At 34.5% G+C, this 144,179-nt stretch overlaps 5 protein-coding genes, 2 long non-coding RNA genes and 1 pseudogene across 11 annotated transcripts in view; 3 read left to right on the forward strand and 5 right to left on the reverse strand.

Moving 5' to 3' along the window:
* Positions 1 to 376: 376 nt before the first annotated feature.
* On the forward strand, positions 377 to 31,449 carry LOC138330742 (uncharacterized). The gene is made up of 31 exons (XM_069278265.1): positions 377 to 633; positions 2,410 to 2,456; positions 4,294 to 4,329; positions 4,775 to 4,804; positions 5,305 to 5,337; positions 7,053 to 7,070; positions 8,169 to 8,192; positions 9,330 to 9,359; positions 9,850 to 9,864; positions 10,054 to 10,080; positions 10,422 to 10,451; positions 10,812 to 10,835; positions 11,262 to 11,303; positions 11,676 to 11,717; positions 11,844 to 11,858; positions 12,971 to 13,000; positions 13,243 to 13,272; positions 13,850 to 13,882; positions 14,766 to 14,786; positions 23,110 to 23,130; positions 23,332 to 23,352; positions 23,697 to 23,726; positions 24,548 to 24,562; positions 24,776 to 24,811; positions 25,974 to 26,003; positions 26,429 to 26,452; positions 26,766 to 26,798; positions 27,421 to 27,459; positions 28,049 to 28,403; positions 30,386 to 30,580; positions 31,396 to 31,449. Exons 2-31 carry the CDS (start codon positions 2,440 to 2,442, stop codon positions 31,447 to 31,449), a joined length of 1,350 nt encoding a protein of 449 aa, XP_069134366.1. The 5' UTR covers positions 377 to 633; positions 2,410 to 2,439.
* Positions 14,878 to 17,756, forward strand: LOC138332195 (uncharacterized; annotated as a pseudogene).
* A 3,136-nt stretch (positions 31,450 to 34,585) lies between the features above and the next one.
* On the forward strand, positions 34,586 to 45,608 carry LOC138332196 (uncharacterized). The gene is made up of 3 exons (XR_011209791.1): positions 34,586 to 34,926; positions 38,141 to 38,729; positions 45,317 to 45,608. It is a non-coding gene; the product is annotated as an uncharacterized lncRNA (long non-coding RNA).
* Positions 45,609 to 54,444: 8,836 nt separating this feature from the next.
* LOC138332197 (uncharacterized) lies at positions 54,445 to 65,141 on the reverse strand. Of its 3 annotated transcripts, none has more exons than XM_069280201.1 (9): positions 64,923 to 65,141; positions 63,820 to 63,895; positions 62,394 to 62,450; positions 61,738 to 61,785; positions 60,918 to 61,281; positions 60,605 to 60,799; positions 60,084 to 60,373; positions 55,075 to 55,850; positions 54,445 to 54,840 (listed from the first exon to the last, which is right to left on the reverse strand). In XM_069280201.1, the coding sequence occupies exons 3-9, from the start codon at positions 62,411 to 62,413 to the stop codon at positions 54,530 to 54,532; spliced, it is 2,004 nt and encodes a 667-aa protein (XP_069136302.1). In that variant the 5' UTR covers positions 62,414 to 62,450; positions 63,820 to 63,895; positions 64,923 to 65,141; the 3' UTR covers positions 54,445 to 54,529. The 3 variants fall into 3 exon arrangements, with proteins under 3 accessions (XP_069136302.1, XP_069136301.1, XP_069136300.1); XM_069280200.1 differs by having other exon boundaries at positions 63,820 to 63,983; XM_069280199.1 differs by lacking the exon at positions 63,820 to 63,895.
* Positions 65,142 to 76,459: 11,318 nt separating this feature from the next.
* LOC138332198 (uncharacterized) lies at positions 76,460 to 92,000 on the reverse strand. Of its 2 annotated transcripts, XR_011209793.1 has the most exons (7): positions 91,783 to 92,000; positions 91,253 to 91,543; positions 83,650 to 84,425; positions 83,095 to 83,419; positions 82,364 to 82,475; positions 81,692 to 82,054; positions 81,265 to 81,402 (listed from the first exon to the last, which is right to left on the reverse strand). XR_011209793.1 is itself a non-coding variant. In XM_069280202.1 (5 exons), the coding sequence occupies exons 1-5, from the start codon at positions 81,809 to 81,811 to the stop codon at positions 76,690 to 76,692; spliced, it is 1,530 nt and encodes a 509-aa protein (XP_069136303.1). In that variant the 5' UTR covers positions 81,812 to 82,050; the 3' UTR covers positions 76,460 to 76,689. The 2 variants fall into 2 exon arrangements, 1 of the variants encoding a protein (XP_069136303.1); XM_069280202.1 differs by lacking the exons at positions 82,364 to 82,475; positions 83,095 to 83,419; positions 83,650 to 84,425; positions 91,253 to 91,543; positions 91,783 to 92,000 and adding exons at positions 76,460 to 77,024; positions 78,402 to 78,991; positions 80,454 to 80,743 and having other exon boundaries at positions 81,208 to 81,402; positions 81,692 to 82,050.
* A 52-nt stretch (positions 92,001 to 92,052) lies between these two features.
* LOC138332199 (uncharacterized) lies at positions 92,053 to 96,324 on the reverse strand. 2 transcript variants are annotated; one of them, XR_011209794.1, is made up of 5 exons: positions 96,088 to 96,324; positions 94,986 to 95,149; positions 93,562 to 93,618; positions 92,909 to 92,956; positions 92,053 to 92,452 (listed from the first exon to the last, which is right to left on the reverse strand). It is a non-coding gene; the product is annotated as an uncharacterized lncRNA (long non-coding RNA). The 2 variants fall into 2 exon arrangements; XR_011209795.1 differs by having other exon boundaries at positions 92,909 to 92,979.
* A 10,371-nt stretch (positions 96,325 to 106,695) lies between these two features.
* On the reverse strand, positions 106,696 to 127,368 carry LOC138332200 (uncharacterized). The gene is made up of 16 exons (XM_069280203.1): positions 127,298 to 127,368; positions 126,179 to 126,342; positions 124,970 to 125,026; positions 124,314 to 124,361; positions 122,891 to 123,254; positions 122,253 to 122,447; positions 121,733 to 122,022; positions 117,151 to 117,932; positions 116,596 to 116,920; positions 115,722 to 115,792; positions 113,483 to 113,594; positions 112,759 to 113,119; positions 112,275 to 112,469; positions 111,521 to 111,810; positions 109,470 to 110,059; positions 106,696 to 108,091 (listed from the first exon to the last, which is right to left on the reverse strand). Exons 3-15 carry the CDS (start codon positions 124,987 to 124,989, stop codon positions 109,858 to 109,860), a joined length of 3,255 nt encoding a protein of 1,084 aa, XP_069136304.1. The 5' UTR covers positions 124,990 to 125,026; positions 126,179 to 126,342; positions 127,298 to 127,368; the 3' UTR covers positions 106,696 to 108,091; positions 109,470 to 109,857.
* Positions 127,369 to 131,684: 4,316 nt separating this feature from the next.
* LOC138332201 (uncharacterized) overlaps positions 131,685 to 144,179 on the reverse strand; it is a 13,678-nt gene continuing 1,183 nt past the window's right edge. Inside the window, exons 2-3 of the mRNA XM_069280204.1 lie at positions 138,250 to 140,187; positions 131,685 to 137,173 (exon numbers count right to left, since the gene is read on the reverse strand). Of these exons, the coding sequence (XP_069136305.1) occupies positions 136,623 to 137,173; positions 138,250 to 140,173 (2,475 nt within the window). The 5' untranslated portion in view covers positions 140,174 to 140,187 and the 3' untranslated portion in view covers positions 131,685 to 136,622. The remainder of the gene's footprint in view (positions 137,174 to 138,249; positions 140,188 to 144,179) is intronic.

The raw sequence follows: 144,179 nt of genomic DNA on the forward strand, positions 1-144,179 counted from the left end.
ATGCATTGCAATTAAATACAATAACATTTTATGTAACATTGATTCACAATACCCATGGCACCGCAATGTATTAGGTAATCACTGTTAGCTTTACAGACGAAAATGTGTCATCACTTAATATGTTTCTTAAATGCTATTGATATAAATATAAATATCTACTTTCAACTAGAAAACAAAAACTTACAGACCTTAAGGTACAGTGTATTCGCTTATCATCGAAAACAATACATATTGTATGGACAGACTAGCTTTCAAATAGTGTACTATGTAAGTTGGCAATACTGTCAGGTAATTCTATATTACTAAGGTATACAGTATGGGATCCCCGGACACACTCAATAACAATAATTACACTCATAATAAAGGAGGTAATACATTGATACATAGTGTAGATATGTAGGTGTCAGACCTTTAGGACCAGCACCATATAATTTATCATATTGTAATCACCAGGAACAGACTTCTACCGTTCCAGGTGTGGAATGATTTGAATGAATTATTAGAGAAGTTGACTTACTTTGCTGTTTTTCCTTACGCCTTGTTAGTTTTAAAAACAAAGACCATTGTCTCTGTGTTAAAATTTTTGTGGATACTATGATTATGTATTTGAAAAAGGAATAAACTACACGAAAGGTAAGTGGCGGTGTACCTTATTTAAACTGTATTTTATTCAAATGCTATGTTTTATTTGTGTTCAATGTAATGTGTGAACTTAAACGTGGTCTCATCTGAATGGAAAATCTATCTGTTACATTTATCAGTGGTATAAGTAAAGCATATGGTAACCCTAAAACAAACTCGATACTACACGGTTTACTATCACGGTTGTACTATCAACCCTTTGTCTATGTCATAACTTAATTGAAGGTCATGTGTGTGACAACAGACAAGACAGGTAGATGTATATCAAATAACATTATTCTGTGGTTGACAGTATGACTTATTTTTAAAAAGTCTCTGTAGGCCTGTGATTGGTCAGTTTTTTTCTGCTAAAATGCTTTCAGTTTTACTTCGGCATAGTCCACTGGTGATTATTACGACAGTAATAGTAAATGGAATATCGAGGGGTGGGGTTTTATTAGTTTAACGTCCTATTAACAGCCAGGTTCATGTAAGGAAATGTCTCTGTAGGCCTGTGATTGGTCAGTTTTTTTCTGCTAAAATGCTTTCAGTTTTACTTCGGCATAGTCCACTGGTGATTATTACGACAGTAATAGTAAATGGAATATCGAGGGGTGGGGTTTTATTAGTTTAACGTCCTATTAACAGCCAGGTTCATGTAAGGAAATGACAGTCTTTTTTATGGGACAATCGGAGTACCCGGAGGAAAACGACCTGACAACTACCCTACATGGGATTCGAACACGCGACCCAGATGTTGAGGGTTTGTGGTATAATAGCGAGACATCGGTTACCGCGGCCCCCTGAATATCGAAGATGTTACTAGTTAATCGAATTTTATTTTTCTCTTTTTGCTTTGATGGAATCGCCTAGAAATACCTATCACCCACCTCAGTCCCTGATCCACTTTGAGGTTAATACAATTTCCAGTTCCACAGTAACATACATACGGAAGAGGATTAGGGCCACGTGATTAAAGTACTAAATTCGATCTTCCATGTTACATGTAGTAACTCGAAATTTCGGCTTACATACTCGAAGGTTCGACTTTCTAACTCAAAATTTCGAGATCCTAATTCGAAATTACGATATCTTTATTCGAAATTTCGACTTATTGACTCGAAATTCCAGCTTACAAACAGAAAATTTCGGATTACTTACTCGAAATTTCGACTAACTTACTCAAAATGTTTAGACACTTACTCGAAATTTCGACTTACGAACGCAAAATTTCGACTTACTAGCTCAAAATTTCGAGTTACTTACACAAATTTTCGACTTCTCAACTCGAAATTTCGACTTAATCATTCGAAATTTCGACTTTCTAACTCGCAATGGCGACGCACTGACTGAATACATTTACTTCAGTGTGCACTAATACAATCATATTTTAACTAAGGACTAAGTAACAAGGAGATCTTGCTTTGCCTAGCTAATCAGCATGGAATTATAAGTATATTTGTATCTCGAAGTTAGTATCTCGAAATTTTGAGTTAGTAAGTCGACATTTCTAGTTAGGAAGTTAGTATGCCGAAATTTCCAGTTAGGGAGTTAGTAAGCCAAAATTTCGAGTTAAAATCTCGAAATTTCGAGTTAGGAAGTCGAAATTGCAAGTTAGTAAGTCGAAATTTCGAGTTACTAACATGAAAAAACGAATTATTTTTTATACACGTGACCCTAATCCTCTTCTGTACTTTCATGTAATTCCTTGTTGTATGCAAAATATAATTGAAGAAAGCTAGAATTTACACTATAATGTATATATTTGATTTTTGTTTTTAATTTAAGGTGCAGCTGCAGAAAAAAAGGATTCCAACAATGGCCGACGCAGCAAGGTAAAATACATACAATTATTTCATTTATCACTCAACAACACACATATCGTTTACTTGCAAATTGAATGAATATTTATGATCAGAAAGCAAGGTTCAAATTCGCTTTAAATCCATTTCAAACACTGTTTTATATAAAAAAGGTCATATGCTAATTTAACTACCACAACGTGTGTATGTAATTAAAATTTGTAAAATGACTCGAATTCCTCGATGATATAGAGATGTAGGGTTTTGTTAGGCAATCTCTATATAGTGATACAACATCTTATTGAAATAACGGGACAAAGTATTTTCGTAAGGAAAATAAATGCTATATTGATACCGGGAACGTAATACAATGGGAAGTAAATATTCACTCGAGCCCCTCGGCGTTATAGTATGCAAAACAAACTTTCAAGTTAGAAAGGGCATCGCAGACCGGACCTCTGATACATAAAGGATTTGAATACATCCATTGTTCAAAATATGTACATTAATGTTAATTGTATACTAGTGTGACGTCAATCTTTCCTAAATAATGAATTGAAAGACAATTATTATTGTTTTATTGCTAAATTCAACACGTTCCGTTATTATTCGGATTACAAGTAGTCTTTGGTTGAACAAAAACTATGGACTATTTCTCTCAATCGCCAGCCTCGGGAAGCTGTTCCTCCTCTTGATCTGAACATCTCGGGGAGATAATTCTGAAGTTTGGCTGAAAAGCAAGAAACAACTAAATCTTATTAAAATCAGACTTGTAATTTTTCTCCCTTTACGCTGCAATATAAGATTTAACAGCTCCCTGTTCGGGGCCACCTGTACAAATGTACATATACAATACTGTTTTATCTGCTGATATCTTTACATTTAACGTTTGATGTGTAATGTCTCTGGAACACCTAGCAATCTTTCTATCGGTTTATAGAGCTTTACCAATCAATGATTACGAACCAAACATATTACCTCATTTATAGTCTGATTTATTCATAGGCCCACTACATATCCGAAATTGATTATTTTGGACAGTCCGACAAGTTAAATAGAATCACAATGACACATAGGTTCGGTGTTTTACGCGTTACGTACCTACGATTTATTACTGGTGATAAATTTTTCGTTAATGTTACACTTATCATCAGCTACTGAAAAATTTAATAAAACTAAATTAAATGTTAATTTTCAAAACGCGGGTCGTCCTATGTTTACACCGTCGTTCTCAATACCGCTCATTCGTTGACTATCCCTGCGCCAGACGGCAGCAGATCGAAATTAATCCTCACTCTCAACATAGATTACGCCAGAAATCTGGCAAATGTTTGCTGCTCTAACCTTATCTTAGGCCATAGGATACACGAGTATATTTCCTTGTGTTAGTATTGCTTTCAAGAAACTTTTGTGTGTTTTGTTTCGGAAAGGTAGCGGGCTTTTAAGAATTAAACTCTCACTTTGGTGGTTCTATCGCAAAAGTTGAGTAAGGAACCAATATTTTGGAAACTTGCCCTATATAGTTCGACAACGAGAAGATATAGATCCACAAAGCCGTGCAGTTAGTGGGGAGATATCGTTATTCACAATTGAAATTTTCTTAACCTTAATGTAATTAAGAATTTTGAATATTTATGAGTATCGTTGGTAATGAATGCATCAATAACTGTATTCGCATATGTCGGTAAATGTTTACCTTAACCAAGTCTGATAGTATAATGTATTTCTTTATTTGTGGTAGAAACATGTCACAACTCCAGTAATTGGTGGATATAGAATTAATTTCATACGAGTGTGTTATTTCTATTAATTACAAAAGACAACATTTTTCACATCTAATTGATTTGATTGTTTATTTTTTTTATTCCAGGGTCGACAGAGAAAGCAAAGCTGATGCAGCGAGAATGTAAATAGTTTCCTCTTCCTTTTAACATGATTCGTATAATATAGATAGAGAGAATACATAGATAGTATATTACAAATCAATGTTTCTTTTGCTCGAGGCTTTGCGTGTCAAGCACCTAAATGAAACTTATTTTTTTTATGACAACTTATTTTTTTTATGACAACACGACATTTATGGTCCTTCAAAAATTGATACATATATATATATCCGAGTGTTTTTCTCTCGAAAGTATACCTGACAAGGGTCATAATTCTGGATATTTCCTTCCATGAGCCATACATAACTTTTCAATTTTCTAATGTGTGTAGAAATTGAATACGAGAGGGCATATAAGAAATATATTGTATCTATTACACTGCAAGATAACATTTAAAGTGATTATTTTGTCGGTCAATGAGTAAACACTGACTGGAGTACACAATAATACCAATCATTTATATTTCAGAATTAATCAGCTGAAAGACTGGAGTTCCAGGTAAGCCTTTATAACATTATGGACATCTCACACAAAGCCCATTGTTTTCTATTGTAGTAGATACAATGTACTACTAGCATAAAACCCTTTGTTTTGTGTAATTATAGTTATACCGCGGGTATGCTCAATGTCTAATGTGAATAATATGAAAATAGATATAGTCGAGAGAAATTTATATTGAGCTAAAATGATGCATTAATTTTGATGTGAAAGACCATTATTATTTTTGAAGAGCAAATATATCCAATATTTTGTACAGCAGTATGATTATATAATATGATACAGGAATGATGTGTGTTGGCCTTCTCTACATGCCTGCTCTATTTTACTACTTCACTGAAGCGTATAATGCTTTACTAACGAATGCACCCATCCGAACACCTAATCGAGTAACATTCCATCGATAAACCAGTAATCGTATTGGTTATGTTACCGATTCTGTAGTAGGTGATGACGATTTTTAATGCCTACCTGTCACTAAACATGTGTTTTTATTTCAGAATTTCGAAGATTTCATCTAACAGTAAAATAAGGTATGAACTGCTTTAAACTCAAGCTGCATTCAAACCCATAGTTATTGAAGAACATTACCAAATTTAACTTTTAAAGTTGACAGTGTAAGTAAAATGTTTCGTGTTGAAATGATAAATTATCTTTAAAAGGTTTAAGATTTCTCTGTGAGTTCGGTCCGCCTTTTGTGTTAAAACCACCTTGTTACAAGGGTTAGAATCAGTGGGTATAAAACCACGCGCCACCTGTCAAATAATTGACAGCCAGGGGCCATTTAAGAAGTGTCGGGTTTGTTGGTGTTGGAAACCGCGGTACCCGGAGAAAAAACACTGACCAGCAATCGGTACCTGATGACTTCTTCATATAGGATTCGATCTTGCAACCCAGAGGTGGAGGCCTGGTGGTAATATGTCTAAACCACTTAACCAGTCGGCAACCTGTCAAATGCTGACTTCGTACGCCTGTACATCAACATGCGCAACACACAATAACACGCACCTGATCGAGTGTCTTCGATGTGTAGATTGGCATTATTTATATAAGTATGTCTAAGAGGAAACCGGAGTGCCCGTAGAAAACTCATATGATCAGGCATGTGACCCCTAACATTTTCACGTCCGTGCTGGGGATCGAAACCCTGGCCGGTTAGGAGAAACGCGAGTGGCTTAACCACCCGACCACCCCGACTATCTCTTTTGGGAAACGGTGGCTGATTACACAAGGGTAATCGGCATATCATTTAAAAATTATTCAATAAAAGGTATTCCAGCTTTGCATATTACATAGTTACCTTCCTTGGTATCCATTGTGACGTCATTATTTTGTGAGCGCAACTCACGTAGTCTCTTTCTTAAAAGTAAGACGTTACCACATGACGTCACAATCAATATCTACCTGCAACGATAGATAACTCTATAATATGCAAATACGGAATATTAATTTGCATATTCAGCTTTTATATATATTAGATTAAACAAATCTCGAGGGCAAACAGAAAAAAATGTCATTATTATATAATTATTTGAAATGATAGTGTGAAATATCAACACTATATCATTAAATATTAATTTGTGTGTGTTAAACATAACTGGTTGTAGCGCTGATCGTTATCATTGTTATATGTATATTCTACCCCCATTTTTATAGCTCTGGGTATATTTTTTAGATACATCTGATTGTATAATTTAAATACAAATTTTTATTGTAATTTCATGAATATTATAGTTTTTTTGTAATGCTTTATCGTCATTTGTTAAGTTAATAAATGGCAGATTTCAATTTCATTCGTAGCTGGTGTTTGTGTCGCACGCAACGCAATGGCGACACTTAGGTATTACTGTCGGCGTCAGCATCGGTGTCGTCGGCGTCGTCAGCGTCGTCGGCGTCGTCGGCGTCGACGTCCGGGAAAAGGTTTCCGTGCGTTAACTTAAACCAAATTTTATATATTGTTTTATATCAATGAGATTTCGGATGAGTTCGGTAATGGTAAAAATCCGTCAATATTTGTAAGAGTTACGGAACTTTGAATTCGTCAAAACAGATAAATACGTGGTTTCCGCTCGATAACTTTAATATTTTTAGTCCAAATTCAACCAAATTTGGTGTATTGCTTTGTTTTATATCTAGAAATGGGTTTACTAGGGAATTATTGGAATAAGAACAAATTAACAATTTACAATTTACAAATGTCTCCAGTACTTTTATATGGATGTAATGTGACGTTATTCTTTTTATCTAGGGATGAGTTTCCTGAAGAGTAAGTAATTATTTGTAGTTGGCGTGTGTTTGCATTTCAATGTGTGGTATTGTTATAAAACTGCGATTTAAACTAGCTGACAGAAAATGTATAAGAATGAAAGATATATGAGGATGATCTTGAACTAATTGTTATGTTATGAAGATATGAAAAAAATTCTCTGGGTGTACTCTAAATCGACCGAAGGACAATCTATTCAAATTGATCCTGTAATTCCACTTTATTTGCTGAATTTAATCCGATGCCGTAACAACCAATCAAATGCAACGTTATTAATGGCAACACTGTGTACGTCATTGGCAGATAACATAATTTTGAAGACAATGGAAATGTTTGGTACGAGGTGTTCTATAAATTATGTTACACTTTCAAAGTTCAATACTTTGTTTGATAGTTAAAGCACCCGGATTTCATTTGCAAAACGTCTGCAATCATAACTTTCAAATCTTTATTAAAATAGTTAGGTAATTTTAGCGATGAATTTACTAAAGACATGTTTTTGTAAAAATATTCTCAAAAACTTTATCTTTGATGTTTGAACAATTTTCGAACACTAGCACCACACATTTACTCTTATTTTCTCATTGATGAATTGGACAACGTTTACTTAATGTAGCTGATTATTTTCTGTACTTTTAGTAATAATCATATGGAAAGGATTTAATTTCTTGAGGTCTGGGGCATTTCAAACTGTCTGTAAATATCCTTCTTACATGTTAAAATGATGACGTACACAACGCATTCAACAGAATCAAATCATTCATTATAAATCATTTGTACAACAAAGCTTTTGTTTGCATGCCCTCATATTCCAAAATATCTTTTGTTGACTCTATAACATTTTAAGGTATTACATCCCTGGGACACTCTGTACAAGCAAGATTAGGTTATTTCCAGATACGCTCGTTATTAATTGACTCGCCTTTGTATAAAGATTGCGGGCAAATACTGCCTCAATTGATTTACGTGCTCGATGTCCAAAACTAATTATTAATTTTGTTTCATATGAGGAATCTATTGCGAATGAACTTGTATAGCTCTTGAATTATAGTTTAAACGTTATTTGTTAATTAATGTGTATTTTCACTTCTAAAACAGAATTGAAAAGACCTTGCCGCAAACGTAGGTTTGATTTTTGATTTCGTCGTAATTGGTTGCTTAAATCAAACCACGGTGCTCAGTGAATTGTTCTTAGTTTTTTTCAATTTAATCAGTTGCTTATTTATGGATATCAAACATTGGTAGTTATTGCATAACGCCTTTGATGTTTTTTATATATTTACTTTAACACTTGTACTAATATAATTACACAAGTAGTTTTTGATAAATTTACTAAAACACTTGTACTAATATAATTACACAAGTAGTTTTTGATATATTTACTTAAACACTTGTACTAACATAAGTACAGAAGTAGTATTTGATATATTTAATAAAACATTTGTACTAATATAAGTACACAGATAGTTTTTGCTCAGTGCTTTACTTATTGCGTCATATTGACGTCAATTTTATCTATCATTATCAAAACGTCCCTAGGTTTTCATTTAACAAAACCTCAAAGATTGAATGCTTTTAAATTATGATATAATGTTATCTCGTTACGTATCCATTAATATATATATTGTGTGGTTTAAATTTAAATTTTGTTCCTTGTACCAAATAGCCTTATAAGTATAACACAATAGGGCACCATTTGCTTTCTAATCAGTATGAACGATAAACAGCTGCATTGTTTTGTTTTTCTTTGTTTTTTGTGTTATTTCTCTGTTGATTAACTTATACTTTTAATATATGTTTCGTGTACAAGGGTGTTGAGTTTTTCATTGTCTATTTAATTAAGATAATATTTTGTTTTATAATGAAAATGACTATAATACCCTAAAATATCAGTTACTGTGGCTTATATTCTGTTTCTATAACCTGTCTTTCAAATGCAAGCAAAACATAGTACAGATTTAAAAACTAGTGCTTACAATCACTTAAATTTAGCACTTATTCAGTACTTTTTGACACAAGCAAAAAAGCCAAACATGACCGTTTTGAAAAGTTCAAATACTATAAAAATAATAATGTTGGCTATCAAGGAAGAATAGCAATCCGCATTGTTATGACATGAGTACTGCTCTGAATACCAAGACATGTTCTCGTACATAAAACTATCACTGGTTTATAAAGAAACTTTAGGTAGGAAAATAATGCAATGTATGGTGACAATTACAATAATTGAAAAAAACCGTCATCCATCATTTTTTTCAGATTGAAGGACCAGCAAGCATGTCTTCAGAAGTATGTATTGCATTTGTATATCAGAATTCTTACAGTCTTTGGATCAGTGTATTTATTATTGGAATTGTCATTAATTTTATCTGTACCTAATACGTATAGACATATCCATGACAATGGCGTATTATAGTAAGTTTACTGTAAATGTTCATTGCCATGTCTACCTCATTCCGAACTTTACTTGAAGTAAAAGTGTTTTGTAAACTATTTTTAAAAGTTTGTTGATTCCACAATAAAAAACTATAAGCTATATGTTTCCATAGCTCTTAGATAGATATGAAAACAATGGCGTATTATAGTAACAGTTTACTATAAAGATTCTTTGTTTAAATGGGTGTTTTCTCTATAACCTCATACAAATGGTCAGTCGTAACGTAATTTTATATTCTTTTCCAAATTACTCAGCGTATTTATACATATATGTGTGATAAAATCGTTTAACTTGATTTTATGAAACGTATTTTTAATTGGTGTCACGATTTTTTTTTAACAGAATGCTGGATGATGGGTATGTTTTTTTTATCCATTTATGAATTTTTTAAACTTATACTCCATTTACGTGTGTACGAAATTAACCTCATTTATTTTTATTGGGCTAATATCGATCAATGTACATGCTCTTTAATTAACGCGAATGACATTTTTCACGTTTTGAAAATTTAAACAATCTACCTGATATGATAATATTTCCTTACAGGTCATTCTCCGAGGACGTCGACCATTCGTCAGTATACTATATTATCTTTGTCCAGATTAATGTTAAAAGATTTGTATGGAACCAAATTAAATTTAAGAGTGAATTTGTGCTATATGACTATGTGACATATTGCTTCCTTAGTTATTTTTGAAGATTTGTTTTTTTACATAACAATAAAAATTAAAATGGTTCAATGAAAAATATGCTATAGATGATTCCTAAGGTAGAATGTGTGTTAAATCTTAATGTTAAGGTCAAGACTTCTTGGTGTTTCTATAATCAAACCTACTTTTTGGTTTAATCTGTTTGCTAATAATGAAGACTAAGACAAAATGTGTCATGATAAGTTATGATAATTCGACTTTCAGTTACCAGCTCGCTTGCAATTTGATCAATGAGTGAGTATTTCAATGTTTTTATCTTTCACGACTGTTTGCTTAATTGATATGTGATGTAATCATTTAACAAATTTATTTCGTTTATTTGTCAATGGATTATTCGTTAAACCTTATATTTTATTACCTGTATCACATAAAAATAGAGTTTGGTTAAGTCTATTTAAGGCCGTGAATATACAGTCAAACCTACCTAAGCGACCAATTATGTAAAATGGACACTTTTATATATGGGTCATAAGATCAGATGGTCAATTACAAAAAAATGCGTTCTTTCTAAAATATATATATATAAATTTTATTACCAAATATACCGTTCAAGCACGAGAATGCCCTTTAATTTCTTTCATTTTCATTTCACAGAATTGAGAACAATTTACGTGATCAGTAAGTATACAGACAACGTATGAACATCATTATGTAGATATACAAATCCTTATTGTTGATGGCTGGCTAGAGAAACCAACGTCTCACTTTAAGTAATAAGATATAAGACATGTTCCCTTTATAATGTGTTAAGAAATACTGTTTAATATCAACGCTTTTCTTAGTATCAAAGCTACCATTGTACATACAAATAAAAATGTAACAATTTAATCACATAACAATTTAAGTGATAATAATAGATTAAAATCTTAGAATACAGTTTTCTTTGAAAATGTAACAATTTAATCACATAACAATTTAAGTGATAATAATAGATTAAAATCCTTAGAAAACAGTTTTCTTTGATCAATAGTTTTTATAAACAGCCAATGCATGTAAAATATCTTAAGAATGAAAAAGATACAACACAGTTTCTTTTTATTTTAGAAATGTTATTGCGATTCCGAAAATTAAGGAAGGACTTAAAAGGTAAGAATAATCATGTAGTGCTACTTTTAGCATGTTGATATACTACATACAAAAACTAGTCATACTTAAATGCATGGGTAGTCATTTAATATGAATATTATGTAGACAGAGATATATAAACCTAGTAGGCACGCATTTACCAGAATAAATTAGTAGTTATAAACTATTTTAACATATTAAGTTATAAGGTTCGTATATAATATATTATAAAAGGATACTTGCTATCATCATACTAGATAAATAGAAACGAATTATAACACATCGAATTGGTAAATACTAATACAGTTAGTAGACACGAACTATAACATATTTATAATCAAATCAATCAATTATTTGATACTAATAATAGCCATAAGTCATCTTTTTTTACAGAATTAAGGACCATTTACTTGCGTTCAACGTCAAAAAGTCAAGGTCAGTGTCTAGTTTTTTATCACGAAGTGCTTGCGCTATTATTGCCAGAAGATATTGTTCATGTTATGAAAACAGATCCATATCAGTAAATGAATCGAAGTTAAAACTTTAATTTTTGTCTTTCAGGCAAGCTTTACGCATGTGAGTATGAATATCGGGAAAGGGAACAGTGGCCAACAACTAACAAATATATCAGCAATTTGATTTTGATAATGATATTTTGTGTGTATAACTAACTTATTACGAGGAAAGTGTATCACCATGACTCTCTTACCTTAAAGGGTTTTCGGTAGGTATGTAACTTGTGACGAATCGAATCCGATGTGATCTGGTTGGCAGTTACTGACCGCTGGTCGGTAATTCTTCCCTAGGTACTCCGGTATTCCTCCACCATCAAACCTGTCACGTCCATACATTACTCTGACTGTCAATACTAAACAAACCAAATTATAACTGGTTACGTATTGACACCCTAATAAATATCTTTAGAAACTAAAAAAAACAAATAACGCTTTTGACAGGATATTACAACTCTTCGCTCTGTACGTTTATGCATCAAGAGAGGTTTATTTTCTGCTTGTGGTGGTGTTATCTATTTTTAGAAGCAATAAAAGTGTGTGTTATCAACGCCTATGTGTGAGAAGATCTAGATTTTGAAAACCTTATACTTGTGGTTTTGTGAAATATAAAGATATCCTGGAGTATTTCAATACGTTTACTTTTTATTAAACTTATATTTATTCATATTTTCCGAAGTCCGGGCACCGAATATCAAAACTAGTTTCATTTGTTTTAGAAATGCTCGGCCGCCAATAAAACATAAACGATACTCAGCATTTGAACTATGATTGGATTTCACTTATGTATCTTTTTAACCGAAGAAAAATACTAACTCGTCTGCTTCTGTTTTGAAAAATACCATAGGTCAGCGGTGGAGCATCTTTAATGACATAAAAATAACATGTTTGTTATTAGCGAAGATGTTTGGAGGGATTTTGACAAATACTTGCAATAATTTACATCTCACTAAAATAAAGTTGGAGTTGTCGCCCTTTAGCTATTAAGTATTGTATAGTATATACAAATTCGAAATTGAACAGACCAGGTTTTCTGAAAGACATACTTCTGTATGTCGAGAGTTTTCCCTTTAAAAATAATATGATTGGAAAACATTTTTCTACGTATGTTGTAACAATGAAGGATATAATCATTTCTACCTATTATATTAAAGTATGAACCATTATTCTTTTCAGCATTAAATGCCCAAAAGATTGGTGTTCGTGGTAAGTATTCATTTTCTTTTTAACACAAAAACAAGCTTGCTTGTATAAATTAACATCATATAACGCTGAAATACACAGTATTATTTCCTGCCACGATCCCATATTTGATTATTATAATCAAAGTACGAGACCCTGGAAGGAAATAATACATTCATTGGAAATTTAAAATCAAAAGTTATAAAATGTATTTTCAACGCGAATGGTTTTTATTCGATTTTATTGGTTTTTTTTTCTGTTTTTAGCTTCAATACCTGGAAATCAAGCCAGAACAAGTAAGTAGAATGAATTAGTGAATTCTTGTTTGTTATTGGCACATTCAACTAAAGTCTAATTACAAGTACAAATTAACCTCTTTTGAACATTATGCGTTTAATACAATGTCTTCAATATCTGTAAATGAAATAAAACCCCTGGCATGTGTAAGTCTATTAACTAGGTCGTTTTTACGAGAAATTAAGCAATTCGAAAATGACATGTATTAAATTCCAAATGTATGAGTCTGGTATAAACAGTACCTGAGTATAGCAATCTGATGTCTTCAAAGTCATTTTATTTCAGGACAGAAATTAAAACATGAATATTCAGATCGGTTGTGGATATGCGCAATAGGGGACTAAATGCATGAATTAGGATGATTTGTAAACTTCATGTCTGCAATATTGGACGTTTTATCATAGTAATTTTGTAAACTAAATCACGTGCTATCTTATGATATATGATATATATTATTATTATAAGTCAGTTTTTTTCATTAAATTAAAAAGAAAAATGATAGATTTTCTTTAAACATTTTTTCACTTTTTCATGATCAATCCATTCACTTTTTATTACTACTGATTTTTGTAACAGGTCTGAAAAAGAACTAGATAATATATTACAAAGGTAAGTAAAATTATCTAGTAATTCATAATCACAAACTTAGATCTGTAACAGAACTAGAGAATATATTACAGATGTAAGTTAAATTATCTAATAAATCATAATCACAAACTTAGATCTGAAACAGAACTAGAGAATATATTACAAAGGTAAGTGAAATTATCTAGTAATTCATAATCACAAACTTAGATCTGAAACAGAACTAGAGAATATATTACAAAGGTAAGTGAAAATTATCTAGTAAATCATAATCACAAACTTAGATCTGAAACAGAACTAGAGAATATATTACAGATGTAAGTAAAATTATCTAATAAATCATAATCACAAACTTAGATCTGAAACAGAACTAGAGAATATATTACAAAGGTAAGTGAAATTATCTAGTAAATCATAATCACAAACTTAGATCTGAAACAGAACTAGAGAATATATTACAGAGGTAAGTGAAATTATCTAGTAATTCATAATCACAAACTTAGATCTGAAACAGAACTAGAGAATATATTACAGAGGTAAGTAGAATTATCTAATTAATCATAATCACGAACTTAATCATGATCATGATTAGTATAGTGTTATTAATCACATGTTGATTTTTTATATGGCCACACTAGTGTTATTGAATTGTCAATAGGTCAATATTTAAGTTAGGTGTACTAATCCCAATAATTTGAAGTGTAATAACTTTATTAACTCGTCTTATAAAAACACTGAATGACTGATTTATGGTTTTGTACATGTAATTAACCTTATTTATAGTAAACAGGGATACTCCATAATGAACGTCCATTTATTTTCACCCTCCAGGAATAAGCTGAGTAGTACAAAGTAATGTTTTCTATTGTATGAACTTATATCTATACGATTTTTATTTCTATTTCAGTTTAGAGAATCCATCAGCCAGGTAAGCATTCAGTGGTAAAGTTCTTTTGCCAAGGTGGGTAAAACAGTGTTTATATAAAAGTTGAGCAGTACACGATAATTTTGACTTAATTGAAAATACTACTTATAATATAATTTCATAAGAATAACCTTTTAAAGGGACATGAACCTTAAATAAGTTGTTCTGTATGCTGAGATATGATTTTCAGATGTTTATTGAATACTTTATTACAATGATTGGTTATTTAAAATGACAGGAAAAGGTGGGGAATACCTACCCCAAAAATGATAGAAATAGACCGTCATATTCTATTTTTGGAACACAAAACTAAAGCTGACCGAAAGCGAGGTTGTAATGAACAACAAACTTGCTGATGACATGACAATGAATATTAGTTTTTCCACGTTTTTTGATTATTTTCTAATTTGTGATGGTTGACAAATGAAGTTTAAGCAATATTTGTTAATATTTGTTATAAAACAATTTGTATTTAGAGTAAGAATGATAAGTCAAAAGTCAAACGCGACTTTTCATTCTACGGGGCACCGCGAAGGGAGGTTAATAACTTCTTGCACACATATACATCACGCAAGTATAAAGTGGGAAGTTGCTCCCGTCTCTTGCATTTCAGCGATCCATCTATATTTACCTACTTTCCCAATCTCGCATGTTACTGACACTTGACGTACTCTGTTTTCTATCACAATTTTTGTTAGTGTAATTCGCTTCACCCACGATTTTGACCCAGTATTTTGGTTACATTCATTTGATTTGTGCAGTGCATTGTGGGAGTTCATTAAAGTGCAACACTTTAGTACAATTACTGATATATATTACTTAGTAAGGTATCTGACACGTCTTAAATATGTATTTTACTCAAATTTACATGGTTTATTTAGGTTCATGTCCCTTTCAGAACTATAGTTTTCCACTCATTCTTCACTATTTCGGAAAGTTTTTTTATGATGTAGTCCAAAATATTTGTCCCTGACATTGTTTTTCATGATATAAATGGATATGATATTGAAAATATGTATAACGAGTCTTTGTAACAAGCGACTAAAAGAAACATAGATAATACTGATTACCGACGTGTACGGTAATCAAAGTTATTGAAGCCATTATGGAAGTTTAGTATGTGTCATACGTAAGGTCACAGGAGTTACCCCCCTTTGACAGTAGTTTAATAATTTAGAGTTATCTCGCTTTGCATAGGAAAGCATTGTATAGAACGTAATCCCAGCATGCTAAGTTAACATCCGGTCATCGACAGATTAGCAAATAAGAGGCACATGCTTGCAGAGAATTTAAATTGTACTGATCGGATTTATTAAGTATGCCAAGAGGTCTTGGAATTAGGAAGCGGCGAGATCCCGGGGTGGCTTTGTCTCCGCCCCCAGAGAAAAGAAAAGGGGGAAGGCGAGCAGTTCCCCTCCCAAAAAGGACGGAGACCGCCGCTGGCGAGACCCGGAGGGAGACTCCACGTGGTCAGCTGCCAGAGGTACCAGTAGTAGAGCTAGAGGAGGTACAAGTGGAGGATGGGATTACAGGTATGGGCATAGAGCCCGAACCGCAGATGTTATTAAATGTACATGATAATGGTTACAATAATAGCACTACCCCCGAGATCGAAATTATCCCCCTGGAGTCCCGACTCCATCGGTGACCATGTGCCCCGGGCTATAAAACAAAAAATCTGGGGTCACGAGTATATAAATTTGGCCCTTCTTTTAAAGGGCTACTCAGAATTGAATGACTTTTGCACTAGTGCGCCGATGGTTGTCGGATCCAGTGGGATGATAGAGACCCGCCCCCTACTTGTAAAGAAAAAATACCAAATGTGGAGAAATGGACAGATGCTTTCCACATTTATATGTCCATTTATTTGGAAAGATTCCCCGCTAAGGTACAGGAACTTTTGCAGTATGTAAAAACAATACGTGGGGCAGCTTGTCAGGGTGTGCCGGGGGGTTGGCGAGTGTATGATGAGCAATTTAGGGCTCGTCTTAGTCAATCTCCTGGTTTAGCATGGAACCAAATTAATTCAAACCTTTGGCTCCGGGTAATGACCCCTCAAGCCGGTGGAATGGGGAAGAACAATGTGGTCAAGGGAGGTAACAAGGAGTGGGGTGGGAAACATTCCAAGCCATCACCTTGCTTTGGCTTCAATAGGGGTAAATGTACGTATAGTAACTGCAGGTACACTCATGTTTGCAGTATTTGTGCTGCTGACCATAGTGCATTGCAGTGCACTAAGTCTTTTCAGCCCTCAGCTGCAAGTTCCAGTCAAGGAAAAAAAAACCCATGGCAGTGTCCAGTCTGGGAAAAACCCCAATAAATAGTGAAAAATTAAAACAGGAATTGCTTGATTACCCAAACCATCAAATCACACAGGAGCTTGTTGATGGTTTTTCAGAGGGATTTCCTTTGCATTATCAGGGTATTAGGGAGGATACTGATTGTTTAAATTTAGGTTCAGTCAGACAGAATGTCAATATGGCCCTTAAAAAAGTTCAAAAAGAGGTGGATCTTGGAAGGGTTGCCGGTCCATTTAAGGAAAGACCTTTACCTAATTTTGAGACTTTCTCCTTTGGGTCTGATTCCAAAGAGTACACCGGGGGAGTTTCGTTTAATCCACCACTTGTCACATCCTAAAGATAATTCAGTTAATTCTGGTATCGATTCGGATTTGTGTTCTGTTCAGTATACCAAATTTGATGAGGCGATTGAATTGGTCCAAAATTTAGGTCAAGGGGCTTTATTAGCAAAATCCGATATCAAATCAGCTTTTAAGTTACTGCCAATATCTCTACAAGACTTTGATTTATTGGGATTTAAGCTTCAGGGTTATTATTATTTTGATAAATGCTTACCGATGGGATGTTCATTATCATGCAGCTTATTTGAGAAATTTTCAAGTGCTTTAGAATGGATAGTTCAAAATAAATCAGGAAAACGATCTGTATTACATTATGTTGATGATTTCCTTTTTGGAGGTAAAGCTGGTTCCACCCAATGTAAGGATTTATTGGAATGTTTCTTAGCTTCTTGTGAAAAACCTGGGAGTCCCTATTGCTGAGGAAAAGACGTTAGGCACCCTTGCACTGTGTTATGTTTCCTAGGTTTAGAAATTGATACTGTAAATCTTACAATTAAAATCCCTGCAGCTAAAGTAGTTGAGATTTGTGAGAAGCTAGAAAATGTGTTCTCAAAGCAGAAAGTAACTTTAAGGGAAATGCAGTCGTTGATTGGGGCATTACATTTTGCTTGTAGGGCTGTAAGACCTGGGCGGACTTTTTGTCGACGTCTAATTAATTCAATTAAGGGTTTAACTCAGCCCCATCATCGCATTCGGGTTACTGGGGAAGTCAAGCAAGATATTGAGGCATGGTTATATTTCTTTAAGGGTTTTAATGGAGTTTCAGTGTTTCAAAAACAAGGAATGGGAGAGTTCTCAGGATTTGTGTTTGTACACTGACAGCGCCGGGGGCCCAGGAATGGGGTTTGGGGCCTTTTTTTATGGTAAGTGGTGTTTTGGAGTATGGCCAGTCAAATGGCATGATCAGGGCTTAACCAGAAGTATTACACTGCTTGAATTTTTCCCAATTTTAGTGGCCATAGTTGTTTGGGGGGAATTACTAACTAATAAAAAGATATTGTTTAGGTCAGACAATACAGGAGTTGTAAGCATCATTAATTCTCTAACATCTAAGTCAGATCTGGTTATGAAACTAGTCCGGTCATTTGTTTTTGAGATGTTTAAAATTTAACATATTGTGTAAATGTTCACATATCCCTGGTGCTGATAACACTGTTGCTGATTCAATTTCACGTTTGCAGTGGGACAGATTCTTCCAGTTAGCTCCAGGCGCAGAACGGGAGCCACATGTGGTGCCAAACCATCTATGGGAAATCTTCAATTAGAGATTGAGACTTTAATTCAGGGTAGTATTGTCCAATAATACAAAGCAGGCATACAGTACAGGCCTGTCATCTTTTAAAAAATTCCGAGAGTTATACAGGCTATCTGAGATGTGGCCTGTGCCTATCAATCATTTGCTACAATATGTGGCTTATTTATCTATCAGTGGAGCATCCCCTAGCACTACACAAACTTACTTGTCAGGTATAAGTTACCCACCCCCCCCCCCTGACCAAACCCAACAAAATTAAGGGGTGGGGGGATCCTGCAAAACAATTTTTAGTACAGAAAGTTATGGAAGGTTATAGGCGTACAAAGGCATCTCCTGATGTGCGAGCTCCAATTACCTTAGATATCTTAAGGAAGATTGTAGGTGCATTACCGTTTGTTTGCACTTCAACATATGAAACAAGTTTATTTCGTGTGGCCTTCCTGTTAGCCTTTTTTGGTTTTATGAGGGTTGGTGAACTTACTAGTACTGCTAATTCAGATCATGCAGTGGGACTATCAGATGTGTCTTTAAATGATCAGGAGGTGACATTAAAACTAACCCACTCAAAAACAGATCAGACAGGTAAGGGTCATATTTTGGTTATCAGTGCTTGTCCAGATTTATCATTGTGCCCGGTTAAGGCAACATCAGCATTCCTTAGGATACGTCCTAAATCTCTAACTCGTGAATTTCTTTGCCATGCTAGTGGAAGGTCATTGTCGCGTTACCAATTTTCAGCAGTTTTGAAGAAAACATTGCAGTTCGCTAATGTCCCAGCTGCCAATTTTAAAACTCACAGTTTTCGCATAGGGGCGGCGTCTGCGGCTTCGTTGCAGGGAACTCCGGATGAACAGATAAAAGTGCTGGGCCGCTGGAAGTCGGCATGTTTTCAGAGATACATACGTATTAGTGCTCCAACATTGTTATGCCGTTAGCTGTTTATTACTGCTTGTTTAAGGACATACTTTAATTTACCAGTAGCGTTGTTCGTTTTTGTGTATATGCTGTAATTAATTAGAGTAGGACAGATGCTAATATTGTAAGTTCGTTACAGATGTGTGGATCATTGGGTCTTCATTAGTTTATTGGGCAGAGAAGAGGGCAATACAGAGACTGAACAACAACCTTCGTCTTGAGAATATTAAAGTAGACATTACATGGACAGGTATTCGGGGTATGCATTGGCGGGATTTAATCCCTAAGGTCCGTCAGATGTTGTCAGTGAGTCAGGCAGGTCCCCCTTCTATGATGATATTACATTTGGGCTCCAATGATTTAGTTGACCGCCCATGTGCTGAGTTACAAGAGGCAATTGCAAATGATATCCAATTGCTCCACCAGCTATGCCCGAAGACTGTCCTGGTCTGGGTCAGATGTTTTGTGTAGGTTGTTTTGGTTTGGGGCTGGGAATTTGAGAGCAGTTGAGAGAAAGCGGGCACGGATAAATAGGAAAGGTAGAAAAGTAGTGAGAGCCTTTGGGGGAAAAATCATACACCATACAGAAATATCTTTTGATTGTCCAGGCCTGTTTCGTAAGGATGGTACTCATTTGTCTGATATTGGTAATGATATATTTATAACTGATTTTCAATCAGCACTTGAGACATTCGTGAAAACAAATGCTATAGCTTTTTAGCTGCTAAAATTAAAGGGCGTAGGGCATTGGTTGTTGCCAGATTGGGGCAGTAAGCTTTGCTTTCTGTTTGGCGGAATTCTGGCAAGTTGGCGGCAGCATGTGTCAATAAGCAAATTCCCCTTTCATTTTTAAGTGGTACGGGTATCCAGGGTAGGTCTCTGCTTGGTTTCCCAAGGGACATAACTCAGGAGGAAAAGTGATAAGGGGAGGTAACTCTGCAGGAGATGGATGATAGATCCAAGTTTGGGTGTTGGCTATGGGAGCCATCACAGTGTTTCATAGGCAACTGCTTGGAGCACACCAGCATGGTGTGCTTACACAAGAGTTGTGTTCGCCTGGTTTCCCAGGGAACAGCCCTATAGTGTTGCTGTTTGTTGCTCATTATGCTGGTGGGCATTCAGCTTGGTGCTGTTTGTCGGGTAACCATGCAGGTGAGCATTCAGCAGTTTGCTGTTTGCTGGACACTATGCTAGTGGGCATTCGGCTGGAGATATCAGTCTCTTGTAGAGTTTCAGGTATATATAAATATATATGCTTGTTGGCACATGCTGCTGCTGTCTGGTTCAAAAAATCTGTGGCCGTATCCCAGCAATAAGTTTGTGTTGTTTGTATGGAATAAGGGTCTTGAAATAATACTGATTACCGACGTGTACGGTAATCAAAGTTATTGAAGCCATTATGGAAGTTTAGTATGTGTCATACGTAAGGTCACAGGAGTTACCCCCCTTTGACAGTAGTTAATAATTTAGAGTTATCTCGCTTTGCATAGGAAAGCATTGTATAGAACGTAATCCCAGCATGCTAAGTTAACATCCGGTCATCGACAGATTAGCAAATAAGAGGCACATGCTTGCAGAGAATTTTAATTCCCACCCTCCCAATCCCTATTTTTCTAGTTGACATTCATTGTTTTATTACAGTATTGGTAAAATAACTTGTATGCTGTGCTTAAGCAATATTCTGCTGTTAGTTCTTTTTGTTCCAGTTTTCTCCAAGTCATTATCTGGATATTTGGAAACATATACCTGACAAGGACGTTGTACAGTGTGATTCATAGCGTGCCTTATTTCAGAAATCATTCTGGAGTTGTGTTCGGTTTTGTTGGCTAGTGGACTGTAAGTATTATTGTCTCGTATTAATGGACGATTCATGTGTGAGCTTTTCCTGGTGAGGACATGTTATGCCAGTGTGCTCAACAACAAAAAATTGGTGAAGAGTTAAAATTAAACTGCGCTTACTTTAAAGATTAAAAAGTGTGCAATTCATCAATTAACAACATTGATAGCAAAGTTCATTTGGATTAACAGGACTTTAACAGAAGTGAGTGATACTACATCATCTACATAGGGAAAGAATATCAAGTGGACTATGATAATTCCATGTTTTGTTTGTTTCTTTGTCACAGGTTTGCTGTTTTGAATAAATTAGCGGAATTCTGGCAAGTTGGCGGCAGCATGTGTCAATAAGCAAATCCCCCTTTTCATTTTTAAGTGGTACGGGTATCCAGGGTAGGTCTGCTTGGTTTCCCAAGGGACATAACTCAGGAGGAAAAGTGATAAGGGGAGGTAACTCTGCAGGAGATGGATGATAGATCCAAGTTTGGGTGTTGGCTATGGGAGCCATCACAGTGTTTCATAGGCAACTGCTTGGAGCACACCAGCATGGTGTGCTTACACAAGAGTTGTGTTCGCCTGGTTTCCCAGGGAACAGCCCTATAGTGTTGCTGTTTGTTGCTCATTATGCTGGTGGGCATTCAGCTTGGTGCTGTTTGTCGGGTAACCATGCAGGTGAGCATTCAGCAGTTTGCTGTTTGCTGGACACTATGCTAGTGGGCATTCGGCTGGAGATATCAGTCTCTTGTAGAGTTTCAGGTATATTATAAATATATATGCTTGTTGGCACATGCTGCTGCTGTCTGGTTCAAAAAATCTGTGGCCGTATCCAAGCAATGAGTTTGTGTTGTTTGTATGGAATAAGGGTCTTGAAATAAAAGCATTTCTAAGATGAAGTAACAATTCATACATAAAATACTGCCTTTTAGGTTCTGCTCAAGGTAGACTTTCTGGCCGTTAAAATGAACCATATTATTTTCTGACTGTACCTATGTTTCTAAATTTGACAGCAGTAGAATAATGATGGAATTTTTATGGGGCTTCCAAGTGGACAGCGACATGCCAAACCGAGTGTTGAGATGTCCCTTTCCACTTAACAGACTCATGTTTGATTATTCTTCTTTAAAATTTCAAATGGAATGAACATAAATTTAAGATACTTGTTACATGTACCACATAATTACAACAAACTACCTTTCCGAAAAGGCTTTTATTTTTAAAATGAAAATGTAAAACAAAATTGATAATTTTTTGGAATTGCAAAAGTTATAAACTTACCATTAATGCTACACGTATCATCACCTTCTGAACAAATGGATAAAATGTTAATTTTCATAACGCGGGTCGTTTTATGTTTCCCGTCGTCTTACCAGTACCGCATTGTAGTTGACTATCACTACGGCAGACGGCAAAACAGCGAAATGACTATCCACTGTTATCATATATTACGGAGGAAATCTTGCATATGTTTGGTGGTGTAACCTCATCTTTGGCCATCGGTAACACTTTCTGATGTTGCAAATATTTTTTATAGAAGGAATCTTTATGTTTTGTTCCAGAAAGGTAACAAAATAGCGTACTACTATTCTATATATAGCTCCGAGTGTATAAAGGGTATTTCTCTAGTTATTGCATTCATTCATCCCGTTTTCATATTACTTATCGCTCACTTATTTTTTCAGTAAAATGAGGGTTTCGGAAAGGTATGTATATTACATTTTACAAAATATTTCAATATTTACACTATCAAAACGGCAATAGGTAACAATGTAAACTAAATGATACTGTGCTGTTTACATCACGAAATATGTCACGATCATATTGATAAGAATCATTATGAAAACGATGTGTTGCTCTCTTAATAATCTCTCAATGATATAATTTTGTATGTTTTTGTATTTCAGTACGTACAAGATCACAGACATGTAAGTTAGTTTTCTTTAATCATAATACCATAGAAAATTTGTTTAAAATTTATCATTGATTATAGGTCACTAGTTTCATATTTTATAGGAAATAAAAATCGATGACTTTGTTTCTTTTTACATAAAGTTAAAACGATAAAATCAAAATCACTAGCTTTATTTTAGATCTTTGCGTATATCTGGAAAATAATAAACCTGCAGTATGCTTCTTGTCAATAGTAGATATGTATGATTTCCGCAAAAAGTGGTAAATAACGGTTAAAGTGACCCCACACAATACTGATAGTGAAAATATATGCCCCTAGGGCAAAATTTCCAATTGATGTGATAATGGGTTTTTTCAGGTCGGAGGAAATAAAAGACCTTCTTAATTGGTAAGTGTAACTCAACTCGTGATTTGTTTTTGTCCATATCTGCATACGTACTAGAAGGTAAATTAGAGTAAGATCAGTGTGTCGAGGGGTAACATTGGCATATTTTTTACAATATATTTATATATATGCCAAATTATTTTGAAAGTGTCGTAAGTGATTTGTCATGTTACTGTAGGCTAGACATCGCAATACACTCACTGCCCGAATGGAAATTTAACAATATCATATCAAAACGTTTAACCCATATTCAATTTGGTAAGATGTTCTTTTACTAATACATGACAAAACTGACAAAAACAGTCTAAATTGAACCGTGTTTTCCCCGTACCGTTAATCATTATCGAATTTCGACCAAGTAGTAAATTCTTAATTATAATGTGACTCATTCAAGCCAACTCCTTCGTACTAAAATATGTTTAGTAATTTGTAATTCAAAGTCAGGTCTCATTCTGCTTGATCCGAGACAAATGGTTTATTTAATATGCTATATTTTATTGTAAATCTTGTAAGCGTTGTTGTTATGAAAAAGGACGAATTATAAGAAATAACTCCAAAGATATATTGGTCACCCAGATGGATTTCCCATAAACACAATGGAAGCTCAGGTCAGAATGGAGTAATGGTGAAACTGAACACCACTAATCGGCATGCCTCATATCTGATATTTGCCGTGTAAAAGTGGGCATCTATAGTAGCATTACAACCATTAAAATTCGATGTAATTTACCCTACTGGTAATATCTAATTTAATAGTATGTGTGGACAGTATTTAGTGCAATTTTTACATTTGTTTACTTCTGATTCATGGTATTCAATTGCAGGCCTGAACAAAAGAGGTATGTAAGACATGTTGCATTTTTTCGTAAAACCAGAATTATTTTCGAATAAACACCATATACAAAAACTGTAATAAGATAATTACTTTTCAGTAAATTATTTATGTTCAAAAGTCTAAGAAATTCCATATTATACACTTTTGTTATAAAACTTTATTATCTACTACCTATAAATATGTTTATATAACAAGTGCCTCTTTGCATTGTTGATAGACGGCCAGAAACAATGTCAAGGTCAAGCGGATGCATGTAAGTATCATTAAGCATTAACCTTTTAAGGAGTATGTGGTCCCTCATCCTCGATACTCCAGGGGATCCGATCACTTACGACCACTACACCCCTGGACTATATTATTGTAAAACTGAAATCACAGACCTGCAAAACTTTCCTTTGAAGACTACAGAGAGAGCGACGCCCAACATTAAAGGCACACAGTCAGTCATAGTGTGCCGTTATACGGCTCCTTTTATGTGCACCAAAGAACTAAATTACCAGAGGTGTAGAGATCGCAAGTGATCGGAACCCCTGGAGTATCGAGGATGATCGTCTCTATACATGCCAGTATTTTTGCATATAATTTACGTTGATGTCTTGGTCTGGTTTGGTAAAGTGTACTTGTTTCTGTACTTGTTTCCATTTCTTATTCTTGATTGTTGACTATTTTTGGCTTGATTTTAATTGGATATATGGTTTTCCAAACTAAAGAAACAATACTACTTTTTCGAATAAAATTAACGTCGAAAGGACATTCCTCGTTACATGTGACTATAAGATATAACCTAGACTTAATGATAAATCTTTATCTATTATGATATAACATTTACTCAACACAGCTCATTCCTAAATGAATCGCCAATATATAGATATGAAGATGAACATTGCATTCTGTATTACTTACTAATCCGTTCTATAGTATGTTAGCACAATTGTACCCAACTAATGACACATCCGCAACGAAGTTATGGAATTATACTGTACTCAGGTTGTCTGTCTATCCGTCTGTAGAAACAATGATCGACCGACTACTCCTCCTTAATTGCCGGAAGTATTTCAAACAAACATGTTTACGATAGTCCTTATACTATGTAGATGTGCATAATTTGTATCGAATCACGGTATATATACACATTTATCTTTTTTACAGTTATGCCCCTTTTGACATTACGGTCAACCAACTACTCCTTCTAAATTACTGGAGGGATTTCAACGACATTTGGTGGTTATTTAAGGATGACCTTTGATAGACATGATTGCATAACCCATATACCGCATGGATTTGTATAATTTTTATCTGAACAATTAACCTCCACTTTTTATAGCGTTATGCCCTTTATTACAAGGGTGCTGGGGCGATGTTATGAGTTGTCCTCCTGGACGACAGTAGTAATTAGTTTTTACTTTCTATTTCAGTGAGAACGAAGTCAAGGAGTTGAAGAACAGGTACGCGGAATGACAGAATGAATAGAGAACCAATATTGTTCTGGATTATTACCCTTTAAACCAAAGGCATTTTTTTCAAATTATATATGTGTGCTTAGAAGAAATCATTTATGGGATACTCATTCTTTAAGTAATATTGAGCTTTGCGGAATAGATTCAATGTAATCCTCGATATTAATTATTAAGGAATGTTTAGCTTTGTCCTCCCTGGGTTAAACAATTCATTTAAAATGCCATGATAGTGTAGTCTTCATTATAAAATATTGTAAACGAATAATGATGCAATAAAATAACTAGCTTGCACTATACGACGTTAAATACACTTCTGTTTTTAAAGGATGAATGCATGCTTGTTATTTTTTGTTTTTCATTTTTGGTATAAATCACCTCTTTTTGTACATATTTTGTGTATGTGTCTGTAACAGATTTGAAGACGCCCTTGCTATCATGTGAGTATATTTGTTTTGGAAATGACGGAATCGATTAAAAAATTATATTAATTTTCTAACATTGTTGTAATACATATACAGTCGTCATCAACTAAATTACTTAATTACAGCCATTTAAATCTTCATTATATATTGGAAATGTAATGTCTTTCATTCATTTGAAATTATATTAAGATGGATCCCAACTCCAAATCATTTAGCCTGGTTGCTTATTGCTTAAAGACAATAAGCTATTGAAGAGTGTTAAAAGTTCCTTAATTAAAATGTTTTGGTGTCTTTACTCGTGACATTTTGTTTTCTTTATCTATTACAGAAAATCTACTCCAATTGTTGATCGTCTGGAAGGGTAAGATTGTCGCTCTGACATATTATTCTGAGTATAGCATTATAGCTATTGCTCATAATTATCGGCTGAGTTATAAAGATTCAGTTTGCTATCCTATCTTTTATTTATTCTGATGTAATGTCGAAAATAAGATGTGATCAGTGTTTTTAGGTAATGAGAATCGGGTTGGAATGCAATAGTGCAAGCATATATATTTTAGATTAATGAAGATCTGGGTTGAGTAACAATAAACTACTTTAAACTAAAGAACGTAGCTGAGTATTCGACTGAGTTATAAAAACTCTGATTATTTAGAAAACAACGTTTATGTCAATATGACGTTATGATGTTATATCGAAATAACATTTGATTAAATTTGATTCAATTCAAAATCTTATTGTTCTCAAAAGTCATTTTTAAAAATTAATATTGGTTGTAAGAAATCAATTTTGGGTACTTAGAAGCGGCTTAGATTGCAGTGTATAAAGTTATGGATTAGATTAACGAAGTTCTGGTTTTAGTGACAAAAAGTTGCTTTCAACTAAAGAGAAATGCTGTCATGTAGCCTTAAATAAATGGCAATTTGAATATCATACGATTATTCACTAAAAATGACTTTATAAGTGATTTGCTTGTTTAAAAGGATGAGGGAAGCTATGGACGGAATCCTGAAATACATCAGGTAAGTATTTCTAAATTAGTTAAAGCAGTCAATGCTACCCAGATTCATGTTGAAATGGTTTTTGTTTTTCTCTCAAAGGGATTGCTGATGACCTCTGTATATCGATCCCCGATAAATCAACTCAAAATAAACATTATACAGTGTTATTGACGTGAAAATTGTCTTAGAACTAATCCGCTATACCCTAAATGTGTCTGGGATGATTAATAAAAAACAAAAACACGAGAGCGCAAGAGGTTGAACATCATGTAAGGCTATGTAAGGCTCTCGATTTGAAAGGTTAGTTTTGTAATCCACTTTAATTTCTAGTTTGGTATGAAATATTTAAATGCACTATACTATTTCTTATTTAATGGAACTGAACTATGAACCTCATATACAAAATCCAACAAACATACACAATTTCCATTCACAGGTTCAATAAACATAATCTTTATCAGATATGACGAGCAAACGGTTTTGTGTTTGAAAAGTGGACAAACCTAGAAGTTCTCTTTCACAATACGAAATAAGTTGTGCTGATGCTTATTGTCAAAATGTAATCATATTTGAAAAACATTTATTCATTTTTTGTTTTGTGTTATATCAGAGGTCTCCGTTTCAACACCAACATTTTTGTGAAAACTAAACCATGGAACTCCGAAAAAAGAGGCATAGAGTTTCCTTCAGAAGAGATTCAAAGTGACAAAATGACCGTTGAATCAAGTGTGTTTGATATCGTCATTACTCGTCCATCATCTTCCGATGACAACTGTGATAGAGGTGTTCAGCCCTCTATATCCCTGGAAAGTCAGATGGAGGAAGGTTATTACATACTGACAAACTCCACTGGTAAAATAGAGATATCCTGTAAACCTACTGTTCCACAGCGACTTGCAACCTATAGATTCCACGTCAGACATAAAGGGAGAGAAGGCTGGGCTCGGTATACCTGTAGGATTAATGTTATATTTACACTTGCTAGGCTTGGTCACTATACTCTAATACTAGCCGATTTTGTTTACCAAACTGCATGGTAACATTGAACTTCAAATTGATGCAACGTAAAAGGACTACTTTTTTTTAAACAAACACATGGCTTTGTTTACTTTTTAATTTTGATGCAACATTACGTGTATATATGTTTTTTTTTTCATAGAATTTTGGGAAAAATGTAAACAATAAATACATGTTTTATATTTATATATGATTCAAACAATTTTTAAATTAACAATTGTATAAAGAAACGGAAAAATATCCCGACCGGGGCGACGTGCTTTCATTTTTGTTAAAAATGATGGGTGTCCAATGTAAACATTACCTCTGTGTCTGTGTTCGTCATACAATCGAGTCTTTTGGGTGGACGGGGCGTGAGACCTTCTGATAGAGGTCAGTTATAAACATATCCTCTTGTCTTTGTTCTTTGAGAATTTAATCATGTGTATTATAAAACATGCACCGCTAGTAATCCACGTGTTGACAGTTACCCGTTACCACAAATACATTGTATCCATCGAACACAAGTGAAGTTGTTCCATCTATAGCCTAGATGACGATGGATATAAGCGTAGATTATATAATCACATGGCTCCGAAAGATGTAATATCGTCAAGTCAGACGACAATCTCAAACAAATTTAGCTACTTGAACACTGGTGTTTTGACAACTTCGGAAAAATCCACTGTGTAAGCGTGCGTCAGCCTCGCCTCGCTGCACAATAACAGTCACCGAGTTCACACATGTGGCCGAGAACAAAATACTTTATGTTATTACGCTATATATGAACTTTTTTGCAAAATTTAATACCTACTTAAAGTTCTGATCTGATTAAATAAAATTATCTCTGAAATTTACTTTGTTTGTCATGTTTATTTTACACTAAAATATTGAACTTTTTTGTCGTCGCGGATGAATAATTCTACCTTACGTGCAGCGTCATCATTCGATGTTCAATTGAGTAAGCTCCTCCCACTTTTGACCGACTTTTTATTGAATAATTACGTCACTTTCAAATGACGATTTTATTGCATAAAATATAAATAAAAAGTCGTGTGAGTGTAAATATAGGGATTGGATTTCGTTTTTATGTTAACCATGCTTTTATGGAGCAATTCCTCTAAGAATATATTCAATATGGGGCGCTAACGCGCCCCATAGAATATATTCTTAGAGGAATTGCTCCATACAAGTATGGTTAACATAAAAACGAAATCCAATCCCTATATAGTTCTAAGGGTTGGGGAATATTGTCCTGATCACAAATATTATAAGATACTAACTTCATTATAAGGTGACACTTGACTGTCACCCTCATTTCTGGGTAGTATTTATTTTATTAAACCAAAAGTCTAGAAACAATTTTCAATTATTTGCAATCAATTTAAACATTTTACTCATTTTAGCAAAAGTCGAAAACTCGCTGTCAGCATTAAAATAGTATATCCGCTTCTCTACTGTGGTACTTACTATGTTCTGATTGATATTAATGAAAACAAAATTTGAATGAATGATTTTATGAAAATGGGAGGGAAAAAGACAAAGGAGACGAATGGTTTGTATTGTGTATTTGCATATAACGGAGTTATCAGCCCCTGCGAGATACAAATTGTAACGTCATATTTTTATGAGCATCATGTCATATTTTGTGCGGAAAACGAAGTCACCGTTGTTCACAAATGAATGATGTCATAATCTATACCTAATACAAGGGAAAGAAGTCTGTAACATTCCAAGGTGGAATACAACGTTTACGTCTGTGTACAGATTAACTTTAGATAATTTGTCAAAAATAAGTGTATCATTCAAGTTAACCTCTTTCTAGTAATATGATTGCACGTCTACTTGATGATATTAATGGCAGTGCAATTTTTGGGATCAAATACATGATGTTAACGTGTCAATTTTTACCGAAGATTTTTAATAATAATATCCTCATATATTATCATAGGATGGAGAGAAGGCCGTGAGCATTGACACAGACCCGTTCGATATCGATGCTGTCTTTGTAACGTCTCAACTGGATACCCATACCATTGACGTTACGACGGAAAAATGTACGATACATCTGGATCCAGAAAACAAGGACATGAAAATCGTATTCCAACCTAACTGTGTACGGAGTACAATGAAAGTCACTATACAGGTTGGTTCATTAAGAGGTTCTTCAGTGATAAATAAGTCATCGACATTAATTTTATAACCAGCACGGCAAGTTTAATTCCTACACACGTAGTTTAAAACCGGCACATTGAGGTCGTCAAACTTACACACCAGTTTGTGTCTAGAACAGTGCGCTGATGACCTACACTATAATTTTGAAAGCTAAATAGTAATCCCAGAGGTTAAACACTAAGCGGAATACTTGAACATAACTGATAGATGTGATCATAACTAATAATACTAAACCTTGGTTTCTAATTACCTTAGTGCATAGTCCGTCCTGTAGTGATCACTGTCCAATAGACTACGGAGCTCAAGTTTCAAAATCTCTGAAGGAAGCATGCTTTTTAAAAAAACTCTTTTATACTTTAATAAACACAGACTATATGGGTCTTACAACTTTTCTTAAGTCTATCGATTTGGAATGATGTTTGGAACAAGTTTAGAACCATTCGAAACCAAGTAATTTCCTTCTATCCATGAGACGGCAATAGAAAAGCTATAATTAACCAATACCCCTGCCTTTGGAACAAGTAAACCTCCAGTAATTTTCTTCTATCCGAGAGGCAAAAGAAAAGAACCTTAGTAAACTCCAATCATCCTTTTATAAGTCAATTCCCCTCCCTGGTAGAATGGATGGCGTAATCGCGCGAAATCAGTTATGAATGTTTGATAATCATAAAAATGAAACTGATGCCCCATTGGCAAAAATTGGTGGAGTAAAAATTACAATTCCTATTGATAAATCTAGAATTCTTTTTAACGATTATTTTTACTTCTATATCTGTCCTCAATAAGAATGCAGAAGTATTTACGCCCCAACTGTCCCCAACCTCAACATCACTTCTCTAATATTAATTATCACGACTGAACAAGATATTAAAAGACCAGTTACATGCTCCTGCAACGTGTTAATAAACCAGGCTTCACTACAGCCCATTACTATTCCCGACCAAATTTTATTAAAACTGTATCTAAATCGCTAATTAAACCACAACAACAACATATTTAGAACAAGTCTAATTTTCTACCGGTACTCTTCCAAATGAATGGAAACATTCCAAAGTCAGCTCCAAATTATAAATAGGCAAAGGTCTACGATATTATCCATCAAATTTTACGACCATTCTCTTGTAACCCTCTATTTTTTAGTAAAATACTAGAAAAGATAGTTTTCAAATACATGTTAAATTTTCGTTTCAGATAATAATAATCAATTCCAAAAAATCAATCTGGTTTTATAAACCTAGAAATACAACATACTTATCAAATATATTTGAATATGATATGATAACATTTGTTAAACCTATGGATAAGGGGTAAAGAAATTAAGGAAATGGTGTTTTTGCTGTTATATTATAGTAAAGCATTCTGACCGCGTTTTGGCATGAATGGTTCTTAATATATAAATTAAAAAAAAAATGGTAATAGCGGAAAACATGGATTAAGATAGGTTTTCATCTGTACTTATTGTAATAGGAGCAGATGAGGTGGATCGTTGATAGGATTCAGATGTCTTCTTGGAAAACCAATCAGGCAGTGTGTACCTACAAGTTTCTATGTTTGGATCCCTATCTCTTTCTTTTATACATAAATTGATATTAGATATGAAAATTTAAATTCTAACGTAAAGAAAACTATTTGCTGAATGACCACATCAATCAATAATACATCTTATATTAGGGAGACGACATTAATCTGAGCAAATATCTGTAAATTCTGATCGTAGAAAAATCACTTTTGTGTGCAAACGCTTGGGGAATTGCTTTAAAATCCTCATGATAAAACAGTAGCTCTACTATTATTCAGAAGGCGGACTGACTCGCCTGGGCTTTACATCCTGACCTAGTCTTTAAAAAACCGTACAAAAGTTGAAATGTAACTAACCACAAACATCTTGGTCTTCTTCCTAGTTAATTTCTATGGCTAATGTGGTCGAATCATGTCAATGTTCATTATTTGAAAAAGCCATATAAAAATATATAAATAATACTCAGAACGATAAAATTACAAAATAGATAAAGAAGTCCTTTAACGAACTATATAAACTACTTTATTAACCGACCTATTCTTGGAAGTAGTGCGAGTAGCGTGTGGTTCCCAAATTGTACACAGTGCAGAATGTGAGCCTCTTTGGAGAGTCAATCCAGCATGAAGCAAAACGTATAATTACCGTTTTTAAAGGCAAGGGGACTAGTCTAAATACATTATATATAATGAAAAATGGTATTGGTACCTCCTCAGTAAGAGCAGACAACTGCATCAAAATAATCACTTTTTATAATATCTTCAACAAAAACAGTCCCAACCATATAAAGGGAAGACCGACTACAACCATTCATTAACACCAGTACTGCCTATACTTTTCGCCATACTAGATTGTTTAATATTCCAACCTCCAGAACACTCAATATACCAATAATATCTTTTTTCCGTCTTTAATGTCAGAATGGAACTCTCCGTCCTGTCCGTTTCCCTCTATGTCATCCATACGTTGCAATAAAAAAGGAATTTTTTACAATCTGGTATTACCGATAATTGTTCCAATATTGTTCGGAAACATTTAAATATTCTGGCGAGAGGGCAAACAAATATTACATTGTGCCAATTAAGAAATTCCCGCTAGTAATCTAAACTCTGGATTTATTTAACTCCCATTTAACCGACAGTCTGCCTGCCTGTGTGGTTTTTTCCAATTGAAGATTCTTATCATTATTTCCTTTATTGCCCTCTCTATAATAATTCAGAAGAACTCGCTTGTGTAATTCTATTCTTGCACTAGATATCAACATTCCTCATTCTATCGACACTTACCTCTATGTATATAATCGCCATTATTTTAATTCAAATGATAAACTATTGAAAATTGTACATGAATACATTAGAGATACCAGACGTTTTGTATGAGATGTCATTGACACTGAGAACATTTAATTCTATTCATTAAGATATTGTGAACATTTATTAAATATGCTTTTGCACCAACGAATGCTATTTTCTCTCTCTATCAAATACATGAGCAAAAACGAATTGATGTTTTTCTACAGAAAGTCTTAACTTCATTTCTACTTCTAAATAAAAATATAAAATAATTTATTACATCCCGAGAAAATGTCCATGCCACTGTGCCCTATATGGAAAACACATTCACCAAATGTATTGTAACATAATATTAACATGATTAAATGCTAATTATTGCTCAAATAAATGAAAATTCATTGAACGTGATATGAAAACAGCTCACTGGGAGAACTTATTTGACTACTGAAATGAAATGAAAACATAACTGAACGTGATATGAAAACAGCTCACTTTGAACACTTTGGGTCTACCAGTGATAAAGACTAAATATAGCATAGATACGACAAATGTACAGCAATGTCTTTAGTTAACCAACTTTTACATGTTAAGCAATCTAATTCAACAGATATAATTAATGCCGTTAATTAATTCGTACAGATATCAAAATTTGTAAAACATAAACGATAAGACAAACACGGTACAAGATCAAATATAAAGTTAAATAAATAGTGTGTTTACAATACACACTTTGTTTACAATACACACTTTGTTTACAATACACACTTTGTTTACAATACACACTTTGTTTACAATACACACTTTACGTTCATTCTGGGAACATTTTTTTCCTCCAGTGCAGTGAATTTTTATACAAGAAGTCAGTGAATTTGAACAAATTAATATGAAACTGAGAAACACAATTATTTTTAACCCACATCATTTGGGTTTTTACGCGGCGGAAAAATACGGGCAATGGACCCTCTTGCTTCATATCCCCCTTAAAATGTCTTCTGGGGTTGGCATTAATAAAAAAAACTAATATGTGATATCTTGATAAAAAAATTAAAAATGAAATAAAATGGAGGAACTCTTTACAACCACACCACAACTCTCTTTAATAATAAAAGCTTGAAAATATCATTTTTTAGATTGACCTCTGTGTATAATGAACTTACAAGATAAATTTGAAACACACAAAATACCTATCAGTCTTTTATGCAGATTTCTTTGTTTGCAGGTAACTAAGAGCGATGACTCAATAAAGAAAGATCAAATACAACAAATACTTGGGAATGATCACGGAATACTAGGAGTCTCTGACTTGGTGAACGTCTCACATGGACATCCATTTCTGGTCCCTGTCCACCTGACCCTGCCTATTCCACTTCTACATCCTATACCTGAAATCGGAAAACCGTCTTTCTATGTCCTGCATGTAGAGGGCGATGAGGTACGGGAGTTAAAATCAGCAAATGTACAGAGAATAGATGATGACGTCTTTGAGATTATTACAGATTGTTTCAGCTCGTAAGTATTGAAGTGTGTTCATGACATTCCATCAGGTTATTCAACTCAATTCTTTTATTACCTTGAGCCTTTCGGCTCATGGCGTAGATATGTTATTTACCCGACAGTACTTTTGGGAAGTATGGGATATGTGTACTCTTGTAACGCAGATATATTAGAACATTTTCAATAAGAAATTGACAGAAGAGGATTTGAACCCTTTGCAAATCGTCGCTGCAAGCGAAAATTACGTTTTTTATATATATATTGCCTCCATTAGAGTATGAAAAATTATAACCTATGTTACTCAAATAACCTTTCTTTGTCTAATTTCCGATTACAGTTTCCAACTTATCATTTTTAACTCACCTGACCCGAAGGGCCAGTGAGCTTATATCATGCCGCGTCGTCCGTCAACTTTTCATAAAAATCCCTTCTACCCATGAATGGCTGAATGGATTTTTACCAAATTTGGTCGGCAGATTTAAAAGGGACATAAACCTAAATAAACCTTGAAAGTTTGAATAAAATACATTTTTATGACATGCCAAATACCTTACTAAATATTGTAGTAAAATCATTGTACAATTATTTCAAGTATTTTTTTTAATATTCCATACTTCTATATTTTGGAGTGACCCGGTCGAGAAAATATGCTGAGTGAGCATTGAAGTTTAGCGACCTCCCACAGTTCACTGCACAAATGTTATAACGAAAATAAAAAAATATGGCTTACACTTCAAATGTCAACGAACGTAAATTTGAAAAGTGTATGGAAAACGAAAGTTCCTTGTCGAGCCATTGTTCATTATAGCTTCATTTTCATTTTGTGTTTTTTGTAAAAAAATAGAATATGACGGTCAATTTTTTATTATTTGGGGTTGATATTCCCACGTTTTTCTGACGTTTTAGATAACCAATCATTGTAATAAAACCGCCAATAAACATAGGAAAAGCATATCTAAACATTCGGAGCAATTTATATTTGGTTCATGTCCCTTAAAACCATTTCGTACCTTTCGATTTGCATCATTTAATGCATGGAAATAATATTTTCCGATGCCCACTATAAAAAAGAAACGTATATTGTGAAAGCCTTGAGTGATAGGAGAATAAAACATGGCACGGGATGTGATAGACATTTGAAACAGCAGAACACATCGAAAAGTGAACTGTTAAACTGCTGCTGTCAGCATCAGAAAATATGTAATTCTAGCTGACCAAATCTTTAACATAAGAATGATAATGAACACCCCCTGCACTTGCTTTTTCTGCATTCCTTATAATGCCTGTTTTCCTGTTTTCTACCTCATCTTTCCCTTTCCATGTATCTCTCCTTCTCCAAATTGTACATATGTATGTATTTATTAAATTGTTTGACAACGTGTTCCCGGCCTCAAGCATGATTCCTACCCATATTTGAAAACTAAAATTATTAGGAATATCAATTCCAAATAATTAAACTTGTATGAAAACATTTTCTTTAGAGATTAAAGTCTCTTTCTGGTGGTTCTATCGAAGGATAAAGTTGAGTAGAGTATCGATATTTGGTTCGGACCGCGAAGCGGTCCATGAAACTGATATCGATAACCTACTCAACTTTATCCTTCAATAGAACCACCAGAAAGAGACTTTTTAATCCTTATATTTACAGTCTTAACCATTATTTACATAGCTCAAAATTAACCATATTAAGTATTTATTGCATTTAAAACACTAAAATTTACTTACATCGTTTGGCTCCGACAGGCATTTGGAACAGCCACCCGAAGTTGTGGAAATTCCCGCCAATTTATCAATGAACATACAATTAAAATGAGTTCCATCTGATGAAGCATATATCTTTGGGTTTTCCGATATGAAACTATAAATCATTTTATTTATTAGATGTTAAAAACTCCATAGTATAAAACTGCTTTTAAAAATATATTGCGTCGTATGATTACATACTCTTAAGCAATTTACATGTGGCAGGATATTTAACGTAGTTCATCGCGGCGTCTGATTCAAATCGCCTGTGTCAAGGTCGGTGTGATGAACAGAGAGTTTCTTCGATTTTGTGATCACTTGAGTTCTACTTTGATCAGTTCACGTTTGAAATTACTTGAATATTCGCATGTTTAAATGGTTACATGTCATTATTTCCGGATTTTGGAGGTTTTCAAATGAATCAGCATTGTTTCGAGGAACATGTACAAAGTTACAAACACAGGTAGACCCACTTCTGTAAACATTTACTGTACCGCTCTCAGAATGTTAATATCGTAAAGCTATAACTGTAGGATTCTGTTTTAATATATCGAAACACCGAAAATGTTAAGGCCTACTATCGCCGATTAACAGTAGATAGCGGACAGGACTTGTTAGTCACCTGAGGTGAATACAATGGATTGTCGTGCTACAAGTAACATGTCGTTTTGTTTAAACTTATCCAACTCAAAGACTGTTATTGTTCTGGCATCTTCTATCCATTTGCATGCAACGAAAATGTTAAAATTAGAAATAGTATAATAGTCTATATGTTGTAGCGAACAACGCAGCGTCGCCGACACAACATGTAAACATTGCGACGTCATTGGAATGTGCAAAACTGTACATTGTACAACACTGTATTTTTATCTTACGTACGGAAGCATTGCTCAAAGAGATACGGTAGTAACATAAACAATGTAACTTTTCTACATTTGTATTTACACACGTACATATGTATATGTGTTCAAACCTATTTTGATACATGTTCCTCGAATGTACGATCGGTAGGATACTGAAAACACTAACACTGATGCGGACCATCATAAATCCATCCGTGCGGCTCCAAAATGCGCGGGACATACTCAATCTATCGAGAAATAAAGTTGAATAGCCTTTGGTTAAAATCAACGTTCTTTATACTAACAATTCACCACTGACTAAATACAATAAGATACAATTGAGTTATCCCCCTTAAATCAGTAAATACATTTTTACTGTGTTTTACTTAATTCAATTTATATGTATATATATATTAATGCAGAATGAATTTATATATGTATTGTCAAATATCAATTGTAGAGGACATAGATAGGCGTATCCTGATGTCTGATCTTTTGGATGTATACAATGTCAATAAAATATTGTGGAAATTGAAATTATTCCCGATCCCATTGTATATATGGAATACGTTTAAGTCCAACCTGGCTATACTCAGTCAGCGTTACTCTCACCTTGACTGAGTATGAATTCCAATTTATTTCAGATATAACTGTGTAAGAAGTCTATCGGATGTTCCTCCATCATCAGTCATTTCCTTAGTTGAAAGCATTCACTGTTCTGATGACGACCTAAGATGTAATATCTTGGTATTTTTAAAAAGAGAACCAGATGGGAAATTTCGTCTTCGCTCAGAAATAGTGAGCCAATATAAAATAAGAGAAAAGGAAACAGAACGAGCCAATGCCATGGGAATGGATCCTTTGTCTATATGTCAGTCGCCTACGATCAAATTGAAGAATATGGACAGAGTGAGAGTTTCGTTGGGCAATAAGGCGTTAGTGTTTCACAGCAACCCGTCAACTCGATGCATTATATATGACCGCAAAAACCTGGATAACTCCCTCACATACTTGTTCGAAAAAACACAGAATTCGGCACGTATGGCTATGCCTCACTGGAATATAACTTAGACTCAGGCAAACGAGGGCTGCTCCATAGAACAGACTTCTATGTAGATTTAGTTACAGACATAAAGAACCAAACGAAACCAAATATACCATGCACGCCAAGAGATAGTCCCAACGAGGAAAACCCGTCTAGTCCTTCAAGGGATAATGCAGCAGAATATTCAGGTACATATTTAACCGTTTTATGCATCTATGTAAATTATAAGTGATCTTAGATATTCAATAATTACTTCTATTAACTCTAGCATGCGAGTTAGAATTTTTATGAGAAACATTTACATTTTGATGGTAGTCCTGATAACAAACTTATATATTTACATTTTCACTTCGCTCCGCCTCAATGAAACTAGTAAACTCCGATCACTTCATTTCCCAATGAAGATGCTTGGTCACGTGCTGACCTCTGGCCGGCGTGAGAATACATTTTGACATTGTTTACATTTTGACCTACATTGTAGTTTTACGCCGCTTCAGTTTTGAACGAACTTTCTGCGATGTGGCCTATCGTTGTACATTTAGAAACACAGACAGGAATGCTTGATAAAGTGATATTAGAAATTGTCAGTAATATAATATTATAGTCGCCTAGAGATATTTTACACGTATTTTGATGACCCACTGAATTAGGCTCAAGCCCAGGTAAAAAAATGCTGAGCATAGCCTGAACCGGGGATGCTTCAAAGCTCTCTATTTAGGCCTATAAATATATGCACTGCTGACAAGTAAACAAAGCATGAAATTAAAACTAAAAGCATTTATTTGTTTAATGTTTACAGAAATATCTTAATTCAAGCACACGTAAGAAAATTTTAACAATGTTATCTTCAAAAAGTGTAATTTGGGTTAGCGTCACGTTAGGACCGAACGCAGTGAGGTTCACCACTCATCGCATAGCCTAGTAGGCATAATCGAACGCAAATAGTTTAATGTGTACAATATATGTGAAACGGTGTCATACATGTAAGCTTAGAAACGATAGATTCCATGAAAATACGCTCAAATAGCAAACAGGCTAATTTCAGTGACATTAAGCCTAACGAAACGATTCTGTGAGTGTCAAAATCCACGGCATTGGAGGGTCGTTGGAAACCGCCAACATTTCAAATCGATGTTTTCTCTACTTACTTTATATCGAATTTTAATCCCCAAACTCCAGTAGACAGAGAAGTTATCACATTTCAAGAATAACACAGAAGTCTTCCAGTGATCTGCGACTAAGTCCCGCATTTTAACACGTTTTATTGAGCCCCGGAAGCATGATTATTGGACTGCATCACATACTATAGACACAGGGGTTGGATTTCACAACAGGTTTAGTTAATACATATTTAAATGTCAGCTACAAATAATTATCAGACGGAAATACAACATTAAGTTAATTCCATAACAATTATAATTGAGTTTTAAAGGTTTGATTATGTTTAGATACCAACCATTCAGCATTTTCACCACAATCGTCATTTTCTTTGAAACCAGACCCCTGCTCAATCGAGCGACCGGATTACACATTGACTGCACTGCTAGTACTGCGCAGCAATTTTTGTATTTGAAGCTACATAATAATGTTTTATGATAAAATTTAAGCCATTAGTTCTTGAATATAAAAACAATATTTCAAAATCGCCGTTTTTTATCGTAACAACGCACAAAGAATGAAGTTATTTTCGGAACTACATTTTGTGTTGCCTTGGTGACGAGAAGAACTGACTGGCGGCTGTTCCGTAGCTGTACATACATGTACGATAACTGGTACAATGTTGCAAAATTGTATAATAATCTTATACCGAACACATATAATTTGACTTTTTTCAACAGCGGAATTTTTAAATTGGTTAATGTAAATATAAGGATTGATTATCAATTTTGTTGCTTGCATTGACTGATGAAGAAAGTTAATCTCGTGCAAATGTTACATGAACTGCTTCGCAGTTCACTTCATTTGCACGAGATTAACTTTCTTCATCAGTCAATGCAAGCAACAAAATTGACAATCAATCCTTAAATAAATACACAAATTCGCAGTCTATGGGAGTATAAGTGATACCTAAATCTTAACATTCCTGAATGAATATTTTACTCGCCGGAACTAATCTCAACCACACTAATCAAATATGGTCCCTGATCATTGTTGATCATGCTATCGGTAATAGTAGGAGACTAGAACAGAAATTTCTTAAAACTGAAAACTAAATTAGCACATTAAACTATGATTTCATCTTTCAAAAAGAAATTATTGACTACTTTAACGCACTTTCCATGCATTTCGACACATTCTCACGACTGACATAATTTCCAACTTTTCCAACGTTTCCCGATATTTGTGTCGCCCTGCAACGATACTTAGGTATCACTATGTCGGCGTCGGCGGCGTCGGCGGCGTCGACGACGTCGTCGGCGTCGTCGCATCTGGTAAACGGTTTACGTGCGATAAAACATGTCATAAGTATTAATTTCAACCAAATTTGGTATCTCAAATGAGTTCCATGATGGTCAAATTCCGTCAATATTTGCAGGAGTTACGGGACTTTAAAATCGTCAAAACAGGTAAATCCATTGGTTTCCGCTCGATAACTTAAATATCTATCATCCAATTTCAACCAAATTTTATAAATGGTTTAATATTATTGAGATCTCGGAGGAGTTCAATAATGGTTAAAACCCGTCAATATTTGCAAGAATTATGGGACTTTAAAATTGTCAAAACAGATAAATCCATGGTTCCGCTCGATAACTTTAGTATTTATAGTTCGATTTAAACCTTTGGTATATTGCTTTACATCAATGAGATCTTAGATGGGTTCGATACTGGTCAAAATCCATCTATATTTGCAAGAGTTACGGGACTTGATAACTTCACCTATATATAAACAATATTTTCAGCTGTAAATAACTATTTTGTGTAATGCTGTGCAGGCGACACATCCACTTCCATGGAATTCTTGTTTACCGGATAATCATGACAAATGTTCAAACAAAGTTAACATGTTAAACAATGTTATATAGGAATTGCACAATCGCTTAAAACATCTTCAAAAAAACGTATTTTCTGGTTTTGATCAGATTGAAATATTTTGCTTGATGAAGTTTGCTTGAATCATTGATCAAGTAGCTAACGCACGCAATATGACCGTTATGCAAAGACAGACATGAAAACATTGGACAACAGTAACTGCTGATGATGAAAATTTTAAGCATTTTTATCAATTGCAGTCTAACCAATCTACTCCAATGTTGTCAAAAATGTTAATTTCATCACATTCTAAAAGTAAATGCATGATACTTTCTTTTTCTATTTCATAAATTACATTAGTTGCAATTAGTTAAGGGAAAAATCATGTTACAGCCTATATTGGAATCAATGTATTGTAGAGTCCTGTGTTATTCTGAAGACATTTCTATATATTGACTTACAATTTCCTATTCGAAAGATAAGAATTAAAGGCAACTTCAATTCTGTAGTATTGATCTGTATTGATGATTTAATCATATTTATATATATATCCTCATAATCCTTCTTATTTTACAAAAAATATGTATATGATATGGATACTAAGGTTTAAAAAATAAAAGAACTTGTGAATTGCAATTACGAATTGTTGCAGAAAACCTTATTATCGTAAAAAAAATAAGTTATCGTAATTTCGTGCGTCCGTCCGAGATTCTTTTCCTGGCTATAACTCAAACATCGTTCAACGCATCCTTGAAATTTCTGTATATATCAGACAAGTGCCCTAGTGGTGCCTTTCGTTATTGCGGAACTTCCATTTTTGGAATTTATTCCGTTACCATGTAAACTTATGTATTGTCAAAAATACCAAATTGCTGTTTCTTTTTGTTTCTTGGTTAAAAGTCTAAAACCGTTCGACGCAGCCCCACGGAATGTCTGTATATATCAGACAAGTACCCTAATTGTGCCTTTTGTTGTTGCGGACCTTAATTTTTTTTATTCTGTTACCATGGAAACTCAGTCAAAAATACCAAATATCATTTTCTTTTTGTTACCTGCTGTTATATTTTTTTACAATTTTACAATGCTCGCATACATTAAAATTTATACTTGGGTAATTTATACTTGGGTAAGTGTTTCTTTGATCTTAATGTATTTGGGTTTTATTCCAACTGCGGGGGAATACGCCACTCTTTGCGGCTCTTTGTTTCATTACTTTCTTTTGAATTTGAAATAAAAACCTATTAATAATTTACTACAATATCGTGTGAATAGGATCTTTCTTTTATGTCATTCCGGGTAAACTATTAGTAATATACAGGGCATTTTCCTTATGGTTTGGTACGAGGTGTAAGCATGAAATCGTGGATTTTGTGATACAAATATGAAATTTGTTACAATTACCTAATACAAGCTATTTGAGAACGGAACCCCATCCGGATCTTGCTTCTGACGACCATAAAAAAATAAAGCCTACTATCTTGAACACTGAATAAATGTAGAATTATGATGATTGTTTAATACATTTTTTAGTTTTTTTTTTTAGTTACTGAATACAAATATGAACATTAGTAAATGGTAAAATTATTGTTTTTATAATGGTTGTCTTATGAATTTTTAAATAGAGACTGAACAGTGCTTTGATTTAGTTAAAGGTGGCTTGAACGCCATTCGATACAGAAATGTTCAATGTATCGTATTAGCACTTCATGTTAATTTGTTATGTATGTAATATTTACATAAACAAGTCTTCTTTTGCATGTTCGTCGTCAAGTTTGAATTGACATATAACAGTGACACCTTTCAATTTTTACGTTTGAATTATTTTAGAATTTGTTTTTTTAAGGATTAACTGGAACAGATTTTTCATGTTATGTAGATATAACACAAAAAGAGTGTACTCTTAATAAACCGCGAAGCGTTTTATGATGAGAGTGCACTCATTATTTTGTGTTATATCACCATAACATAAACAAAACTATTCAAATCAATACTTATAATTCATTTACTAAAGACAATCTCGTCAATATATTCAAAATCCAATTTGGGATTATTTTGTTCATGAAATCATTACGCTTTCATCTCAGCCAATATAATACTTTGGAACCTATTTCTAAATTACTGTTTTCCGTTATTCCTTTTTTAATTAGATAATTTCTATCTATCTATTTATCCATCTATCTATTTATCTATCCATCTATCTATCTATCTAATTATCTATCTGTCTTTCTTTCTTCCTTCGTGTATTTAAATATATCTTTCAATTGATAAATATTTCAATTTTATACTTTCTTTCATTTTAAGGTGGTTCGATACAGTTAGGCATAACAATTTCCTCTCGTTTAATTTTCTTTAAATTTTGCTCATTGACAGATTGGTTGATAAACTGTTTATTAAGGCTTTTATTTGAAATTTGACCGTGCGGTTTTGGAAATATTGTACTCTCATAAAACCCTACTTTACCGGGTTTTTTTTCTCAAAATACAATTTTACACACATAATTTCAAAGCTTGCTAATTGACTGAAATATTACAAACAACAAAAGATACATATAGCTTCATGTTATATTAGCCTAGCCAAATTCAAAGATCTGACAATATTATTTTTTCTAGTATGTCGAAACTAGATCCTACACCTACCGTACAAACTTTGGTTTTCACCCGGTATCAAGCTTTCGGCAAACCGAACTAAGTACAATATCGACAAATACTTCGTTTATCGACTATACTATCCTGATTTTAACGTTAAAAGGTAAGATATCGTTAGACGGATAATATATAGATCGCTATTCTTCATAATCTTAGTCACAAAAGAGTTTTCATGTGCAGTTCCGAATGCACGCATTGACCCGAGGAGGTCCGAATGAATGGCGCATTCGATCACTGTTCGGAACGTCCTTAAAGCCGCTAATGGCTGTGCCAAGAGGCTTTGTTAAAATAGTTGCGTAATGGATCCATTTTAGATAGATGCGTGCCCATCTGCTGACTTCTGCTATTAATAATATTATATTCTATGTCCCTACTCAGGTATCATGGTATATTGTTTTTATTTTCTAAATGGCATGGGGGCATTCTTCAGCTCAGGCAGTCGTTCAGAATAAATATGAACTGCAGCTAAGAATCACCTAACGTAAGAAAAATATAGCATGGTTTACAAAAAAAAAGTTAACAACGAACAATGTACATTAGGTACAAATAACTGTAGTACATATTATGTATAATAAACTACTGTAAATGTTACATTGTAACTGTAGGCAGGTAACTTTTACACCCCTACATATCTATTAAAACACGATCGATCTCAAAACCTCTATCTTATCATGAATCAGCTCCAATATTTAAAACAAATCATATTTCATCTCCATTTCACGGAAAAGAATATTTCATTTACCTATAATTGCAACAAGTTTGTACTTACGTGTATACCCCGCCGTACAAGTTTGTGGCTACGTGTACGTGTAACAATCAACTGGAAGTGATGACGTAGTTCACTTAAAAACAGGGGGTTTCATCTACACATAGTCTCATATCGCATAACAGCTTAAATTTTTAGATTCCATCGGTATGCATAAATATAACAATTTGATAAATTGATTTAAAATCCTAATTTAAAGTATCAATAAATTTGTAGTACATTAGAGATATGTATTTTTAAGTAGACACAACTGTAATCTATATCTAAAAACTAGACAGCCAGTATAACCTATTTCATTTTATTATAGCACTTCTTGGTAAAGTTGATTAGAGCAAAACTAGGCATTATGCGAAATGATTATGTTAAAAGTAAGTGTGTATTCGTTTTGCAGTCGTTTACTCGGAGGCAAGCATGATGAGACTTGCAAGGAAAATTCCCGTGGGACAATACACAGAATTCGCTGTTTTCTTAGGTATACCCACAGAGGAGGCTGATAGACTGGCTTCTAATCACGGGGAAAGACTTAAGATGTTCAGACTACTGTTATACTGGCTTCAGAATGAAAACATTGACCCTAAACAAAGACTGGACAAACTAGTGAATGCATTGAAAGAAATAGGCCAAATGGTCTTGGCAGAAAAGATGGAATATACATTCAACAACAGAGCACAATTTGAATCCTAAACAACAACAGAGCACAATTTGAATCCTAAACAAATGTTGGGTTGTGAAAGGCGAGATAAAAGAAAGCGATTATCTTTAACCATGTTGATACGAATGATTCTCGGGATCAGCAGCATATCATATGCTTATCGACCATCATATTAACCTTGTAGAATTCTGGACTTTCAGATTATCTACTCCAAATTTCGTTGAAGTTGCAATGATGATGCGATGACGGATTGACCACTAAGATTTGTTTGGTGTTTAGCGAATGACTGCAGCCTCTCGTAGGCCAAATGATAGTGTTTATGAAATTAAACATTAGTATATATGATCAATGGGTCAAAATCATAATTTTTAATAATTTATCTTCCTTATCCATATATCTGTCATCATCGCAACACACAATTTATCGTATGTTTGCATGGGTGTTGCTTTCAGATTACGTTTGCCGTTTTAGTTTGCTAATGTGTTTGTTATCTAAAAATATAAGTTTAAAATGTTATTCTACCGAGAAGTATCTTGTTAAGAAAACTGCTTATTTTCTTGATGAATAATGAAAAGGTAAAAAATATGTCATCAACTAGGGTGGCCTATTTCTGGTGTAGTGTTATATTAGGTCATGTTACTGTAACTTGAATTGCCGAGATAATTTTGTTGACCAGACCAGTTATAAGATGACTAGTTGAGGTATTTCAATAGACTAGACAAATAGAGTTATAAAATAGTTGTGAACCTAAAAATTTTGGGTAGTAGATTTATATTATTTTGGTTGGCAATCATGACACTTTTCATAATAAGGAAACTAAACTTTCGAGATGTAATTTTCTAAAAAAAAACTCGGCTTGTCCGCATACTTCTATTTCTAAATCCACAATTCTTATTGAAATCCAACTTATCTAATTTAGATATTGTAATTTTAACAATACTATTTTTTTCAATTTTGTAGGAAGTGGGTCATGAATCTTGATTTTATTTTTAATTCAGTGTTTGGTCCTTTATAGTTCCGAAGATTTTGTCTGATTGTGAACATGTGGTTTTGCTGGTTTTTTTCTTAGAAGTTAAGTTAAATTGTCGTTTGATTTAATTATTGATGTTCTTTTCTTTGTACGTTCCTCACCCGGAGAGATTATGACTACGTTTTGGTTTGTTTTTGGATTCATTATATAATGTTTTGTATTTCTGGTTGTTCTACACGTAGTTGGTTCTTTCAATGTTGTTAGGATTATTTCAGTTAGTGATTTCTCCTCAACTGAAAAAGTGATTGGTTTTTGCTTTGTTGCTGGAAGTTGGTGTTTGCTACTCAGCTGGGAGTTGGTGTTTACTACTCAGCTGGGAGTTGGTGTTTTACTACTCAGCTGGGAGTTGGTCTTTGCTACTCAGCTGGGAATTGGTGTTTAGTAAACACCTGGGAGTTGGTGTTTGCTACTCAGCTGGGAGTTGGTGTTTAGTACTCAGCTGGGAGTTGGTGTTTGCTACTCAGCTGGGAGTTGGTGTTTACTACTCAGCTGGGAGTTGGTGTTTACTACTTTGCTCTAGCAGGTTCTTCAGACAACTGCTTTGTGACAGGCAATGTTGGCGTGGTAATTATTAGTGACTTTTTTTCAATTTGTGACATTTCTTCCGAACTACTTCTTGGAATGTCTAGAATTTCTAACCCTATACATAATTCTTATTTTTGTGTAGTATATAATGCATTGATTAGGTTTTTTTTTCAGGTTTAATGCAAATACAAATAGTGATCCAAAAGAGTTAATGATTTAGTTTTCCGAATATGTGATAATTTTGCTTGTATATTGTCTCCAAAATGTAATTTTTACACCTTGTAGAAATTCGAAATTTTACATTATTATTTCAAAAGTTTCACATAAAACATATATGTAACGACATTGTTTGTGATATCAATTGTATTTTTGCTTTAAATTTTCTTAAAGATTCACTGTGATGGAAACATTAAGCATCCAAGTTCGAAATCCTAACCCAGTGTCAATGTTTTAAAGATTATCGTATATTTAGGTATGCGTAAAAACCACAATATTGTAGTGGTGCATATAGTCTATGACCAGGATTTTTAATTTTATGTCTTCTTTAGAAAGAACATTTCCTTTCTTTATTTGATGACTTCTTTAGAAAGAACAACTCCTTTCTTTCAATCACCATTAGAAAATAATAATCAGATTTGTTGTATGATGCGTTGGATCTGTTAAAATAGTAAAAACGTGGAAATATACTGGTTTTGTCATTTCAGTCATTTTCAGACAGTTAACTAATCCGAAAAATACTGCTTCAGCTTTTTTTGTATAGTCAAAACATTGAAATTCCTGCACAATCAAACTATGTGTCAAATGGCTTTCTCCCATACTTGTCAGGGTTATCCCGCGGTTGCTAGGGAAAAGATAACTCTGTCTTCTACCAGGGTAGAGAAAAGACAGCTCTCACGCGCTAGACAGTGTCGTCATCAATACAAGCGGCCACCATTTTTACGCACAGCGACGTTCATATCAACTGAATTTTTACCATTTCTCATAAAGTATGAGAGAAAAAGAATCAAACATGGGCCTGTCAGGTGGACAGGGATATCTCAACCCTCGTGAAAGATTTTGACCATAAACCCTCGGCAAGCCTCGGGTTGACTAGCCAAAATCTTTCACTCGGGTTGGGATATCCCTGTCCAACTGAGAGGCCCATGTAAGATTTTATTTATCTTTGATTCTTTGATTCACAATAGTTCTAATTCACCCATGCCATCGTTTTATTTATATTCCAATGTATACCATGGTAGGAACACCTCTTTCCAAACATGTATATAAGAAAAAAAGTCATAGTTGGTCATAGGAAAAGTTTGTCTTCTCAGCAGGGAGGATCCTTAATACGTCAATGCGTTTTCATATTTACATGTATCAGTGTATGATCATTATTGATGAATAACTATCATTCTGTCTTAATCGTAAAAAATTCTATATCAACATTTAATGTAAAGTCCGTATTTGTAATCAATTATTTCACGAAATAAACAGTTATAAAAAACAACAAATTGACTCGTTTGTTATCGATGAGTCAAGCATTGAGGTGATGGATCCTAACTTACCAGATCTAAGATACATATCAAATACTGTATATGGAGGTTTGAGTTGCCATCATCTTATTTTTGCTATTTTCGCCATATCGTAGCATAGAGAAATTTGAAATGACCAAATTTAATTGAGCGGGAATAAGTTTATATAAGCAGACATCCCATAATGTAACAGGATGCAGGATGTACGATAATTTTTACTAATACCTGCCCCTGCCAGGGATCGAACTCGGGACCTCTGGATTACAAGTCTGACGCTCAACTGATCTAGCTAAAAAGAGAAGGTCTCTCTAGCCGATCAATATATTGCAGCTAGTATTGACCAGGGTTACAGGTATACGTAATCCATCTGCCTCCATTACTTAATTTTCGTTATTGTATGAATTAATCAAATCAGTTTTAAAACCAGTAACTAATCTCATCATCGATCGAATAAAAGAAAAGAAATCCTGGCGGTGACACAGTGGTCGGAGTCAGTTCAATCGCATATCTGCTTCTATACATCAACGTTACAAAACGTGAACATCTATCACCAGAAAGAAAAATGTTGTGTTAGTATTATTTTGGACTGAGAAGGCCCTATAGTGGCTGAATATATATTCCATAGATATGATTTTTATTTTACTTTGAATTTATTTTGGCCTTTTATTTCGGATTATTAATATACTAGCTTTATACCGTTTTTACCTCATTATGAAAGAAAAAATCTGATGATTAATTACTCAAGGATTAGTTGGCAATTGTGTTGCTTGCATTTCAACTTTCCGGATATAGACTGGAAATTACAAAACGCTAAAGGAGAAAACTTGTCATCGCAAGAACATATGTTTTTAGACTGTGTACAGGATTTATTTCTTTATCAACACGTTCCGGAGCCAACAAGATGGAGAGTGGTGATAATCCACACATTTTGGATCTGTTATTAACAAATGAAGAAAATATGGTAACTGATTTGAGGTACAGAAGCCCGCTTGGAAAATGTGACCACTGTGTGTTACGGTTCGAATTTATATGCCATACAAAACCTACACAAGAATCCAAAAAGAGGAAATGCTACGACAAGGCAAATTTTATAAGAGCCAATGAGGAACTGTCACATATTGATTGGACTGCATATCTGTCTAATACAGATGTAAATACAAAATGGTTTTTAATGCGAAATATTTTAAAGGACATTAAAGATAAATATGTACCAACGAAAACTTTTAAACCAGGAAAAATGAAGCAACATATCATTCCGTTGAATACCGAAACTAAAGAGAAAATAAAACTCAAGAACTCTTTGGCGCGGAAAGCGATTAAAACTAAAGATCCCGATACTCAAAGAGATTACAGACGAGCTTCAAATGCCGTAAGAAAACGAACGCGATTTTTACGTAAGAAACTAGAGTGTTAATTAGCCAAGAGGTCGAAGGAAAACCCGAAATTAATCTGGCAATATATAAATAGAAAGTCAAAAACTAAATCTGCTATAGGTGATCTTCACACGGATTACAACAACGAAACATCAGCGAAAACTGACAGAGATTGTATAAAAGCTGAAATTGTTTCACAGTTTTTCTGTAGTGTATTTGTGTCAGAGCCCAATGGTGATATTGCGGAAATTCCACAAAAAAGAATCAGAACAGAGATGGGAAACTTGATATTTACAAATGAAGAAACACAGAAAGCATTATTAAATCTCAATGTTAATAAATCCCCGGGACCAGACGGAGTACACCCACGACTTCTCAAAGAATTGGCAAATACAATTGCATTGCCATTAACAATACTATATAATCAGTCTATAGAAACGGGAAAGGTACCAACAGGATGGAAAGAGGCGCATGTATGTGTAATCTACAAAAAAGGGAACAAATCAATCGCTGGAAATTACAGGCCCGTCAGTCTTAAGTCAGTTGTGTGCAAAATAATGGAAACGCTAGTTCGACAACACTTGGTAAATCATATGAAAGCCAACTCCTTGTTCAGTAAGAAGCAATATGGTTTTATATCGGGAAGATCAACAACTCACATCGTCACATCTGGAGTTCCACAAGGGTCTGTAATAGGTCCGATATTGTTTGTTGTATACATAAATGACCTCCCGGATACTCTGCACTCTGAGACATACCTGTTCGTGGATGACACGAAAATATTCAGAGTTATCACTGAAGAAAATGATAAAACCATTCTACAAGAAGATCTCCATAATATGGTAGCATGGTGTGATACATGGCTCTTGAAACTGCATCCTGGGAAATGTGTACACATGCACTTAGGAAGGACATTGTTAACGATTGCACGTACTACCTTGCTGATACAAACTTAAAGAAATCACAAGTGGAAAAAGACTTAGGAGTAATGATCGATAGCAGCCTCGAATTCGAAAACCATATATTTGAAAAAAATCAAAAGAGCAAATATGATGATGGCAATAATACGAAGAGCATTCATAAATTTGGACAAAGAACCTTTATATTATTATATAAATCGTTAGTGAGAACTCATCTTGATTTCGCATGTGTTATCTGGTTTCCGTACAAAGCGAAATACATCGAAAAAATCGAAGGAGTACAAAGAAGGGCAACAAGGCTGGTCGCTGAAATTAAAAACCTTTCATACATAGACAGACTAAAATATCTACAATTACCAATATTAGCGTTCAGGAGACAGCGAGGAGATATGATAGAAATTTACAAAATAACCAACGGAATGTACGATCGTGAAGCTACGAGATTTTTGAAGATGTGGAAAGATGTTTCGTCGCGGTCCGGAAATAGAGGAAATTCTTTAAAAGTAAACCCTCAACAATGTAACACTGTAAAGAGAAAAAAACAACTGTGGAACAATTTACCGGAGAGTGTTGTTCGTGCTAAGAACTTAAATTGTTTTAAAAATGGACTGGATAGGCATTGGAAAAATATCGATCTATTTTATGATTTCAAGGCTAATTGACAACCTGAGGTGTTATCACAATCAATAACTGTATTCATTAAGTATGCACAAAATTGGAGTCTGGTGTAGAGGATATATTATCCTGTACCAGAAATCTGTCATTAAATGTCATTAAATTGGCTGATGCAAATGAAATAAATGCGAAGCACTTTATGTACCATTTTATGTATGGGCTAACTATCTGCTTGATTGGACAATATGACATTGACACTGTTGTAGACAATGTTTCAATCTATATCTTTGCGGAAAACCACAACACTGCAAATTACAAAGGTACTGAAAATTCGTAAAATTAAGGCCAAATTGACGAAAACGATCAAGGCATCGTCGTCTCGCACCACATTAAACTTTGTATTGTAAGATGTCAACGGTTTATTCTCTATAACCCAGAATAAAACATAGGTAACCTTGGGCATAAACGGATATTGAACAAGGTTCCACTCTACCAACATAATAATTGTGTTAAGTCATCGATACACAATGTTACAATTACAAGGTGACTGTATCTCCAAAACCACACACCTGTGTGCACATACACCAAATCATCACCCCAGCAATCACTCATAATCGTTTACAAGTACTAAACCTACTTGTAAGAGTTATATATTCCCTGTATGTGAAATTAAATTTAATAAGTTCTTCATTTCCAATGTATAAGAATAAATAATCATTTTCGAATGTTGCTATGCGTGTATAATAAATGAACTCTGAAAAAATAGTAGGTGAAAAATATAGAAATACATAAATAATTTCAAAGTTGTCAAAAATAACAAATATTAAGCAAGGCAGATAACTTGTCTTTGGGATCAGAAGTGATTTGTGCATAAAATTATCTCCCTTTGAGGAATTCTTAAGGTAGCTGGCTCGCAATTATAAAATTGATTATATTTTTTTATTCTTTATACTTTAATTTGTAAATGACTTTGCAGAGAAATATAACACAACAGAACATCTACTTGGTTATAATAATACAATAAAAAAAATATTGAAATATCTCATTTTCTTTATTTTTTCTTCCTTCGATGTATTTGTATGGATGTCTTATTACTATAAATAAATATAAAACATAAATCAATGTATTTACTGTTTAACATCGATTTAAAAAGTGTCTCCATTGTAACGTTTCCCACATATTTCAGTACTGATCTATAGCAAATTTTGATGTCCTCTTCAACATAAAAAATATATAAAGTATATTTTTCCCAGAGAAGCTCATTTTACAGAGAACTTTCATATCTTTATAAAAGCGAAAGTGGTATGTTATTCTTCCAAGCAAAACGTTATTGGATTCTAAATCAATGGTAACCGTATCCCTTAGCAACATTTTTCTATTATGCATAAATAGGGTTGCCATGTAAATGTAATAAACTCATATTTTTTCCTGATAAAGGCATGTTTATACAAGTAAATATGATATAAAAATTTCAATGAAACACTATATTTGGTTTACTTTTATCATGTTACAACCGTCGCATCAATGTAGCATCAAAGTAATATCCTATCGTAAAAGGTCTTACCTAGATTCAATGTTGAATTCTATCATTTTATATGTATCATTTTCACAAAGGTGGTGTTAAAAATCTCATAGAAATTGCACACAGCCCAATTTTCTTAAAACTTCGCATATCGAAAATAATGGATTTTTAGGCCTAATGGAACATTCTCTTAGGCTGCGTGTGCTTTCATGCATGTTTTGTATGGGAAATTAATCGAAATCTGTGATAGCATAAGCGTTACTACGATACAATTATACAGAGTAAATCCGCTAAATCAAATTGATCAAATGAAAATATTAGCAAAGATATCAATGCGTCAATGCGTCAAAACTCAATTTGTTTAATTGGACAAGTAATTAGTACCTCATTGATCATTCATCATCTGGGTTTATGAAGTCCTATACAAAAAAGAGGATAACGGACATTCTTATTACAGACGCAAAGCTCGACATGCAATTATTTCAATCTATGGGAAAATGTTTGATTGAACAACTATCTTTGATACAAAGCATGTGATTATTTATCTAGATGTAATAAAAAGAAACACACTTTGGCGACGAATTAATTTCGTTTTTAATGCCTCGTGAATCAGATTGCAAGGCGATTTAACTTCCGCGATATTAACTTGTTTTGTTATACGTGTTTTGGACCATTCCTTTGGCAAAATAAGTGAAATTCAATCCACGAAATAACGTTTGTTGATCGCAATTTTGACTCCAGATGAATGTATGAATTGGTTTATCTTGTTATCAGCGAATAATAAAAGGTGATAAGGTTGAGTTTTTTATAATATATAGTCTATGAAAATGTGACGCCATACATTAATCATGACGTCATAACGGTCATTTAATATCACAATTAAACAAATGACACAATTAAGAACTGTATCTTACTTTGATCGATTTTATGGGGTGATGGATTAATTTAAATTGAAACAAATGTTACGGACTGCCAATAACTGTTCGCTTCGAGAAATAAATATGGTATCAGGGAAATGGTAAAAAGGTGCAAAACATGAGATGATAGACTTATTCAAAATATAATCATACAAACCTATAAATGTCAAAAATTAAGACTATTCATTAAGCATAACCGAACTCACCCTCCTAAATTATGCTAAAACTTCATAATGAGAAATTACAAATGATGTGTGAAGTTCTAAATATTGTAAGTATTATCTCGATTAGATGCAGTGCGACATTTACTCAGCTTTACCATAAAGACCTACGGTTAATCTAGTCAAATGCATGGGCAAATGAAACAAACTGTTTCAGAAGTTTTATTAAATTGATATTTTGCCTTCATATCATCAGAATGACATTAGAATGACGGTATGACAAAGAGACTCATCAGCGCAACTGACCTTTCATTAGGAAGTACACATCAGAATGACATAAGAATGACGGTATGACAAAGAGACTCGCTGTATTTATAGTCATTCTCGCATTTTAAAAGAATCCTTTTTGTTGAATGCTTTTTCGAACCTTTCTGCAAGTGCTGTTTGCTCAATCCCAATCAACGCGTCCTTTAGTACTTTAAGTCTTATAAACGGATTTGTACTTTCATTATCAAGCCAGTATAGAAGCAGTCTGAGCTTTAACTGATTTTTGTCTTGAGGATGAGGAAAATTTTCCGCTAGTTGATCAGCAGTTACTATTGGTACATGTAAACATGTTGCAAAAGTGTGGTATTCACGGTCGGGTATCTGCCTTGCCAGGAGGGCCATGCTTTTCTCTGAGAATACTTCTACAAAACAAAATAATAGTGTATCAATTTTATGTGTTCGTAACAAATGTCTACATTAAATAAAAAAGGCCATGTATTGCAAATCATTGAATTTGTTTTGTTTCACATGATGAGGAGGTTAGTCTTGTTTCAGACACTTCAATGGAACTATAATGACACACAAAATATATATCCTTTACTGAGGACAATTATCATGACCAAATAAACGCTAATGATACCAAGAATCAAAATTACCTGCATATTTTCCTTGTATAGACTGGTCTTTGCATTTTGGAATTCGTTTGTCATGTTCCTCATGGCCATGCTGTGCAGTTTTCTTTATCTCATCTATGTCGACAGAGATGTTGCCATGAGCTCCAATACTTTTAGGAATACCACTTGTATCACTTCCGTAACTCGACGGTGATTGAGGACCGGATACTTCCCGTTTGTAAACGATGGATTGCAGTCCTGATGTTTTATATAACGTTTCTCGCGATGACGACATCGACAAGCCTAGGTTTTTTCGCTTCTTCATTTCTGTCAAGACATGGAACGTTGCTTTGTGAAGTGGTCTGCGATATTTCCCTTTATCCACGTCGTACTCCAGTGTAGCGAACTCACCAACCCCGTACGCTTGATGTCTCTCTACATAAAATGACAGGGAGTTATCCTTATTGTTACTGTCAAACATTATAAACGGACTTACCCGAGGAGAGTGCATAGGGAAGCGGATCGCCGTATTTAAGGCCAGCGAAACCCTTACTCTGTCCATATTTTTCAGTCTTATGGTTGGTGAAGTACATATTTGAATTAAGTTCATTCCCAGTTCTTCCATACGCTCTTTACTCATTTCCTTTCTTTCATCTTGGCTCACTATTTCCGAGCGGAGATATAATAGCTTTCCTTCTGTTATGATTTTAGAAAAGAGTAGGATGTTACATCGTGGATCGTCAAGGTTATAAACTAATTTGACTACCGATTTTATTTGCACAGAACGAACGAGTTGTCGTTGTCTAGTGACAATCACTCTGAAATGTAAAATAAAGTAAAAGATAAACTGAAGAACATTGTAGCAAAAGCTTCACATAGACAAGGACGCAATGGCATACGGATTTGGAACGATAGCTGTTCATCCTATTGAAATCACAAAGAAAGAACTTTTTCTTGTCTGGAATTTTGAATCATCGCGCCCATAGGCGCCACATGGATTCGAACTTGCAACCAGAGGTGAATACCTTGTGATAATACGACGGGTCATTTAAACCACTGCCACCGCAGCCCCTCGTGACCCAGAGATTGAGGACTTGTGGTATTAGATGTATGTTAGGACATCTTCACCACTCGTCACCACGGCCCCTTTTGACTCAGAGATGGTGGGCTTGGTGTAATATGTTGGGACATCTTAATCACTCGGCCATCACGGCCCGCTGTGACTCAGAGATAGAGGACCAGGTGTAATATATTGGGATATCTTAACCACTCGGTCACCACTGCCTCTTGTGACTCGTATATTGGGGGGCTTGTGGTAATATGTCGGGACATTATGAAAATGATTTTAGCATTACTGCCAAAAATAATTATATTTACATCCACAGTGTAGTGAAATGAGTACATACAGCCAGGCCATGAAGCCGAGCTGTGGTCTACAAATACTATTATACTTCTACAGCATTATTAATAATTATAAAGTGATTTCTGCAGGCATGTTTCTATTTAAACATCCGTAAGGCATAAAAAACAAGACATTTACAGTGCATAAAGTCGATGGTGTAACTAATGCTTACAAGGCATCATAAATGTTTGTCTGTCTATTTGAATGATTTTTACAGCATCATTAATCAAATCTAGTGGTTTCATATAGATCATTGAAGAAAAAGTATAATGATCTAATAATTATTACGTGACGTCACATTGCACCCATAGCGAACCACCAGCGTTCCAAAAAAGACTGAATGGATATTTATAATTTCCATTGCGGCTATAAATAGAAGTTCATTGAAGATATTATCAAAATCCATTTATATATTTATATTTCAATATCAATTTGTCATGTTGTATTGTCCTATTGGCAACCTCGACATGCGAAGAATGACAGTACGAAACCATGCCAGGCGTAGAGCAACACGCGCTATCCGAAGAGCGATGGTGTGTCACGCGATGAGCTATAATGTATACAAGTATTAGCTTCCCAAAAAGCTATGAAGGCTACCATACAGCATTAATTATCAGTAAGCAATAATAGGAAAGCTTGACGAATTGTTCTGTTCACAGATAGCTGCCATTGTTCTTATGACAATTCATTTGTGAAGAATGATAATTTAAAAGCTTTCACATACAATGTAAAAGATAATAAACTTCATGGTTTTCATGAAAGGGTCACTAGGCTACCTTTTCGAAACAAACAAAAATAAAAAAGTCTCTTTAAAACAATTATAACATAATAAAATTGATAATGATGGCCAATGATGAGGTTACAACACTAACGAAGTTGAAGTTTTGCTGTCTGGCGCAGAAATAGGTAGTCAACTAACACGACGTCGGGAAACATAATACGACCTGAGCTATGAAAATTAACGTTTTGTTTATTTTAATAAAGTTTTTCAGAAGGTGTAGTGGGCTTTTTCCTAATGCTAACAAGTTTTCCGTCTAATATACACTGTACTGATATACATGTACATGTACTTGGACAAGTTGGTGAAATACATGATATACGCATAGAAACAAGCATAACATTTCGTTTAAAAATGTACTTTACTTTAGCGCATACAGTTCCACATATATCCCCTAAGTAAAGCCTAACTTTGTTTCAGCATTTCCCATGCTACGGAAAGTTTTTACAAGTAGGTCATGATTATCGAGCTAACAGTACTAGTTAGGCTCTATATAGATCCTCAACGCGCTCCTGAAATTGTTTCAATTCAGTACGTGTAGCGCCGTCTTGTGTGATTTCTGAGAATAATGTCCGACAACCAGAAAAACATTCGGACCTCTCTGGGTTCATCTAATGATAATCTGTTTGCAATAAATTCCCAACTGGTACCCTTTACACACATGAAATCTTCAACAACAAGTAACCAATCAACACACGTAAATCGTTTTGGCCAGCCAATCAAAGTGAACAGACTATTTATAACAATGTGAAATCCCAACAACATGGCAGGCAAAGCGACCGATTATAATAGCTACCACATTGGGATGGTAGCGATAATGCGAAAAGCGACAATGTAACAACTCGCACACAACAGTGATACTTCATGACAGACGAAAGTACTCACGGATAAAAGTGAAACTTCATAACAAACGGAAGTACTCACGACAAAACTGAAACTTCATAACAGACGGAAGTTCTCACGGACACAACTGAAACTTTATAACAGACGGATCTACTGATGGACAAAAGTGATACTTCATGACAGACGGAAGCACTCACGGACAAAAGTGATACTTCATGACAGATAGAAGCACTCACGGACAAAAGTGAAACTTCATAACAGACAGAAGCAGATCTCACGGACAAAAGATGATATTTCATGACAGATAGAAGTACTCAAGGACAAAAGGTGATATTTCATGACAGATAGCAGTACTCAAGGACAAAAGTGATACTTCATGACAGACGAAAGTACTCACGGACAAAAGTGATACTTCATGACAGACGGAAGTACTCACGGACAAAAGGTGATATTTCATGACAGATAGCAGTACTCAAGGACAAAAGTGATACTTCATGACAGACGGAAGTACTCACGGACAAAAGGTGATATTTCATGACAGATAGAAGTACTCAAGGACAAAAGTGTTACTTCATGACAGATAGAAGTACTCATGGACAAAAGTGATACTTCATGACAGACGGAAGTACTCACGGACAAAAGTGAAGTTTCATGACAGATAGAAGTACTCACGGACAAAAGTGATACTTCATGACAGACGGAAGTACTCACGGACAAAAGTGAAGTTTCATAACAGACGGAAGTATTTACGGACAAAAGTGATACTTCATGGCAGACGGAAGTACTCACGGACAAAAGTGAAACTTCATAACCGACGGAAGTACTCACGGACAAAAGTGATACTTCATGACAGACGGAAGTACTCACGGACTAAAGTGATACTTCATGACAGATAGAAGTACTCACGGACAAAAGTGATACTTCATGACAGACGGAAGTACTCACGGACAAAAGTGATACTTCATGACAGATAGAAATACTCACGGACAAAAGTGATACTTCATGACAGATAGAAGTACTCACGGACAAAAGTGAAACTTCATAACAGACGGAAGTACTCACGGACAAAAGTGAAACTTCATACCAGACGGAAGTACTCACGGACAAGTGATACTAATGACAGACGGAAGTACTCACGGACAAAAGTGAAACTTCTTAACAGACGGAAGTACTCACTGACAAAAGTGAAACTTCATAACAGACGGAAGTACTCACGAACAAAAATTATACTTCATGACAGACGGAAGAACTCACGGACAAAAGTGAAACTTCATAACAGACGGAAGTACTTACGAACAAAAGTGATATTTCATGACCGATAGAAGCACTCACGGACAAAAGTGAAACTTCATAACAGACGGAAGTACTCACGGACAAAAGTGATAATTCATGACAGACGGAAGTACTCACGGACAAAAGTGATACTTCATGACAGATAGAAGTACTCACGGACAAAAGTGATACTGCATGACAGACAGAAGTACTCACGGACAAAAGTGATACTTCATGACAGATAGAAGTACTCACGGACAAAAGTGAAACTTCATAACAGACGGAAGTACTCACGGACAAAAGTGAAACTTCATAACAGACGGAAGTACTCACGGACAAGTGATACTCATGACAGACGGAAGTATTCACGGACAAAAGTGAAACTTTATAACAGACGGAAGTACTAACAAACAAAAGTGATACTTCATGACAGATAGAAGCACTCACGGACAAAAGTGAAACTTCATAACAGACGGAAGTACTCACGTACAAGTGTTACTCATGACAGACGGAAGTATTCACGGACAAAAGTGAAACTTCATAACAGTCGGAAGTACTAACAAACAAAAGTGATACTTCATGACAGATAGAAGCACTCACGGACAAAAGTGAAACTTCATAACAGGCGGAAGTACTCACGGACAAAAGTGAAACTTTATAACAGACGGAAGTACTTACGAACAAAAGTGAAACTTCATAACAGACGGAACTACTCACGGACAAAAGTTATATTTCATGACAGTCGGAAGTACTCACGGACAAAAGTGATCCGTTGTAACCTCAAACAGGTTTGGTTCGACCTCCTTTATTGTCGCCGATTCCAACTCCTTAACCTCACCGTCCTCTACATACAGGACAAGTGCAGTAGGCTGTTCACCTTCAGGAGTAGGCTGGAGAGACTGTATAGGCAGTGTCAGGCGCACAGGAACTTGAAAGTTGTGTTCATGTGTCACGTTCACTTTGTCGGAGATTCCAAGCATACCATGATCCTTCCCAAGTAACTGAGTTATCTTCCGACTTTTAATTGCTTCATCAAGGGAGGTAACCTTAAAACAAAAGTATAATTGTTCCAACGGATCATTTTTAAAGATTTGTAATAATTTTCTATACTATTTTACGATAACTCTTAGTCAACAATTTTGGTTTTGGTTTTATTAGTTTAACGTTAGTGTAACGGCCATTGTCACACAACAATAAAATGCGTAGCCATGAATTCATTACTTCTTTTTTACAGGAGTATTGCTTTTTGATTAGTGCTCAAAATGTTAACCATCTACCTCGACAGTGACTGTCATGGTACTCCGTACCGCACCAGGAGGGAAGTCTAGTTTCATGTCTTCATTTTGCGGATCCAACTCCATCACACCACCTGCCTTCGTAACGTCAAATGTCTGAGTTTCAACCTCAGACGTTATAAACACGGCATCAATATCAAACTGGTCTGTTTCAATGCCCACAGTCATCTGTCCGACCTAAGAAAGAATAAATATTTCACGATTTTTTTTTTTTTTTTTTTTTTTTTTTGAATTGATTCCGTTAGGTTAAACGATGTTAACCATATAATTAAAAAACAATAATAATGCAATGTACCTTCATCTTCACCTCATGACGAGTCCATGTTTCTTTTCCTCTTTGTCTCACATGGAAGGTATATATGGCGTTGCGCGTAGGGGTTTTAGGTTCAAAAATTACTTCCATAAAACCATCTGAATTTTTTAATATGAAACTTTCTTTTTCGGTTTTGCTTTCAAGTGTAACATAGGGCATAGGATATATGTCCCTTTTTGCACATTCAGCCTCGGTCAGAGTTGGGCTGGATATATCCACGCCTATTACAGTTGATTCGATTGTGATTTTGTCGTTTTGAATCTCTTTTGAGGGGAATTCTTTGTTTCTTTTTTCTGGGTCCCATGGCTTAGTTTTAACACAGATTAAGTCTTTGTAACTTATGCCTCTGAAATGTAAAAATATAATCCCTTGATAAATGAGCATTTATGTTATATGTAAATTTTGACTTTGAAATAACATCATTGTTCAGGTCTAGTATAGGGGAAAGTAACTCTTAAGGGATCTTTAAACAACCTATATTACTATAACTCTTATCTTCATCCTATTCTTACCATAACTCTACATCATTTGGATCATTATCTAATGATGATTTTATGTGTTCTAGAAATAAATAGCGTAAAACATTTCGTAATAAGAACATTTTGATAAACCATTTTCTGAAAAATTTAAAAAATGAGTGTTTACAATATGAATTACGCTGAAAAAACCATGGTCATCGTTCGATGTTCCCCAATATTTATTTGAACGAGTCGTTGTATGAGTGTGATGTTTATGTTAATTACATATCGTTATAAAGACTAAATTGATTTCACATCTGATTGTAAATATCGTGTTCACTTACTCGTCCATTCTGCGATCTTCTATGTTTGGAAGTGAAACCTCGTCCAATCTGCAATATGATTGGTGTAATATTTATAAGATAGAAAGCTGATACTGAAATCTGACAATAACTTGGTGATAGATTGGTATGACTAGAACTATTCGTTCTGTACTTTTCGTTCTTTTTCTATATTAATTAGATTGCTTGCTGTTAGCTATTAACACTTATTACACGGATACAATTAAACCGCCAAAATTTCCTCTTCGTATACTATTTTGTGTGTGCATGGAATTTTATTGGTAATAGCTAGATGTTGTGTATTATAAATGCCGTGAAATGTATTTTATGTGCCGATCGCAAAATAAAAATCATTTATGAATGAGCGAGAGAATGGGTCAGTAAATGGGAGTAAACTATATTATGAAAATATACAATAAACATCCATGATTGTAAAAACATTTAAATACTGGTATGACACTATGAATTTATTGATTGACTAATATCAAGTTTACATGTAGGTATGAAAGTGTATACGTGAATACATTAATTGTATTATGTTATTTACAATTGTTTATGTATTAATGAAATGATACGTTGGGAAAACATACAAAGTATTATTCGACGAGGTTGACACATAATTATGTACTTATGATTCTGTATAGAAAATAGTTTATTACCTGCTTGGCTTACTGCCCATTTCTTTCGTTTCATCTCAAAACTTAACAATTTTTGATCTGAAACACAAAATAAACAGAATATTTTAATACAATTTCATTATCAATACATCATTCCACACGATCTGTTTTTGTTGTTTAACTTTTGCAGTATAAACGGAATTCTTACAACATACACATGACCATGACCGTTTTCGATTATGCGGTTTGACTGGTTGGACCTAGTTGTTCGTTTATTAATTAAAGACGGACCTGGTGATTTTATATTGTTTACAGACGAGCCTTGACAAAGCCCTCACAGGCCTGTATAAAAAACCGCAGGTCTGTCAGGATATGTACTCAAAATAATGACTTTAACAAACGGTCGAACCGGTTGTTCCGAATAAACGAAAACGACCCTTGTAACACAGTTATAGTCAGGTAAACATTTTGTTGGGGCTCGATAACATATTCGACAACACTACCCGTGTAATCAACACCCTTGATGTTTATTTTATGACAACCTTGGTTTGACAATCCTGTGACATGTATTTTAATGTTAGTTTCTTGTCAGTTATAACCTATGCTTTACTGTAAATCGACTGTCTTTCGCGGATGCTGATTTGATAGTAGATAACCTTATTTTACTATTAATTAAACAGTACTTGTTTAAACCTACAACCATTATGACGAGTGAAACTTGGGATAAACTTGTATCAAAATAAAACTTGGGATATATATACTTGCATCTATATTTGATACATATATATACATGTACATAATTACACGGAATTCTTATATAAAATGAAACCTTTTTGTGTTGCTAAATAAACTCCATGTTCAAACTGTTAACTTTTTAACCATGTGAACAGTGAACCACCTAGTCTGAGTCTGCAAATTAATATAGCTCCCCCATTGTGTATGTGTTGTCTTTATATATGTGTGTGAGAGAGTAAGTAAAGGCATATAAAATAGCCAACCCTATACTAATATTTAGTGGTAAAATTCTATACGAATGGATATGGTTGCATGTTTATAAGTTTGAATGTACATGTATTGTATTTGTAATGTGTTGTTGATAAAATTGAAATTGAATTAAAAAAAATTGTTTAACAAAACTTTCGCGGTTACTTATTTTCGCGATTTTCCTTTCAGTTAAAATGTTATGGAAATACCGCTGAGTTGAATTGTGGAAGCATTGTGGAATGTATCAATTCGTGGAGATAAACTTTGGCAAATTTACCTTGATTGCGAAATTCGCGAAAATACAAATGTAACTTACATGCGAAACAAAGTCGGTTTACAGTAACCAAAACGCAACTTTGTTAAATAACGTCATTGAATTACGTTAGCATCGCTGTAATATGCGTTCTAGGGGTGTACAAGATTGCATTTCAATCACGTAAAAAGACTTTATAGAATGTTTTTGTCTTGCACTACATCCACTTACATGAGACTTCTTTACTTATCCTATGCCTGTTTGCGCGCCCACGACCTTATGTCTGGCCGCATGTCAAACCTCCCACCTACAATAACAGACACGTGCCATCATGGATCAGTTATCCATTTGTCTGTCATATCGCTCTTGAACTTTTCCACATTCTTTCGTACTATCTTTGTAAAATCGGAAATAAATTACAATAAAAAGTTTACATTGAAAATCGTTAATTTCATAAATAACAAAAGATATATTTAATGAATGAAGCATGTCATTGTTCAGATCCACCTGTGGTAGATACTTATCTAGGTCGTTAACTGTTGGGTCTTGTATATGCACATGCTCGAGCAATGGCTTCAAACAATGTTATCTGATTGTTGTCCAAACGGCTGTGTGTCAAACCTGTACGGTAAGAACCGTGTAATTACGTGACTTGTATTGTAGTGTCATACAATACCATTGTTATGTTTCAATACAAAGTTCATTGTTTTATCTATACATGTGTAGCCGATTAGACTTATCTTAGTATGATACTGCGGTATGATTTAAGATTCATAACGATTATGACACATGACATATTTATACTACATTTACAGAACTTATCAATAATACGAATATAAATAATGCAACACCAATCCTATCGCTTTTATTGTAAGAAATATGTTGTTTGATACTTGTGATAACAGCAAACTTTTATCGAGTGTTTGTTCTGTGTATATTCACGTTTAACAAACAAATGGCGGAGCAGTTAAAAGTACATATATATAATTATTGTTTAAGAATCAATATAAAAATAAACAAAGAACGACAACAACATACATTGATTCATAAACTGAATTAAAAGGAAATACATTAAAAAAGAAACACACTTTTCATTTAAAATAACGAACACCAAATAAAATTTACAATAAGCAGTTGTGTAAAGTAAAATAATCCACGGTTTTTGGTTTGATGCCAGCATTGTGTCCGGGCAAAGACGGGCTGACTGGATGTGTATGATTACACAATTAAAAAAAATATTTATAACAATCACGTAACTTTATCAAATGTCATTTTTTATATCTGATAAATGAATTTCTGATATTGCTATATCAATCTAAATATCATATACTTACCGAAATAGTAACAAAACGTCGTATCCCTCCTTCATGATATTCGGAATTTTAATATTGCTTCCTGGTTTGTTCGGATGAACATAACATAACTAATGCATTATATTCGGAATCTCTCGGTAGCTTTCTGTTGATGGCATCAAATAATATGGGTGTTGACGTATAAAGTTTTGGTCAAGCTGAATGTTTGGGGTCGATTTTTTTTCTGAAACCTTATGTCCTAAAGAAGCGATATGAAAAGTTTCATGCTTTCTTCAAACTTTGAACGAATTTGCCAAAAAACGACCTTAGCCGCTTCAATAATTATTATTCCCTAATCACGAGGTTGGCATTATTAAAAACGTTAATCAACGTTGTTTATAGGATATATGCTCACAAATTAGTTACATTTAAAAATTCTCCAGTCTCCAGTCGAATGGATATGGAAAAATCGCTTTTATTATGCTTGTTTTGTCTGACTCATTAACTATTAACTGTTCAACAGATAGTGCACTTATGAAATGCATGCATATGCACACAGAGGAAATAAACGGAAGTACAATTTCAAAACTATTATAAATTATTACAGAATTTTCATTCGACGCATCAGAAGCGTTTAAGGGCCTAGGATTATTGTAAATAGAGGGCGCTAATGTCGTTACCCCGCAGTATATAAAGCCGCGGTTTCAGCGAGAGAGATTCTTATTGTTGGGCGAGCTGTGAAGTGATAACACCTTCTAGTTAATACAAGGTTAATATAGATGTGCCTGAACAAGGCTTGCCTATATGCGTCAGTTGTTAATAACTTACGGTAGAGTTGAGATTGGAGAATGGCGTGCATGAATAAGGCTTTCCTCCTCCGCGTTAAATACTCTGGAGAGTAAGTTGAAAACTGAGCCTTGGGATTGCTCGTTGAATGATTACGTTTACATCAATCATTGAGAGTACTAGTGATTACTCTATGAGTACTCGGTAATATGTAATGATTGTGTGTGAATCATTACTGGAGTGATTGCTCTGAGAGTACTCGGTAAAAGTGAGTGCTCATTAGCAGTGAGTACTGCGAGTACACAGTGATTTTGAGTACTCGGTAGCTCGGTTGTGTGTGTAGGCCTTAGGGAAAGGTTCTTAATAGATAATATTATATTGATTTTTATCGTAACCTTGTTATATATGTGCGAGTAGGGATTGTCAAATCACCAGAGGTAGGGGAGACTACTCGCATAAGCTTAATGATCACTCAGTATTTATTGATAATCATGATTTAGGCTGTTTGTATATTTTGAAGTTAAGTTATCATGATCACTCAGAGGCACTGAGTAATCAGTAGGATTGATATTGTTAATCATAATATTTAGGGATATATAGAATCACAGCTAGGTCAGCTGTGTAATATTTGTATATATTTGGAATTTGATAGGAACAGTACATAATATAGACACTGTAGATCATCAGTTAATTGTGACTGGTACGGACCCGGTAAACGTCACAAGTCCAACCGTGAACGCGACGACCCGTCATGTACTCATAGGGCAAAATACTTGTCAATAAAATTTGCATATCTATATTTAAACGCAGATTCAACAGGGTAATGAGTTGGTCCTTTGTACACATATGCAGAGGAGTTATACTTTCCCATTGTAAAAATCATTAGAAAGTATCATTTTTATAACCAAAAAAATATGTAAGGTATCTATTATGGTGAACATACTTGATCAAGTGAACTAAGTATTAGTACAACAACCTAGATATAGAGAATTAAAGGGAAAAAAGTGGAACAATTGATCAAGAAGTTAGATTTAGATTTACAACTAGATAAACAGAAATTTAAAACAGAAAAACAGTTATTTGGAACAATGGAACTAGGAGTTACATTGCTTTTTATGATATGTATGGCTCTTTTTACAGACACAATGCACTTAAATGTAGATATAAAGTTGCATACATAGATTTTCAATGAACCATTGAACTTACTACTTATCATAAATGTAGCTCCGTAATTACCAAATATTATCAATTACTCGGATTTTCTCACAAAAAAAACAAAACAAAAAATAGAAGCACGTTTTGTTTAGCTGTATACATGTATAACTTGTAATTTTTTTTTCAAAAACATAAAATTTAAGAGTATAGTTCAATATATTGATATATATGCTTCGTTTCTATGGACGCTCAAAGCTTATCCAAGGAACAATACTCAAAATTAATTTCCTATACACGTACAGAATTTAATGTACTTTCACAGATGCTTTACGGATTTTTTGGATTTTTTTTTTTGTAATGGGAGGTCCCGAGGCTGCAGCGTTGACCGTCTGAGGTCAGAATAACCCATGTTCAGCCTGCTAAAATTCAGCATTTAGCATCCCATAATATGAAGGCGATGCTATGTTTAGATCTTTCACTCGCAAAAATACATACAGTAGTTTAAGTAGTTTCGTTAAATTCTGTCTCTGTAATCTTTGGCAGTACTATATATATTCAGATTTAATTAAGATAAACAATTAGTATCTCCCAATGTGTTCCTCCAGGGTCATGATCATGACCAGCAAACGTAAATGAAACGTAACGTCATAATTTTTAATTTCTATAAGTAACGTTGCTATTTTTCGTTTTAGTAGGGTTAAGTAAAATCGCGATAATGTCGTTTCAAGAACGTGTGACATCCAAAGATGCTTATTATTTAAACTTGAAAAATATGGTATTAAGGGGAATCTCCTTCACTGATTTAGAAAGTATTTTAGTAATCGTAAAAATAGAGTTATGAATGAAGGCTTCACCATATAGGTAGGTAAGTGCTGGTGTTCCACAGGGACATATCCTCGGTCTTTTTCTATTTCTAATATATATAAAAAGATATAACTGAATGAAAAACAAATGAGAACGATTTTTTGCTTATACTACTCCGCTAGAAACAGCTACTAGTCTATACAATGAATTAGAAAATGTAAATGTATGGTCCAAGAATGGGATATAAAGTTTAATCCTTCAAAAAAGAATCTTTAACTTTTAGTCGGAAAAAATATATTGCCCCTCCTGATATTGTTTTTTCAAACTTGAACTGTGATAAATATTCTTCTCTGAAGATGGCAAGTGGCTTCATCAAATAAATATTATCTACATGTATAATAAAGCAAGTAAGCGCAATAGCTTACTCAAGTCTGTTAAATATAAAATGAGTCGTAAAACACATATCAAAATATATAATGCTTATATAAGACCCATATATGGTGACATCAGTTTTGATAACTGTAACCACATGAGGTAGCATTAATTGAATCAATTCAATTTGATGCTGGAAGAGGTATTACAGAACTGTGCAAGGGAATTCGAACCTCGTACTTTAATCTTTATTGTGAACTTGGTTGGGACATCCTTGCTGCAAGACGAAAAAAACACTGACTAATTCTTATGTACAAAATTATCATAAGAGCTGCTCCCACTTACTTAACAGGATTGATTGAATCCTTTCTAAATAATGCTAATCCATACCTATTAAGAAATGCAAAACAATTATACCGTCTACAATAAGAGATTATAATGAACTTGCAGCAAGATTTGAATATCACATCATTATACCAGTTTAGGCAACTCCTAAAAAGATCTGTAAGTGGCATTACCACAGACACAACTAGGAACACTACATTTGTAAATAAAGGTGTAAGGAAATATAATATTTTATTATATTAACTTAGAAATTCTTCAAGTGATCTTAATTTTGATCTTTATAGGGGCACATCTAGATGAACCACCAACTTGTAGCTGTTTCAATGCTCATTGAAAACAGCACTTGCATGGCCATTTCATCCTGATTGGCCATGAAAGGGATTATGTGTAGACTCCACTGTGGTAGCAAGAAATTTATTAGTCACACCTTTTCTTTGTGAGAGGTTGGAAGTATGCTGTAAATTGTATTATCTACCACAATAGGTATTGTAGCGTTCCGCGGGGAGGTACTACTACAACAATTTACGTAAGTTCTATTTACAATTGTATTTACATTACATATATACATGAGCCATAATCCACATAACCACATCCCCAAGCTTAATATCGAACTAGTCCAAAAGCAGAACAAGGGGGCAAGCCCTAATTTCTCTTCGAAACTTCTTAAACTCTAAAACCCTCGCACAATCTCAACTTGCTCCTTTTTTTAACTAGACCCTAAAACTAAAGCTATAAAATTTTTGTATCAACTGTAGGCGACGGGGGAAATTTGTAGATACCGTAATGCCGGAATCTGAGAGAGTGGACACGTAATCCCATAAAAAATCTCATTCTTGAATATGTGTGTGATGGGGAACAATAAGATACAGGAAAGCTCGGGAGTGTACTTAGATTACAGGTCTAAGAATCCAGACCCTACATTCACATGATTCACTATCGAGCCCCAGGAGAGCAGTGCTAACCCACCAAACGCTTTAATCAGCTGCGTACATTTATTGTATCTTTCCGTCCCCAAAAACCCATGCCGCTCCTCATAATGGCCACAAATGATATAAGAATATAGTTCTAACGGATTACACGCTTATTACTACTACGCACTAATGGATATTATACGAACAATATTTACAACAGAAATTACATTTACACTCCGGAAAATTACAGATCTTTTACTGGCAAGTAACGTATGATGTCAAGGAAACATACAACTAAAACATACGTTAGAAGTGGTACAGGACGATTTGATTAGTTTGAGATTGATGTTTAGATCCTCTGCCACTTGGGATTCTAGGACTTTACCTGCCATTTACATCGAGTCCATTATATGGTCACCTTGGCTAGTCAAATGGCAAAAAATCTACTACATAGTTAGTTGTAATGTAATCACTCTGTCATCTTATGTATTTTTTTCCTATTGTTTATAAACAGGTTTCGAAGAATTTCTTTGCTTCGTTTTTTTATTAGCCTTATTCATGCAACAGCTTCACCTATGAACTTAGGAAGGTAGAATGAATTGTGGCTTCTGTTCCATTGCATAATCGTAGAAGTCGACTAAATTTGGTATCTTAATTACCGTGGTTACTGAGATATAAAATTTCAATAAGGGCGATGATGAAGACATATTTGATATGAGCTCAATAATGTAGTGTTTGACATGCATGTACCTTCTCATTTCCCTAGCCTTCGTTTGAACTTTGAATGATGACAAAACTCATTAGCTTTCTTTCTTTTAAAACACTTTAATCACACAAATACATGATTACAAAAACAAACCGGCGGCATTTTTTTTGGTAAAAGATGTTTTTCTCTCGGATATTGTTCTTATCCAAAAATAGACTGTTTCGTGGTATATTAAAATAATGGGTAAATTATATACATTTAAAGATCTATTTTTCCCTGTGGTAGATTAAAATCGCGATATGTTGAGCGGCAAAGATAACCGCAATAAAAATACATTGATCATGACCACCTTAAAACATCAAATGGAAGAAAATATGTGTCCGTGTGTTCATTTTTAGCTATTGCCATCAAAAATGCGTGGCAAAATTGAAATTTTATTGGGATGTTGCCGATTTGACCATATACACGACAAATAAAAGTCATAATTCCCCAATAAATTGCTTGACATGTACGGATGTTTGCCGAATTTATTGTATAGTGGTCTTTTGTTTCAAAAATATAGCAACTAACTTTAATAAGACTCTAATTTTCTCTAAAAATATCATCATATACTACCAGTACCCCCCTAATGTTTAGCTACAAAATGCACGATTTTTAACCCTTTTTATAAAAAAGGTGTTATTATTAAGCTTCATAAACATATCGACAACAACATATTCAATGAATGTACACCAACTGATTTTCGCGGCGAGCGATTCATTTCGCGAAAATAAAGAAATCTACTTTAACTCTGCACATTCAATTTTACATAATATAGAGCGTCAATTCAAACAAGACATCCTAAATCACTAATATATATCTTGTTTTTGACTTGTAAACGCATTGCAGATTTTTGTTGTATTCGTGTATGCTTAATAAGTATTGCATTTCTCGACCAATTCGAATATTGCGTTTCCAATGAATAATCACATCCAGAGTATCCGAATAAGTTATAATATATTAATAGCAAGTATTTCGGATGCATTCTCGAATAGGGGTTGTTGATAACTCTAATTGGTTAAGCGTTTAAAATACTCGTACATACGTTAAAGAAGAAATAAATTATCAATATTACACCATATTATTAGCTATCTTTTTTATATCATGAAAAGAAGCATAGCTGTACTACATAGTGAATTCTACAAAAACGATTACGTGAAGTCATGTTCCGATTTGGATTTTTGTTCAAGAGTTTGAATGCTGGTTAGCATCAACACAGTGCATAACCTGTTACTTACTCTTTATAACCATTTTTATCGTTAATAATTTTGATAAGTAACCACTGAGTCCCTTTGATAAAAAACTTTTTTTTTAAACTAAAAAAAAACATTTAAACTAGTTATTGGTATGCCAAGTTATCACTTCTTAGGTATATTTGAATATAACTATAAAGTGTGTATTAATACGTATTAACCTTATATATTACTGTTGACTCGTAGATTGTTGTGTTGTTTGGAAATGCTGGCAAAATATGAAAAGAAATTGACACTTTTTATTGCAGGTCCACAGGGTTCAGTACATATTTCTGTCACCAAATAACAATGCAATTATGTTAACTTTATTGTAGCATGTTGTAGGAGCGCTGGTTTGGCCGGATTTGATTTTACAAAGGTGTACACATCGTGTCCTTTTTGACCTTGTCAGAAAAAAAGGCGGCTGTAGATTATAACATGCAAATATGGTGTATAGGGAAGTACGCCAACCAATTAACCAATGTACCTATTCAATGTTATCTGGACATACTGGGAATATTGTTTTTAAGGAAAAGGGTTTAATCTAAGAGTGCATTTCACACAAATCTGCATGTTTTGTGCCAAATAAAGCAATTAAACATTTTTTCTCAACACTAGTCTAGATCTCTGGGTTTCTAAAATATATAACATACGTATTTCAGGTGATTGAAATGACTACCTATATGCTATACTTGCATCATGTAATCTACAATTAAAGCTGCGTTATCACAAGAAGGCAATACCATTGACTAATCATTATACAAGGAAATTTCTATTATAAGTCGGTATCAAGTACATATTGCGTACACCCCATAATTACCCGACAGTAAAAAAAAAACAATAAAGCCCAGCGGTAATCTACGTCGCGTTTTAAAGGGCCAGTATGTTCAGATCTATTGAAAACCTCCACCGTAGTAGCAGGTCCCAAGTCCGTGTTGTGAAAAGGAGGAGATGATAACACTTGCTTAGTTAATAAACAAGTCTCGTGAGACGGTGTAACCTAAATCATACCTTTAAACAACCACAACCAAACCCAAACCAATCTATTCAAATGGACCAGGACATGTATGCATTAACTTCTGTTGGATGATTTCCATTTTCATAAGTACAATGGTTGTGAAAGAGTTAAATGAATAAGGAAGTCATATCTAAATAATCGTAGCAAATCCAGAACCATTCAAATATATAAAATAGGTTATCAGGTGAAATGATATATATAATTTAGTATGTCCTTTTAAATAAATAGGTAATTAATGTTGTAATTAATTGTCATATTTCTTGATATAACTATGTTTAGATTGTCTTTCTTTTTGAAATATCTATTTTTTTTCTACTTTCTCCTTTCGATCTGGGTTTGTTTACTCCTGATTTTGTCTATTTTTATAATTATTTATTATTTAAGTCTTGTAAAGCGACAACAAATGCGGATTGTTTTTACACCAAATGATTAACGATATACGTTTTATCCTGTGTTTATGATCAACAATGAAAATTACAAGGACATTGTGAGTATCGCAAAAGACACATGTACTGTGTTTAGTTGGTTTAAATTACCATGGTGCTGACGATCGCATTTTCATTTGTTTCAACCGCAACGATTTCGGACTTCTTCATTTTTTTACATACTTAATGTTAGAAACTTTCAATCAAAAGTTATTTCAACTTAAGAAATGATAAATTACCAAAAGTGCTCGATTAAAGTCCGTAGTTTTTTAGGTATATGCATATTGCCATAAATGTAAGTGTACACGATCTTGAGTGTGTGGTTTTAGAGAGACCCGATAGCTTCTAAAATGTAACCTCGCAAATTGATAATTTTACGCTTTATTCAACAAAAGCATGCACATGTTTTGTTAAAGCCAAACCGTAAAGCGATGTGACAACTGATTCGATATCCACTAATGTAATGTACAAGCAGCTGCCTAAACGATAATGTGATCTCCAGAAATCAATATTCCTTTGAAAAGGCACAGACTGATCCCTTTCGAAGAAACGGTTCTCCTGACATCTCGCGAACTTTTAAATGCATAATATACATGTATGTAATGCTGTATGATGGCCTCTACCCTGTCGTCTAACAATTAATTGTTTAAAACATTAATTGCTTTTTGTATAAAATACGAAGACACGTATATTTATGTTTGTATTAATAGTTTGAAAGTTTGACCAAAATGTTGGCATCCGTTAGCGGCACGGTAACTTTAATATTTACACGTTTTTGGCTTAATATTCATCATTCAACACAAAACAATATATTAACAATAAAATCAAATTAAAAATGAAGTCGAATAATATACCAATAATGAAAATGTACATTCAAAACAAATGCATTCGTCACCAAATCAGTTAATGTAATGCTAAATGAAAAAAAGTTACAAATGAAAAAAAATATTAGACAAAGCAAAAATACACTGCCCTCCAAAAGTTGTTACACGTGAAGCTATACAAATATACATAAAGTACAGAAATGTGTACACATTTTAAAGGGACAATTCAGTGAGGCCAATTCTGATACATAACCACGAATCAAAATATGACACAAATGTATTGTTCTACATTCCTTATGAAACATATAACAAGATATAATGACAAACTTCACGACAATGTTATTAGTAAGTATTTTGATTCCAAATCGTTGATCAATACGATAAAGCAGGTACAACATGTACGCTGTACCTATAACCAAGCCAAAGTCACGCACTTTAAACACATATGGGACAAAGAAGTAATTCCAATTGTGTGAACAAAAATGTAAATTTTTCGAGGCGATCTGCCCCTTTATCAAGATACACAAAACGAACACGATTACATAAATACTTTGATATGTAACACGTTAAACAAATGAAATACACAAATGTAACCACTGAGGAATTGATAAAATAATGTTTAGACAAGAACATGCATCTGATAAGGTAAACACACTACTGTTAGTAAGAGCGGTTTGAGTAGTTCTAAGCAAACATTCTTTACTACAATGGCAAGTGCCAAGGTTTGGCATACAAGACATCCGACCACTATGTGTAATGGCGGACAGTAAGCGAGTCACATACATTTGACTGCAGTGGGCTTTTCTAGCATATCACAGTAAAACCAACTAATCTATTAGAACTTGTTTGTATCCGATATATATGTAAATTTCAATGTACTATTAGACTCTGTTGTCCCTTTAATACAGGCGTCAGTAAATATCATTGATCAACTTATTTATCTTTCTCTAACACATGAATTGTTTTTTCACTAGTTTTCTAGATATATTGCAAGAAAAGAAGAAAAAAATAACAAATGAACAGAACTTTCGGAGGGTGGTGGATACATTTGTAATGTCAATGCAGATGTTGATAAACCGATGTAATACAATGAAAATACATATTCATACAGTATATTTAAACTACACGTGATAGATATGGAGTTCCATATCTACATAGTAAACAGTGATCTTAAATGAATGCCGGTTTCATGTGAAAATTAATGAAACGAGTCTAAAGTTTTTATTTTTCGTGCCTTGGCGAGCAAAAATTGAAACTTTGTGACGGGTTTCATAAAAATCCATATGACATGAATACAAATTTAAGATATTTTTATCACATATCTTTTACAACTTAAAGAATCTCAACATCAAAATGGGGGCCACCATTTTGTCACAATGTCCTCAATCATGACGTCACGTTATTGTTTGCAGACGTCAAGTTATGACGTCACATAGAATTTCCAGCCAATGGGTATACATTGTATTACACAAGTAACATAATGAAATATTACATAATCACTGAATCTCTGGCGGATTATGTGCTATAGCTTATAGAAAAGTATAATAATTATTACATGCAATATGTAATCACAACAAAATGTGTATTATTAATAATGTTCAGCGTTACAGCGTAAGTATAACAACATAGATTTTGAAAAAAAAAATCTTGATGATTTATTCATTAATCGGATTTAATTTACATCAATTGAATAAAATTTTCAGATGATTAAATTGACGTTAATTTCAAGAAAATGTCTAACACACACAGTGAATTATTTACTTTAACTTAAGCACATTATGAAATAACTCAGTACTAAACCAACATATGGCAACTATAAGATTTAACACATTATGTGACATGTAGTACATGTGCACAGGTGGTACGGCAGCTATATGTCACATGTCATAAAGAAGAACGTGAAGTAGGTGGTATAACGATATTAAATAAGATAAAAAATATCTGTATCTTCTAAAATACTGAAAATGCATTTACTTTGTATGGCAACATCTTGTATGGAGATGTGAATGAATGTTAACTCTGGTATAGAGATGTGTGAATGTTAACTCTGGTATGGAGATGAATGGAGATGTGAATGACTGTTAACTCTGGTATGGAGATGTTAACTCTGTATGGAGATGTGAATGATTGTTAATTATGGAGATGTGAATGATTGACTCTGGATGAGAATGATGTTAAATGTTAACTCTGGTATGGAGTGATGAATGCTAACTCTGGTATGGAGATGTGAATGATTGTTAACTCTGGTATGGAGATGTGAATGATTGTTAACTCTGGTATGGAGATGTGAAGAATGTTAATTATGGTATGGAGATGTGAATAAATGTTAACTCTAGTATGGAGACGTGGTGGTATGGAGATGTGAATGATTGTTAACTCTGGTATGGAGATGTGAATGATTGTTAACTCTGGTATGGAGATGTGAATGAATGTTAACTCTGGTATGGAGATGTGAATGATTGTTAACTCTGGTATGGAGATGTGAATGAATGTTAATTATGGTATGGAGATGTGAATGAATGTTAACTCTAGTATGGAGATGTGAATGATTGTTAACTCTGGTATGGAGATGTGAATGATTGTTAACTCTGGTATGGAGATGTGACTGAATGTTAACTCTGGTATGGAGATGTGAATGAATGTTAACTCTGGTATGGAGATGTGAATGATTGTTAACTCTGGTATGGAGATGTGACTGAATGTTAACTCTGGTATGGAGATGTGAATGATTGTTAACTCTGGTATGGAGATGTGAATGAATGTTAACTCTGGTATGGAGATGTGAATGATTGTTAACTCTGGTATGGAGATGTGAATGAATGTTAATTATGGTATGGAGATGTGAATGAATGTTAACTCTGGTATGGAGATATGAATGAATGTTAACTCTGGTATGGAGATGTGAATAATTGTTAACTCTGTTATGGAGATGTGACTGAATATTAAATCTGGTATGGAGATGTGAATGATTGTTAACTTTGTATGGAGATGTGAATGATTGTTAATATGATATGATGGAAATAACCTTTAGAAAATGATTTCCTGTAGACTATTGAAACAAAACTTACTGCAGTTTTTCTCATTTTCAAACTTCTTGTGTGTGACTCTGTAATTATTCTAGTCTATACTAATTTGATGTTCGAAAAGCATATACACGATGTAATATCTTCCTGAGAAATACAACTTGTATAATTAAGTTGATATCATTCCAATCGGTAAACCATCCTCTTTTTGCAGTCCAAACGGTTCATTTTTATTGCACGCATCCTCCACCCTTTCTGCTAAGGCTGATTGATCTATTTCCTTCAATGTTGTTGTCAAGGTTTGAAGTCGATTTGAAGAGTCCACGTTTTGAAGCCAGAATTCAAGGAGTCTAAATGTATGGTTTCTTTTAAGTGAAGTGTCGTTAGTACTAGAAAGGTTTTCAGCCTGAGTGACTGGTACACCTAAGAAAGTTGCTAATGACAAATATTCTCTGTCTGGTATTTGTTTTGCGAGGCACATCATACTTCTTTGAGAGAAAACCCCTGACAAAATAAATCGATTATTCATTAGTACACGTGTATAGATTTTAAGTGATTGTTCTATTTTGAACCCTTTCATAGTTCATGAAATGGATTCCATTTTTAACAATATTCTAAGATAGAATGTATTTTCTGCCAATGTAAGATCTTTCTCTCATATCATACTATGTTAGATAGAGTTTGCCCATGTAAAATAGCTATGTAAGATAAATTTATCTTATATGACATTTCACACATGCGGAGTTATTTGTATTATAACGCAGATAACTTTCTATATGCCACCTACCTATTGTTAAAGTTTACTAATACTAGGGTACGGAAATACCTATGACAAAAATGACCGACAATCATATGCCGTATAGCCTCTAAGGTTATGTTAAAGTTAGGCTTTAACTTTACGCATTCGGGAAGACATAATTTTTCGTATTCCTTTTCCGATAAACGAGTTTCTGCGCAACTTATGCGAGATCCTAGATTTTACTTACTGGCCACAAAACACGAAATCGCTAAATAATTACAGAACTCTGAATGACAGACACAATTTTTTTTATTTCAAGCATGCTGTCAAACATGAAAAAACATATTACCATCTAAGCGAGTACAACTCTCCGCTTCTAATCAAGAAAATCATTAAATAGTACAATCTTGTATCACAATTTTAAGGGTCGGACACTCGTATCGAAGTTTTGTTCTTTGGATCCCATATGAACAACTTTGACATATATGTTACTATAATTGCACATGCTCAAGAACAAAAACTTCATCGGATCATGGTGATCGAGAGCGACTCGGAGTAGCCTTGACCGCCAATATACGGATGGAGTTCCGACGTTACATATGACTCATTACTTTCATTGTAGTAATAGATAAGTAACACTACCGCCACATTTCCTCAAAATATCAACAATGCTAGATTTAGAATTTAAACACATGAAGCGTATTGATTGTTCTTTATATATATTTCTCGGATGTACGCATACCAGTATTATGTGATCAGGTACAGGTCACGAATATTTTTTCAAAGAATGATACATTCCCTCAGATAAGAATTCTGATATAACTTCCAGTTTGCCAAAACAATTGTTGTGCAATTTAAGAATATCATGTTTTAGCATAAACTCCTGAAATAAAGATAAAAGATCGGAAAGTATTTAAACGGAAATTTGGTAATGATATGAGAGAAAAAAGACTCTTTCATTGTGTGTACATGGATGAAAGGGAATATTAAACCCTATGGGTCACAAATATGGTAACACCCTCGACAACCCCGGGGCTGTACCACAGTTTGTGACCATTTCCTTCACGATTTTTATTATGGACGACCTAATATAAAAAATAATATATTAAAAAGGCTAGCGCTAAAACAAGTATTCTACTTACTATTACTTGAATATTGCGAAGAACAAGGTAGGTCACCAACAACAGCCAGATCCCGCGGCGTGCCCTCTCTTCTGTGTTCCAATGTTTCTACCTGTTTAGTTTGTGGTACTGGGAAGATTGCTCTATGCAGATGCCTTGGAGTCCAACCACTTACTACGTCATAATCTAGAGAAGCAAAATCCCCAGCTCTGTCATCTGTTTTTCTCTCAACATGAAACGACAGTGAGTTATCGTGATTGTATCTGTCAAATTCTATAAATAGATTCTTCTGTCTGGGTACCGTCGAAGAGAACCGTATAGCTGTGTTAGAGCCAAATGAAACCTTCACTTTGTCCATATTCTTCAACCGTATTGTTGGTGATGTACATGCAGGGAGGAAATTCATTCCTATTTCTTTTTCTCGTTCCTGTATTTTTTCTATTCTTTCATCTTGATTCACTATTTCTGATCGGAGAAGAATGTTTCTTTGTGGTTCTGTTTTCGCGAAGAGTAATATCTGACATCTGGGATCGTCCTGGTCGTAAAGGGACTTGACTGCTGCTAATACGTCAACATCACGAGTGTTCTGTCGGGATTTTACACAAACCACTCTAAAACACAAATGGAGAATATTTAAAACATATGAATAACCAGTATGTGAGTTTGTATTCTGAACATTAAGACCTTAAACTAGCCCTTCAACTTTTGAAGACAAGAAGCCAGACAAGCTGGTGTCCGGGACTGATATATTTTTTATTGGTAAAAGGCTTTCCTCTATCATCGTGGACTGGCATATTATTCAACATTGTACTTTTGTAATTTATTGCAACGGCAAACCAGTACTTTTCCCAGTCGATAGCCTCCCTATTTTGATGCACCATACAATTCTAGATTGTTTTTAAGACAGTTCTAGTGTTTCAAGGTTGACGAAAACAGCAATTTGAGCAGTGGAATACAGAATATATATACTTATTTAGATTTCCGTCTTGGATCCGGTATACAACGTCTCCACCGAAGTCAATTTGACTCGTACGAATACATTAACGATAAATGATATTGAGACGCTGAATCTGTTATGCACGTTGTGTCCTCGTTTCAATTTCTACGAATAAACTCATTGCGAATGAATCCAAATATAATGAATACATATTTTAGATGTTTGATATAATCGTTTACAGACACCGGCTCAAAAACGACGTTATTATAGACTATTTTACGTTGCGCTCCGGTTTTCCAATTTTCAACAAAATCTAGATCAGTTGTTACGTTATTTAAATCAGTCCCAGGGCTGTCCAAGAACTGCGTATAGAGTCAACTTATTAATATATATCTCATTGCGATCAAAAGTCAAAATTTAGATATAAGAAATAATTGCTATTGTTAGCTGGTCACTAGTGTATGAACGGCATATCAGATACTGTTATTTCATCAAGACGCGCTGACGCGACGCGCGTCATTATTTGTTCATAAAGGCCGTTCATACACCAGTGAACATAAAACAAATCAATAATAATTTTTGTCTTTGTTTCATTTCCAAATCTGCCTTTTTGATAGGCTATGCCACTATAAAAAAAAAAAATGGTGAATGGTGCGGAAACCCGACGTTATCGTGACATCACAATAGAAACATTGACGATACGTATTGGAAAATCAATGGAATCGTACGTATAAACGTATTTCATTTAATCAAGGAGTCTAGAAAATTAATTATAAGCATTGATGTCAGGGTTTTTTTTTTAAATCTCATCGGATTATGAAATACCTTTTGGGTAAAAATTTTTGTGTGAGAAATCCGCTACACGGATTCAAACAGTTTGCAAACAAAACTTCTTTCAAAGCCTGATGGAATTAGAAAAGTGACGTCAATGCTTAACTACCATCTACAGTTTAATTTAATACATTTCGATTATACCATTTGTATTTTGTTCATCTAAACTTGAGTAATTATAAAGTTATGTAATTGCCATGGCTTGAGATGTATCTATAATATTAGCGATCATTTACGTTATATGATATATATGAGATGCATAACCTACCATAATTGTATTGATTAAATTATAAAACAATACTCACGAACAGAAGTGATCTATCTCAACATCGATGAGATTTGGTTTTACTTCCTTTACATTGGCTGTTTCCAACTCCTTTATGTCACCGTCTTTTATATAAAAGACACGAAATGAAGGTGTTTCACCCTCTGTAATATGCTGCATTGGTTCGATAGGCAGTCTCAGGCGAACAGGTTTCAGGAAGTGGCCTTCATGTGAAATCTTGACCTTGTCTGATATTCCAAGTATTCCATGATTGTTCCCCAGGATTTGATCAAGTTTGATATGTTTTGCCATAGCATCTATATCAGTTATCTACGGACAAACATACAACAATAACTTATTTGAAATTTTATTTCTTTATCGCTCACCGTAAATACGTAATGCTTTGGTCACACTTATCGGCCGATATCCAGGGATAGGGGGTAATCGGGAGTACATCGTTGGTTTTGGCCATTTTTCCGACATCGGACAACACCGGTAAAAATTGTCTCACATCATTTACATAAAAAGGAGGCTGCACAGTATTAGTACGGCGTCTGTTTCCAAAGATATTTTTCTTTGAGCACGTTACTGCTGCCTGAGAGCCTCGACCATCGCCAGGCAACGTCTGGTGGCTGGGGACCAGGCTAAAATGGCTAAACATCATATCGGAGGTACATCCGAAGGCTAATCGGAAGGGGTTGTGACCAAAGCATAAATAATTACTTGTAACGTTATTCCACAGGCTACTTAACTTATTTTCTCAATTTATCATTTCCTCATTTTTATACACATACCTGGATGGTGGTCGTTTTAGTATCCTCAACTGAATCTCTAGGAAATTGAATTTCCATATCGTCTCTTCTAGGATCCAGTTTCCACAGACATCCTTTCTTAGTAACATCAACAATGTGATATTCAGTTCGAGACGTTACAAAAACAGCGTCGATACTGTTCCGGTCAATATCAATGCTTACTGCTGTCGCTCCTTCCTAACAAAAGAAATACACTTTAAGGTTCCAATCAAATAAGAACTTTCCCATCGTAATGGATCGTTTGACCACTTTGAGACGAAAATAATAAACGCGTGTCTTATATGTACACATAGTATATGGCTTTATCATTTGAACCAGTGTTTTAAGTCAACACAGAACTAAAACACTACTTTTGCTAACATAGTTGTTTCGAAAGTCTTTTATGATAACAAACGTAGATGTTTTTCACTTATTGTTTAAACTAAGATTACGTTTAGAAAAGAATTGAAACCAAAACGTTTTGTACCTCCATCCTGACGTCATGACTATCCCATGTTTCATGCAATTTCTGTCTAAACATGAAAGGTGTAGATGACATTGCGCTTAGGGAGACTTGGTTCAAAGGAAACTTTGAACTGGCCATCATCTATTGATGAAAACATGTTTTGTTCCTGTCGGTTGTCGAGGAGAATGTGGGATACAAGTTGTATGTTTTCATTTTCAAATTGTGCTATTGTCATTGTTTTATTCCTTACAGCAACGCCAAACACGCTAGATTCGACGATAACTCTGTCATTTTGGATGTCTGCTGTAGGAAATTCCATTCTTCTTTTTTTCTGCATCCCAGGGTTTTATTTGGACATGTAGTATTGGCTTGCTGAGACGATATCTGAAATGTGTAAATAATCACATTGATATTCGGAAAATAGACGATAAGTAGACTTGATTTTGTATTGCATTAAAGTTTGGTTCTGTATTGTTCTATATTCCGTATAATTAATAAATTAAAAGGTTCCTAATCGTTGAGCTAAGGTTCCTAATCGTTGAGCTTAACGATCAAACAGGTACAATGCCTTTCTTGCATTATGTTCGTATTGCTATTAACAAATATTTACTTATAACTATTCTGAATCACACATTTCAAACCTAAATATTTGCCTTTTCGGTCTTTATGATATTTGAAAAGACTTATTCCAACCTTTCATGGTAATCCTGTTGCAATGTCAGTGTGGCAATGCTACTGTCTTTTTCCAAGGCTATTGGATATTTTTCAATTCCATGATGATCCATGCTTATTTTAGCGACTGTTTCTGCAAAACATATAATAATATTAACATTGCCGTGCGTTACCACTATAATTATTTCATATGAATGTAGTATTTTTTGTGTTCGCACGCAATGGTATTTTGATTAGAGTATCTTTTTTATATATATTTATTATATTGAAACTTATACACAATACAATGAAGCCAGATTATAGTTAAAGTGTTTTAATACTGCTGATACTATCATGAAATATATTCGGATTAAAAGTAACATGTGGCTTCTTGGCAGTTACTCGTACGACTACAAACATTCATGTATTATATAGGTAGATGTATACCTCTGAATTAATCTACAATTTAATTCGATATTTAAAGTCAATATTGCTCGATTAATATGATTTTTATATTAGCTGTAAGTATTATCTCGATTAGATGCAGTGCGACATTTACTCAGCTGTACCATAAAGACCTACGGTAAGGTATTGTAGTTTAATAGTTAACCCACTGAACGAAGGTCTTGGATATTTCTTGCGTGAATCTCATGTTAATCTAGTGAAATGCAAATGAAACTGATTGTTTCAAAAGTTTTATTGAATTGATATTTTGCCTTCATATTATCGATTAAGAATAACATTATTTTGGCATACTAATCAGCGCAACTGACCTTTTATTAGGAAGTACATTAGACATTTTAAAAGAAACCTCTTTGTTGAATTTTTTTTCGAATCTGTCTGCAAGTGCTCTTTGCTCAATCTCTATCAACGCTTCCTTTAGTACTTCAAGTCTTATAAACGGATCTGTTCTTTCGTTATCAAGCCAGTATAGAAGCAGTCTGAGCTTTAACGGATATTTGTCTTGAGGATGAGGAAAATTTTCCGCTAGTTGATCAGCAGTTACTATTGGTACATGTAAACATGTTGCCAAAGTGTGGTATTCACGGTCGGGTATCTGCCTTGCCAGGAGGGCCATGCTTTTCTCTGAGAATACTTCTACAAAACAAAATGATAGTGTATCAATTTTATGTGTAACAAATGTCTACATTAAAAAAAAATAGCCACGTATTGCAAATTATTGAATTTGTTTTGTTTCACATGATGAGGAGGTTAGTCATGTTTCAGACACTTAAATGGAACTATTATGACACACAAAATATACATCCTTATCTGAGGACAATTATCATGACCAAATAAACGCTAATGATACTAAGAATCAAAATTACCTGCATATTTTCCTTGTATAGACTGGTCTTTGCATTTTGGAATTCGTTTGTCATGTTCCTCATGGCCATGCTGTGCAGTTTTCTTTATCTCATCTATGTCGACAGAGATGTTGCCATGAGCTCCAATACTTTTAGGAATACCACTTGTATCACTTCCGTAACTCGACGGTGATTGAGGACCGGATACTTCCCGTTTGTAAACGATGGATTGCAGTCCTGATGTTTTATATAACATTTCTCGCGATGACGACATCGACAAGCCTAGGTTTTTTCGCTTCTTCATTTCTGTCAAGACATGGAACGTTGCTTTGTGAAGTGGTCTGCGATATTTCCCTTTATCCACGTCGTACTCCAGTGTAGCGAACTCACCAACCCCGTACGCTTGATGTCTCTCTACATAAAATGACAGGGAGTTATCCTTATTGTTACTGTCAAACATTATAAACGGACTTACCCGAGGAGAGTGCATAGGGAAGCGGATCGCCGTATTTAAGGCCAGCGAAACCCTTACTCTGTCCATATTTTTCAGTCTTATGGTTGGTGAAGTACATATTTGAATTAAGTTCATTCCCAGTTCTTCCATACGCTCTTTACTCATTTCCTTTCTTTCATCTTGGCTCACTATTTCCGAGCGGAGATATAATAGCTTTCCTTCTGTTATGATTTTAGAAAAGAGTAGGATGTTACATCGTGGATCGTCAAGGTTATAAACTAATTTGACTACCGATTTTATTTGCACAGAACGAACGAGTTGTCGTTGTCTAGTGACAATCACTCTGAAATGTAAAATAAAGTAAAAGATAAACTGAAGAACATTGTAGCAAAAGCTTCACATAGATAAGGACGCAATGGCATACGGATTTGGAACGATAGCTGTTCATCCTATTGAAATCACAAAGAAAGAACTTTTTCTTGTCTGGAATTTTGAATCATCGCGCCCATAGGCGCCACATGGATTCGAACTTGCAACCAGAGGTGAATACCTTGTGATAATACGACGGGTCATTTAAACCACTGCCACCGCAGCCCCTCGTGACCCAGAGATTGAGGACTTGTGGTATTAGATGTATGTTGGGACATCTTCACCACTCGACACCATGACCCCTTTTGACTCTGAGATGGTGGGCTTGGTGTAATATGTTGGGACATCTTAATCACTCGGCCATCACGGCCCGCTGTGACTCAGAGATAGAGGGCCTGGTGTAATATATTGGGACATCTTAACCACTCGGTCACCACTGCCCCTTGTGACTCGTATATTGGGGGGCTTGTGGTAATATGTCGGGACATTATGAAAATGATTTTAGCATTACTGCCAAAAATAATTATATTTACATCCACAGTGTAGTGAAATGAGTACATAAAGCCAGGCCATGAAGCCGAGCTGTGGTCTACAAATACTATTATACTTCTACAGCATTATTAATAATTATAAAGTGATTTCTGCAGGCATGTTTCTATTTAAACATCCGTAAGGCATAAAAAACAAGACATTTACAGTGCATAAAGTCGATGGTGTAACTAATGCTTACAAGGCATCATAAATGTTTGTCTGTCTATTTGAATGATTTTTACAGCATCATTAATCAAATCTAGTGGTTTCATATAGATCATTGAAGAAAAAGTATAATGATCTAATAATTATTACGTGACGTCACATTGCACCCATAGCGAACCACCAGCGTTCCAAAAAAGACTGAATGGATATTTATAATTTCCATTGCGGCTATAAATAGAAGTTCATTGAAGATATTATCAAAATCCATTTATATATTTATATTTCAATATCAATTTGTCATGTTGTATTGTCCTATTGGCAACCTCGACATGCGAAGAATGACAGTACGAAACCATGCCAGGCGTAGAGCAACACGCGCTATCCGAAGAGCGATGGTGTGTCACGCGATGAGCTATAATGTATACAAGTATTAGCTTCCCAAAAAGCTATGAAGGCTACCATACAGCATTAATTATCAGTAAGCAATAATAGGAAAGCTTGACGAATTGTTCTGTTCACAGATAGCTGCCATTGTTCTTATGACAATTCATTTGTGAAGAATGATAATTTAAAAGCTTTCACATACAATGTAAAAGATAATAAACTTCATGGTTTTCATGAAAGGGTCACTAGGCTACCTTTTCGAAACAAACAAAAATAAAAAATATCTTTAAAACAATTATAACATAATAAAATTGATAATGATGGCCAATGATGAGGTTACAACACTAACGAAGTTGAAGTTTTGCTGTCTGGCGCAGAAATAGGTAGTCAACTAACACGACGTCGGGAAACATAATACGACCTGAGCTATGAAAATTAACGTTTTGTTTATTTTAATAAAGTTTTTCAGAAGGTGTCGTGGGCTTTTTCCTAATGCTAACAAGTTTTCCGTCTAATATACACTGTACGGATATACATGTACATGTACTTGGACAAGTTGGTGAAATACATGATATACGCATAGAAACAAGCATAACATTTCGTTTAAAAATGTACTTTACTTTAGCGCATACAGTTCCACATATATCCCCTAAGTAAAGCCTAACTTTGTTTCAGCATTTCCCATGCTACGGAAAGTTTTTACAAGTAGGTCATGATTATCGAGCTAACAGTACTAGTTAGGCTCTATATAGATCCTCAACGCGCTCCTGAAATTGTTTCAATTCAGTACGTGTAGCGCCGTCTTGTGTGATTTCTGAGAATAATGTCCGACAACCAGAAAAACATTCGGACCTCTCTGGGTTCATCTAATGATAATCTGTTTGCAATAAATTCCCAACTGGTACCCTTTACACACATGAAATCTTCAACAACAAGTAACCAATCAACACACGTAAATCGTTTTGGCCAGCCAATCAAAGTGAACAGACTATTTATAACAATGTGAAATCCCAACAACATGGCAGGCAAAGCGACCGATTATAATAGCTACCACATTGGGATGGTAGCGATAATGCGGAAAGCGACAATGTAACAACTCGCACACAACAGTGATACTTCATGACAGACGAAAGTACTCACGGATAAAAGTGAAACTTCATAACAAACGGAAGTACTCACGACAAAACTGAAACTTCATAACAGACGGAAGTTCTCACGGACACAACTGAAACTTTATAACAGACGGAACTACTGATGGACAAAAGTGATACTTCATGACAGACGGAAGCACTCACGGACAAAAGTGATACTTCATGACAGATAGAAGCACTCACGGACAAAAGTGAAACTTCATAACAGACAGAAGCAGATCTCACGGACAAAAGATGATATTTCATGACAGATAGAAGTACTCAAGGACAAAAGTGATACTTCATGACAGACGAAAATACTCACGGACAAAAGTGATACTTCATGACAGACGGAAGTACTCACGGACAAAAGTGTTACTTCATGACAGATAGAAGAACTCAAGGACAAAAGTGATACTTCATGACAGATAGAAGTACTCAAGGACAAAACTGAAACTTCATAACAGACGGAAGTTGTCACGGACACAACTGAAACTTTATAACAGACGGAACTACTGATGGACAAAAGTGATACTTCATGACAGACGGAAGCACTCACGGACAAAAGTGATACTTCATGACAGATAGAAGCACTCACAGACAAAAGTGAAACTTCATAACAGACCGAAGCAGATCTCACGGACAAAAGGTGATATTTCATGACAGATAGAAGTACTCAAGGACAAAAGTGTTACTTCATGACAGACGGAAGTACTCACGGACAAAAGTGATACTTCATGACAGATAGAAGTACTCAAGGACAAAAGTGTTACTTCATGACAGATAGAAGTACTCAAGGACAAACGTGATACTTCATGACAGATAGAAGTACTCAAGGACAAAACTGAAACTTCATAACAGACGGAAGTTGTCACGGACACAACTGAAACTTTATAACAGACGGAACTACTGATGGACAAAAGTGATACTTCATGACAGACGGAAGCACTCACGGACAAAAGTGATACTTCATGACAGATAGAAGCACTCACAGACAAAAGTGAAACTTCATAACAGACAGAAGCAGATCTCACGGACAAAAGGTGATATTTCATGACAGATAGAAGTACTCAAGGACAAAAGCGTTACTTCATGACAGATAGAAGTACTCAAGGACAAAACTGAAACTTCATAACAGACGGAAGTACTCACGGACAAAAGTGATACATCATGACAGACGAAAGTACTCACGGACAAAAGTGATACTTCATGACAGATAGAAGTACTCAAGGACAAAAGGTGATATTTCATGACAGATAGAAGTACTCAAGGACAAAAGTGTTACTTCATGACAGATAGAAGTACTCATGGACAAAAGTGATACTTCATGACAGACGGAAGTACTCACGGACAAAAGTGAAGTTTCATAACAGACGGAAGTACTCACGGACAAAAGTGATACTTCATGACAGACGGAAGTACTCACGGACAAAAGTGATACTTCATGACAGACGGAAGTACTCACGGACAAAAGTGATACTTCATGACAGATAGAAGTACTCACGGACAAAAGTGATACTTCATGACAGACGGAAGTACTCACGGACAAAAGTGAAGTTTCATAACAGACGGAAGTACTCACGGACAAAAGTGATACTTCATGACAGACGGAAGTACTCACGGACAAAAGTGATACTTCATGACAGATAGAAGTACTCACGGACAAAAGTGATACTTCATGACAGACGGAAGTACTCACGGACAAAAGTGATACTTCATGACAGATAGAAGTACTCACTGACAAAAGTGAAACTTCATAACAGACGGAAGTACTCACGAACAAAAATTATACTTCATGACAGACGGAAGTACTCACGGACAAAAGTGATACTTCATGACAGATAGAAGTTCTCAAGGACAAAAGTGATACTTCATGACTGACGAAAGTACTCACGGACAAAAGGTGATATTTCATGACAGATAGAAGTACTCACGGACAAAAGTGTTACTTCATGACTGACGAAAGTACTCACGGACAAAAGGTGATATTTCATGACAGATAGCAGTACTCAAGGACAAAAGTGATACTTCATGACAGACGGAAGTACTCACGGACAAAAGGTGATATTTCATGACAGATAGAAGTACTCACGGACAAAAGTGTTACTTCATGACAGATAGAAGTACTCATGGACAAAAGTGATACTTTATGACAGACGGAAGTACTCACGGACAAAAGTGAAGTTTCATAACAGACGGAAGTACTCACAGTCAAAAGTGAAGTTTCATAACAGACGGAAGTACTCACGGACAAAAGTGATACTTCATGACAGACGGAAGTACTCACGGACAAAAGTGATACTTCATGACAGATAGAAGTACTCACGGACAAAAGTGATACTTCATGACAGACGGAAGTACTCACGGACAAAAGTGAAGTTTCATAACAGACGGAAGTACTCACGGACAAAAGTGATACTTCATGGCAGACGGAAGTACTCACGGACAAAAGTGAAACTTCTTGACAGATAGAAGTAATCACGGACAAAATTGATACTTCATGACAGACGGAAGTACTCACGGACAAAAGTGATACTTCATGACAGATAGAAGTACTCACGGACAAAAGTGATACTTCATGACAGATAGAAGTACTCACGGACAAAAGTGAAACTTCATAACAGACGGAAGTACTCACGGACAAAAGTGAAACTTCATACCAGACGGAAGTACTCACGGACAAGTGATACTAATGACAGACGGAAGTACTCACGGACAAAAGTGAAACTTCTTAACAGACGGAAGTACTCACTGACAAAAGTGAAACTTCATAACAGACGGAAGTACTCACGAACAAAAATTATACTTCATGACAGACGGAAGAACTCACGGACAAAAGTGAAACTTCATAACAGACGGAAGTACTTACGAACAAAAGTGATATTTCATGACCGATAGAAGCACTCACGGACAAAAGTGAAACTTCATAACAGACGGAAGTACTCACGGACAAAAGTAAATCTTCATAACAGAAGGAAGTACAATGTACTTACGAAAAAAGTGATACTTCATGACAGATAGAAGTACTCACGGACAAAAGTGAAACTTCATAACAGACGGAAGTACTCACGGACAAAAGTGATAGTTCATGACAGACGGAAGTACTCAAGGACAAAAGTGATAATTCATGACAGACGGAAGTACTCACGGACAAAAGTGATACTTCATGACAGATAGAAGTACTCACGGACAAAAGTGATACTTCATGACAGATAGAAGTACTCACGGACAAAAGTGAAACTTCATAACAGACGGAAGTACTCACGGACAAAAGTGAAACTTCATAACAGACGGAAGTACTCACGGACAAGTGATACTCATGACAGACGGAAGTATTCACGGACAAAAGTGAAACTTTATAACAGACGGAAGTACTAACAAACAAATGTGATACTTCATGACAGATAGAAGCACTCACGGTCAAAAGTGAAACTTCATAACAGACGGAAGTACTCACGGACAAAAGTGAAACTTCATAACAGACGGAAGTACTTACGAACAAAAGTGAAACTTCATAACAGACGGAAGTACTCACGGACAAAAGTGATACTTCATGGCAGACGGAAGTACTCACGGACAAAAGTGAAACTTTATGACAGATAGAAGTAATCACGGACAAAAGTGATACTTCATGACAGACGGAAGTACTCACGGACAAAAGTGATACTTCATGACAGATAGAAGTACTCACGGACAAAAGTGATACTTCATGACAGATAGAAGTACTTACGGACAAAAGTGAAACTTCATAACAGACGGAAGTACTCACGGACAAAAGTGAAACTTTATACCAGACGGAAGTACTCACGGACAAGTGATACTTATGACAGACGGAAGTACTCACGGACAAAAGTGAAACTTCTTAACAGACGGAAGTACTCACGAACAAAAATTATACTTCATGACAGACGGAAGAACTCACGGACAAAAGTGAAACTTCATAACAGACGAAAGTACTTACGAACAAAAGTGATACTTCATGACCGATAGAAGCACTCACGGACAAAAGTGAAACTTCATAACAGACGGAAGTACTCACGGACAAAAGTAAATCTTCATAACAGAAGGAAGTACAATGTACTTACGAAAAAAGTGATACTTCATGACAGATAGAAGTACTCACGGACAAAAGTGAAACTTCATAACAGACGGAAGTACTCACGGACAAAAGTGATAGTTCATGACAGACGGAAGTACTCAAGGACAAAAGTGATAATTCATGACAGACGGAAGTACTCACGGACAAAAGTGATACTTCATGACAGATAGAAGTACTCACGGACAAAAGTGATACTTCATGACAGATAGAAGTACTCACGGACAAAAGTGAAACTTCATAACAGACGGAAGTACTCACGGACAAAAGTGAAACTTCATAACAGACGGAAGTACTAACAAACAAAAGTGATACTTCATGACAGATAGAAGCACTCACGGACAAAAGTGAAACTTCATAACAGACGGAAGTACTCACGGACAAAAGTGAAACTTTATAACAGACGGAAGTACTTACGAACAAAAGTGAAACTTCATAACAGACGGAACTACTCACGGACAAAAGTTATATTTCATGACAGTCGGAAGTACTCACGGACAAAAGTGATCCGTTGTAACCTCAAACAGGTTTGGTTCGACCTCCTTTATTGTAGCCGATTCCAACTCCTTAACCTCACCGTCCTCTACATACAGGACAAGTGCAGTAGGCTGTTCACCTTCAGGAGTAGGCTGGAGAGGCTGTATTGGCAGGGTCAGGCGCACAGGAACTTGAAAGTTGTGTTCATGTGTCACGTTCACTTTGTCGGAGATTCCAAGCATACCATGATCCTTCCCAAGTAATTGAGTTATCTTCCGACTTTTAATTAGCTTCATCAAGGGAGGTAACCTTAAAACAAAAGTATAATTGTTCCAACGGATCATTTTTAAAGATTTGTAATAATTTTTCTATACTATTTTACGATAACTCTTAGTCAACAATTTTGGTTTTGGTTTTATTAGTTTAACGTTAGTGTAACGGCCATTGTCACACAACAATAAAATGCGTAGCCATGAATTCATTACTTCTACAGGAATTTTTACAGGAATATTGCTTTTTGATTAGTGCTCAAAATGTTAACCATCTACCTCGACAGTGACTGTCATGGTACTCCGTACCGCACCAGAAGGGAAGTCTAGTTTCATGTCTTCATTTTGCGGATCCAACTCCATCACACCACCTGTCTTCGTAACGTCAAATGTCTGAGTTTCAACCTCAGACGTTATAAACACGGCATCAATATCAAACTGGTCTGTTTCAATGCCCACAGTCATCTGTCCGACCTAAGAAAGAATAAATATTTCATGATTTTTTTTTTTTTTTTTTTTTTTTTGAATCGATTCCGTTAAAATATGTTAACCATATAATTAAAAAACAATAATAATGCAATGTACCTTCAGTTTCACCTCATGACGAGTCCATGTTTCTTTTCCTCTTTGTCTCACATGGAAGGTATATATGGCGTTGCGCGTAGGGGTTTTAGGTTCAAAAATTACTTCCATAAAACCATCTGAATTTTTTAATATGAAACTTTCTTTTTCGGTTTTGCTTTCAAGTGTAACATAGGGCATAGGATATATGTCCCTTTTTGCACATTCAGCCTCGGTCAGAGTTGGGCTGGATATATCCACGCCTATTACAGTTGATTCGATTGTGATTTTGTCGTTTTGAATCTCTTTTGAGGGGAATTCTTTGTTTCTTTTTTCTGGGTCCCATGGCTTAGTTTTAACACAGATTAAGTCTTTGTAACTTATGCCTCTGAAATGTAAAAATATAATCCCTTCATAAATGAGCATTTACGTTATATGCAAATTTTGACTTTGAAATAATATCATTGTTCAGGTCTAGTATAAGGGAAAGTAACTCTTAAGGGATCTTTAAACAACCTATATTACTATAACTCTTATCTTCATCCTATTCTTACCATAACTCTACACCATTTGGATCATTATCTAATGATGATTTTATGTGTTCTAGAAATAAATAGCGTAAAACATTTCCTAATAAGAACATTTTGATAAACCATTTTCTGAAAAATTTAAAAAATGAGTGTTTACAATATGAATTACGCTGAAAAAACCATGGTCATCGTTCGATGTTCCCCAATATTTATTTGAACGAGTTGTTGTATGAGTGTGATGTTTATGTTAATTACATATCGTTATAAAGACTAAATTGGTTTCACATCTGATTGTAAATATAGTGTTCACTTACTCGTCCATTCTGCGATCTTCTATGTTTGGAAGTGAGACCTCGTCCAATCTGCAATATGATCGGTGTAACATCTATAAGATAGAAAGCTGATACTGAAATCTGACAATAACTTGGTGATAGATTGGTATGACTAGAACTATTCGTTCTGTACTTTTCGTTCTTTTTCTATATTAATTAGATTGCTTGCTGTTAACAATTAACACTTATTACACGGATACAATTAAACCGCCAAAATTTCCTCTTCGTATACTATTTTGTGTGTGCATGGAATTTTATTGGTAATAGTTAGATGTTGTGTATTATAAATGCCGTGAAATGTATTTTATGTGCCGATCGCAAAATAAAAATCTATGAATGAGCGAGAGAATGGGTCAGTAAATGGGAGTAAACTATATTATGAAAATATACAATAAACATCCATGATTGTAAAAACATTTAAATACTGGTATGACACTATGAATTTATTGATTGACTAATATCAAGTTTACATGTAGGTATGAAAGTGTATACGTGAGTACATTAATTGTATTATGTTATTTACAATTGTTTATGTATTAATGAAATGATACGTTGGGAAAACATACAAAGTATTATTCGACGAGGTTGACACATAATTATGTACTTATGATTCTGTATAGAAAATAGTTTATTACCTGCTTGGCTTACTGCCCATTTCTTTCGTTTCATCTCAAAACTTAACAATTTTTGATCTGAAACACAAAATAAACAGAATATTTTAATACAATTTCATTATCAATACATCATTCCACACGATCTGTTTTTGTTGTTTAACTTTTGCAGTATAAACGGAATTCTTACAACATACACATGACCATGACCGTTTTCGATTATGCGGTTTGACTGGTTGGACCTAGTTGTTCGTTTATTAATTAAAGACGGACCTGGTGATTTTATATTGTTTACAGACGAGCCTTGACAAAGCCCTCACAGGCCTCTATAAAAAACCGCAGGTCTGTCAGGATATGTACTCAAAATAATGACTTTAACAAACGGTCGAACCGGTTGTTCCGAATAAACGAAAACGACCCTTGTAACACAGTTATAGTCAGGTAAACATTTTGTTGGGGCTCGATAACATATTCGACAACACTACCCGTGTAATCAACACCCTTGATGTTTATTTTATGACAACCTTGGTTTGACAATCCTGTGACATGTATTTTAATGTTAGTTTCTTGTCAGTTATAACCTATGCTTTACTGTAAATCGACTGTCTTTCGCGGATGCTGATTTGATAGTAGATAACCTTATTTTACTATTAATTAAACAGTACTTGTTTAAACCTACAACCATTATGACGAGTGAAACTTGGGATAAACTTGTATCAAAATAAAACTTGGGATATATATACTTGCATCTATATTTGATACATATATATACATGTACATAATTACACGGAATTCTTATATAAAATGAAACCTTTTTGTGTTGCTAAATAAACTCCATGTTCAAACTGTTAACTTTTTAACCATGTGAACAGTGAACCACCTAGTCTGAGTCTGCAAATTAATATAGCTCCCCCATTGTGTATGTGTTGTCTTTATATATGTGTGTGAGAGAGTAAGTAAAGGCATATAAAATAGCCAACCCTATACTAATGTTTAGTTGTCAAATTCTATACGAATGGATATGGTTGCATGTTTATAAGTTTGAATGTACATGTATTGTATTTGTAATGTGTTGTTGATAAAATTGAAATTGAATTAAAAAATTGTTTTAAAAAAATTTCGCGGTTACTTATTTTCGCGATTTTCCTTTCAGTTAAAATGTTATGGAAATACCGCTGAGTTGAATTGTGGAAGCATTGTGGAATGTATCAATTCGTGGAGATAAACTTTGGCAAATTTACCTTGATTGCGAAATTCGCGAAAATACAAATGTAACTTACATGCGAAACAAAGTCGGTTTACAGTAACCAAAACGCAACTTTGTTAAATAACGTCATTGAATTACGTTAGCATCGCTGTAATATGCGTTCTAGGGGTGTACAAGATTGCATTTCAATCACGTAAAAAGACTTTATAGAATGTTTTTGTCTTGCACTACATCCACTTACATGAGACTTCTTTACTTATCCTATGCCTGTCTGCGCGCCCACGACCTTATGTCTGGCCGCATGTCAAACCTCCCACCTACAATAACAGACACGTGCCATCATGGATCAGTTATCCATTTGTCTGTCATATCGCTCTTGAACTTTTCCACATTCTTTCGTACTATCTTTGTAAAATCGGAAATAAATTACAATAAAAAGTTTTCATTGAAAATCGGTAATTTCATAAATAACATGAAGATATATTTAATGAATGAAGCATGTCATTGTTCAGATACACCTGAGGTAGATAATTATCTAGGTCGTTAACTGTTGGGTCTTGTATATGCACATGCTCGAGCAATGGCTTCAAACAATGTTATCTGATTGTTGTCCAAACGCTTGTGTGTCAGACCTGTACGGTAAGAACCGTGTAATTACGTGACTTGTATTGTAGTGTTATACAATACCATTGTTATGTTTCAATACAAAACTAATTGTTGTATCTATACATGTGTAGCCGATTAGACTTATCTTAGTATGATACTGCGGTATGATTTAAGATTCATAACGATTATGACACATGACATATTTACACTACATTTACAGAACTTATCAATAATACGAATATAAATAATGCAACACCAATCCTATCGCTTTTATTGTAAGAAATATGTTGTTTGATACTTGTGATAACAGCAAACTTTTATCGAGTGTTTGTTCTGTGTATATTCACGTTTAACAAACAAATGGCGGAGCAGTTAAAAGTACATCTATATAATTATTGTTTAAGAATCAATATAAGAATAAACAAAGAACGACAACAACATACATTGATACATAAACTGAATTAAAAGGAAATACATTAAAAAAGAAACACACTTTTCATTTAAAATAACGAACACCAAATAAAATTAACAATAAGCAGTTGTGTAAAGTAAAATAATCCACGGTTTTTGGTTTGATGCCAGCATTGTGTCCGGGCAAAGACGGGCTGACTGGATGTGTATGATTACACAATTAAAAAATATTTATAACAATCACGTAACTTTATCAAATGTCATTTTTTATATCTGATAAATGAATTTCTGATATTGCTATATCAATCTAAATATCATATTCTTACCGAAATAGTAACAAAACGTCGTATCATTCCTTCATGATATTCGGAATTTTAATATTGCTTCCTGGTTTGTTCGGATGACAGCACATAACTAATGCATTATATTCGGAATCTCTCGGTAGCTTTCTGTTGATGGCATCAAATAATATGGGTGTTGACGTATAAAGTTTTGGTCAAGCTGAATGTTTGGGGTCGATTTTTTTTCTGAAACCTTATGTCCTAAAGAAGCGATATGAAAAGTTTCATGCTTTCTTCAAACTTTGAACGAATTTGCCAAAAAACGACCTTAGCCGCTTCAATAATTATTATTCCCTAATCACGAGGTTGGCATTATTAAAAACGTTAATCAACGTTGTTCATAGGATGTATGCTCACAAATTAGTTACATTTAAAAATTCTCCAGTCTCCAGTCGAATGGATATGGAAAAATCGCTTTTATTATGCTTGTTTTGTCTGACTCATTAACTGTTAACTGTTCAACAGATAGTGCACTTATGAAATGCATGCATATGCACACAGAGGAAATAAACGGAAGTACAATTTCAAAACTATTATAAATTATTACAGAATTTTCATTCGACGCATCAGAAGCGTTTAAGGGCCTAGGATTATTGTAAATAGAGGGCGCTAATGTCGTTACCCGGCAGTATATAAAGCCGCGGTTTCAGCGAGAGAGAAGTGATAACACCTTCTAGTTAATACAAGGTTAATATAGATGTGCCTGAACAAGGCTTGCCTATATGCGTCAGTTGTTAATAACTTACGGTAGAGTTAAGATCGGAGATTGAAGTGCCTGAAAAAGGCTTTCCTCCTCCGCGTTAAATACTCTGGAGAGTAAGTTGAAAACTGAGCCTTGGGATTGCTCGTTGAATTATCACGTGTATATGAATCATTGGGAGTACCAGTGGTTACTCTGTGAGTACTCGGTAATATTTATTGCTTATGTGTGAATCATTGCTGGAGTGATTGTTCTGAGAGTACTCGGTAAAAGTGAGTGCTCATTAGCAGTGAGTACTGCGAGTACACAGTGATTTTGAGTACTCGGTAGCTCGGTTGTGTTAGGCCTTAGGGAAAGGTTCTTAATAGATAATATTATATTGATTTTATCGTAACCTTGTTATATATGTGCGAGTAGGGATTGTCAAATCACCAGAGGTAGGGGAGACTACTCGCATAAGCTTAATGATCACTCAGTATTTATTGATAATCATGATTTAGGCTGTTTGTATATTTTGAAGTTAAGTTATCATGATCACTCAGAGGCACTGAGTAATCAGTAGGATTGATATTGTTAATCATAATATTTAGGGATAGATAGAATCACAGCTAGGTCAGCTGTGTAATATTTGTATATATTTGGAATTTGATAGGAACAGTACATAATATAGACACTGTAGATCATCAGTTAATTGTGACTGGTACGGACCCGGTAAACGTCACAAGTCCAACCGTGAACGCGACGACCCGTCATGTACTCATAGGGCAAAATACCTGTCAATAAAATTTGCATATCTATATTTTACACGCAGATTCAACAGGGTAATGAGTTGGTCCTTTGTACACATATGCAGAGGAGTTATACTTTCCCATTGTAAAAATCATTAGAAAGTATCATTTTTATAACCAAAAAATATGTAAGGTATCTATTATGGTGAACATACTTGATCAAGTGAACTAATTATTAGTACAACAACCTAGATATAGAGAATTAAAGGGAAAAAAGTGGAACAATTGATCAAGAAGTTAGATTTAGATTTACAACTAGATAAACAGAAATTTAAATCAGAAAACAAGTTATTTGGAACAATGGAACTAGGAGTTACATTGCTTTTTATGATATGTATGGCTCTTTTTACAGACACAATGCACTTAAATGTAGATATAAAGTTGCATACATAGATTTTCAATGAACCATTGAACTTACTACTTATCATAAATGTAGCTCCGTAATTACCAAATATTATCAATTACTCGGATTTTCTCACAAAAAAAACAAAACAAAAAATAGAAGCACGTTTTGTTTAGCTGTATACATGTATAACTTGTAATTTTTTTTTCAAAAACATAAAATTTAAAAGTATAGTTCAATATATTGATATATATGCTTCGTTTCTATGGACGCTCAAAGCTTATCCAAGGAACAATACTCAAATTAATTTCCTATACACGTACAGAATTTAATGTACTTTCACAGATGCTTTACGGTTTTTTGGATTTTTTTTTTGTAATGGGAGGTCCCGAGGCTGCAGCGTTGACCGTCTGAGGTCAGAATAACCCATGTTCAGCCTGCTAAAATTCAGCATTTAGCATCCCATAATATGAAAGGCGATGCTATGTTTAGATCTTTCACTCGCAAAAATACATACAGTAGTTTAAGTAGTTTCGTTAAATTCTGTCTCTGTAATCTTTGGCAGTATTATATATATTCAGATTTAATTAAGATAAACAATTAGTATCTCCCAATGTGTTCCTCCAGGGTCATGATCATGACCAGCAAACGTAAATGAAACGTAACGTCATAATTTTTAATTTCTATAAGTAACGTTGCTATTTTTCGTTTTAGTAGGGTTAAGTAAAATCGCGATAATGTCGTTTCAAGAACGTGTGACATCCAAAGATGCTTATTATTTAAACTTGAAAAATATGGTATTAAGGGGAATCTCCTTCACTGATTTAGAAAGTATTTTAGTAATCGTAAAAATAGAGTTATGAATGAAGGCTTCACCATATAGGTAGGTAAGTGCTGGTGTTCCACAGGGACATATCCTCGGTCTTTTTCTATTTCTAATATATATAAAAGATATAACTGAATGAAAAACAAATGAGAACGATTTTTAGCTGATTACATCTCTTCTAAGTACTACTCCGCTAGAAACAGCTGCTAGTCTATACAATGAATTAGAAAATGTAAATGTATGGTCCAAGAATGGGATATAAAGTTTAATCCTTCAAAAAAGAATCTTTAACTTTTAGTCGGAAAAAATATATTGCCCCTCCTGATATTGTTTTTTCAAACTTGAACTGTGATAAATGTTCTTCTCTGAATATGGCAATGGCTTCATCAAATAAATATTATCTACATGTATAATAAAGCAAGTAAGCGCAATAGCTTACTCGAGTCTGTTAAATATAAAATGAGTCGTAAAACACATATCAAAATATATAATGCTTATATAAGACCCATATATGGTGACATCATTTTGATAACTGTAACCACATGAGGTAGCATTAATTGAATCAATTCAATTTGATGCTGGAAGAGGTATTACAGAACTGTGCAAGGGAATTCGAACCTCGTACTTTAATCTTTATTGTGAACTTGGTTGGGACATCCTTGCTGCAAGACGAAAAAAACACTGACTAATTCTTATGTACAAAATTATCATAAGAGCTGCTCCCACTTACTTAACAGGATTGATTGAATCCTTTCTAAATAATGCTAATCCATACCTATTAAGAAATGCAAAACAATTATACCGTCTACAATAAGAGATTATAATGAACTTGCAGCAAGATTTGACTTAACTAATATCACATCATTATACCAGTTTAGGCAACTCCTAAAAAGATCTGTAAGTGGCATTACCACAGACACAACTAGGAACACTACATTTGTAAATAACAGGTGTAAGGAAATTAATATTTTATTATATTAACTTAGAAATTCTTCAAGTGATCTTAATTTTGATCTTTATAGGGGCCATCTAGATGAACCACCAACTTGTAGCTGTTTCAATGCTCATGAAACAGCACTTGCATGGCCATTTCATCCTGATTGGCCATGAAAGGGGATTATGTGTAGACTCCACTGTGGTAGCAAGAAATTTATTAGTCACACCTTTTCTTTGTGAGAGGTTGGAAGTATGCTGTAAATTGTATTATCTACCACAATAGGTATTGTAGCGTTCCGCGGGGAGGTACTACAACAATTTACGTAAGTTCTATTTACAATTGTATTTACATTACATATATACATGAGCCATAATCCACATAACACATACCAAAGCTAATATCGATCTAGTCCTAAACAGTACAGGGGGCAAGCCCTAACTTCTCTTCAAACTCTTAACTCTCAAACCCCGAACAATCCTACTTGCTCCTTATATTAACTAGACCTAAACTAAATCTAAAATTTTGTATCAAAGTAGGGAGGGGGACATTTTAGATACCGAATGCCGGTATCTGAGAGAGTGGACCTAAATCCCATAAATCTCTTCTTGATTAGGGAGGAGGGGGACATTTAGATACAGAAAGCTCGGAGTGTACTTAGATTCAGTTTAGATTCAGACCTAAATCTCATGAATCACTTCGAGCCCCAGAGAGCACTGCTAGCCCACCAACCTTTATCTGCTGCGTACCTAATTGTATCTGTCCCCTAAAACCCATCCGCTCCCATATTGGCCACTAATGATATAAGAATATAGTTCTACGGATTACACGCTAATTACTACGCACTAATGGCTATTAACGAAGAATATTACACAATATTACATTTCACTCCGAATTACAGTCTTTACTGGTAAGTAACGTTGAGTCAAGGATACATACACTAAACCATTCGTTAGAAGGGGTACAACGATTTGATAGTTTGAGATTGATGTTTAGATCTGCACTTGGATCTAGACGTTACCTCCTTAACACGAGTACATTCTAGGGTCACTTGGCTAGTCAAGTGCAAAAATTACTCATATTTAATTGATTGTATCATCTGTCCACTAAGTATTTTTTCCTATGTTTAAAACAGGTTTCGAAGTAATTTATGCTTGTTTTATGAGCTTATTCAAGCAACGCTTTCACTGAAAGTAGGATGTTAGAATTGTGGCTTCTGTTCCATTGCATAATCGTAGAAGTCGACTAAATTTGGTATCTTAATTCCGTGGTTACTGAGATAAAAATTTCAATAAGGGCGATGATGAAGACATATTTGATATGAGCTCAATAATGTAGTGTTTGACATGCATGTACCTTCTCATTTCCCTAGCCTTCGTTTGAACTTTGAATGATGACAAACTCATTAGCTTTGTTTCTTTTAAAACACTTTAATCACACAAATACATGATTACAAAAACAAACCGGCGGCATTTTTTTGGTAAAAGATGTTTTTCTCGGGATATTGTTCTTATCCAAAAATAGACTGTTTCGTGGTATATTAAATAATGGGTAAATTATATACATTTAAAGATCTATTTTTCCCTGTGGTAGATTAAAATCGCGATATGTTGAGCGGCAAAGATAACCGGCAATAAAATACATTGATCATACCTTAAAACAAAATGGAAGAAAAATATGTGTCCGTGTGTTCATTTTTAGCTATTGCCATCAAAAATGCGTGGCAAAAATTGAATTTTATTGGGATGTTGCCGATTTGACCATATACACGACAAATAAAAGTCATAATTCCCCAATAAATTGCTTGACATGTACGGATGTTTGCCGAATTTATTGTATAGTGGTCTTTTGTTTCAAAAATATAGCAACTAACTTTAATAAGACTCTAATTTTCTCTAAAAATATCATCATATACTACCAGTACCCCCTAATGTTTAGCTACAAAATGCACGATTTAACCCTTTATATAAAAAAGGTGTTATTATTAAGCTTCATAAACATATCGACAACAACATATTCAATGAAGTACACCAACTGATTTTCGCGGCGACTTCATTTCGCGAAAATAAAGAAATCTACTTTAACTCTGCACTTAATTTACATAAATAGAGCGTCAATCAATCAAACATCCTAATCACTAATATATATTTGTTTTAGACTTGAAACGAATTGCAGATTTTGTTGTATTCGGATGCTTAATAAGTATTCATTCGCGACCATTCGAATATTCGTTTCAGCTCTAATTCAATTTACAAAACCACATGAATATCACATCCATGTTCCGATAGTTTATATATTAAGACAAGTATTTCGGATGCATTCTCGAATCGGGTTGATAACTCTAATTGGTTAGCGTTAAACCTCGTAATACTTAAAGAAGAAATAAATTAAATATTCACCAATGTTTAGCTATCATTTTTATATCATGAAAAGAAGCATAGCTGTACTACATAGTGAATTCTACAAAAACGATTACGTGAAGTCATGTTCCGATTTGGATTTTTGTTCAAGAGTTTGAATGCTGGTTAGCATCAACACAGTGCATAACCTGTTACTTACTCTTTATAACCATTTTTATCGTTAATAATTTTGATAAGTAACCACTGAGTCCCTTTGATAAAAAAACTTTTTTTTAAACTAAAAAAAAAACATTTAAACTAGTTATTGGTATGCCAATATATCACTTCTTAGGTATATTTGAATATAACTATAAAGTGTGTATTAATACGTATTAACCTTATATATTACTGTTGACTCGTAGATTGTTGTGTTGTTTGGAAATGCTGGCAAAATATGAAAAGAAATTGACACTTTTTATTGCAGGTCCACAGGGTTCAGTACATATTTCTGTCACCAAATAACAATGCAATTATGTTAACTTTATTGTAGCATGTAGTAGGAGCGCTGGTTTGGCCGGATTTGATTTTACAAAGGTGTACACATCGTGTCCTTTTTGACCTTGTCAGAAAAAAAGGCGGCTGTAGATTATAACATGCAAATATGGTGTATAGGGAAGTACGCCAACCAATTAACCAATGTACCTATTCAATGTTATCTGGACATACTGGGAATATTGTTTTTAAGGAAAAGGGTTTAATCTAAGAGTGCATTTCCACAAATCTGCATGTTTTGTGCCAAATAAAGCAATTAAACATTTTTTCTCAACACTAGTCTAGATCTCTGGGTTTCTAAAATATATAACATACGTATTTCAGGTGATTGAAATGACTACCTATATGCTATACTTGCATCATGTAATCTACAATTAAAGCTGCGTTATCACAAGAAGGCAATACCATTGACTAATCATTATACAAGGAAATTTCTATTATAAGTCGGTATCAAGTACATATTGCGTACACCCCATAATTACCCGACAGTAAAAAAAAAACAATAAAGCCCAGCGGTAATCTACGTCGCGTTTTAAAGGGCCAGTATGTTCAGATCTATTGAAAACCTCCACCGTAGTAGCAGGTCCCAAGTCCGTGTTGTGAAAAGGAGGAGATGATAACACTTGCTTAGTTAATAAACAAGTCTCGTGAGACGGTGTAACCTAAATCATACCTTTAAACAACCACAACCAAACCCAAACCAATCTATTCAAATGGACCAGGACATGTATGCATTAACTTCTGTTGGATGATTTCCATTTTCATAAGTACAATGGTTGTGAAAGAGTTAAATGAATAAGGAAGTCATATCTAAATAATCGTAGCAAATCCAGAACCATTCAAATATATAAAATAGGTTATTAGGTGAAATGATATACATAATTTAGTATGTCCTTTTAAATAAATAGGTAATTAATGTTGTAATTAATTGTCATATTTGTTGATATAACTATGTTTAGATTGTCTTTCTTTTTGAAATATCTATTTTTTTTCTACTTTCTCCTTTCGATCTGGGTTTGTTTACTCCTGATTTTGTCTATTTTTATAATTATTTATTATTTAAGTCTTGTAAAGCGACAACAAATGCGGATTGTTTTTACACCAAATGATTAACGATATACGTTTTATCCTGTGTTTATGATCAACAATGAAAATTACAAGGACATTGTGAGTATCGCAAAAGCACATGTACTGTGTTTAGTTGGTTTAAATTACCATGGTGCTGACGATCGCATTTTTATTTGTTTCAACCGCAACGATTTCGGACTTCTTTATTTTTTACATACTTAATGTTAGAAACTTTCAATCAAAAGTTATTTCAACTTAAGAAATGATAAATTACCAAAAGTGCTCGAATAAAGTCCGTAGTTTTTAGGTATATGCATATTGCCATAAATGTAAGTGTACATGATCGTGAGTGTGTGGTTTTAGAGAGACCCGATAGCTTCTAAAATGTAACCTCGCAAATTGATAATTTTACGCTTTATTCAACAAAAGCATGCACATGTTTTGTTAAAGCCAACCGTAAAGCGATGTGACAACTGATTCGATATCCACTAATGTAATGTACAAGCAGCTGCCTAAACGATAATGTGATCTCCAGAAATCAATATCCCTTTGAAAAGGCACAGACTGATCCCTTTCGAAGAAACGGTTCTCCTGACATCTCGCGAACTTTTAAATGCATAATATACATGTATGTAATGCTGTATGATGGCCTCTACCCTGTCGTCTAACAATTAATTGTTTAAAACATTAATTGCTTTTTGTATAAAATACGAAGACACGTATATTTATGTTTGTATTAATAGTTTGAAAGTTTGACCAAAATGTTGGCATCCGTTAGCGGCACGGTAACTTTAATATTTACACGTTTTTGGCTTAATATTCATCATTCAACACAAAACAATATATTAACAATAAAATCAAATTAAAAATGAAGTCGAATAATATACCAATAATGAAAATGATCAAATTGACCAAATAAACAATGATACATTCAAAACAAATGCATTCGTCACCAAATCAGTTAATGTAATGCTAAATGAAAAAAAGTTACAAATGGAAAAAAATATTAGACAAAGCAAAAATACACTGCCCTCCAAAAGTTGTTACACGTGAACCTATACAAATATACATAAAGTACAGAAATGTGTACACATTTTAAAGGGACAATTCAGTGAGGCCAATTCTGATACATAACCACGAATCAAAATATGACACAAATGTATTGTTCTACATTCCTTATGAAACATATAACAAGATATAATGACAAACTTCACGACAATGTTATTAGTAAGTATTTTGATTCCAAATCGTTGATCAATACGATAAAGCAGGTACAACATGTACGCTGTACCTATAACCAAGCCAAAGTCACGCACTTTAAACACATATGGGACAAAGAAGTAATTCCAATTGTGTGAACAAAAATGTAAATTTTTCGAGGCGATCTGCCCCTTTATCAAGATACACAAAACGAACACGATTACATAAATACTTTGATATGTAACACGTTAAACAAATGAAATACACAAATGTAACCACTGAGGAATTGATAAAATAATGTTTAGACAAGAACATGCATCTGATAAGGTAAACACACTACTGTTAGTAAGAGCGGTTTGAGTAGTTCTAAGCAAACATTTCTTTACTACAATGGCAAGTGCCAAGGTTTGGCATACAAGACATCCGACCACTATGTGTAATGGCGGACAGTAAGCGAGTCACATACATTTGACTGCAGTGGGCTTTTCTAGCATATCACAGTAAAACCAACTAATCTATTAGAACTTGTTTGTATCCGATATATATGTAAATTTCAATGTACTATTAGACTCTATTGTCCCTTTAATACAGGCGTCAGTAAATATCATTGATCAACTTATTTATCTTCTCTAACACATGAATTGTTTTTTCACTAGTTTTCTAGATATATTGCAAGAAAAGAAGAAAAAAATAACAAATGAACAGAACTTTCGGAGGGTGGTGGATACATTTGTAATGTCAATGCAGATGTTGATAAACCGATGTAATACAATGAAAATACATATTCATACAGTATATTTAAACTACACGTGATAGATATGGAGTTCCATATCTACATAGTAAACAGTGATCTTAAATGAATGCCGGTTTCATGTGAAAATTAATGAAACGAGTCTAAGGTTTTTATTTTTCGTGCCTTGGCGAGCAAAAATTGAAACTTTGTGACGGGTTTCATAAAATTCCATATGACATGAATACAAATTTAAGATATTTTTATCACATATCTTTTACAACTTAAAGAATCTCAACGTCAAAATGGGGGCCACCATTTTGTCACAATGTCCTCAATCATGACGTCACGTTATTGTTTACAGACGTCAAGTTATGACGTCACATAGAATTTCCAGCCAATGGGTATACATTGTATTACACAAGTAACATAATGAAATATTACATAATCACTGAATCTCTGGCGGATTATGTGCTATAGTTTATAGAAAAGTATAATAATTACTACATGCAATATGTAATCACAACTAAATGTGTATTATTAATAATGTTCAGCGTTACAGCGTAGCATAACAACATAGATTTTGAAAAAAAAATCTTGATGATTTATTCATTAATCGGATTTAATTTACATCAATTGAATAAAATTTTCAGATGATTAAATTGACGTTAATTTCAAGAAAATGTCTAACACACACAGTGAATTATTTACTTTAACTTAAGCACATTATGAAATAACTCAGTACTAAACCAACATATGGCAACTATAAGATTTAACACATTATGTGACATGTAGTACATGTGCACAGGTGGTACGGCAGCTATATGTCACATGTCATAAAGAAGAACGTGAAGTAGGTGGTATAACGATATTAAATAAGATAAAAAATATCTGTATCTTCTAAAATACTGAAAATGCATTTACTTTGTATGGCAACATCTTGTATGGAGATGTGAATGAATGTTAACTCTGGTATAGAGATGTGAATGAATGTTAACTCTGGTATGGAGATGTGAATGAATGTTAACTCTGGTATGGAGATGTGAATGACTGTTAACTCTGGTATGGAGATGTGAATGATTGTTAACTCTGGTATGGAGATGTGAATGATTGTTAACTCTGGTATGGAGATGTGACTGAATGTTAACTCTGGTATGGAGATGTGACTGAATGTTAACTCTGGTATGGAGATGTGAATGATTGTTAACTCTGGTATGGAGATGTGAATGATTGTTAACTCTGGTATGGAGATGTGAATGAATGTTAATTATGGTATGGAGATGTGAATAAATGTTAACTCTAGTATGGAGACGTGAATGATTGTTAACTCTGGTATGGAGATGTGAATGATTGTTAACTCTGGTATGGAGATGTGAATGATTGTTAACTCTGGTATGGAGATGTGAATGAATGTTAACTCTGGTATGGAGATGTGAATGATTGTTAACTCTGGTATGGAGATGTGAATGAATGTTAATTATGGTATGGAGATGTGAATGAATGTTAACTCTAGTATGGAGATGTGAATGATTGTTAACTCTGGTATGGAGATGTGAATGATTGTTAACTCTGGTATGGAGATGTGACTGAATGTTAACTCTGGTATGGAGATGTGAATGAATGTTAACTCTGGTATGGAGATGTGAATGATTGTTAACTCTGGTATGGAGATGTGACTGAATGTTAACTCTGGTATGGAGATGTGACTGAATGTTAACTCTGGTATGGAGATGTGAATGAATGTTAACTCTGGTATGGAGATGTGAATGATTGTTAACTCTGGTATGGAGATGTGAATGAATGTTAATTATGGTATGGAGATGTGAATGAACGTTAACTCTGGTATGGAGATATGAATGAATGTTAACTCTGGTATGGAGATGTGAATGATTGTTAACTCTGTTATGGAGATGTGACTGAATATTAAATCTGGTATGGAGATGTGAATGATTGTTAACTCTGGTATGGAGATGTGAATGATTGTTAATATGATATGATGGAAATAACCTTTAGAAAATGATTTCCTGTAGACTATTGAAACAAAACTTACTGCAGTTTTTCTCATTTTCAAACTTCTTGTGTGTGACTCTGTAATTATTCTAGTCTATACTAATTTGATTTTCGAAAAGCATATACACGATGTAATATCTTCCTGAGAAATACAACTTGTATAATTAAGTTGATATCATTCCAATCGGTAAACCATCCTCTTTTTGCAGTCCAAACGGTTCATTTTTATTGCACGCATCCTCCACCCTTTCTGCTAAGGCTGATTGATCTATTTCCTTCAATGCTGTTGTCAAGGTTTGAAGTCGATTTGAAGAGTCCACGTTTTGAAGCCAGAATTCAAGGAGTCTAAATGTATGGTTTCTTTTAAGTGAAGTGTCGTTAGTACTAGAAAGGTTTTCAGCCTGAGTGACTGGTACACCTAAGAAAGTTGCTAATGACAAATATTCTCTGTCTGGTATTTGTTTTGCGAGGCACATCATACTTCTTTGAGAGAAAACCCCTGACAAAATAAATCGATGTATTCATTAGTACACGTATATAGATTTTAAGTGATTGTTCTATTTTGAACCCTTTCATAGTTCATGAAATGGATTCCATTTTTAACAATATTCTAAGATAGAATGTATTTTCTGCCAATGTAAGATCTTTCTCTCATATCATACTATGTTAGATAGAGTTTGCCCATGTAAAATAGCTATGTAAGATAAATTTATCTTATATGACATTTCACACATGCGGAGTTATTTGTATTATAACGCAGATAACTTTCTATATGCCACCTACCTATTGTTAAAGTTTACTAATACTAGGGTACGGAAATACCTATGACAAAAATGACCGACAATCATATGCCGTATAGGCTCTAAGGTTATGTTAAAGTTAGGCTTTAACTTTACGCATTCGGGAAGACATAATTTTTCGTATTCCTTTTCCGATAAACGAGTTTCTGCGCAACTTATGCGAGATCCTATATTTTACTTACTGGCCACAAAACACGAAATCGCTAAATAATTACAGAACTCTGAATGACAGACACAATTTTTTTTATTTCAAGCATGCTGTCAAACATGAAAAAACATATTACCATCTAAGCGAGTACAACTCTCCGCTTCTAATCAAGAAAATCATTAAATAGTACAATCTTGTATCACAATTTTAAGGGTCGGACACTCGTATCGAAGTTTTGTTCTTTGGATCCCATATGAACAACTTTGACATATATGTTACTATAATTGCACATGCTCAAGAACAAAAACTTCATCGGATCATGGTGATCGAGAGCGACTCGGAGTAGCCTTGACCGCCAATATACGGATGGAGTTCCGACGTTACATATGACTCATTACTTTCATTGTAGTAATAGATAAGTAACACTACCGCCACATTTCCTCAAAATATCAACAATGCTAGATTTAGAATTTAAACACATGAAGCGTATTGATTGTTCTTTATATATATTTCTCGGATGTACGCATACCAGTATTATGTGATCAGGTACAGGTCACGAATATTTTTTCAAAGAATGATACATTCCCTCAGATAAGAATTCTGATATAACTTCCAGTTTGCCAAAACAATTGTTGTGCAATTTAAGAATATCATGTTTTAGCATAAACTCCTGAAATAAAGATAAAAGATCGGAAAGTATTTAAACGGAAATTTGGTAATGATATGAGAGAAAAAAGACTCTTTCATTGTGTGTACATGGATGAAAGGGAATATTAAACCCTATGGGTCACAAATATGGTAACACCCTCGACAACCCCGGGGCTGTACCACAGTTTGTGACCATTTCCTTCACGATTTTTATTATGGACGACCTAATATAAAAAATAATATATTAAAAAGGCTAGCGCTAAAACAAGTATTCTACTTACTATTACTTGAATATTGCGAAGAACAAGGTAGGTCACCAACAACAACCAGATCCCGCGGCGTGCCCTCTCTTCTGTGTTCCAATGTTTCTACCTGTTTAGTTTTGTGGTACTGGGAAGATTGCTCTATGCAGATGCCTTGGAGTCCAACCACTTACTACGTCATAATCTAGAGAAGCAAAATCCCCAGCTCTGTCATCTGTTTTTCTCTCAACATGAAACGACAGTGAGTTATCGTGATTGTATCTGTCAAATTCTATAAATAGATTCTTCTGTCTGGGTACCGTCGAAGAGAACCGTATAGCTGTGTTAGAGCCCAATGAAACCTTCACTTTGTCCATATTCTTCAACCGTATTGTTGGTGATGTACATGCAGGGAGGAAATTCATTCCTATTTTTTTTCTCGTTCCTGTATTTTTTCTATTCTTTCATCTTGATTCACTATTTCTGATCGGAGAAGAATGTTTCTTTGTGGTTCTGTTTTCGCGAAGAGTAATATCTGACATCTGGGATCGTCCTGGTCGTAAAGGGACTTGACTGCTGCTAATACGTCAACATCACGAGTGTTCTGTCGGGATTTTACACAAACCACTCTAAAACACAAATGGAGAATATTTAAAACATATGAATAACCAGTATGTGAGTTTGTATTCTGAACATTAAGACCTTAAACTAGCCCTTCAACTTTTGAAGACAAGAAGCCAGACAAGCTGGTGTCCGGGACTGATATATTTTTTATTGGTAAAAGGCTTTCCTCTATCATCGTGGACTGGCATATTATTCAACATTGTACTTTTGTAATTTATTGCAACGGCAAACCAGTACTTTTCCCAGTCGATAGCCTCCCTATTTTGATGCACCATACAATTCTAGATTGTTTTAAGACAGTTCTAGTGTTTCAAGGTTGACGAAAACAGCAATTTGAGCAGTGGAATACAGAATATATATACTTATTTAGATTTCCGTCTTGGATCCGGTATACAACGTCTCCACCGAAGTCAATTTGACTCGTACGAATACATTAACGATAAATGATATTGAGACGCTGAATCTGTTATGCACGTTGTGTCCTCGTTTCAATTTCTACGAATAAACTCATTGCGAATGAATCCAAATATAATGAATACATATTTTAGATGTTTGATATAATCGTTTATAGACACCGGCTCAAAAACGACGTTATTGTAGACTATTTTACGTTGCGCTCCGGTTTTCCAAATTTCCACAAAATCTAGATCAGTTGTTACGTTATTTAAATCAGTCCCAGGGCTGTCCCAGAACTGCGTATAGAGTCAACTTATTAATATATATCTCATTGCGATCAAAAGTCAAAATTTAGATATAAGAAATAATTGCTATTGTTAGCTGGTCACTAGTGTATGAACGGCATATCAGATACTGTTATTTCATCAAGACGCGCTTACGCGACGCGCGTCATTATTTGTTCATAAAGGCCGTTCATACACCCAGTGAACATAAAACAAATCAATAATATTTTTTGTCTTTGTTTCATTTCCAAATTTGCCTTTTTGATAGGCTATGCCACTATAAAAAAAAGAAATGGTGAATGGTGCGGAAACCCGACGTTATCGTGACATCACATTAGAAACATTGACGATGCGTATTGGAAAATCAATGGAATCGTACGTATAAACGTATTTCATTTAATCAAGGAGTCTAGAAAATTAATTATAAGCATTGATGTCACGTTTTTTTTTAAATCTCATCGGATTATGAAATACCTTTTGGGTACAAATTTTTGTGTGAGAAATCCGCTACACGGATTCAAACAGTTTGCAAACAAAACTTCTTTCAAAGCCTGATGGAATTAGAAAAGTGACGTCAATGCTTAACTACCATCTACAGTTTAATTTAATACATTTCGATTATACCATTTGTATTTCTGTTCATCTAAACTTGAGTAATTATAAAGTTATGTAATTGCCATGGCTTGAGATGTATCTATAATATTAGCGATCATTTACGTTATATGATATATATGAGATGCATAACCTACCATAATTGTATTGATTAAATTATAAAACAATACTCACGAACAGAAGTGATCTATCTCAACATCGATGAGATTTGGTTTTACTTCCTTTACATTGGCTGTTTCCAACTCCTTTATGTCACCGTCTTTTATATAAAAGACACGAAATGAAGGTGTTTCACCCTCTGTAATATGCTGCATTGGTTCGATAGGCAGTCTCAGGCGAACAGGTTTCAGGAAGTGGCCTTCATGTGAAATCTTGACCTTGTCTGATATTCCAAGTATTCCATGATTGTTCCCCAGGATTTGATCAAGTTTGATATGTTTTGCCATAGCATCTATATCAGTTATCTACGGACAAACATACAACAATAACTTATTTGAAATTTTATTTCTTTATCGCTCACCGTAAATACGTAATGCTTTGGTCACAATTATCGGCCGATATCCAGGGATAGGGGGTAATCGGGAGTACATCGTTGGTTTTGGCCATTTTTCCGACATCGGACAACACCGGTAAAAATTGTCTCACATCATTTACATAAAAAGGAGGCTGCACAGTATTAGTTCGGCGTCTGTTTCCAAAGATATTTTTCTTTGAGCACGTTACTGCTGCCTGAGAGCCTCGACCATCGCCAGGAAACGTCTGGTGGCTGGGGACCAGGCTAAAATGGCTAAACACCATACCGGAGGTACATCCGAAGGCTAATCGGAAGGGGTTGTGACCAAAGCATAAATAATTACTTGTAACGTTATTTCACAGGCTACTTAACTTATTTTCTCAATTTATCATTTCCTCATTTTTATACACATACCTGGATGGTGGTCGTTTTAGTATCCTCAACTGAATCTCTAGGAAATTGAATTTCCATATCGTCTCTTCTAGGATCCAGTTTCCACAGACATCCTTTCTTAGTAACATCAACAATGTGATATTCAGTTCGAGACGTTACAAAAACAGCGTCGATACTGTTCCGGTCAATATCAATGCTTACTGCTGTCGCTCCTTCCTAACAAAAGAAATACACTTTAAGGTTCCAATCAAATAAGAACTTTCCCATCGTAATGGATCGTTTGACCACTTTGAGACGAAAATAATAAACGCGTTTCTTATATGTACACATAGTATATGGCTTTATCGTTTGAACCAGTGTTTTAAGTCAACACAGAACTAAAACACTACTTTTGCTAACATAGTTGTTTCGAAAGTCTTTTATGATAACAAACGTAGATGTTTTTCACTTATTGTTTAAACTAAGATTACGTTTAGAAAAGAATTGAAACCAAAACGTTTTGTACCTCCATCCTGACGTCATGACTATCCCATGTTTCATGCAACTTCTGTCTAACATGAAAGGTGTAGATGACATTGCGCTTAGGGAGACTTGGTTCAAAGGAAACTTTGAACTGGCCATCATCTATTGATGAAAACATGTTTTGTTCCTGTCGGTTGTCGAGGAGAATGTGGGATACAAGTTGTATGTTTTCATTTTCAAATTGTGCTATTGTCATTGTTTTATTCCTTACAGCAACGCCAAATACGCTAGATTCGACGATAACTCTGCCATTTTGGATGTCTGCTGTAGGAAATTCCATTCTTCTTTTTTCTGCATCCCAGGGTTTTATTTGGACATGTAGTATTGGCTTGCTGAGACGATATCTGAAATGTGTAAATAATCACATTGGTATTCGGAAAATAGACGATAAGTAGACTTGATTTTGTATTGCATTAAATTTTGGTTCTGTATTGTTCTATATTCTGTATAATTAATAAATTAAATATTTGAACAAGAACAAATCTCTACGATATTGTTAACAATTCTTTAAATCGCTGAGGTTCCTAATCGTTGAGCTAAGGTTCCTAATCGTTGAGATTAACGATCAAACAGGTACAATGTCTTTCTTGCATTGTGTTCGTATTGCTATTAACAAATATTTACTTATAACTATTCTGAATCACACATTTCAAACCTAAATATTTGCCTTTTCGGTCTTTATGATATTTGAAAAGACTTATTCCAACCTTTCATGGTAATCCTGTTGCAATGTCAGTGTGGCAATGCTACTGTCTTTTTCCAAGGCTATTGGATATTTTTCAATTCCATGATGATCCATGCTTATTTTAGCGACTGTTTCTGCAAAACATATAATAATATTAACATTGCCGTGCGTTACCACTATAATTATTTCATATGAATGTAGTATTTTTTGTGTTCGCACGCAATGGTATTTTGATTAGAGTATCTTATTTATATATATTTATTATATTGAAACTTATACACAATACAATGAAGCCAGATTATAGTTAAAGTGTTTTAATACTGCTGATACTATCATGAAATATTCGGATTAAACGTAACATGTGGCTTCTTGGCAGTTACTCGTACGACTACAAACATTCATGTATTATATAGGTAGATGTATACCTCTGAATTAATCTACAATTTAATTCGATATTTAAAGTCAATATTGCTCGATTAATATGATTTTTATATTAGCTGTAAATGGAGCAAATGAATCCTACTATGAAAGTCACAATCGTTATTTGTGGACATAAATAGAGTCAAATGCTTAAACAATTACATAACCTTGCATTACTCACCATTACTCGAAATTTCTGGCTATCTGAACATATACGTAAACTTGATGTAGGTTTAGCTTTGTATATCAACTCGTTCTATTTGAAGAATTATGTACTTATTGATTATTAACGTAATTATCCCTATTAGAAAGATGCCAACTGAAAAAACCTTTGATAAATGATATTAATATACATCTCAGCGAAAGCTTTGCGAAAACACAATTGGAGTTTAAGGATGTATATTTTTTCTAAGATGTAAATTTGTCTTATATCAAATGTTTTTTCCCATGTAGGTTTTTGAAAATGGGTGTTCAAAGCATAGACAAATTGGAAGAAAAATAATCTGTCCGTGTACTCGTTTCAAAGATATTGCAACTACGATAATTTCATCGTTTTGGTCATATACACGATAGATTAAAGCTATGATTGCTATAACGGATTGTTTGATATACATTAATGTTTGCAGCATTTATTGTATATGTGTGTTCTTTCAAATATAGCAATATTTATCTATTATGGCCCGGTTCAGAGGGCACTATTGCCTCATAGTATTGTCGAGGGCACTATCCCATCACGAGACAATACTATGAGGCAATAGTGTCCTCTCAAACAGGCCATAATGGGTTTAGTACATCACCCTCATACGAGACCCGTTTGTATGTCACCGTATCAGAAGCACGTCAAGCGACACCTCGCAACGCTATTTTCGTTTCCACACCACATTTAAAGTACAACATATGAATTGTCGTAGAAATCTTTTGTTTTTATAAAAGGGGATTCAGCTTCAAGAAGATTAAAAGTAATTCAATATAGAACAGGAGTGAACTGTGTTCTGTAGAAAAGCAATGTTTGCCTCCATCCTCGCACACAGCAGCCTGTCCGCCATCTTGACGTCTTGGTCGAAGCGCAACGTTATAATGACGTCATGTAATGGTGACGTCACAATACATTCACGTTCAGTTTCGCGCCACTTCAATATTGCAAATAGTACCCATGTGTATAGCCAATCAGAATCCAGTATTCTGTCACGTGATGTACTAATGTTTAATAAGACTCTTATATTTATTCAGATAATCAACATATGCTACTCCTACCTCTTAATTTTGAGATACAAAACACATAGGTGTTAGTAATTTTTGCTTGATATTACCTTTTTTTTAAATATTTTAAAATATTTTCCTTATCAAAGAGGAAACATTTGCTCTCTCTGAGTCAGGAACATCAATGGGTCTATGTATTTACTGTTTGTCCCATTTGGATATTTGTTACTGCTTAATATTAAAGAGTTAAAAATTAAAGTGCTGAATCTACCTTGAAATATAAAGGGTGATAACAGTATATCATTTCCCAATTTAATGCTAAACATTTCAACTAATGTAAGTAATTATAATAAAATATAAAGCAAAGCGAGGAAAAATGGGGAAAAATAGGCAGCCAAATGGGCCATTACTTAAAATATGTATAAAAATATTATGTAATGTATAAACAATCTGCAAACAATGGAAGTCTAGTTTTGCATATACTAACTTGTTTATGAGCAAATTTCAAAACGTTTTTCATCCAGTTGGAATTGAGATTTCATCGAGAACGAAACTTTAGAGGACAACGTTGAATTTCTCAACATGACACTTATTTCAGAAGGATCATAGGTAATTCTAACAAAGATACTTTTATAATATACCTGCATATTTTTCTTCTTCTATTCTGTGACCTAGTTGATTCTTTCCTTTTGGGATTCGTTTGTTGTCTAATCTGAAATATGATTGTATTTCCTTACTTATTAGATAGTAATTAAGGTATGATCGATCTTGAATTTACAAGATCATTACGGATGTGTGGATCATTCGGTCTTCCTTAGCTTATTGGGCGGAGAAGATGGCAATATAGAGACTGAGCAACAATTCTCTTCTTGATACTGTTAAATAAGATATTACATAGACCAGATTCAACGTATGAATTGAGAGGATGTTATCCCTAAGGTCCATCGGATGTTTTCAGTCAGGGAGGCTTTCCCGTCTATGATAATATTACAATGATTTAATTGACCGGATTAATTTAAATTGAAACAAATGTTATGAACTGTCAATAACTGTTCGCTTCGAGAAATAAATATGGTATAAGGGAAATGGTGAAAACAGTGCAAAACATGAGATGATAGACTTATTTAAAATATAATTATACAATCCTATAATTGTCAAAAATTAAACTATTCATTAAGTATAACCGAAGGGCCCTCACCCTCCTAAATTATGCTAAAGCTTCATAATGAGAAATTACAAATGATGTGTGAAGTTCTAAATATTGTAAGTATTATCTCGATTAGATGCAGTGCGACATTTACTCAGCTGTACCATAAAGACCTACGGTAAGGTATTGTAGTTTAATAGTTAACCCACTGAACGAAGGTCTTGGATATTTCTTGCGTGAATCTCATGTTAATCTAGTGAAATGCAAATGAAACTGATTGTTTCAGAAGTTTTATTGAATTGATATTTTGCCTTCATATTATCGATTAAGAATAACATTATTTTGGCATACTAATCAGCGCAACTGACCTTTTATTAGGAAGTACATTAGACATTTTAAAAGAAACCTCTTTGTTGAATTTTTTTTCGAATCTGACTGCAAGTGCTCTTTGCTCAATCTCTATCAACGCTTCCTTTAGTACTTCAAGTCTTATAAACGGATCTGTTCTTTGGTTATCAAGCCAGTATAGAAGCAGTCTGAGCTTTAACTGATTTTTGTCTTGAGGATGAGGAAAATTTTCCGCTAGTTGATCAGCAGTTACTATTGGTACATTTAAACATGTTGCAAAAGTGTGGTATTCACGGTCGGGTATCTGCCTTGCCAGGAGGGCCATGCTTTTCTCTGAGAATACTTCTACAAAACAAAATAATAGTGTATCAATTTTATATGTAACAAATGTCTACATTAAATAAAAAAGGCCACGTATTGCAAATTATTGAATTTGTTTTGTTTCACATGATGAGGAGGTTAGTCATGTTTCAGACACTTCAATGGAACTACAATGACACACAAAATATACATCCTTTACTGAGGACAATTATCATGACCAAATGAACGCTAATGTTACTAAGATTCAAAATTACCTGCATATTCTCCTGATTCTTGTTTAGACTGGTCTTTGTATTTTGGAATTCGTTTGTCATGTTCCTCATGGCCATGCTGTGTATTTTTCTTTATCTCATCTATGTCGACAGAGATGTTGCCATGAGCTCCAATACTTTTAGGAGTACCAATTGTATCACTTCCGTCATTCGACGGTGATTGAGGACCGGATACTTCCCGTTTGTAAACGATGGATTGCAGTCCTGGAGATTTATATAACGTTTCTCGCGATGACGACATCGACAAGCCTAGGTTTTTTCGCTTCTTCATTTCTGTCAAGACATGGAACGTTGCTTTGTGAAGTGGTCTGCGATATTTCCCTTCATCCACGTCGTACTCCAGTGTAGCGAACTCACCAACCCCGTACGCTTGATGTCTTTCTACATAAAATGACAGGGAGTTATCCTTATTGTTACTGTCAAACATTATAAACGGACTTACCCGAGGAGAGTGCATAGGGAAGCGGATCGCCGTATTTAAGGCCAGCGAAACCCTTACTCTGTCCATATTTTTCAGTCTTATGGTTGGTGAAGTACATATTTGAACTAAGTTCATTCCCAGTTCTTCCATACGCTCTTTACTCATTTCCTTTCTTTCATCTCGACTGACTATTTCCGAGCGGAGATATAATAGCTTTCCTTCTGTTATGATTTTAGAAAAGAGTAGGATGTTACATCGTGGATCGTCAAGGTTATAAACTAATTTGACTACCGATTTTATTTGCACAGAACGAACGAGTTGTCGTTGTCTAGTGACAATCACTCTGAAATGGAAATAAAGTAAAAGATAAACTGAAGAACATTGTAGCAACAGCTTCACATAGACAAGGACGCAATGGCATACGGATTTGAAACGATAGCTTTTCATCCTATTGAAATCACAAAGAAAGAACTTTTTCTTGTCTGGAATTTTGAATCATCGCGCCCATAGGCGCCACATCGATTCGAACTTTCAACCAGAGGTGAATACCTTGTGATAATACGACGGGTCATTTAAACCACTGCCACCGCAGCCCCTCGTGACCCAGAGATTGAGGACTTGTGGTATTAGATGTATGTTGGGACATCTTCACCACTCGTCACCATGGCCCCTTTTGACTCAGAGATGGTGGGCTTGGTGTAATATGTTGGGACATCTTAATCACTCGGCCATCACGGCCCGCAGTGACTCAGAGATAGAGGACCTGGTGTAATATATTGGGACATCTTAACCACTCGGTCACCACTGCCCCTTGTGACTCGTATATTGAGGGGCTTGTGGTAATATGTCGGGACATTATGAAAATGATTTTAGCATTACTGCCAAAAATAGTTATATTTACATCCACAGTGTAGTGAAATGAGTACATACAGTCAGACCATGAACCCGAGCTGTGGTCTACAAATACTATTATACTTCTACAGCATTATTAATAATTATAAAGTGATTTCTGCAGGCATGTTTCTATTTAAACATCCGTAAGGAAAAAAACAAGACATTTACAGAGCATAAAGTCGATGGTGTAACTAATGCTTACAAGGCATCATAAATGTTTGTCTGTCTATTTGAATGATTTTTACAGCATCATTAATCAAATCTAGTGGTTTTTTATATAGATCACTGAAGAAAAAGTAAAATCTAATAATTATTATGTGACGTCACATTGCACCCATATCGAACCACCAGCGTTCCAAAAAGACTGAATGGATATTTATCATTTCCATTGCGGCTATAAATAGAAGTCCATTGAAGATATTATCAAAATCCAATCATATATTTACATTTCAATATTAATTTGTCATGTTGTATTGTCCTATTGGCGACCTCGACATGCGAAGAGTGACAGTACGACACCATGTCAGGCGTAGAGCAACACGCGCTATCCGAAGAGCGATGGTGTGTCACGCGATGAGCTATAATATATACAAGTATTAGCTTCCCAAAAAGCTATGAAGGCTACCATACATAATTAAATATCAGGAATCAATAATAGGAAAGCTTGACGAATTGTTCTGTTCAAAGATAGCTGCCATTGTTCTTATGACGATTCATTTTTGAAGAATGATAATTTAAATGTTTTCACATTCAACGAACAAGATAACCAACTTCATGGTATTTATGAAAGGGCCACTAGGCTACCTTTTCGAAAAAAATGTATCTTTAAAACAATTATAACATAAAAAAAATTGATAATGATTGTCAAAGATGAGGGTATATCACTAACGAAGTTGACGTTTTACCGTCTGGCGCAGAAATAGATAGTCAATTAACACGACGTCGAGAAACATGATACGACCTGCGCTATGAAAATTAACGATTTGTTTATTTTAATGAAGTTGTTGAGAAGGTGTAGTTGGCTTTTTCCTAATGCTAACAAGTTTTCCGTCTAATATACACCTGTAAGGATATACATGTTCATGTACTTGGACAAGTTGATGAAATATATAATATACGTATAGAAACATGCATAACATTTCGTTTAAAACTGTCCTTTACTTTAGCGCATGCAGTTCAACAAATATCCCATAAGTAAAGCCTAACTTTGTTCCAGCATTTCCCATGCAACGGACACATTTTACAAGTAGGTCATAATCATCTAGCCAACAGTACTAGTTAGGCTCTATATAGATACCCCGCGCGCTACTGAAAATGTTTCTATTCAATACGTGTATCGTCGCCTTGTGTGATTTCTGAGAATAATATTCGACAACCAGAAAAACATTTGGACTTCTCTGGATTTATCTAAAGATAATATGTTTACAATAATTTACCAATTGGTACCCCTTACACAAATGAAATCTTCAGCAACAAGTAACCAATCAACACACGTAAATCGTTTTGTCCAGCAAATCAAAGTGAACAGACTATTTATAACCATGTGAAACCTCAACAACATGGCAGACAAAGCGACCGATTTTAACAGCTACCATCCTGGGATGGTAGTAATAATGAGAAAAGCGACAATGTAACAAGGCGCCGATTGCTGTCATGTTGCACTGTCGCATTGGCGATCCTGCCGATTGAAGAGCAACAATGTGTCAAGCGAAGATCAACGATAAGTGATACATCATAAAATTACCATCATAATTGATATCAACCAAATTAATCCATAGGTAGTCAATATTTCAGTAGAGATCATCATTAATACCTCAGAAAAAATGATGGAAGAACTCGCACACACCAGTGATACTTCATAACAGGCGAAAGTACTCACGACAAAAGTGAAACTTCACAACAGACGGAAGTACTCACGACAAAAGTGAAACTTTATAACAGACGGAAGTACTCACGACAAAAGTGAAACTTCAAAACAGACGGAAGTACTCACGGACAAAAGTGATACTTCATGACAGATAGAAGTACTCACGGAAAAAAGTGATACTTCATGACAGACGGAAGTACTCACGGACAAAAGTGATACTTCATGACAGATAGAAGTACTCACGGAAAAAAGTGATACTTCATGGTAGACGGAAGTACTCACGACAAAAGTGAAACTTCACAACAGACGGAAGTACTCACGGAAAAAAGTGATACTTCATGACAAACGGAAGTACTCACGGACAAAAGTGATACTTCATGACAGACGGAAGTACTCACGGACAAAAGTGATACTTCATGACAGATAGAAGTACTCACGGAAAAAAGTGATACTTCATGGCAGACGGAAGTACTCACGACAAAAGTGAAACTTCACAACAGACGGAAGTACTCACGGACAAAAGTGATACTTCTTGACAGACGGAAGTACTCACGGACAAAAGTGAAACTTCATAACAGACGGAAGTACTAACAAACAAAAGTGATACTTCATGACAGATACAGTGTAGAAGCACTCACGGGCAAAAGTGATACTTCACAACAGACGGAAGTACTCACGGACAAAAGTGATACTTCATGACAGACGTGAGTATTCACGGACAAAAGTGATACTTCATGACAGATAGAAGTACTCAAGGACAAAAGTGATACTTCATGACAGACAGAAGTACTCACGGACAAAAGTGATACTTCATGACAGATAGAAGTACTTACGGACAAAATGATACTTCATGACAGATAGAAGTACTCACGGAAAAAAGTGATACTTCATGACAGACGGAAGTACTCACGGACAAAAGTGAAACTTCATAACAGACGGAAGTACTCACGGACAAGTGATACTCATGACAGAAAGAAGTACTCACGGACAAAAGTGAAACTTCATAACAGACGGAAGTACTCACGAACAAAAATGATACTTCATAACAGACGGAAGTACTAACAAACAAAAGTGATACTTCATGACAGATACAGTGTAGAAGCACTCACGGACAAAAGTGAAACTTCATAACAGACGGAAGTACTTACGAACAAAAGTGATACTTCATGACAGATAGAAGTACTCACGGACAAAAGGGATACTTCATGACAGATAGAAGTACTCACGGACAAAAGTGAAACTTCATAACAGACGGAAGTACTCACGGACAAAAGTGATACTTCATAACAGACGGAAGTACTCACGGACAAAAGTGAAACTTTATAACAGACGGAAGTACTTACGGACAAAAGTGATATTTCATGACAGTCGGAAGTACTCACGGACAAAGGTGATCCGTCGTAACCTCAAACAGGTTTGGTTCGACCTCCTTTATTGTCGCCGATTCCAACTCCTTAACCTCACCGTCCTCTACATACAGGACAAGTGCAGTAGGCTGTTCACCTTCAGGAGTAGGCTGGAGAGACTGTATAGGCAGTGTCAGGCGCACAGGAACTTGAAAGTTGTGTTCATGTGTCACGTTCACTTTGTCGGAGATTCCAAGCATACCATGATCCTTCCCAAGTAACTGAGTTATCTTCCGACTTTTAATTGCTTCATCAAGGGAGGTAACCTTAAAACAAAAGTATAATTGTTCCAACGGATCATTTTTAAAGATTTGTAATAATTTTCTATACCATTTTACGATAACACGTAGTCAACAATTTTGGTTTTGGTTTTATTAGTTTAACGTTAGTGTAACGGCCATTGCCACACAACAATAAAATGTGTAGCCATGAATTCATTACTTCGTTTTACAGGAATATTGCATTTTGATTAGTGCTCAAAATGTTAACCATCTACCTCGACAGTGACTGTCATGGTACTCCGTACCGCACCAGGAGGGAAGTATAGTTTCATGTCTTCATTTTGCGGATCCAACTTCATCACACCACCTGCCTTCGTAACGTCAAATGTCTGAGTTTCAACCTCAGACGTTATAAACATGGCATCAATATCAAACTGGTCTGTTTCAATGCCCACAGTCATCTGTCCGACCTAAGAAAGAATAAGTATTTCATTTAAGTACCCTAGCCCTTCTAGTCATGTAATATAGGACCCATTCATACAAGGTATAGCACCTTTGGGAAAACTTTCCACCTTATAATTAGTATGTGAAACAAGGCATTTTACCCGAAACCAGGATAAAAATCCTTTGATGGGAAATAATTTAAGTTTATAATTGATACATTGTATGTTAGAAAAAGATGCAGCTAATTCAAGGAATATAAGATTTTTTCAATAGTGTGGAGTAAGCGGAATCCACTGATTTGTTTCTGTCATAATATACGACATATGCGAGGTTTACATTGTTTTAATCCATATACAAATAGACCACTTGACTATTTACCAGATGATTTCTTTTTATTGATTTCGTTAGGTTAACAATACGATAATATATGTTAACCATATAATTAAAAAACAATAATAATGCAATGTACCTTCATCTTCACCTCATGGCGAGTCCATGTTTCTTTTCCTCTTTGTCTCACATAAAAGGTATAAATGGCGTTGCGCGTAGGGGTTTTAGGTTCAAAAATTATTTCTATAAAACCATCTGATTTTTTTAATATGAACCTTTCTTGTTCGGTTTTGCTTTCAAGTGTAACATAGGGCATAGGATATATGTCCCTTTTTGCACATTCAGCCTCGGTCAGAGTTGGGCTGGATATATCCACGCCTATTACAGTTGATTCGATTGTGATTTTGTCGTTTTGAATCTCTTTTGAGGGGAATTCTTTGTTTCTTTTTTCTGGGTCCCATGGCTTAGTTTTAACACAGATTAAGTCTTTGTAACTTATGCCTCTGAAATGTAAAAATATAATCCCTTGATAAATGAGCATTTATGTTATATGTAAATTTTGACTTTGAAATAACATCATTGTTCAGGTCTAGTATAGAAGAAAGTAACTCTTAAGGGATCTTTAAACAACAATATTTAAGCAATAAACTGTTACCAGATTGGACATACAGTTGATATGAAGCCCATCCGGAAGGAAGATAAATAGAATGGCGCCCGTTAGGGCGCCATGAATATTTATCTTTCGGACGGATGGGCTTCATATCAACTGTATGTCCAATCTGGTAACAGTTTATTACTTATATTTCCATTACGATTATTAAAATTCAACACTATACATGTATATCCTTTGAATTTTCCCGCTTGCGCTTGTGTTGACGTCACCAAGTTTAATAAACGGAACAGCCATATCATCAGCTTCTGAATATAGTTCAACACAAAACGGTTTGAAACAAGCGAACAAATGAAAATTATGCGATGATATTTTTTAATACATGCTACTTTGTAAACATGATAATACTATTAGATTTCATAGACCACACAACTTTAAAACCACTTTTTAAATTATTTGACCGTTATGTATAGGCGTAAGTATATATTGTATACACTGTCCGTGACGCGGCGGAAACGTTAAATATTCATACGCTTGACCAGATTGGAGTTCATAGCGTGATATTGCCCATCTGGTTTAACATAGATCAAACGGGAAACTGAAAGTAGAATGGAAATATATATATTACTATAACTCTTATCTTCATCCTATTCTTACCATAACTCTACACCATTTGGATCATTATCTAATAATGATTTTATGTGTTCTAGAAATAAATAGCTTCAAAAAATTCGTAATAAGAACATTTTGATAAACCATTTTCTGAAAAAGATAAATAAAAAAAATGAGTGTTTACAATATGAATTACGTTGAGAAAACCATGGTTATCGTTCGATGTTCCCCAATATATATTTGAACGAGTCGTTGTATGAGTGTGATGTTTATGTAAATTACATATCGTTATAAAGACTTATTGGTTTCACATCTGATTGTAAATATAGTGTTCACTTACTCGTCCATTCTGCGATCTTCTATGTTTGGAAGTGAAACCTCGTCCAGTCTGCAATATGATTGGTGTAACATTTATAAGAGAGAAAGCTGATACTGAAATCTGACAATAACTTGGTGATAGATTGGTATGACTAGAACTATTCGTTCTGTACTTTTCGTTCTTTTTCTATATTAATCGTATTGTTTACTGTTAGCTATTAACACTTATTACATGGATATAATTAAACCGCCAAAATTTCCTTCGCCCATAATATTTCATTTGTACATAGAATTTTATTGGTAAAAAGTTAGATGGTATGTATTATAAATGCCGTGAAATGTGTTTATGTGCCGATCGCAAAATTAAAATCTTTAATGAATGAGCAAGAGAATGGGTCAGTAAATGGGAGTAAACTATATTATGAAAATATACAATAAACATCCATAATTGTAAAAACATTTAAATACTGGTATGACACTATGAATTTATTGATTGACTAATATTAAGTTTACATGTAGGTATGAAAGTGTATACGTGAGTATATTTATTGTATTATGTTGTTTACAATTGTTTATGTATTAATGAAATGATACGTTGGGAAAACATACAAAGTATTATTCGACGAGGTTGACACATAATTATGTACTTATGATTCTGTATAGAAAATAGTTTATTACCTGCTTGGCTTACTGCCCATTTCTTTCGTTTCATCTCAAAACTTAACAATTTTTGATCTGAAACACAAAATAAACAGAATATCTAAATACAATTTCATTATCAATACATCATTCCACACGATCTGTTTTTGTTGTTTAACATTTGCAGTATAAACGGAATTCTAACAACATACACATGACCTTGTAACACAGTTATAGTCAGGTAAACATTTTGTTGGGGCTCGATAACATATTCGATAACACTACCCGTGTAATCAACACCCTTGATGTTTATTTTATGACAACCTTGGTTTGACAATCCTGTGACATGTATTTTAATGTTAGTTTCTTGTCAGTTATAACCTATGCTTTACTGTAAATCGACTGTCTTTCGCGGATGCTGATGAATTGATAGTAGATAACCTTATTTTGCTATTAATTAAACAGTACTTGTTTAAACCTACAACCATTGTAACATTAATGACGAGTGAAACTTGGGATAAACTTGTATCAAAATAAAACTTGGGATATATATACTTTCATCTATATTTGAGACATATATATACATGTACATGATTATACGAAATTCTTTTATAAAATGAAACCTTTTTGTACTGCTAAATAAACTTCATGTTCAAACTGTTAACTATTTAACTATGTGAACAGTGAACCACCTAGTCTGAGTCTGCAAATTAATATAGCTCCCCGATTGTGTATGTGTTGTCTTTATATATGTGTGTGAGAGAGTAAGTAAAGGCATATAAAATAGCCAACCCTATACTAATGTTTAGTTGTAAAATTCTATACGAATGGATATGGTTGTATGTTTATAAGTTTGAATGTACATGTATTGTATTTGTAATGTGTTGTTGATAAAATTGAAATTTAATTAAAAAAAAAATAAAAACTTTCGCGGTAACTAATTTCGCGATTTTCCTTTCAGTTAAAATGTAATGGAAATACCGCTGAGTTGAATTGTGGAAGCATTGTGGAATGTATCAATTCGTGGAGATAAACTTCGGCAAATTTACCTTGATAGCGAAATTCGCGAAAATAACTTACATACAAAACAAAGTCGGTTTACAATAACCAAAACGCAACTTTGTTAAATAACGTCATTGAATTACGTTAGCATCGATGTAATATGCGTTCTAGGGGTGTACAAGATTGCATTTCAATCACGTAAAAAGACTTTATAGAATGTTTTTGTCTTGCACTACATACACTTACATGAGACTTCTTTACTTATCCTATGCCTGTCTGCGCGCCCACGACCTTATGTCTGGCCGCATGTCAAACCTCCCACCTACAATAACAGACACGTGCCATCATGGATCAGTTATCCATTTGTCTGTCATATCGCTCTTGAACTTTTCCACATTCTTTCGTACTATCTTTGTAAAATCGGAAATAAATTACAATAAAAAGTTTTCATTGAAAATCGGTAATTTCATAAATAACATGAAGATATATTTAATGAATGAAGCATGTCATTGTTCAGATCCACCTGAGGTAGATACTTATCTAGGTCGTTAACTGTTGGGTCTTGTATATGCACATGCTCGAGCAATGGCTTCAAACAATGTTATCTGATTGTTGTCCAAACGCTTGTGTGTCAAACCTGTACGGTAAGAACCGTGTAATTACGTGACTTGTATTGTAGTGTCATACAATACCATTGTTATGTTTCAATACAAAGTTCATTGTTTCCTACTATACGTGTATAATCGATTATATTAATCATAGTATGATACTAAGGTATGATTGGAGATTCATAACGATAATGACACATAACATATTTATACAATATTTACAGATCTTACCAATAATACTAATACAGACAATGTAACACGTAACCTCGAGAAACATGCTGTGTGATACTTTTGATAACAGCAAGATCTTATCAATCTTTTGGTCTCGTTACAATAATGTGGTGTTGTATGTGTGCAATCTGATAATTCATTATTATCCCTATTCACGTTTAACATACAGATAGCGGAACAGTTAAAAGTACATCTATATTACTAATATTTATGAATGAATAAAACAAATTAACAAAGGACGATAACAACATGTATTGATTCATAAACTGAATGAAAAGGAAATAGGTTTAAAAAACACACTTTTCATTTAAATAACGAACGCCAAATATACTTCTACACTAAGCAGTTGTGTAAAGTAAAATAATCCACGGTTTTGGCTTGATGCCAGCATTGTGTCCGGACGTGGATGATTTCATAATTAGAAAATATTTATAACAATCAAGTAACTTTACAAATGGTTATTGTTTTATATCTGATGAATACATTTCTGATAATTTTTATAACAATTTAACTATTATAAACTTACCTTAATGGTAACAAATCTTTGCATCCCTCTTCTTAATATTAGGAATTTCCATATTGCTTCCTGGTTCTGATTTGCACGGATGCCAGCACAGAACTAATGAATATATTCGGAATGTCTCGGTAGTTTTCGGTTGATGACCAGGTACTTCTTTATCCCCATCATAGAGTTGGCATTATTAAAAACACTGAGAACTGTTATTGGAATTCAGGGTCACAATGGCAACAAAAACAAATCCACTATAACAAAATCCACGCTTATAAAAACATTTGACTTAAAACCAAGTTCTACGACCTCAACAATTTTGTATTTAATGCTATTCCATTTGTCGTAAATAAAGCAATACACCTGCACACGTTTACCAGAACACCTGAATCTAGCACCCTCACTTATATTCTTTAAGTATACAATATTGTTGGGGGTGAAACGGAATTTGAAATTAAAATACTCCATTCAATTTACCATCACAATTCTGGTTTTAAATGCGTCAATTACAAATATTTGATATCCAACGTATAATTTAGAATTAAAGTGTTTTGAAACTATTCAAATATTTGCATTTAAAGGATTAATTTGAATTTATATTTTTATGTTATGATATAAAGTTTTATTTCCTAATATAAAAAATATTCAAATTAATCCTTAAGTTTGTATGTGGATTTACTTGTAACTACATATAGTTTATTAGTAACTGTTCTTTAAAAGTTACCTACATATGGTATTTAAAGAACTCTTGATTGAAATGTACTACTGCCGGATAAACTTGTGCTTTATTCGTCAATACGAAATGCTTTTTCCGTCAATACGATCACGTGAATTTGTTCCACATCTGACAAAACATTTTCTCACTTGACCCCGAACTTTAACTATCCGTGAATGAAACGTAATTCAGTCAATGACGTCATTTTTTACGATATCGAAAATCTCATATGGTTGTGTCGTTTTCGTTTTGGCTCACGGCAAATGTATGTATTGTAAAATAATTCTTTGATGGTTAATTATTGTTTTTTATTATTTTCATATTGTTTCTGTGATATTACACACTGAATAGAATTATTGGTTAGATAGAGAACTCATATAGGCTATACCCGTTGTTCGATCCTTTTCCAAATGTTTTTGAAATACAATTTGTTGAAATTGAAATGGTACTTTTTGCGAATGCGCCGATATATTTCCCGCTGTAGTAAAAAGAAGTACACTCTCATTCGGTTTAAGGATTGAATTTTTTCATCCGCCTCGCATCGAAAGAAACCAAGTAAATAAGTGACAATTTGCTTTCATTTGAATGTAATAAAGGGTTGCAGGATAAACAGAATACACGGTTAGTATCTAACAATACAAATTTTGTTTTGGTGAGAGACGTAGGAAATCCGAGATGACTTCTCTCGCACCAAAATAAACATTGTATTGTAATCCATTGTAAAAACATGCATTCTCTATACATGTATATCCGGCATAATATGTAACTCTTCATTGTACATTGACATTTACCTATAACTGGTATATTAGTAACCCTACATTGATATCTACTTTTAATGGTTTATCAAAAGTTGAAATCTAGCGCGTTACCTATATAATCTAACTGGTATATAAGTAAGTCTGTGATTGATACGATGAAAATGACTGGTATATTAGTAAATGTACATTGAAATTTACCTATAACTGATATTTGAGTAGCTGCAATATTGTAGGTCAAATAACTTTTAGACAGATAATGGTATCGTCTTTAGAAGTATAGTAGGCCGGGTATGTATATATGTATATACATGTACAGTGGAATTCGGTTAATACGAACTCGAAAGGACCGAGTGTTCGAATTAAGCGAGTTATCATGTCTACTGACGATCTCTTTACTTGGTATATATAGACTAGTTCCATGTCGTAAAACGATGTGAACAAGACAGATGTCAAAATAGCCGATGGTAGTTTCAAAATTATAACAAGAAAACATACATATATTTTGAAATGCCGTTCTACGGCAGATTTATGAAAAAGAACTCGGCATTTTCGGCGATCTCGTTGTCCAAAAAATCTCATTTCGAGTTATAAGAACATTTTATGTATGATTTTTGTCATTAGGACCCAAAATTTATGTATATTCGTTCTAATATTTTAGTAACTATACATTGAAAACGTATGACCGGTATTTTAGTAACTTTACTTTGAAAACCTATAACTAGTCTATCAGTAGCTCTCCCTAAAAATGTACTTATAACTGCTTGATTTGTAATTCCCCATTGCTGGATACCGTATAGCAGGTCATTACCTAGATACCGCATAGCAGGTCATCACCTAGATACCGTATAGCAGGTCATCACCTAGATACCGTATAGCCGGTCATTACCTAGATACCGTATAGCAGGTCATTACCTAGATACCGCATAGCAGGTCATCACCTAGATACCGTATAGCAGGTCATCACCTAGATACCGTATAGCAGGTCATTACCTAGATACCGCATAGCAGGTCATCACCTAGATACCGTATAGCAGGTCATTACCTAGATACCGTATAGCCGGTCATTACCTAGATACCGTATAGCAGGTCATTACCTAGATACCGTATAGCAGGTCATCACCTAGATACCGTATAGCAGGTCATTACCTAGATACCGTATAGCCGGTCATTACCTAGATACCGTATAGCAGGTCATTACCTAGATACCGTATAGCCGGTCCATTACCTAGATACCGTATAGCAGGTCATTACCTAGATACCGTATAGCCGGTCATTACCTAGATACCGTATAGCCGGTCATTACCTAGATACCGTATAGCAGGTCATTACCTAGATACCGTATAGCCGGTCATTACCTAGATACCGTATAGCAGGTCATTACCTAGATACCGTATAGCAGGTCATTACCTAGATACCGTATAGCAGGTCATTACCTAGATACCGTATAGCAGGTCATTACCTAGATACCGTATAGCCGGTCATTACCTAGATACCGTACGCGCGTATAGCAGGTTATTACCTAGATACCGTACGCGCGTATAGCAGGTCATTACCTAGATACCGTATAGCAGGTCATTACCTAGATACCGTATAGCAGGTCATTACCTAGATACCGTATAGCAGGTCATTACCTAGATACCGTATAGCAGGTCATTACCTAGATACCGTATAGCCGGTCATTACCTAGATACCGTATAGCAGGTCATTACCTAGATACCGTATAGCCGGTCATTACCTAGATACCGTATAGCCGGTCATTACCTAGATACCGTATATCAGGTCATTACCTAGATACCGTATAGCAGGTCATTACCTAGATACCGTATAGCAGGTCATCACCTAGATACCGTATAGCCGGTCATTACCTAGATACCGTATAGCAGGTCATTACCTAGATACCGTATAGCCGGTCATTACCTAGATACCGTATAGACGGTCATTACCTAGATACCGTATAGCAGGTCATTACCTAGATACCGCATAGCAGGTCATTACCTAGATACCGCATAGCAGGTCATTACCGTGATACCGTATAGCCGGTCATTACCTAGATACCGTATAGCAGGTCATTACCTAGATACCGTATAGCAGGCCATTACCTAGATACCGCATAGCAGGTCATTACCTAGATACCGTACGCGCGTATAGCAGGTCATTACCTAGATACCGTACGCGCGTATAGCAGGTCATTACCTAGATACCGTATAGCAGGTCATTACCTAGATACCGTATAGCCGGTCATTACCTAGATACCGCATAGCAGGTCATTACCTAGATACCGTATAGCCGGTCATTACCTAGATACCGTATAGCAGGTCATTACCTAGATACCGTACGCGCGTATAGCAGGTCATTACCTAGATACCGTATAGCAGGTCATTACCTAGATACCGTATAGCAGGTCATCACCTAGATACCGTATAGCCGGTCATTACCTAGATACCGTATAGCAGGTCATTACCTAGATACCGTATAGCCGGTCATTACCTAGATACCGTATAGCAGGTCATTACCTAGATACCGTATAGCCGGTCATTACCTAGATACCGTATAGCAGGTCATTACCTAGATACCGTATAGCAGGTCATTACCTAGATACCGTATAGCCGGTCATCACCTAGATACCGTATAGCAGGTCATTACCTAGATACCGTATAGCCGGTCATCACCTAGATACCGTATAGCAGGTCATTACCTAGATACCGTATAGCAGGTCATTACCTAGATACCGCATAGCCGGTGAGTTTCGCGAGTCAATATTTTCACTTTCATCCCCGTAAGTATAACCGACTATACGGTATCTGTGTAACATGTAATTATAAAGCAGCTTCTACTAACACATATGACATTAATTGATGAATCCTCGTGTATTTCAACACAAACAAAACACAACCAACCAAGAGCTTCATCTTTCTTTGTTTAATGATAGAGATATGTAAAGCATTGTGCGTAGAATCAGAATTTGGTGTAACATCTGTGAATAGTTAATTCTGCTCAATTTTCCAATTCAGAAAGTTTCTAAGCATAAGAATGTTTCTAAACTAAAGCTATAATTTACCTGATGATTCATATCTAATTCGAAAATCATAAACACGTGATATAGTGGCCATATTCCTTGAAGTATTAACATTCACACCAGACAAAAAGTCAATCCAATAAAGACAAATATAAGCTCATAACCAGATAAACATTGGTCGTAATAATATACTCAAAAGGACTGCCTTATCTATTTTGGCTGCAAAGTTTTCAATGTAAGCTATTTTTTATATATCAATTGATCATTTAGAATTATCGAATCTTTAATCCCTCATTCATTCCATAAAAATCAAAAGATATGTTTCCACAAAAAACAATTTCGTTTGATTGAATAGAAACAAAGGTAAATGTATAGATGACATTGATAAACACCCCATCTCACATCGATCAGCCCACATACTGTACCAAGCATGGATTTCCAAGGCCTTTTAGTGTAAGAGATAGACCAGTTTTTTTTTTTGTTTTTTTATTTAATGCCAAATGTCAAGGTAAATGCCATTTTGGCCTGATTGTGTGCACTGCCTAACCTGGTAGTATTTCTAGACCCTAATAGTATAACATCGCCCTAGCGAACGAACGGGCACGACTCAAATTTATAGTCATATTCTTTATCCCATCCAGCCCCGATTTCCGGCAGGGATTTATAAAATATTCGTGTGAAAAAAATCAGATTGATACCAATTGAAAATAACTAAAATACTTACCGACACTAAACACACTCGGGCTATGGAGGTGTTTTAAGATATAATAAGATATGCTATTAAATTATTGTTTTGATCTGATACATTAATCATAAAGTAAACATCTTAATTCTTTCAACATAAAATAACTTCTGTAAACCAAGTTGTTATCGCGTGTGATTTCGGGATTTCACTGCAAGTAAGAAATCGCAGAAAAAAATATGTCTACGTGAAAATGTTTTTAGAAACCGTGAACTTCAGTTGGTTTACATATAGAGTTTTCTTTGTTATTTACGAGAAAGTGAAAAACAAGTATAATGTAGGATTCGACACACAAACAGTTTAGATATGATAAAGATGTTTACGGTAGACTTGGGGTGGGGAGGGTGGTCCGTATCCAGATATATCATTTACTTCAATTTGAAATACCAGTAAAACAAAAAATGGAAGACATGATTAATGAGAATAGTTGTAATGGTATCGTGGTTTAGGTAATTCATATTCTTGGAGAAAAAATACATCAGTCATAAAAATAAAAGTTGATATACATCACATTCCCATCATTACTGAAGTCGCTCTTCAATATAAAGACCTTGGAGCATTTGGAATTGTTCAAAGCATGATTGATTAGTGACATTTTCATTTCTCATTTGCTGTTAAAGTTGGTATTATATCTTCACCCAAATCAAAAGAATAGAGTTCTTAGAGATCTCATAAAATTTTGTAAAATTCGTATTGCCAACATTTCTTTTATCTTGACGTTAAACTATGACTAGCCCAATCACCTTTTGAACAACCGGGTCCTGGTAAATTGTTTACATTAATTGTTTAATCTGTATCAAAGGGACAATTCAGTGAGGCTAATTCTGTTACATAACAGAAAAAAGTGACATAAATGCATTGTGCTACATTCCTTAGGAAACATATAGCAAGAAATATTGACAAATAACAACATTATTAAGTATTTTGATTGATACCGTTGACAGTCCATATCGTTGATCAATACCATTAAGCAGGTACAACATGTACGCTGTATCCATACCTGAGTCAAAGTCACGCACGTTAAACAAATGAACTACATAACCACTGAGGAGTTGATGAAATTATTTTCAGACAGGAACATACATCTAATAAGGTAAACATACTACTGTAAGAGCGATTTTAGAGGTTGTAGACAAAAAAGTCTTTACTACACTGGCAAGGGCCATGTTTCGGCATACAAGACATCCGACCATTATGTGTAATGGCGGATAGTCAGCTAATTTGAACATTTCATATACATTTCTATACAGTGGGCTTTTCTGGCATATTACAGTAAGATCAACTAATCTAATTTCCATAAGAACTGGTTTGTTTCCGAAATATGTACACATTTTAATGTACTCTTAGACTGAATTGTCCCTTTAAAGTTTCTCAAAAACAAATCAAAATACATATCTATATACACAGATCAAAACAATGAAAATCGGCAGCTATGATTAAAAACATTTCTGCAAAAATAGTGACTCATTCAAGCAAAACATTTTTTTAAAATGTGTCCAGTTTGAAAAAGATGCACATGTCCTGGAATTCCAATAGTTCAAGTTAAAGTTCTTTATTTTTTAAGTTATTTATCTTATCAGTTTAAACATACATGTTGTATATACAAAAATTAATACAGGTAAACTGAGTGTTAGATCCTTTTCTTATCCATCAAATGTATATAAAACAAAACCTTGAAGTAAAATGTACTGTAAACTCATGGGGATTTAATTTGCGAAATAATGATTATATAAAATATACAGATTTCTGCGATCATGTCCTCTGACTTCGTGGATCAAAGAAAATTTTGACCACGTGATTAGTTTTAGTTACTTTTAAAACTTTTCTGACCCGAATCAACGGAGCGGTCACCCATCCATGACAGGCGGAGCCCAACGTTACGTTGCTTTACTTCGATAAATTGACCTATTGTTTTTATATTGGACATTATGTCTAAGAAAGTTTTATTTGAATATATATGTAGATTATTCTTATGAATTGGTGGGTAGAAAATATTGGTTTCTGTTTCAGCTTTGAACGCTAAAACACAACATATAACTGACAATGTAACAATTCGACGAATTTGAATCCAACGATTGTTTTGATTCAATTTAAGCAAATGTCAACGTTTAGACATCATTGATAGATTTTAGAGAATGTTTCTATATACAAAATGACCACGTGTTTAGTGATAGTGGTAGTTTTAAAACGTTTCTGGTAACATGATTATAAAGTGTAAAAACTGATATGTTAAAGAGACAATTCACTCAGGCTAATTCTTTTACATAACTAAGAAGCAAAATATAGCATAAATGTATTGTTCTACATTTCTTATGAAACATATAACGTAAAACATTGACAAATTCCACGGCATTGTTAAGTATTTTAATCAATATAGTTGAAATATCAAATCGTTGATCAATACGAATAAGCAGGTCCAATACGGACGCTGTACCCATACCCGAGCCAAAGTCACGCATGTTAAACAAATGAATTACATAACCACTGAGAAGGTGATAAAATGATTTTTAGGCAAGACAATTCACCTAATAAGGTAAATACACTACTGTCAGAGCGATTTCAGCAGTTCTAGACAGAAGTTGGATTACTCTACGAGCAAGGGACAGGGTTCGGAATACAAGAAGTTTGACCACAGTGTGTAATGGCGGACAGCGAGCGAGTTTGAACTTTTCACACACGTGTCGCAACCATGGGCTTTTCAGGCATATCACAGTAAAACCGACTGATATAATTTCCATTAGAACTGGGTTTGTTCCGATAAATGTACAAATTTTAATGTTCTCTTAGACTGAATTGTCCCTTTAAACAAGCAAGTATCGATGAATAAATGTCTGACTGTTAATGACCTTGTTTATATGTCTGGTTAATTGATATGCCGAAAGTAATGTCCAACTGCTCACAAAGTATTGTCCAACTGCTCATAAAGTATTGTCCAACTGCTCACAAAGTATTGTCCAACCGCTCACAAGGTAGCAGTTTACGAAAATGGATCATTTTCAGTACTGGAAGAATTTTTATATGACATAGCAAGTATTAACATTAGCATCCTTGATACTCCAGGGATTACTATCACAGTCCTTATATCCATCCCTGGATTATAGTATAACTGAAGGCAGTTGCGATAGAAAACTCATTGACCAATTACAGGCATGCAGAGTGTCCTTTAAAGATTAGGAAGAGAGCGACACACAACTTCAAAAGCACAAAGTCAACCACGGGGCACTGTTATCATATGCTTTAGGTGAACACCAGATGACCAAACTACCTGCTCACATACAAAGCCGTCAATTCTACTGAGATAGTCCAGAGGTTGATATAACGACAGTGAACGTAACCCATGGGGTATCGAGCCAAGACATTTCACAATGTCGCGGGGAATTGCCTTGATCAAGAAAAGGTAACGTGACTGTAGGGCACCACATTTTCATTGAAATTTTTTATCATTGATAATTTTGACTTTTCCTACCTGCGAATATCTGACTAGGCGTTACATATTTACACAAGTTCTAAACTCTTCCCAATTAATACATTAATATTTCTTTTCGCTGATTAAGTCACTTAATTGTACAATAACTGTTGTAGACCTATGGGATTGGACTTAAATGTATATACAAACTACGTGTTATATCTCTACTTCAGTTTCACTTGATGTGAATCAATTCTCGAACCAATCAATACAAATACTAATTTAAAATGCACTGAGTTCCATTTATTACTGCGATTTTTGATTGGTCCTTCCTCGCAGGAATACTGTTGTTAAATCATAGTTCTTAATTTAACATTATAATAATGCTTTTTATAAATAAATCTGTGTCCAAGGCCGTTTTCGATTATGCGGTTTGACTGGTTGGACCTAGTTGTTCGTTTATTAATTAAAGACGGACCTGGTGATTTTATATTGTTTTCAGACGAGCCTTGACAAAGCCCTCACAGGCCTGTATAAAAAAATGCAGGTCCGTCAGGATTTATACTTGAAATAATGACTTTAACCAACGGTCGAACCGGCTGTTTCGAATAAACGAAAACGGTCTAGGACTTACGCTGTGTCTAGGACTAACGCTGTGTGTATGATTTCGTTCTCCTTATCCTTATCACCATAGACTAACTCTGTGTTAAAACACTATCATGTCCCCTGTGTCTGTACGGAATGCTACAGCCGCGGGTATTCCGTGATGGCCTCTAGGTTTATCTGGTAGTTTTAGTTTTTCTGACCTGCCCCCACCGCCTAACATGTACAGCAAATTCTTGTTCGGGTCTATGACGTAGTAATTCGACGAAGAATCCTCCGAGCACATCCCTGGGCAGAAGCTGGCGTACAAGTCTTCATCGTTATCGGATGGTTGGAATTGGTCGGTGTGCTTCAGTGTTCCGTCGTGGATCTTGAGATTTTTGGTACCGACATCGAAGACCAGGATCTTTCCAGTGGCACTCACCATCACGTACAAAGGCAGTACAAAAAGAGGAACTTTTCCCGGACCAGATAATGTTCTCTTCCTTTTGCCTGTCGTTAAGCACAACACAAGAATGTTTGAGTCATCACATACATATATAAGTTCATCAGATATGGCAATCCCTTGTGGCTTCCGCAGCTTCTCGGTTAACACATATGCAAAATTTCCGTCGGCATTGTACACCTTTATACTCCCTTCTCCAGGTTTTCTCCCTGTAATGGAAAAATCTAAATTTCAATTTTGAATTCATAAATCAAAACAGTGATTCCTATGTCCTCCGGATGATTTTGTTGAAGTTTTAAAAAGAGTATACATATTTAGAATGGGTCTTTTGGTGTGAAATCAGATTAAATTCAAACAATTGTAAATGGAACATGAAAATTAAAGATGATGAGATGTTCCGAACAATTACAAACTGGTACGAGTTATCATTCTTTGTACAGTACACAAATATTTACCCAATTCACCAAATACACGTACTACATGCTGCAATCCAATACAAAATGTCGAGATATCAAATACAACACAATAAAAAAAAAACACAAAGGTTGATTTGCATAGCTGAAGCATTCTGTAATGATTAATATGAAGCCACTGTGCGTGGTCTATATAACATTACTCGTATCAGGTTGACTTACAGCTTGTATGACCCATTCAGAACATCCTGAACATCTTTCACATAGAAATCATATTTAGCAATATGTATAAAGTATATTTTTAATATGTTTATAATACTTAGTGAAAAGCAAAGTTTTTCCTACTTCTTAAAAGCGGTTTTTTCGTTATGTAATTTTGTTTAGTGAGATAAACTCACGCAACATCTAGTAGGATGTTTGAATTGTGCCTGCTGCTCCACTGCATGAAAATAAAACTCGACTAAATGTGGAATCTGGTGACTACCTCCATTTCACTAGCATGCCAATGCAAAAATGGTCACACATACATGTACATGCATAGCATAGATGATGAAGGGGTTCATATTGCGTTGCTATAGCAATCCGCCATCTTTCTTTCTTTGCCGCGAACTACCATACCAACTTACTCCACCAAAATCAAAATTCAGCCACTGTCCAATTCGTGTTATACAATATTGTAAACGTACTTAATTTGGCACAATACATTTGTTGTCGAAAATAATTCTTGACATGTCTGAGTTACATACTCACATAATGGCTCCATAAACAATATAAAGAGGTACAACTCGCGCAATAATATTTAGCGCACAGATACTGGAGCGAAACAATGCTAAATAGTACGTTTACGGTATTATAAAAAATGTACATCTTACCTTCATCCGTAACGTAGAGTGGCGTGGTCTGTCGTACATGTTGCTGACTTGCGACATCAAAAGGCTTTGTCAAGTTAGTGATCCTCCCGTAAAACTCTCCATTTTCCTTACAGATTTTCACGTCTCTATCATTTGTGACAAAAGCATAGTAGATACCTTGACTCCCTCGGAAAACCGTGAAACCTGATACTTGGAAAGGGAGAAATACACGATGAATAATCTTCTGTTGAAATGTAATATTTTCCGTTGCTATGGAAACAGATCTCTTAAACATTCCTGTAAATGGAGATGGTAGTGATTGTCTTGTAGGTGCTGTTGTTGCTACCTCTGTAAGTGATGGGGCTTGTGACGGTCTTAGCACGGCTTCCGCTGGTTGAAGTGACGCTTGTGGTGGGTGCGGCAAAGGTCTTTTTACGGCTTCTGTGAGTTGAAGTGGCGCTTCTAGTGGTTGGGACAAAGGTATTTTTGTGGCTTCTGTAAGTTGAAGTGGCGCTTGTGGTATTCTAATACGTTGAGGTCTTTCGCATGGCAATGGTAGCTCATGTCGTTGTCTCATTCCTCCAAAAAGTGGTCGTGAGTCTGCCTGTGTCCCTTGTTGTGTTGAAGGTGCTGAAGCTTTGGTAAGACGTTTTGGAAGGGGATGTTCTTCTTCACTGCTGTTACTTTCATATATAATCGATTGTGAAGTAAAATAATTGTCTCCTAGTCCAGGAAATTCAGTATACGTTTCCTCTTCATCGGTTGATGAATTTGGAGTGTAACAGCGCGGAGGATCACGTTCACCAGACGGTGAATCCATCTTTATGTAGCCAAGGTTTATAAATGTATCTTCATTTTCGTTCTGTTTTTCGTTTTTTGCTGTCTTTCGAGGCGAGGGGGTTGGTTTTGGCATGGAAGATAAATTACATCCAGATAAATAACTCCTGTCAAATGAATCCTTTTTCTCAGCTAAGACTTCGATCTTTTCTTCCCCTAATTGAAGTTTGTTTAGAACTTCCAGGGCCGATTTGTTTCTGATAAATCCAATGGGATGGTATTTTGGTTTTGGGAGAAGTCTGCTTTCCTGTTGCAGTGCCATATTAGCTTGTTTCGCCAGCTTTTTTGCATGTTTGCAAAACATTATTGTACCGTCATCAGAAAGTTTTTCTATTTTTTCGATAATAAGTTTAGAGTCTGATAGCCTACGTGTGACTTGCTTCTGCGCATCTGTTAAAAGGTTTTCATTCCCTTTTGTCCTCGACTCCATTGACTGAAGCAGTTCATCTTTCTTCCTATGAATTATGTTAAACATTTCCTCTTCCATTTCTTCCATCTCATTTTGTATCATGTTCTTCTCTTCAGTCTGTTTTTCGATCATATTTTCTAAAGTGTTTGCTTTTGCTTCTTCTTCTTTTACGCGCTTGAGTAAATCTTGCTTTCGTTTATCAAGAGTGTCTTTCAGATTTGCTCTATACTCAGAAATTTTCATTTTTTTGTGTGAAGAATGCATACTGCATTTTGTACATATAAACTCGTCGTCACATGTCAAGCAAACAGAAAACACTTTGTGTCCATGCATATCGCATACTTCATCCGATATCAAAGACTCGCATTTCGTAGAAGATTGGCTGTTAACCTGATCATAGTGATCTTCGTTGTCAGCATCCTCCATAACTCGACTGCATCTTTCAAACTTCTGCAAAGACTGAAGTATGTGTACTACCTCATCAGCAACTGGATAGTTTTCTACCTTCCCTGCTCTCGGTTTCATTGGTCGCTTGCAAGTTGGACAAGAAGGCGTGCTGCTAGCGTGTTTAATCAGGCAATCCAGACAGAATGTGTGGCTGCACTCAATTCGTCTGGGATCTTGTAATTCCAGGTTACAAATACCACATTCTGTCATAGAAAGCAGCTTTATATAGTCCTTTTTATTCCTTCCATCCATTTCCTATTGCAGATCTGTAAAACGAAACCAGGTTAAATTGTAATATTATGAAAGGGGATAACTGGGTTTGGATACCTGACGTTGTCTTGATCAATAATAGCGGAGAGGCGAAAACCAGACGAATAAACTGGTATCTGTCTGGCGTAGCCAACGTATATCGTATCTTGTAACAATATCAATAAAATTTGAATTGAAAGTCATATGCTTGATTTTGAACATCTGTGGATCATTGTGCGTTACAAGAAACTGTGTCAGAAACATACACGATGTTCGGTGCTCAGACAGTGCGATTAACTTGAGTTACCCTAATCCGATTTCCTCGTATGAGTGATATATAATTTGCCGAGATGTCGGAATGTGAACAATGTCTGACTGCAGGGTCAAACATCAATCGACAGGTCTTACGTAAATGAACAAAAATATCACAAGGCGCTACAAATCAAAGTGTAGACAAGACACAGTTCACAATTTATGAGGATATGTCAATGCCATCAACTCCCATAAATCATCCAAACAATGTCATCTGTTTTGTTAAATCTAAAATGAGTGACCATTTAAGGATTGAATCTTGCTTTGGACGATTTCATGGGGTGATGAATTGAGAGGCTCTTGAAACAAATTGAATGAACTGCAAAGCCATGTTGATTTGTTTCAAGTGCAACTCAATTTATCACCTAATCAAACCGACAAAAACAAGATTCAATCCTTATATTTCAATTCAATCTTATTAATTTTTTTCGTCAGGCCTTGTGCAATTCTACAACGAGAGACGTAAGAAAATAATGCATCATTAGAATATAACTAAATAAAACAAATACCGGAAATATTACAATTTGTCACACATTTATTTAGAAAATTATTAAATTTATTAAAATTATATTATCAATGTAATCCAGACGAATCATAAAACATTTTCAATAGATTTTGAAATTATTGCAAAAATCGTCCGCCCAAGCTGCGGAAGAATAATGTCTATATAGACTGTGTGATACGGTGATACGGTTGTATCCTGCTTTGATTCAAAATGGAGAGTCACCCCAACGTGATGGGAACGGTAAGGTTCTAGTGTTTATGTAGCCTTTAGCATTGATACAAGTTAAAAAACTGATTAAAGGTTAATCAATATACATTGACTTTTTATATAGTTTTTCTTATCGTCGTTTAACTTCAGCATTTGTTCTAAGTAATTTTCGACAAATGTCACGCAAGGACATCCCATTTTATCCTTATCCTTCTTCGGTAGGCAGTTAAAACGATAAACCGGACTGAAATTGATCCGATAGACCAAAATAAAGCATACGTTAAACGTTATGTGTATATTAGGCCTAATGACTTTCATCTACCCCCCCCAAAAAAAAAAAAAAAAAAAAAAAAAAAAAATAAATAAATAAATAAATGTCTCACTCCTCCTTTCCGGACGACGTGAGCAAACCTAATGCTAAAACTGCAAAATGAGAGTTAATAGAAATGTTTTGGAAAACTGAAGAAATTTAACTGTTATATTTGCACTTTTATAAAACCATCGCTGTTTATATTTACTTATCTAGGCCTAGGAATTCGAAGCTACGCCTTCTTTAGACATTTCTTAAAAAACTGGAGACCTTTTTCTTTGTTGAACGTCGTGTATAAATTAGCATCAACTTGCATAGCAAACAAGCTAAAGTCAGTTTTAGATTATTTAATCTCGGAAATTCAGACAGTTAAGCGGACGTTATATTGGAGAGAATACTAGACTCATTTACGACATAATGAATTATTCATAATTAAATTATGTACCTGGACTTTTTATCTTTATTGATTTTGGAAAAGCATTTGATTCGGTCTCATGGGGTTGTTTACATAAAGTAATTAAAAAAACTAATTTCGGAAAAAGCACAAAAAGATGGATAGAAACATTATATAATAATACATTTTCAACAGTTACACAAAAATTGTTTTCTATCAGATTTTTTTTAATATACAGAGATGTTGCAGAAAAGGTGATCCTGTCTCCCCATACCTTTTTTACTTGTTGCTGAAGTGCTGGCTATTCTCATTAAAATAACAGAAATATCAAGGGCATTGAGGTTTATCAAAAGACCATAAACTTTCACAGTTTACAGATGACACATCAATGATTTTAGATGGATCTCAAAACTCATTCAATGAAGCTTTTAATGTGTCAGATCTTTTTGGTAAGACTTCTGGCTAAAAAGTCAATAATGACAAAACTAAAGTTATTTGGATTGGGAAGAACAAAATCAGTGCTGACGTATTCAATCATAGATGGAAACTTAAATGGGGTGAAACAAAATTCAATTTGCTTGGTATTGATTTTTCAGTTAATTTAGATGAAATGACTAGTATGAATTACACAAAAGTGCAAACTAATATACAAAATATCTTTGGTTATTGGTAAAGGAAACTCCTTACTCCTATTGGAAGAATAGTAGTTTTGAAATCAACTATTTTACCTAAATTCAATCATTTGTTTATATCCTATTCTACCCCGGGAAACACTTCCATCCAACATTTGAACACCTTATTCTTTAGATTCATTTGGCAATCACCAGTTGATAAAATCAAAAGAAAATCTTTAATATCAAATTATGAAAATGGTGGTCTTAAAATGGTTGATAATTCTGAATTCGTATCTTGTTTGAAATCTACATGGATTCGAATGGTTCTTAAAAATAATAGAAAATGTTGGACTAATATTTGTGAAGCACAACACTTCCCAATATCATATGTATCAGATTTAGGAACTGATTTTATCAAAAATCATAGAACAAATGATATGTGTTTGCATTGACAATAAATCCTTTTTTAACAAAAATGGTTTGATAAAGATGTCTGAAATGTTTGTGATTTATTAGACCAAGAGAATAATTTATTTTCTTTCTTTTAATAATTTCAAACAAAGATTCTGGATAGAATCAGAAAATTGTTTGCTTTACCGAAGTACATGTATATGCAGTTGTATCAAGAAAATATTTAAGAATCTGAATTTAAACCTAAGTGTGTAAAATAAACTAGATAGACCATTCATACCTAGCCATATTCATAGTTTAAAATAATTAAGGGATGTAAAGACATGTATTTTTGTTTAATTGAAAAAAAATTAAATGTTCGATAACATCAGAGCAGAAATGGAAGCAACAAGCTGTCTTTAGAAACATACACTGAAAAGAAAAACAAATATAAAATACTTTTTTTCAAATTACCAAAGATACATCAATACAATGGTTCCAGTATAGACTACAACACCGTATACTCCCTTTGAATAATTACTTAAAAATTATAAATATTTCTGAAATTAATATATGTAATATATGTAATACAGAAGTTGAAATCATAGAAGATGTTTTTTGGTATTGTCAAAAATCTTTTGAAACATGGCAAGATATGAAAAGAAAAATATATGGAAAAACTAATAATGTGGTGGAATTTAAATTAGGAATAATACTCTTTGGTGAGACTGATAATTTGTTAATACGTATACCTCTCAATTTCATTATTCTTTATACGTAGTTTTATAGTTTTTTCTGTATCAAGAAAAAAACAAAACATTAATTTGGAAGGTTTGAGTGAGCTTTTGTATACAAAATATAATGTTGAAAAAAACTGTCAATTAAAAATGGATGTATTAAGAAATTCGATCAAATATGGTTCCATTAGAACTATTTTTTGAAATATGCCAATCGATGTTTTAATCGATGTTTTATGTTATATATATGGATATACATTGTATAGACTAAAATCTTCATAGTCATATCTTTTATTTTCTTGATAGACAAGTGTTTGCATAGTCAGATTTCCAGAAAACAAACATTGTCCGAAACAGCGTTATCATCCGTCTTTGCATTTAAAATATCTCCAATTAGATATTTTGTGTATTCATGTGACAGGAGTGACGTACACGCATACTGAGGTAACTATTGAATCTCCTGAAGATTCCTGGTGATAACTCGGTTTTAACTCCGACCAACAATTCATTAGGTATTTTTATACCATTACAATGCTTTTA

The sequence above is a fragment of the Argopecten irradians genome, chromosome 9 (assembly GCF_041381155.1).
Source record: "Argopecten irradians isolate NY chromosome 9, Ai_NY, whole genome shotgun sequence".
Lineage (NCBI taxonomy): Eukaryota > Metazoa > Mollusca > Bivalvia > Pectinida > Pectinidae > Argopecten > Argopecten irradians.

Coding starts and splice junctions, on each gene's coding strand:
- LOC138330742 (XM_069278265.1), top strand. Junction 4,805..5,304: donor CTGAAAGACTGGAGTTCCAG/GTAAGCCTTTAT, acceptor TTTTTATTTCAG/AATTTCGAAGATTTCATCTA. Junction 13,001..13,242: donor CCAAAAGATTGGTGTTCGTG/GTAAGTATTCAT, acceptor TTCTGTTTTTAG/CTTCAATACCTGGAAATCAA.
- LOC138332197 (XM_069280199.1), bottom strand. CDS start 62,413: ATGGGCAGTAAGCCAAGCAG. Junction 61,282..61,737: donor GAAGATCGCAGAATGGACGA/GTAAGTGAACAC, acceptor TTTACATTTCAG/AGGCATAAGTTACAAAGACT. Junction 60,374..60,604: donor CCATGACAGTCACTGTCGAG/GTAGATGGTTAA, acceptor TTTTGTTTTAAG/GTTACCTCCCTTGATGAAGC.
- LOC138332198 (XM_069280202.1), bottom strand. CDS start 81,811: ATGATGGCCAGTTCAAAGTTTCCTTTGAACCAAGTCTCCCTAAGCGCA. Junction 81,403..81,691: donor GTCATGACGTCAGGATGGAG/GTACAAAACGTT, acceptor TTCTTTTGTTAG/GAAGGAGCGACAGCAGTAAG. Junction 77,025..78,401: donor TTCGCAATATTCAAGTAATA/GTAAGTAGAATA, acceptor TTATTTTGTCAG/GGGTTTTCTCTCAAAGAAGT.
- LOC138332200 (XM_069280203.1), bottom strand. CDS start 124,989: ATGGGCAGTAAGCCAAGCAG. Junction 122,448..122,890: donor GCCATGAGGTGAAGATGAAG/GTACATTGCATT, acceptor ATTCTTTCTTAG/GTCGGACAGATGACTGTGGG. Junction 111,811..112,274: donor CTAAAACGACCACCATCCAG/GTATGTGTATAA, acceptor GTTTGTCCGTAG/ATAACTGATATAGATGCTAT.